The following is a 144,179-nucleotide window of genomic DNA, read 5'->3' on the forward strand; positions in this document are numbered from 1 at the left end:
TGAGCACTTACATCGGGGTTTCCCTTTATTTTATATCTCAGAGTGACGTAATTCAGATGAAACCCCCGAGCAATCCATTCACTATAATGAGGCAGCAGTTTTACTCTGGCCTCCGTCTGGCCTCTGTTCAGCGGTGTCCTTTTTTTCAGAGGTGCAGAAAACCGTGGCCACCGGCACTTTTATGGACTCCTAATAAAAAGATGGACACCACCAGATCACAGGTCAGACGGCATCCACAGTGCCGAAATCTGCCTCAATATAGGGAATCTTCTAAATCACGTATTTCAGATATTTACCTGGTGTAAACTCTGAATTAAGGAAATGATGAGGAATCCAGATCAACGAGGTAGTGAAAAAAACAAACCCTTCCTTTATTCACTTCAAATCATATTCAGTGGAGGATTAAACATCAGCAACAACATGGATTAAAATGCGATATCAACGCGTTTCTGGTGAACAAGCACCCTTAATCATGATCCCTTAATCATGATCCCTTTGTGATTGGTGTTCCATATCTCAGATCATACCTATTGCAGCAGATTATACCTATTGCAGCAGGCTTTTATATAATCTGTGGACGCTCCTTATACCTTCTTAGATTGCTTCTACATCCAGTTCACACTAAAGAATTGTCTGATGAAGGTCCTTTGCCGGACCGAAAACGTTTATTCGTTAATTTTGTCTGGATGCATTAATAATAAAAAGAAGCAAAATAATTTTCCTCACTACTGAGTGCCAAGTTTTTTCTATTATTAAGATTACATTTTCAGTTATACCATTTTTATCTACTTTTGTCTTTTTGATCGTATTTTATTTCACATTTTGTTTGGCGGTATGATGACAAAGCATTGTTTTTTGCCTCGTTTTTTATTTATTTTTATTATGGTGCTTACTAAAGGGGTTATCTATAGTGTCAGTTTTATAGGTTGGGTGGTTCTGTACCTATAAATATAGGACAAATATGCATCCTTTTATTTATTTATTTTTTTCAAAATCATATTTATTAACCCCTTTACCCCCAAGGGTGGTTTGCACGTTAAATGACCGGACCAATTTTTACAATTCTGACCACTGTCCCTTTATGAGGTTATAACTCTGGAACGCTTCAATGGATCCTGGTGATTCTGACAATGTTTTCTCGTGACATATTGTACTTCATGATAGTGGTAAAATTTCTTTGATATGACTTGCAATTATTTGTGAAAAAAATGGAAATTTAGCAAAAATTTAGAAAATTTAGCAATTTTCCAACTTTGAACTTTCATACCCTTAAATCACACAGATCTGTCACACAAATTACTTAATAAGTAACATTTCCCACATGTCTACTTTACATCAGCACAATTTTGGCACCAAAATTTTTTTTTGTTAGGGTGTTATAAGGGTTAAAAGTTGACCAGCGATTTCTCATTTTTACAGCACCTTTTTTTTAGGGACCACATCACGTTTGAAGTCACTTTGAGGGGTCTATATGATAGAAAATACCCCAAAGTGACACCATTCTAAAAACTGCAACCCCCAAGGTGCTCAAAACCACATTCAAGAAGTTTATTAACCCTTTTTCTGTTTCACAGGAATTTTTGGAATGTTTAAAAAAAAATTAACATTTATCTTTGTTTCACAAAAAAATTATTTCAGATCCAAATTTTTTTATTTTCCCAAGGGTAACAGGAGAAATTGGACCCCAAAAGTTATTGTGCAATTTGTCCTGAGTACGTTGATACCCTATATGTGGGGGGAACCACTGTTTCGGCGCATGGCAAAACTCCGAAGGGAAGGAGCGCCGTTTGACTTTTTCAACAAAAAATTGGCTGGAATTGAGATCGGACGCAATGTCGGGTTTGGAGAGCCCCTGATGTGCCTAAACAGTGGAAACCCCCACAAGTGACACCATTTTGGAAACTAGACCCCCCAAGGAACTTATCTAGATGTGTGGTGAGAACTTTGAACCCCCAAGTGCATCACATAAGTTTATAACATAGAGCCATAAAATTAAAAAATCATATTTTTTCTACAAAAAGGATCTTTTAACCCTCAATTTTAATCTACCCAAGGGTAACAGGACCCAAAAAGTTATTGTGCATTTTGTCCTGAGTACACTGATAACCCATATGTGGGGGCAAACCACTGTTTGGGTGCATGGCAGAGCTTGGAAGGGAAGGAGTGCCGTTTGACTTTTTCAACGCAAAATTGGTTGGAATTGAGATCGGATGCCATGTCGCGTTTGGAAAAACCCTGATGTGCCTAAACAGTGGTAACTTCCCACAAGTGACACCATTTTGGAAGCTACATCCCCCAAGGAACTTATCTAGATGTGTAATGAGAACTTTGATCCCTCAGGTGTTTCACTAAAGTTTATCACGCCCGGGCGTGAAAATAAAAAAAATCATATTTTTTCCACAAACATGATCTTTTAGTCCCCAATTTTTTTTCCCAAGGGTAACAGGAGAAATTGGACCCCAAAAGTTGTTGTCCAATTTGTCCTGAGTACGCTGATAGCCCATATGTGGGAGAAAACTACTGTATGGGCACACGTCGGGGCTTGGAAGGGAAGTCGTGACGTTTTGAAATGCAGACTTTGATGGAATGGTCTGCGGGCGTCATATCACGTTTGGAGAGCCCCTGATGGGCCTAAACAGTGGAAACCTCCCACAAGTGACCCCCAAGGAACTTATCTAGATGTGTGGTGAGAACTTTGAAACCCCAGGTGTTTCACTAAAGTTTATAGATCCCTGGCGTGAAAATAAAAATATCATATTTTTTCCACAAACATGATCTGTTAGTCCCCATTTTTTTTATTTTCCCAAGGGTAACAAGACCCCAAAAGTTATTGTGCAATTTCTCCTGAGTACGCTAATAATGCAAAATTGACTGGAATTGAGATGGGACGCCATGTTGCGTTTGGAGAGCCCCTGATGTGCCTAAACATTGAAACCCCCCCACAAGTGACACCATTTTGGAAAGTGGACTCCCTAAGGAACTTATCTAGATGTGTGGTGAGCACTTTGACCCACTGTTGTGAATTTGGATTCTGGGCTCCCCCGGTGGCTACTGGTGGAATTGAACTGGTGTCTTCATCTTCTCTGTTCACCTGTTCCCATCAAGATGTGGGAGTCGCTATATAACCTTGCTGTTCTGTTAGTTGCTTGCCGGTCAACAATGTTATCAGAAGCCTCTCTGTGCTTGTTCCTGCTCCTAGACAACTACTAGATAAGTTGGACTCTTGTCCATGTTTGTTTTTGCATTTTTGTTCCAGTTCACAGCTGTAGTTTCGTTACTGTGTCTGGAAAGCTCTTGTGAACAGGAATTGCCACTCTGGTGTTATGAGTTAATGCCAGAGTTTTAAAGTAATTTCTGGATGGTGTTTTGATAGGGTTTTCAGCTGACCATGAAAGTGTCCTTTCTGTCTTCTGCTATGTAGTAAGTGGACCTCAAATTTGCTAAACCTATTTTCATACTACGTTTGTTATTTCATCTTAACTCACCGCCAATACATGTGGGGGGCCTCTGTCTCCTTTCGGGGTATTTCTCTAGAGGTGAGCTAGGACTAATATTTTCCTCTGCTAGCTTTATTTAGTCCTCCGGCTGGTGCTGGGCATCTAGAATCAACGTAGGCATGCTACCCGGCCACTGCTAGTTGTGCGTTAGGTTTAGTTCATGGTCAGCTCAGTTTCCATCTTCCAAGAGCTAGTTCCTATATATGCTGATGCTATGTTCTCTTGCCATTGAGATCATGACAGTTTGACCGGCCCACAAAGTGTTAATTGTTTGGGCTGAAGCAGGAGATAGAGAAGTGTTTAAGGGAAATTTTTTTTTTTTTTTCCCTTCAGAGTTTTGCTGCCTAGCCCTTATTGCTGTCTAGCTGCTTCTTACCTCCTCTTAACCCTTGAATGGCTCTGTGTCCACCTGTTTGTAATGGATCTTCAGAGTGTAACTGCAGGTTTGAATAATCTCGCCACGAAGGTACAAAAATTGCAAGATTTTGTTTGTCATGCACCTGTATCTGAGCCGAGAATTCCTTTGCCGGAATTTTTCTCGGGGAATAGATCCGGGTTTCAGAATTTTCGAAATAATTGCAAATTATTTTTGTCCCTGAAATCTCGCTCTGCCGGAGACCCTGCACAGCAGGTCAGGATTGTGATTTCCTTGCTCCGGGGCGACCCTCAAGACTGGGCTTTTTCATTGACACCAGGGGATCCTGCGTTGCTCAATGTGGATGCGTTTTTTCTGGCCTTGGGGTTGCTTTATGACGAACCTCATTTGGAGCTTCAGGCAGAAAAAACTTTGATGTCCCTATCTCAGGGGCAAGATGAAGCGGAAATTTACTGCCAAAGATTCCGTAAATGGTCTGTGCTTACTCAGTGGAATGAGTGCGCCCTGGCGGCGACTTTCAGAGAGGGTCTCTCTGATGCCATTAAGGATGTTATGGTGGGGTTCCCTGTGCCTGCGGGTCTGAATGAGTCCATGACAATGGCTATTCAGATCGATAGGCGTCTGCGGGAGCGCAAACCAGTGCACCATCTGGCGGTTTCCACTGAGAGGTCGCCAGAGAGTATGCAGTGTGATAGAATTCTGTCCCGAAGCGAGCGGCAGAATTTTAGACGGAAAAATGGGTTGTGTTTCTATTGTGGTGATTCTACTCATGTTATATCAGCATGCTCTAAGCGCACTAAAAAGCTTGGTAAATCTGTTTCCATTTGCACCTTACCGTCTAAGTTTATTCTCTCTGTGACCCTGATTTGCTCTTTGTCATCTATTACCACGGACGCCTATGTCGACTCTGGCGCCGCTTTGAGTCTTATGGATTGGTCCTTTGCCAAACGCTGTGGGTATGATTTAGAGCCTTTGGAGACTCCTATTCCTCTGAAGGGGATTGACTCCACCCCATTGGCTAATAATAAACCACAATACTGGACACAAGTAACTATGCGTATTAATCCGGATCACCAGGAGATTATTCGCTTTCTGGTGCTGTATAATCTACATGATGATTTGGTGTTAGGATTGCCTTGGCTGCAATCTCACAACCCAGTCCTCGACTGGAGAGCTATGTCTGTGTTGAGCTGGGGATGTAAGGGGGCTCATGGGGATGTACCTGTGGTTTCCATTTCATCATCTATTCCCTCTGAAATTCCTGAGTTCCTGTCTGACTATCGTGACGTCTTTGAAGAATCCAAGCTTGGTTCGTTACCTCCGCACCGAGAGTGCGATTGTGCCATAGATTTAATCCCGGGTAGTAAATACCCAAAGGGTCGTTTATTTAATCTGTCTGTGCCTGAACATGCTGCTATGCGAGAATATATAAAGGAGTCCTTGGAAAAGGGACATATTCGTCCATCGTCATCTCCCTTAGGAGCCGGTTTTTTCTTTGTGTCAAAAAAAGACGGCTCTTTGAGACCATGTATTGATTATCGGCTTTTGAATAAAATCACTGTTAAATATCAATACCCATTGCCGTTGCTGACTGATTTGTTTGCTCGCATAAAGGGGGCCAAGTGGTTCTCTAAGATTGACCTTCGGGGGGCGTATAATTTGGTGCGAATCAGGCAGGGGGATGAGTGGAAAACCGCATTTAATACGCCCGAGGGCCACTTTGAGTATTTAGTGATGCCTTTTGGTCTTTCAAATGCTCCGTCAGTTTTCCAGTCCTTAATGCATGATATTTTTCGCGATTATTTGGATAAATTTATGATTGTGTATCTGGATGATATTCTGATTTTTTCGGATGACTGGGACTCTCATGTCCAGCAAGTCAGGAGGGTTTTTCAGGTTTTGCGGTCTAATTCTTTGTGTGTGAAGGGTTCTAAGTGTGTTTTTGGGGTACAGAGGATTTCCTTTTTGGGATATATTTTTTCCCCCTCTTCCATTGAAATGGATCCTGTCAAGGTTCAAGCCATTTGTGATTGGACGCAGCCCTCTTCTCTTAAGAGTCTTCAGAAATTTTTGGGCTTTGCTAACTTTTATCGTCGATTTATTGCTGGTTTTTCGGATATTGCTAAGCCATTGACCGATTTGACTAAGAAGGGTGCTGATGTTGCTGATTGGTCCCCTGATGCTGTGGAGGCCTTTCGGGAGCTTAAGCGCCGTTTTTCCTCTGCCCCTGTGTTGCGTCAGCCTGATGTTGCTCTACCTTTTCAGGTTGAGGTCGACGCTTCTGAGATCGGAGCTGGGGCAGTGTTGTCGCAGAAAAGTTCTGACTGCTCCGTGATGAGGCCTTGTGCCTTCTTTTCCCGTAAATTTTCGCCCGCTGAGCGGAATTATGATGTTGGGAATCGGGAGCTTTTGGCCATGAAGTGGGCTTTTGAGGAGTGGCGCCATTGGCTTGAGGGGGCCAGACATCAGGTGGTGGTATTGACTGACCACAAAAATTTGATTTATCTTGAGACCGCCAGGCGCCTGAATCCTAGACAGGCGCGCTGGTCATTATTTTTCTCTCGGTTTAATTTTGTGGTGTCATACCTACCGGGTTCTAAGAATGTTAAGGCGGATGCCCTTTCTAGGAGTTTTGAGCCTGACTCGCCTGGTAACTCTGAGCCCACAGGTATCCTTAAGGATGGAGTGGTATTGTCAGCCGTTTCTCCAGACCTGCGGCGGGCCTTGCAGGAGTTTCAGGCGGATAGACCTGATCGTTGCCCACCTGATAAACTGTTTGTTCCTGATGATTGGACCAGTAGAGTCATCTCTGAGGTTCATTCTTCTGCGTTGGCAGGTCATCCTGGCATTTTTGGTACCAGGGATTTGGTGGCAAGGTCCTTCTGGTGGCCTTCCCTGTCACGAGATGTGCGAGGCTTTGTGCAGTCTTGTGACGTTTGTGCTCGGGCCAAGCCTTGTTGTTCTCGGGCTAGTGGATTATTGTTGCCCTTGCCTATTCCTAAGAGGCCTTGGACGCACATCTCGATGGATTTTATTTCAGATCTGCCTGTTTCTCAGAAGATGTCTGTCATCTGGGTGGTGTGTGACCGTTTTTCTAAGATGGTCCATTTGGTTCCTCTGCCCAAGTTGCCTTCTTCTTCCGAGTTGGTTCCTCTGTTTTTTCAAAATGTTGTTCGTTTGCATGGTATTCCTGAGAATATCGTTTCTGACAGAGGGACCCAATTCGTGTCTAGATTTTGGCGGGCATTCTGTGCTAGGATGGGCATAGATTTATCTTTTTCGTCCGCTTTCCATCCTCAGACGAATGGCCAGACCGAGCGGATTAATCAGACCCTGGAGACATATCTGAGGTGTTTTGTGTCTGCTGACCAGGATGATTGGGTTGCTTTTTTGCCATTGGCGGAGTTCGCTCTCAATAATCGGGCCAGCTCTGCCACTTTGGTGTCCCCGTTTTTCTGTAATTCGGGGTTTCATCCTCGATTTTCCTCTGGTCAGGTGGAATCTTCGGATTGTCCTGGAGTGGATGCTGTGGTGGAGAGATTGCATCAGATCTGGGGGCAGGTGGTGGACAATTTGAGGTTGTCCCAGGAGAAGACTCAGCTTTTTGCCAACCGCCACCGTCGTGTTGGTCCTCGGCTTTGTGTTGGGGATTTGGTGTGGTTGTCTTCTCGTTTTGTCCCTATGAGGGTCTCTTCTCCTAAGTTTAAGCCTCGGTTTATCGGCCCGTATAAGATATTGGAGATTCTTAACCCTGTTTCCTTCCGTTTGGACCTCCCTGCATCCTTTTCTATTCATAACGTTTTTCATCGGTCATTATTGCGCAGGTATGAGGTACCGGTTGTGCCTTCCGTTGAGCCTCCTGCTCCGGTGTTGGTTGAGGGTGAGTTGGAGTACGTTGTGGAGAAAATCTTAGACTCTCGTGTTTCCAGACGGAGACTCCAGTATCTGGTCAAGTGGAAGGGATACGGCCAGGAGGATAATTCTTGGGTTAATGCATCTGATGTTCATGCCTCTGATCTGGTTCGTGCCTTTCATAGGGCCCATCCTGATCGCCCTGGTGGTTCTGTTGAGGGTTCGGTGCCCCCTCCTTGAGGGGGGGGTACTGTTGTGAATTTGGATTCTGGGCTCCCCCGGTGGCTACTGGTGGAATTGAACTGGTGTCTTCATCTTCTCTGTTCACCTGTTCCCATCAAGATGTGGGAGTCGCTATATAACCTTGCTGTTCTGTTAGTTGCTTGCCGGTCAACAATGTTATCAGAAGCCTCTCTGTGCTTGTTCCTGCTCCTAGACAACTACTAGATAAGTTGGACTCTTGTCCATGTTTGTTTTTGCATTTTTGTTCCAGTTCACAGCTGTAGTTTCGTTACTGTGTCTGGAAAGCTCTTGTGAACAGGAATTGCCACTCTGGTGTTATGAGTTAATGCCAGAGTTTTAAAGTAATTTCTGGATGGTGTTTTGATAGGGTTTTCAGCTGACCATGAAAGTGTCCTTTCTGTCTTCTGCTATGTAGTAAGTGGACCTCAAATTTGCTAAACCTATTTTCATACTACGTTTGTTATTTCATCTTAACTCACCGCCAATACATGTGGGGGGCCTCTGTCTCCTTTCGGGGTATTTCTCTAGAGGTGAGCTAGGACTAATATTTTCCTCTGCTAGCTTTATTTAGTCCTCCGGCTGGTGCTGGGCATCTAGAATCAACGTAGGCATGCTACCCGGCCACTGCTAGTTGTGCGTTAGGTTTAGTTCATGGTCAGCTCAGTTTCCATCTTCCAAGAGCTAGTTCCTATATATGCTGATGCTATGTTCTCTTGCCATTGAGATCATGACACCCATTAAGTGATTCACAGAAGTTTACAATGCAGAGCCGTAAAAATAAAAAATCATATTTTTTCACAAAAATGATATTTTCGCCCCCAATTTTTTATTTTCCCAAGGGTAAGAGAAGAAATTGGACCCCAAAAGTTGTTGTCCAATTTGTCCTGAGTACGCTGATACCTCATATGTGGGGGTAAACCACTGTTTGGGCGCATGGCAGAGCTCGGAAGGGAAGGAGCCATTTGACTTTATCAACTCAAAATTGGCTGGAATTGAGATCAGACGCCATGTCGCATTTGGAGAGCCCCTGATGTGCCTAAACAGTGGAAACTATCACCAAATAGTGCTCAAATCATATAAGACATAACCTTTAATGAATCTCAATAAAAAATCTCAATAAGAAAGCTGCTCTAATTCTCTTTCTCTTATATTACCTGTAGAAGCGTGCACAAAAATGTTTCTTTTTCTTTTTCATCATGACCACATATAGTGGTGATATGGATTTGCCCAGAATGTTTTGCTGCACACCCGAGGATGAAGAGAGGACACTGGGAAGTATAGAGGTTACATCTAATGATTTTAAAGTAACATTATAAACAAAAATGTATTCCAAGAGGTTTAAGATCCAATGTGTGCCCAAATCTTTTTTTGTGACCTTTTTTTTCCTTATCTAACAAGTTTGTTAATGACATTGCTTCTGAACATGGAATTTTTACAAACGAAAATTCAGGATCTTGTAAAGGACATTTCTTGTATTGAAGTTGAACTTAAAAATCATCGCAGTGAAGATCTTTGGAAGCAAAAGACATGATTGATTTATGTTTTGAAAAAAAACTAGGGATGAACTTGAGGACATTTAAAGAAAGAAATGGAATAGAGATGCTGAGGATTATCGCCTTGTGAATATTTTTTACTGACAAAAGAAAAAATCGAGTATATAAATGTTTCCTACAAGAAAAATTAGAGTAGGTTGTCACTCTTGTCTGGGATGCTTTAGCTGTACTGATAATTTCTGCCATCCAATTACTGATGAGTTATCTAACATGTTCTAGTGATTAATTGTTGGAATGTCTATGTAAATCGTGCTATGTGGGTGAGATCGCATGGGACCTTTAAACCCATGTGAATCACCTCAGATATACAATTAGAAAAAATAAACTTGATTAACATTTTGTGGAACAGGACCACACTGGAAAATCTCAAATTTCGTATCACTGATTAACCCCCCCCCCCCCCTTTGAGATGGGGTGGTGATTGGGTTATAATGCTTAAAACTATGGAATTATTATGGATCTGGAGGTTAAATATGCTAAAACCTTTCGGATTAAATGCGAATTATAATCAGTTCTTTTATGAGTAAGCGAGCGTGGGAAAATATTCTGAAAAGTTGCCACGCTCGAGTTCATATGAGTTCATCTAGCAGGTGGCGCATCACCGCGACTCGAGGTAACTACAGTACATTCCCCTGCATTCCATTCATTCACCAAGTTTTACAGTCAGGAGCACAGCTGCATTAGCAGAGCTCCTGAGTGTAAAATGATTTAACCCCTTCAGATGGATTTACAGCATGGGACAAGACTGTACCGACGGAAGTTATTGAATATTGTTGTTTGTTTTTTTAACTTTATTTCAGATGACAAGGGTCTTCAGGTGGATTAAGAGTATAATAAAATATTAAAACACCATGTGTCTTTATTTCATTAAAATACTTTTTAATAACGTGTGTGTTTTATTAACCAATTCATACTATTGGATTAATAATGGATAGGTGTCATAATTGACGCCTCTCCATTATTAACCTGGCTTAATGTCACCTTACAATAGCAAGGTGACATTAACCCTTCATTACCCCATATCCCACCTCTACAGGGGAGTGGGAAGAGAGAGGCTAAGTGCCAGAATAGGCGCATCTTCCAGATGTGCCTTTTCTGGGGTGGCTGGGGGGCAGATGTTTTTAGCCAGGGGGGAGCAATAACCATGGTCCCTCTCTAGGCTATTAATATCTGCCCTCAGTCACTGGCTTTTCCACTCTGGCGGAGAAAATTGCGTGGGAGCTCACGCCATTTTTCTCCGGGATTTATCCCTTTAATTGAATAGTAGAGCCCCCAAATTTGACACAAAGACACTTCTTACATTAGTAAAGAGGAATATGTAATAAAAGAAGGGATATGAGATGGTTTACTGTATGTAAACCATGTCTCATATCCTGTCGGGTTTGTGAAGGAGATAGGAAAAGCCGGCAATTGAATTACCGGCTTTTCTGCTATCTAGCGCTGTATTAAATATAAATATATATATGTGTTTCACTGACATATATATATATATATATATATATATATATATATATATATATATACAGTATATATATATATATATATATATATATATATATATATATATATATATATATAGACTGTATATATGTTTTTAAGAATATTTGAGCCGATGGATCCATGATATGTCCATTTTGCAAGGATGCGAGAAAAATTTACCGTACGGAAGCCATACGGATGACACACAGATAAATTTGTGCGTAAAAATCGCATCCTCACATTGAATATGGAACAGTGTTTTGGGACAATTACTGCATATTACGGCGGTAAAAAACGGACCGTATTTTCATACTCCTAGTGTGACGCCGGCCTCATAGTTTACTATAATAACCCTTAATACCAGCGGAGGCTGGCACCCTAGACCTGCACATTGGTGCCCCTGCTCGCCGTCGACTCTCCCTCCATTGCCTTAAACAACCCTATCCAGATAGGGTGCACAGAAAAAAATCACCATAGTACCATATGCATTAGAATTAGTACCCAACTTCTGATATAACTTATGGTACGTGCAATATATCAGAGAGGGAGAAGAAATTGGCCAGAGGCAAAACACCAAAATCAAACAGAGTTTAGAAAAATAGGCAGATATTACAGCAACCAGGCAACCCCCACATGTACTCATGCTGGCTAACAGATGTAAATCATTCAGCTGCGGCAAGAAAAACTAAATCTCCGAGCACTAAAAAATACTTGGAGGACCCCCGAGCATGCTCGAGAAATCTCGAGTAACGAGTATATTCACTCATCACTAATAAGAAACTTTGTAAACTATATTAGCAGAGAAATCTACTTCTTTCTCTCCTAATTAGCCACTTTTTTCCCTAACCCATGAACTCTTCATTCACTCTAAAAAAAACTATTGAAATCGGTATTGGTTAAAGCAAGACGGACTGACACCACAGTGAGGAGTCAGATTACACCTATTATACTTTATGAAGAAGGGAGTGGGAATAAAGCGCAATCAGCACAGTGAGATCCCAGACAGATGTGAGCAAACAAAAGCAGATGGAGCTGCAGCTTCAAGTGACTGTTTCACCTCACTATAGCGCTGAATCCACAGCCACAGAGCTCACTACTGCTGTATAATCTTCTCCATGCTGATCCTGCATCTATCTCTCTCATGTGCTACAGAGGATGGAGAGCAGGAATCCCACAGTCTTCACCCACTAGCTCAAAGAGAACTGAAAACTAAAGATAGAGCTTGCTAAGTGGAAAACTGGCGAAGAATGCAATGCAGAAGACTGTAAATGTAACACAATTTGGAAAGTCATAAATTGGCCAAAAATAGTGTTATTCCTCATGACAACTGCATCCGAAAAGTTACCTGAAAAAAGACAAGGCATTTTTATTAGGAGACTGCCCCAATAACACATTTCGCTTTCCCTAAAAAACAATATCATATTGGCAGCAAATATCTCTGCCTTTCATTTATGGTATAATACACCCAAATTATTACCCAAATCATTAACCCAGCACAAAGTTTTATTTGTCTAAATGAAAAAAGACTCCACACAGTAGTTTCACAAAGGTAATTACTAAAACAGAAACTAAATTGTCGAAATAGAGTAACTAGGTATTTATTTCAGGGTGTGTGTTTATATGCCCCTATTTAGTTACCCACATCTGCCACCCAGATAGAGGTATCAGTTTCCTCCAGTATGTCTAGATGGAGGCTGCTACTTTACCATGACCTGTAGCTGCAGTTACACAAAACCGATGACACTTTCCTGACTCAACAAGGCTCATTTAACCCTCTGATTTCTAAGTCAAGCAGCACTAATACTATACTTTCACTTCATATGGAATACATATATTGCCATATTTACCATTTTTCTTTTTAATCTCAACTGTAATTTGAAGAATTTAGATGTAACACCCAAATCCCACTACCTCTTCCTTCTACTGAACCTAACTTACAGGACTGAAGATCCCAAATAAGGTGTTATACTATTAGCTAAAAACATCTACCATCTACCATGGTTAAATCCACTGCACTGGAACATGATAAGATGATTGCAGAGTCACGTTTTCAAATGAAAAATTAGATTTTGAAACACAATACACAGTACAGCTATTGAAAGAGCACGCCGAGGGAATCGAATAAAAGAGAAGTGCCAGTGGTGTCATAAGTCAGATGACTACCTGCTACATGCAGAAGATCCTATTCCAAAGCAGCTGGAGAAGGTTGCACCTCCTTTTTTAAGATCAGCTAAAGGGACTAATCACACATGATTATTTTTGGTCAGACATTCAGCAGTATCTGGAAGACAAAACTAGGAGTGGTTCAAAAACCTGAAGAAATTTGAATCTTTCAATTATACTTTTTCTCTATGTAAAATCCACTACTAATTTAGTTTTACAAATACGGATGACTCACTGACCAAAGAAGCTGATATATGAAGAACCTAAGGGTATGTGCACACGTCAGGATTTCTTGCAGAAATTTCCAGAAGAAAACCGGAAATTTTCTGCAAGAAATCCGCTTTTTTTTTTTTGCGTTTTTTTCCTGGTTTTTTTTAGCATTTTGCAAGCGTAATTAGCTTGCAGAATGCTAAAGTTTTTCAAGCGATCTGTAGCATCGCTTGGAAAACTGACAGGTTGGTCACACTTGTCAAACATAGTGTTTGACAAGTGTGACCAACTTTTTACTATAGATGCTGCTTATGGAGCATCTATAGTAAAAGATAGAATGTTTAAAAAAAATTAAAAAAATTAAAAAATGGTTATACTCACCCTCTGCAGACAGCCGATCTCCTCAGCGGCGTCCGTTCCTATAGATGGTGTGGTTCAGGACCTTCGATGACGTCGCAGTCACGTGAGCGGTCACATGACTGGTCTCGCGACCAATCACAAGACAGCGACGTCATCGCAGGTCCTGAACCACACCATCTTTAGGAACCGAAGCGGCAGCGTGCACCTGAGAGGCGGGAAGACTCCAGGGGCCATCGAAGGTGAGTATATGACTATTTTTTATTTTAATTCTTTTGTTTTTACCAATTATATGGTGCCCAGTCCGTGGAGGAGAGTCTCCTCTCCTCCACCCTGGGTACCAACCGCATATAATCTGCTTACTTCCCGCATGGTGTGCACAACCCCGTGCGGGAAGTAAGCAGATCAATGCACTCCTAGGTGTGCGGAATCCCCGCAATTCCGCATTTTTAATTAACATGTTGCTTTTTTTTCCGCGATGCGATTTTTTCGCGGAAAAAAATGCAACATTTGCACAAAAAATGTGGAATACACTGTAAATAATAGGAGGCATATGTTAGCGTTTTTTTCGCGTTTTTATCATGTTTTTATAGTGAAAAAACGCGAAAAATACTGGACGTGTGCACATGGCCTAATAGTGAGATGGGACCCTTCTGTCTTCACTGCCATGAGATTTTCAGAATATATACACACAAGTGCTTCTCACTAAATTAGAATATCATCAAAAAGTTAATTTATTTTAGTTCTTCAATACAAAAAGTGAAACTCATATATTATATAGAGTCATTACAAACAGAGTGATCTATTTCAAGTGGTTATTTGTGTTAATAATGATTATTATGGCTTACAACCAATGAAAACCCAAAAGTCATTATCTCAGTAAATTAGAATAATTAGCAAAAAAAACACCTACAAAGGCTTCCTAAGGATTTACAAAGGTCCCTTAGTCTATTTCAGTAGGATGGGGGAAGACTGCTGACTTGACAGATGTCCAGAAGGCAGTCATTGACACACTCCACAAGGAGGGTAAGCCTCTCACGTTTCACTTTTTGTATTGAAGAACTGAAATAATTAACTTTTTGATAATCTAATTTATTGATAAGCAAGTTTACAAATAACTTGATTTTTTTACGCTGTGATTCTCCTGCAATGAGAGCTTTTAGCTATAGTCTACAGTGGTTTCCATGAAGCTTGGCCACTAGTGTCTTCCCAGACCCACAGTGTGAAGCAGTTACATTTCAAGTGAGGAGTCAACTCCTAACAAAATAGCCCTTCTCTTCAGCCCACTGGTTTATATACAACAGTTATCTGATTACATCCTTCAGCATCTGACAAGCTGCTGTTATAAATCTTGCAAAATCACTGCCCAAAACCATATGCAAATTGCCCCTTCAGAGAAAAAGAAGACTTGAACTCTATAGCGCCACCTGTTGGAAGTAGCGATCCTACAAGCCTCTGAGAAACCTTACCCCTTAGACCACTGGCCAAAACCATTGATTTCTCCTAGAGCAGTTCTCTTAATCATGGGTCTAGTTGTCCTGAGCCGCAGGCTCTGTCATCTCTGCAAATATGTAGTGATAGCAGTGGAGACTCAGAAATAAAACACTGATAGCTGAATTTATGTTGAGCTTTTTAGTTCTACTAATATTACAGTTCTACTACTCAACCAATCTTTTACTCAAGGAGTGGTGTCTGCCTTTTCAGAAACTAGGAAGGAGACTGTAAGGAGACTGCATAGGTCTGAGCTATGAAAATTTAGGAATATACCTTTTAGGCATGGTTCAGATGGACAAATTGTATGGTCTGAATATGGACTGGTTGTGAAATACAGCTATCTGGACCTGGTCGAAAGCTGAAATCCAGCAAATATTTTTGCATACATTGTGCTGCAGAGGCTATTATTAAACAACAATGTAGGGGTTCTTTTGTTTACCTGTTTTACTTGACGTTCCATTTCTGGGTTGTCTGCATTTCTTTGGTTCTCTCATAGTTCCCCTAAAGCAGGTTACATTTCTCATTATGTTTATGGTTTTGCATAGGGGATGAAGTTTCATCCAATTACATTTTTTGCACTGAATTCTAATTAAGGGGAGCATTGAAAGATCAGTGAAATAAAATGCTGTCGCCTCATACTTGTGACGCTAGTCAGTACTCTTGGACAGGCCGTGAGGTAGAGAAGTCAGATGTTCCAGGGTCAGTACCAAGAGAGCATGCAGTAAACTAAGGGAAAAGACGAAGACGTAAGTCAGGTCACAGTCCAGGGTCAGAATAGCAGAGAAATAGCGGATCTAAGCAAAGAGGCAAAAACAAATGGTAGTCAGAACACGGTCCAAAAGGTCAGGCAGCAGAAGATCAGAACTTAAAGCACAGAAAACCAGCAAACACACACCAGAGAGCAGAAGCTTTGACTTGCAGTGATATGGGCCACACAGCAAAGCTGTCCATGACTGAGTCCCAGACACACTGAGCGAAGAAATCATAACACGCTACACTCTCAGTGCATCCTATGTGATGCAGCTTCAGCATGTCTCCTCTGCCTCCTGCATGTGATAGGTTTCTCTCTGTCAGCTGTTATAAGGATGAGGCAGAAGAGACGGGATGGAGGTTCATCTCTTGGGGTACACTGGATACGCTGGGCAAAGCACACAAGGATACTATAGACAGGCAGTGCAATCATAGAAAGAACAGCTAAAGCTGTATGAGGACATACAAAGGAACAGGTGCATTGATAGGGGATGTGAGAGCTGACAGGAAGGCTAGGGTAGGTGATGATGTCATCCTGTAGTTCACAGAGAGTTAATAGACGGACATTCAGTTCATGTAGGAGACTGAAGATTATACAAATGACAATAAAGAAGTGGCACAAAAAGTTTGGTTACAACTAAGCTTGAAAAATAGCTTAAATGCTAGAATATTGCTGGTGGAAGTTTATCAATAAATACAGTGTGTTTTCATACATACTGTATATAGGATCAAACTCCAGAATCGTAAAAGTAAAGTTCGCGTCTCACATTCAGCTAGAGTTTTTTCAGTCTCCTGACTTGTCACACAGATAAGGACTTGCTATAATTAAGTCATCTATTTGTGCCCTTTTAGCATTCTATTTTTGCATGAACAGAAACAGCCTACTCCTAGGAGGCATTTAAGCAATAATGGAAAGCCATATTAACCATTTATAATTATTAAAACCTATGACAACATTTTCCCACTATATTATTTCATGCGACACATATGAGTTTTGTTTTCAACTATAAATTATGCCGTCCCTCCACAAGAAAATTTGCATGTTTCTATGGAAAGTAATATAGCACAGTCACAAACACACACGTGGTCAAAATTGTTGGTACCCCTCGTTTAATGACATAAAAACCCACAATGGTCATAGAAATAACTTGAATCTGACAAAAGTAATAATAAATAAAAAATCTATGACAATAAACAAATGAAAGTCAGACATTGCTTTTCAACTATGCTTAATATTTTGTTGCACAACCTTTTGAGGCAATGACTGCAATCAAACGATTCCTGTAACTGTCAATGAGACTTCTGCACCTCTCGACAGGTATTTTGGCCCACTTCTCAAGAGCAAACTGCTCCAGTTGTCTCGTGTTTGAAGATTGCCTTTTCCAGATGGCATGTTTCAGCTCTTTCCAAAGATGCTGAATAGGATTTAGGTCAGGGCTCACAGAAGGACACTTCAGAATACGCCAATGTTTTCCTCTTAGCTATTATTGGGTGTTTTTAGCTGTGTGTTTTGGATCATTATCCTGTTGCAAGACCCATGACCTGCGACTGAGACCATGTTTTCTGACACTGAGCAGCACATTTCTCTCTAGAATCCCTTGATAGTCTTGAGATTTCATTGTACCATGGAGAGATTCTAGACCCCCTTTGCCAGATGCAGCAAAGCAGCCTCAGAACATAACAGAGCCTCCTCCATGTTTCACTTTAGGGACTGTGTTCTTTTCTTGATATGCTTCATTTTTCCGTCTGTGAACATAGAGCTGATGTGCATTGCCAAAAATTTCAGCAATTATTAAGATTAGCCAACTATTACCACCAGTTTATTCCTCACTTTTTGTCTTGGACTGCCTTCATTTAAGCGATGATCCACAAGGGGGCCAATCAAAAGGTTTGGACTCCAGGGACTGAGAATGCATTTCTATCTCTAAAACAAGCGTTCTCCTCTGCTCCTGTACAACATAGGCCTGAGATTAACAATCAACACTTACTGAAAGTGGATGCTACATCCTCTGGAGAAGGGGCTTTTCTCACGTGGTTTCTTCTCCAAGGCCTTCTCTGCCCCTGAACATAACTACTCAATTGGCGATCGTGAGTTATCAGCGAATAAGATGGCTTTAGAGGAGTGGCATTACCTACTCAAAGGGAAAGTTCACCTGTTCGTCATATACACCTGCCAATAGGAACTTGGCTTACCTACAGTCCACACAAAAGCTGAATCCGTGCCAAGCCAGGTGGTCGCTGTTTTTTGCCCACTTTGACTTTGTCCAACATTTTTGGCTGGCCAACAAGAACAAGAAGCCCCAATTCAAAGGTGAAGTTAGATTTTCATTAGTTGATATTCAGTGAATTTTAATTGAAAATTACTTTTGTCAGTTTCAAGTTATTTCAGTGATAATTGTGTTTTTCTATTTTATGTTTTTTTTGTACAGAAATGTGATTGAAAACCAAATTATTAGCCCTGCCATTTTACTACACTTGTGCCATAGTTTAAAATTCAACTGAACATAGATGATTTTTTTTAAAGTTTCTCCCAAACTCCCAGAACAAAGTGATAGATTAATTGGCTTCCTATAGAGTGTGTACGTGTATCTAGATCAAAAATGTGATTGGATGTAGGAAGCAATATGTACATAAGAACTATCTTGTATGCAGTGGTACGCTGCTGTGCAAAACAGGATGTGGATGTAGCATACAAGAGCAACTGATAAAATAAGACAAGATACATTCTGTCGGAGAGAGTCATCCCCATATAAGCGTATATCCTGAAGGTGACATCTGTGAATTATGATAAGTCAACAAAGAACAATACATAATAAAATGTAGCTCACTGGTGATCAGTAAGCATATTCCTTGAAACATACAGTACATATCCTCACAGCCTGTGAATGATGTCAACCCATTTACCCTTGTGCATCAACTTCCTTAGTTCCTTGAAATGGATGCACATGACCTTTTATCACAGCAGCTACATCCACATTAAAAATTGGATAATGCAGCAGTATCTACCAGCCAATAGTTGCAGATATAGAGTCAACTTGCCAATGTGAAATCCTTTGAAAAAATGTGCAACATAAATTGACATGCTGCGAATGACAGATCTGCAGCACCGGTGAAATTAAGCTGTGGATATTCTCAACAGTGCATGGAAGTAATTTCATTAAATCTACGATGCTGGTGCTCAGGATATTCTGGACAGAATATTGTAGCATATCTGTTCCACATGTAAACAGGAAATTAGAGTGAAGGAGGAAAAAGAAGTCCTTTAAGAAAAATCTTTCAGCTTCCCACTAAGCAGGGATTTCAAACTAAAATACACAGAGGGCCTAAATTAAAAACTTGCACAAAGTTGTGATAAAAAAAAGTCTACAAATGAGAAAGTTGTTCCTTATTATCAAATAAAACCATGAACCTTTTCATATGGAAACAAACTTAAAGGGGTTGTCCCAATACAAAGTACATTTTAATTAATAGATCATAGAATTAAAAAAAACACTAACGAATGGGGCATGCTGGAATAATATAATTGTTATGTAAGAGCAGTAAAAGCATATGACCCAATGGCCTAATTTAAATATGTAATAACAAAGGATAAAAACGTTGAATAATAAAGATAATAAAGTATGATGTCAACAAAAGTGTCCGCCAAACAAAGTAAGATAGGCCCACAGTGAATTACCCCACAGTACCCTTCACAGGCACGGTAAGATGACCCTAAAGTAACCCCCACCTCAAACCACCCCGGCGAAGTATGATGACCCCATCACAATATGATAACCCAACTGTGTGGTCCCACATAGCCCTCCATACAGTGGAACGGACCCCACATAGTCCTCCATAGAGTATTGATGCCTCCACACAGTTCTCCATACAATATAATGGCCTCACATAGTTCTTCATACAGTATAATAGGCTCAGCATAGCATTCCTCATAGTATAATGCCCCACATAGTCCTCCATAGAGTATAATGGACCCACATAGTCCTCCATACAATATAATGGCCTTACATAGTTCTCCATACAATATAATAGGCCCGGTATTGCATTCCATACAGTATAATGGTCCCACATAGTCCTTCATACAGTATAATGGGCCCCACAGTCCTCCATAGAGTGTAATGGCCCCACATAGTCCTCCATACAATATAATGGCCTCACATAGTTCTCCATACATTATAATAGGCCTGGCATTGCATTCCATATAGTATAATGGCCCTATATAGTCCTCCATAGAGTATAATGGCACCACATAGTCCTTCATACAATATAATGCCTCACATAGTTCTCCATACAGTATAATAGGCCTGGCATTGCATTCCATATAGTATAATGGCCCCACATAGTCCTCCATACAGTATAATGGCCTTACATAGTTCTCCATACAATATAATAGGCCCGGCATTGCATTCCATATAGTATAATGGCCCCACATAGTCCTCCATACAGTATAATGACCCTATAACAGAAGAAGAAATGAAGGCCGCACTCACCGATCTCTTAGTATAATGACCCCACATAGTTCTCCATTAACAGTCCCAAATATCACTCAATGTGCAACAAAACTTTTGGGCCTCTGATAAAAAGCTGAAGATTAATTTAACTTGCCAGCAGGACAATTACCCTAAGCCCACCCTCCTGTTAATACAAGGAAGAGTGGGCAAACATTGCCAATTCTAGATGTGCCATGTTGATAGACTCCTGCCCAGCAAGACAGAATGCTGTCATTAATTCAAAGAGTACTTCAACAAAGAATAAGTATAAGGGTGTACATATTTATGCAAGCACATCATTTCAGTTTATTTTTCAATTGAAAGGTAATCTGTCACCAGGTTTCTGCTAACCCATTTGAGAGCAGCATGACGTAGAGACCCTGATACCAGCAATGAATCACAAACTGTGCGGGTTGCTGTAGATTTGATAAAATCCGTATTTTATCTGCTGCAATCTAGCAGTTCTCTGAATACTGAGCTTTTTATAATCCCGCCCATATCTGTGATTGGCAGCTTTCTGTGTACACTGTGCATAGGCAGAAAGATACCAATCAATTTTGGGGACAGGATTAAAAAACGCTCATGAATATGGAGGACTATATGGCAGCAGGTTTACTAGATGATCTCCTGCTGATAAAATGGTGATTATATCAAAACTACAGTAAGCATCCCAGTAAGTGATACATTACTGGTCTCCGTTCCTACATTGTGCTGCTCCCAGACGGGGTATCAAAAACCTGGTGACAGACTCCCTTTAAGAAATGCATTTATCAGCCAAGCCTTGCCAGTAACTGCTATGTGGTGTAGAGATCAAACAAGGTGATAAAAGTTACAATATGTAAAACAGTCATAAATGTCACCTGTTTCATATACAGGGAAAGTAGAAGCAGTACATTAGTGTATGTGTGAAATACTCTGTGAAATATTTCACTTTTTGAATTGTTTCCACACCCTACTTATTTAAGAAAGTTCCACTGTGAGAATAAAAAAAATAGTATAAAAACACCATATCTTTATGTGACATCATCACTCCACTCACATAACACTCAGAATTAGATGCAATATTGTGAAATACTGTCCAAAAAGTATGTCTGCGTGTGAGGTGCCAAGTACCGAATAACGTCGCATAACCTTAGACTTAATCTTCACTTTAAATTGTCTTCCGTACCCAACTTCCTTTAGCTGCATTGTGGCCCACACCCATCCACTTGGTCGGCATTACCACCGATTGCTCAATCTATGACAAACTATCATCCTGCCAGCACATCCAACGCTTGGGTCTTTAAGGCATTCTAAAATTAAAAGGGGTTTCACCAGATCGTTCAAAAATAATGCTGCAGTTTAGCAAATCACAGTACATTGCAAAAGTGCTTTATTTTCCAATGATGCAATAAAGGGGCAATATTTCACTATGAAACACAACCCGGCAGCCACACGTCACAGTCACAGTGGCTGGAGCAAAGGGGACATGTGTATACATGCATACCGATATACAGTGCTGTATGCAATAAGTATCGACTGTATTTGTATATACAAGCACAACATTGATAGATACTAATCTATATACTGAATGACTATATATATATATATATATATATATATATATATATATATATATATATATATATATATCACTAACTATATATAACAAGATAGATCACTATATATATATACAGTTATATGAAAAAGTTTGGGCACCCCTATTAATCCTAAGCTTAATGTTTTATAAAAATTGTTTTTTTTTCAACAGCTATTTCAGTTTCATATATCTAATAACTGTTGGACACAGTAATGTTTCTGCCTTGAAATGAGGTTTATTGTACTAACAGAAAATGTGCAATCTGCATTCAATCAAAATTTGACAGGTGCATAAGTATGGGCACCCTTATCATTTTCTTGTTTTAAATACTCCTACCTACTTTTTACTGACTTACTAAAGCACTTTTTTTGGTTTTGTAACCTCATTGAGCTTTGAACTTCATAGCCAGGTGTATGCAATCATGAGAAAAGCTACTTAAAGTGGCCACTTGCAAGTTGTTCTCCTGTTTGAATCTCCTCTGAAGAGTGGCATCATGGGCTCCTCAAAACAACTGTCAAATGATCTGAAAACAAAGATTATTCAACATAGTTGTTCAGGGGAAGGATACAAAAAGCTGTCTCAGAGATTTAACCTGTCATTTTCCACTGTGAGGAACATAGTAAGGAAATGGAAGAACACAGGTACAGTTCTTGTTAAGGCCAGAAGTGGCAGGCCAATAAAAATATCAGAAAGGCAGAGAAGAAGAATGGTGAGATCAGTCAAGGACAATCCTCAGACCACCTCCAGAGAGCTGCAGCATCAACTTGCTGCAGATGGTGTCACTGTGCATCGGTCAACTCTACAACGCACTTTGCACAAAGAGAAGCTGTATGGGAGAGTGATGCGAAAGAAGCCGTTTCTGCAAGCACGCCACAAACAGAGTCGGCTGAGGTATGCAAAAGCACATTTGGTGAAGCCAATTTCTTTTTGGAAGAAGGTCCTGTGGACTGATGAAACCAAGATTAAGTTGTTTGGTCATACAAAAAGGCGTTATGCATGGCGGCAAAAAAACACAGCATTCCAAGAATAACACTTGCTACCCACAGTAACATTTGGTGGAGGTTCCATCATGCTTTGGGGCTGTGTGGCCAATGCCGGCACCGGGAATCTTGTTAAAGTTGAGGGACACATGGATTCCTCTCAGTATCAGCAGATTCTTGACAATAATGTTCATGAATCAGTGACAAAGTTGAAGTTACGCAGGGGATGGATCTTTCAGCAAGACAATGATCCAAAACACCGCTCCAAATCTACTCAGGCATTCATGCAGAGGAACAGTTACACTGTTCTGGAATGGCCATCCCAGTCCCCGGACCTGAATATCATTGAACATCTGTGGGATCATTTGAAGAGGGCTGTCCATGCTCCGCAACCATCAAACTTAAAGGGAACCTGTCACCCCCCCAGTCGTTTCAAACTAAAAGAGCCACCTTATGCAGCAGTAATGTTGCATTCTGACAAGGTGGCTCTTTTAGTTCTGGGTGCTGTAACTAGAGAAATAATCAGTTTTATAATTTGTCCGAAATACCTGGTCCTCAGTCAAGGAGGCCGGTGTTTCCCCCCTGCTTCAGACAGCACACAGCTGTCACTCACATCTTCTTGGCGCCGGGCGCCGCCTCCTCCTCACCGCTGTTTTCAAAATAGCCTGCACTCTTTTCCCCTGCCTGGTGCAGGCGCAGCTCTTTCCTCATATGCAGCCCAGCTGACTGCGCCTGCGCGGCCGCCCTGCCTGTGTTTCCCAGCCCCGCAATGTGAATAAATCATAAGTCACTGCGGGGCTGGGATTCACAAGCAGGGCGGCCGCGCAGGTGCAGTCAGCTAGACTGCATATGAGGAAAGATGGGCAGCGCTCACTGCTCCTGCACCAGGCAGGGGAAAAGAGCGCAGGCGCCAGCTATTTTTGAAAACAGCGGTGAGGAGGAGGTGGCGCCCGGCTCCAAGAAGATGTGAGTGACAGCAGTGTGCTGTCTGAAGCAGGGGGGAAAGGCCGGACCACTTGACTGAAGACCAGGTATTTCAGACAAATTATAAAACTGATTATTTCTCTTGTTACAGCACCCAGAACTAAAAGAGCCACCTTGTCAGAATGCAGCATTACTGCTGCACAAGGTGGCTCTTTTAGTTTGAAACAACTGGGGGGGGGGGGGGGGGGGGTGACAGGTTCCCTTTAACTGAACTGGAATTGTTTTGTAAAGAGGAATGGTCAAAAATACCTTCATCCAGGATCCAGGAACTCATTAAAGCTACAGGAAGCGACTAGAGGCTGTTATTTTTGCAAAAGGAGGATCTACTAAATATTAATGTCACTTTTCTGGTGAGGTGCCCGTACTTATGCACCCGTCAAATTTTGTTTGAATGCAGATTGCACATTTTCTGTTAATACAATAAACCTCATTTCAAGGCAGAAACATTGCTGTGTCCAACAGTTATTAGATAGATGAAACTGAAATAGCTGTTGCAAAAAAAAACAATTTTTATAAAACATTAACCCCTTCCCGACATTTGACGTACTATCCCGTCGAGGTCGGGTGGGCCCGTATGACCGCCGACGGGATAGTACGTCATGCCCTTTAATGCGACACCGCGACTTAAGTCGCGGTGATCGCATTAAAATTCCGATGCCATCTTACCGTACGGAAGATGGCCTCGGCATTTCGGGGTATGGCGCCGCCCCCCCGGCCTCCCGATCGCTGTGATTGGCTGTTCAATTCTGAACAGCGAATCACAGCCTTTCTCACTGTTTCAGCCAATCAGATTGGCTGAAACAGTGAGGTCCCAGGCTAGGATCGAGTACCGATGTACTCGATCCTGGGGCCGGTGGCCAGAACCCCCCGGATTGGCGCGATCGACGATCATATCGATTGCGCCAATCGCAGGGCACAGCGGCGGTGTTACCGCGCTGTGCCCTGCCTGTAACGCGCTCCGCAGCCCCCTCTGCTCTCCTGTGCCCTGCCTCCTTGTGCTCCGGATCCTGCAGGTGTGATTGGCGCGATCGATGTGATCGTCGATCGCGCCAATCACAGGGCACAGCAGCGGTATGACCGCGCTGTGCCCTGATGGTGACCTGCCGGTGACCTGCTGTTCACTTTCTGGTGACCTGCCGGTAACCTGCCTATAACCGGAGCTGTGAGCTCCGATCATAGGCTGGTGCCTAGCAACACCGGCGTCACCAGGGCCTCCCCTGATTGGTGGGATCGATGTGATCATCGATCCCACCAATCACAGGTCACAGCAGCGGTGTGACCGCTCTGTGACCTGTGTCACCTGTCCCTGACCTGTCTGACCGCTCTTCAGGAATCCTCACACTTGGTGAGGGTTCCTGCAGAGCGGTCACGCTGTCAGATCCCCCTCCTGTGCTGAGACTTGTGGTGCCACAGTAGCCTGTGACACCATAATTCTCGCTAAAAAACAGAAAGAAAGAAGACAGAAGAAAGAAGACAGAAGAAAGAAGAGAGACTACAACCGTAAGTGTTGATACCCCGATCCCGGCCCGATCTTTCTTACCCCCCCATCCCCCCCTTACCCTCCCCCCATACCCCCCTTACCCCCCCCCATCCCCCCCTTACCCCCCCATCCCCCCTTCCCCCTCCACCCCCACTTTGCGCCGCGTCCGTCCGTGCCCAAATTTAGCAACCGCCGAGCGTTGATTGGTGACGCAGTTCACCGATCAACACTCGTGCTCGCTTTTCTTTTTCACCCCCCTTAGTGCCGCCGAGCGTTGATTGGTGACGCAGTTCACCGATCAACACTCGTGCTCACTTTTCTCCTCCACATCCCCGTCCACGCACCCCGCCGCTGCGTCTGAACCCGTGCCTTTCGTTTCTTTTTTTTTTTCCACATCCCCGTCGGCGCACCCCGCCACTGCGTCTGAACCCGTGCCTTTCGTTTCTTTTTTTTTTTTTCCACATCCCCGTCCGCGCACCCCGCCACTGCGTCTGAACCCGTGCCTTTCGTTTCTTTTTTTTTTTTTTCCACATCCCCGTCCGCGCACCCCGCCACTGCGTCTGAACCCGTGCCTTTCGTTTCTTTTTTTTTTTTTCCACATCCCCGTCCGCGCACCCCGCCACTGCGTCTGAACCCGTGCCTTTCGTTTTTTTTTTTTTCCACATCCCCGTCCGCGCACCCCGCCACTGCGTCTGAACCCGTGCCTTTCGTTTCTTTTTTTTTTTCCACATCCCCGTCCGCGCACCCCGCCACTGCGTCTGAACCCGTGCCTTTCGTTTCTTTTTTTTTTTCCACATCCCCGTCCGCGCACCCCGCCACTGCGTCTGAACCCGTGCCTTTCGTTTCTTTTTTTTTTTTTCCACATCCCCGTCCGCGCACCCCGCCACTGCGTCTGAACCCGTGCCTTTCGTTTCTTTTTTTTTTTTCCACATCCCCGTCCGCGCACCCCGCCACTGCGTCTGAACCCGTGCCTTTCGTTTCTTTTTTTTTTTTTCCACATCCCCGTCCGCGCACCCAGCCTCCGCCGCCGAACTTTGATAAGTGACTCGGTTCACTTATCAGAGCTCTCGTGCCTGGTGTTTTTTCCACATCCCCATTCACACACCCAGCAGGCGCCGAACTTTGATAAGTGACGCAGTTCACTTATCAGAGCTAGGGCCTGCTGTTTTAGACTTTTCCTTTCACAGGTATTTTTTTTGCCTATTTACTTTTTTCCTTTTACTTTTCAGAAGTTTGCACCGAACACTATCCCCCCCCCCCACACGTACACATAGTTCCAATAAATTGCACCCAAGCACCATACTCACACAAAAAATGTCCCGTTCGTCCTGTTCGTCCCAGCAGCGCTATTCAGCAGAGGAGGCATATTCTTTTCTTGCCTCCGACACTGATAGCGAGGGAGAGGATCCCACATTCCTTTACTCTTCAGATTCTTCATCCTCTTCCTCCTCATCTTCCTCCTCGGGTCCTGCGGAACCGCCTCGCAGACGCCCCAGGAGAGAAGATGACGCAGCACCCACTCCTGAAGATGAACCAGCGCGCCCTTCTTCGGACCCCATATGGACCTTGCCCCCCGAAAATTACGAGCCACTGATTCCTGATTTTGTGGCAGAATCAGGAATCAGGTTTGACACCACCGGCCTCACAGAAATAGACTTTTTCAAAGTCTTTTTCTCTGAGGATTTTATTAACCTCATGGTGGAGCAAACTAATTTGTACGCTCGGCAATTTTTGGAGCAAAACCCCAGTTCATCATTTTCTAACTGGTCTCCTGTAGACGCAGTAGAAATGATGCAGTTTTGGGGCCTGGTCCTCCACATGGGGATCGTGAAGAAGCCAGACCTTCGGCAATATTGGAGTGTGGATATTTTATATAACACTCCAGTGTTCCGAATGGTCATGGCTCGGACGCGTTTTGAGGCCATCCACAAATTCCTGCATTATTCCGATAATGCACAGTGTCCCGCACGAGATGACCCCAATTTTGACCGTCTGTTCAAAGTTCGGCCAGTCATCGAACACTTCAGCAAAAAGTTTGCTGAAGTGTACGTGCCCAAAAGGGACATCTGTGTGGATGAGTCCTTGGTTCATTTTAAGGGGCGGCTCAGATTCCGTCAATACCTGCCCAGCAAAAGGGCCAGGTACGGAATCAAACTCTACAAGCTGTGTGAGAGTACCTCAGGGTACACCCACAGCTTTAGAGTTTACGAAGGGAAGGACAGCAGGATTGAACCGCCTGAGTGTCCCCCTGTCTTGGGAGTGAGTGGGGAAATAGTATGGGATTTGGTGCACCCACTGCTGGATAAAGGTTATCACCTCTACACCGATAACTTTTATTCCAGCATCCCACTCTACAAATCCCTCTCTGCGCGAGGTACCGCAGCCTGCGGTACTGTCCGCAAAAATCAGAGAGGCCTCCCGAAGACGCTACTTGGGCAGATGCTCAGAAAAGGTGAGAGCAAAGCCCAATGTAGCGACCACCTGCTGGTGGTCAAGTACAAGGACAAGAGGGATGTCCTTCTGTTGACCACCATACACGGTGATGGCAGCGCCCTCAGCACTGTACGGGGTACCTCTACACAGGTCTGCAAACCGGACTGTGTACTGGGGTACAACAAAAACATGGGGGGCGTTGATCTCTCCGATCAACTCCTCCAACCGTACAGTGCTTTGAGGAAGGCCAAGGTGTGGTACAAAAAGCTGTCGGTGTACATCGTACAAATGGCAATGCTTAACGCTTTCCTGCTGTCACGATGTGCACGCCACACCGATACGACGTACCTTCAGTTCCAGGAGGTAGTGATTAAGGCCCTGATGTTTGGCACGAGGGAAGGAGCGGGCCCCAGTACTTCCGGAACTGAGGGTGCTCGTATTGTACCAGGTCAGCATTTTCCGGGGGTGGTCCCGCCAACTGGTAGAAAAGGTAAGCCACAAAAAAGGTGCCGAGTGTGCTACAAACGAGGAGTACGCAAGGACACCATCTATCAATGCGACACCTGCCCCGACAAACCTGGCCTGTGTATGAAGGACTGCTTCAAATTGTACCACACCTCCATGCACTACTAATTAGGAACCAGTAGATTAGTTCCAAAGAGGGGGCACATCTAAGTAAGTTCCATGGGGGTCTAGGTTCCAAAATGATGTCACTTGTGGTTTTTTTTTACTGTTTAGGCACATCAGGGGCTCTGCAAACGGAACATGAAGCCCTCAGAACCAGTCCATCAAAGTCTGCATTCCAAATCGTCACTGCTTCCCTTCTGAGTCCCGAAGTGCCCAAACAGTTTTTTCCCACATATGGGGTACCAGCGTACTCAGAACAAAATGGACAGCAACTTTTGGGGTCCAATTTCTCTTGTTACCCTTGGGAAAATAAAAAATTGGGGACTGAAAGATCATTTTTGTGGGGAAAAAATAGGATTTTTTATTTTCACGCCCGGGCGTTATAAACTTTCGTGAAGCACTTGGGGGATAAAAGTGCTCATGACACATCTAGATAAGTTCCTTAGGGGGTCTAGTTTCCAAAATGGGGTCACTTATGGGGGGTTTCCACTGTTTAGGCACATCAGGGGCTCACCAAATGGAACATGATGCCCGCAGACAATTCCATCAAAGTCTGCATTCCAAAACGTCACTACTTCCCTTCCGAGCCCCGAAGTGTGCCCAAACAGTAGTTTTCTCCCACATATGTGGTACCAGCGTACCCAGGACAAATTGGACAACAACTTTTGGGGTCCAATTTCTCCTGTTACCCCTGGGAAAATAAAAAATTGGGGACTGAAAGATCATTTTTGTGGGGAAAAAATAGGATTTTTTATTTTCACGCCCGGGCGTTATAAACTTTTGTGAAGCACTTGGGGGATAAAAGTGCTCACGACACATCTAGATAAGTTCCTTAGGGGGTCTAGTTTCCAAAATGGGGTCACTTATAGGGGGTTTCCACTGTTTAGGCACATCAGGGGCTCACCAAATGGAACATGATGCCCGCAGACAATTCCATCAAAGTCTGCATTCCAAAACGTCACTACTTCCCTTCCGAGCCCCGAAGTGTGCCCAAACAGTAGTTTTCTCCCACATATGTGGTACCAGCGTACCCAGGACAAATTGGACAACAAATTTTGGGGTCCAATTTCTCCTATTACCCTTGGGAAAATAAAAAATTGGGGACTGAAAGATCATTTTTGTGGGGAAAAAATAGGATTTTTTATTTTCACGCCCGGGCGTTATAAACTTTTGTGAAGTACTTGGGGGATAAAAGTGCTCACGACACATCTAGATAAGTTTCTTAGGGGGTCTAGTTTCCAAAATGGGGTCACTTATGGGGGGTTTCCACTGTTTAGGCACATCAGGGGCTCGCCAAACACGACATGGCATCCGATCTCAATTCCAGCCAATTTTAGCTTGAAAATGTCAAAGGGCGCTCCTTTCCTTCTGAGCCCTGCCATGCACCCAAACAGTGGTTACCCCCCACATATGGGGTATCAGCGTACTCAGGACAAATTGGACAACAACTTTTGGGGTCCAATTTCTCCTGCTACCCTTGAGAAAATAAACAATTGGGGACTAAACGATCATGTTTGTAGAAAAAAATAGGATTTTTTATTTTCACACCCGGGCGTTATAAACTTTCGTGAAGCACTTGGGGGATAAAAGTGCTCACGACACATCTAGATAAGTTCCTTAGGGGGTCTAGTTTCCAAAATGGGGTCACTTATGGGGGGTTTCCACTGTTTAGGCACATCAGGGGCTCGCCAAACACGACATGGCATCCGATCTCAATTCCAGCCAATTTTAGCTTGAAAATGTCAAAGGGCGCTCCTTTCCTTCTGAGCCCTGCCATGCGCCCAAACAGTGGTTACCCCCCACATATGGGGTATCAGCGTACTCAGGACAAATTGGACAACAACTTTTGGGGTCCAATTTCTCCTGCTACCCTTGAGAAAATAAACAATTGGGGACTAAACGATCATGTTTGTAGAAAAAATAGGATTTTTTATTTTCACACCCGGGCGTTATAAACTTTCGTGAAGCACTTGGGGGATAAAAGTGCTCACGACACATCTAGATAAGTTCCTTAGGGGGTCTAGTTTCCAAAATGGGGTCACTTATGGGGGGTTTCCACTGTTTAGGCACATCAGGGGCTCGCCAAACACAACATGGCATCCGATCTCAATTCCAGCCAATTTTAGCTTGAAAATGTCAAAGGGCGCTCCTTTCCTTCTGAGCCCTGCCATGCGCCCAAACAGTGGTTACCCCCCACATATGGGGTATCAGGGTACTCAGGACAAATTGGACAACAACTTTTGGGGTCCAATTTCTCCTGCTACCCTTGAGAAAATAAACAATTGGGGACTAAACGATCATGTTTGTAGAAAAAATAGGATTTTTTATTTTCACACCCGGGCGTTATAAACTTTCGTGAAGCACTTGGGGGATAAAAGTGCTCACGACACATCTAGATAAGTTCCTTAGGGGGTCTAGTTTCCAAAATGGGGTCACTTATGGGGGGTTTCCACTGTTTAGGCACATCAGGGGCTCGCCAAACACGACATGGCATCCGATCTCAATTCCAGCCAATTTTAGCTTGAAAATGTCAAAGGGCGCTCCTTTCCTTCTGAGCCCTGCCATGCGCCCAAACAGTGGTTACCCCCCACATATGGGGTATCAGTGTACTCAGGACAAATTGGACAACAACTTTTGGGGTCCAATTTCTCCTGCTACCCTTGAGAAAATAAACAATTGGGGACTAAACGATCATGTTTGTAGAAAAAATAGGATTTTTTATTTTCACACCCGGGCGTTATAAACTTTCGTGAAGCACTTGGGGGATAAAAGTGCTCACGACACATCTAGATAAGTTCCTTAGGGGGTCTAGTTTCCAAAATGGGGTCACTTATGGGGGGTTTCCACTGTTTAGGCACATCAGGGGCTGGCCAAATACGACATGGCGTCCGATTTCAATTGCAGCCAATTTTAGCTTGAAAATGTCAAACGACGCTCCTTTCCTTCTGAGCTCTGCCGTGCGCCCAAAAAGTGGTTCTCCCTCACATGTGGGGTATCAGCGTACTCAGGACAAATTGGGCAACAACTTTTAAGGTCCATTTTCTCTTTTTACCCTTGGGAAATTAAAAAAATTATTGCTGAAAGATCATTTTTGTGACTAAAAAGTAAAATGTTAATTTTTTCCTTCCATGTTGCTTCTGCTGCTGTGAAACACCTGAAGGGTTAATAAACTTCTTGAATGTGGTTTTGAGCACCTTGAGGGGTGTGATTTTCAGAATGGTGTCACTTTTTGGTATTTTCTGCCATATAGACCCCTCAAAATGACTTCAAATGTGAGGTGGTCCCTAAAAAAAATGGTTTTGTACATTTTGTTGTAAAAATGAGAAATTGCTGTTCAAATTTTAACCCTTATAACTTCCTAAAAAAAAAAAAATTTGTTTCCAAAATTGCACTGATGTAAAGTAGATATGTGGGAAATGTTATTTATTAACTATTTTGTGTCACATAACTCTCTGGTTTAACAGAATAAAAATTCAAAGTTGGAAAATTGCCAATTTTCCTTTTTTTTCACAAATAAACGCAAGTGATATCAAAGAAATTTTACCACTGTCATGAAGTACAATATGTCACGAGAAAACAGTGTCAGAATCGCCAAGATCCGTTGAAGCGTTCCAGAGTTATAACCTCATAAAGGGACAGTGGTCAGAATTGTAAAAATTGGCCCGGTCATTAACGTGCAAACCACCCTTGGTGGTGAAGGGGTTAAGGTTAAGATTAATAGGGGTGCCCAAACTTTTTCATATAACTATATACTGTATATACATACAGTGGGGCAAAAAAGTATTTAGTCATTCAGCAATAGTGCAAGTTCCACCACTTAAAAAGATGAGAGGCGTCTGTAATTTACATCATAGGTAGACCTCAACTATGGGAGACAAACTGAGAAATAAAAATCCAGAAAATCACATTGTCTGTTTTTTTATCATTTTATTTGCATATTATGGTGGAAAATAAGTATTTGGTCAGAAACAAACAATCAAGATTTCTGGCTCTCACAGACCTGTAACTTCTTCTTTAAGAGTCTCCTCTTTTCTCCACTCATTACCTGTAGTAATGGCACCTGTTTAAACTTGTTATCAGTATAAAAAGACACCTGTGCACACCCTCAAACAGTCTGACTCCAAACTCCACTATGGTGAAGACCAAAGAGCTGTCAAAGGACACCAGAAACAAAATTGTAGCCCTGCACCAGGCTGGGAAGACTGAATCTGCAATAGCCAACCAGCTTGGAGTGAAGAAATCAACAGTGGGAGCAATAATTAGAAAATGGAAGACATTCAAGACCACTGATAATCTCCCTCGATCTGGGGCTCCACGCAAAATCCCACCCCGTGGGGTCAGAATGATCACAAGAACGGTGAGCAAAAATCCCAGAACCACGCGGGGGGACCTAGTGAATGAACTGCAGAGAGCTGGGACCAATGTAACAAGGCCTACCATAAGTAACACACTACGCCACCATGGACTCAGATCCTGCAGTGCCAGACGTGTCCCACTGCTTAAGCCAGTACATGTCCGGGCCCGTCTGAAGTTTGCTAGAGAGCATTTGGATGATCCAGAGGAGTTTTGGGAGAATGTCCTATGGTCTGATGAAACCAAACTGGAACTGTTTGGTAGAAACACAACTTGTCGTGTTTGGAGGAAAAAGAATACTGAGTTGCATCCATCAAACACCATACCTACTGTAAAGCATGGTGGTGGAAACATCATGCTTTGGGGCTGTTTCTCTGCAAAGGGGCCAGGACGACTGATCCGGGTACATGAAAGAATGAATGGGGCCATGTATCGTGAGATTTTGAGTGCAAACCTCCTTCCATCAGCAAGGGCATTGAAGATGAAACGTGGCTGGGTCTTTCAACATGACAATGATCCAAAGCACACCGCCAGGGCAACGAAGGAGTGGCTTCGTAAGAAGCATTTCAAGGTCCTGGAGTGGCCTAGCCAGTCTCCAGATCTCAACCCTATAGAAAACCTTTGGAGGGAGTTGAAAGTCCGTGTTGCCAAGCGAAAAGCCAAAAACATCACTGCTCTAGAGGAGATCTGCATGGAGGAATGGGCCAACATACCAACAACAGTGTGTGGCAACCTTGTGAAGACTTACAGAAAACGTTTGACCTCTGTCATTGCCAACAAAGGATATATTACAAAGTATTGAGATGAAATTTTGTTTCTGACCAAATACTTATTTTCCACCATAATATGCAAATAAAATGATAAAAAAACAGACAATGTGATTTTCTGGATTTTTTTTTCTCAGTTTGTCTCCCATAGTTGAGGTCTACCTATGATGTAAATTACAGACGCCTCTCATCTTTTTAAGTGGTGGAACTTGCACTATTGCTGAATGACTAAATACTTTTTTGCCCCACTGTACATATCTTAGAAATATCGAAATAATAGGTGGCACTACAGGGAATTAGTCCTAAAATCAGGGGAGGGTGTTTTCTATTTACTCATATCTGAGCATCTCTTTGGCTCTAAAAACAAGTCTTTCTTAAAGGCTGGAGAAAGGCTCAAGTGTTTAGATCCTAACAGGTATGGGTACCGTATATACTCGAGTATAAGCCGAGATTTTCAGCCCAAATTTTTGGGCTGAAAGTGCCCCTCTCGGCTTATACTTGAGTCATGATCGGTGGTGGGGTCGGCGGGTGAGCACTGTCATATACTTACCTGCTTCCGGGGCTCCTGGCGCTCCCCCTGCCCGTCCCACGGTCTCCGGGTGCCGCAGCCTCTTCCCCTGAGCGGTCACGTGGGACCGCTCATTAGAGAAATGAATAGGCTGCTCCACCTCCCATAGGGGCGGAGCCGCCTATTCATTTCTCTAATGAAGCGGTGCCAGTGACCGCTGATAGAGAAAGAGGCTGCGGCACCGAAGACAGGCAGGGGGAAGGAGCGGGACGCCGGGAGCAGGTAAGTATCGCATATTCACCTGTCCGCGTTCCACACGCCGGGCGTCGCGCCATCTTCCCGGCGTCTCTCTGCACTGACTGTGCAGGTCAGAGGGCGCGATGACGCATATAGTGTGCGCGCCGCCCTCTGCCTGATCAGTCAGTGCGGAGAGACGCCGGGAAGATGGCGCCGAGGAGCTGCAAGCAAGACAGGTGAGTATGTGTTTTTTTTTTTTTTATTGCAGCAGCAGCAGCACAGATTTATGTGGAGCATCTATGGGGCAATGGTGCAGAGCACTATATGGCAGAGCTATGGGGCAACGGTGCAGAGCACTATATGGCACAGCTATGGGGCAACGGTGCAGAGCACTATATGGCACAGCTATGGGGCAACGGTGCAGAGTACTATATGGCACAGCTATGGGGCAACGGTGCAGAGTACTATATGGCACAGCTATGGGGCAACGGTGCAGAGCACTATATGGCACAGCTATGGGGCAACGGTGCAGAGTACTATATGGCACAGCTATGGGGCAACGGTGCAGAGCACTATATGGCACAGCTATGGGGCAACGGTGCAGAGCACTATATGGCACAGCTATGGGGCAACAGTGCAGAGCACTATATGGCACAGCTATGGGGCAACGGTGCAGAGCACTATATGGCACAGCTATGGGGCAACAGTGCAGAGCACTATATGGCACAGCTATGGGGCAACGGTGCAGAGCACTATATGGCACAGCTATGGGGCAACAGTGCAGAGCACTATATGGCACAGCTATGGGGCAACGGTGCAGAGCACTATATGGCACAGCTATGGGGCAACGGTGCAGAGCACTATATGGCACAGCTATGGGGCAACGGTGCAGAGCACTATATGGCAGAGCTATGGGGCAATGGTGCAGAGCACTATATGGCACAGCTATGGGGCAACGGTGCAGAGCACTATATGGCACAGCTATGGGGCAACGGTGCAGAGCATTATATATATGGCACAGCTATGGGGCAACGGTGCAGAGCATTATATATATGGCACAGCTATGGGGCAACGGTGCAGAGCATTATATATGGCACAGCTTTATGTGGAGCATCTATGGGGCCATAATGAATGGTATGGAGTATCTATTTCTAATTTTGAAATTCACCGGTACCTGCTGCATTTTCCACCCTAGGCTTATACTCGAGTCAATAAGTTTTCCCAGTTTTTTGTGGCAAAATTAGGGGGGTCGGCTTATACTCGGATCGGCTTATACTCGAGTATATACGGTAAGTAAAAAACACCTTCACATTTTTTATCACTAATTCTTTTGAGTACCACCCATGCATTTTTGGTACTCTATTAGAGGTCACAAAATCAGGGTCTGGAGGCTTTCACCCCATCTTTGCCACAGTGCTACTTCCTTAACTCACCAGCATATTTAGTATACATACAGTATGTGGGGAAAATAATTGATACACTGCCAACTTTGCAAGTTTTCCCACCTACAAAGGATGGAGAGGTCTGTAATTTTTATTGTAGGTACACTTCAATTGTGAGAGACAGAATCTTAAAAAAAATTCCAGAAAATCACATTGTATGATTTTTGCATAATTAATTTGAGTTTCAGGTCCCTCCAAAGATTTTCTATTGGGTTCAGGTCTGGAGACTGGCTAGGCCATTCCAGGACCTTGAAATGCTTCTTAGGCTAAGAACACATTAGTGTTTCTGTGCACAGTGTATCATCTGCATGCCAAAATGCATGCAAACGCATGCTTACGCTGCATTTTTACTCCGCATTATCTTACGCATGATGCTGCATGTGCATGCATTTGGGTTGTTTATGCGCAAGGTACATTTCATGGACATGTGCAGTCTGAAGTTCCCATAGACAGTAATGCGTTGTTTTGACGCACTCATCTGCATAAGCAAGCCTGCGCATAATTGACGCCTCAAAAAATGCAACATGTTGCGTTTGCCACACACCGCTAAATGACGCATGCGTACGCATCCGCAGGCGAACTGATGCAAACGCTTGTCCTAGGGTACACAATGTTAAATATATGTTCGCAAGAGGCTTGCGGATCTGTACGCAGGTATACGCTGCGCACAGATACGCTAATGTGAACCCGGCCCAATGGAGCCACTCCTTAATTGCCCTGCATGTGGGTTGTGGGTCATTGTCATGCTGTAATATCCAGCCACGACCCATTTTCAATGCTAATACTGAAGGAAGGAAGTTGTTGGACAAAATCTCACAATACATGGCACAACCCATCGTCCCTTCAATAGGGTGCAGCAGTTATGTTACCATTTCAGAAAAGCACCCCAAAGTATAAGCTTTCCCCCACCATGATTCACGGTTGCAACAGTGTTTTTGGGGTTGTACTCATCTTTCTTCTTCCTCTAAACATGGTGAGTGGAGTTGATACCAAAAAGTTCTATTTCGGTCTCATCTGACCACATGACCTTCTCCCATGCCTCCTCTGGATCATCCAGATGGTCTTTGGTGAGTTTTATACGGGCCCGAATATGTGCTTGGGTGAATAGAGGGGACCTTGCATGCCCTGCAGGATTTTAATCGATGACAACATAGTATGTTACTAACGGTAATGTTCGAGACAGTGGTCCCAGCTCTCTTCAGGTCATTGACCAGATCCTCCCATCTAGTTCTTGGCTGATTCCTGACCTTTCTCAGAATCATCCTTACCCCACGAGGAGAGATCTTGCATGGAGCCTCAGACCGAGAAAGATTGATAGTCATCTAGTGTTTCTTCCATTTTAAAATAACTGCCAACAGTTGTTGCTTTCTCATCAAGCTACTTGCCTATTATCCTGTAGTCCATCCCAGCCTTGTGCAGGTTTACAATTTTGTTCTTGGCGTCCTTAGACAGCTCTTTGCTCTTGGCCATGGTGGAGCGGTTGAAGTATGATTAATTGAGTGTGTGGACAGATGTCTTTTATATAGGTAACAAGTTTAAACAGGTGCAATTAACACAGAATGAATGCAGAGTAGGAGGGCTTCTTAAAGAAAAGCTAACAGGTCTGTGAGAGCAAGAAATCTTTCTAGTTTGTACAATAAAATGCAATTTAATGATTTAAAAATGATTCAAGAATAATACAATGTGGTTTCAATTTTAGATTCTGTCTCTCATAATTGAAGCATACCTATGCTAAAAATTACAGATCTCCCTATTTTTTTTAGGTGGGAAAACTTGTAAAATCATCAGCGTATAAATACTTATTTTTCCCACTGTAAGCATCTCTTGGTGTTTTGGTTTTGGTATGGCCTATGGAGGTGACCAGGATTAGGCAACCCAGCTACATAAACCACTGCTGGAGGAATCTGTCGTTGGTTTCCTCTGCTCTTCCATACAGAACACATGAATGCTCAGCCGAGATGAGCATCCATGTGTATGTGGTAAGCAGTAGGTATAGCTGTGAGCTAAAAAGGAATTCTGTTGACTGCTATTTAAGGTGTAAGGACACGGGCCATGATTATGGCTCAATAAGTCATTTTGAAAGTATTTTTATTTTTATTCCCTGATGGATCTCATAGTCCTGTTATGTATGTTTGTGCTGGCTGTGGCCACAACTACGGTATATAACAACTAATCAGTTACAAGTATAATGATAGAATAAGTGCTAAATGTATGCATTAGTGATGAGCGAATGTGCCCAGATAAGATCTTATCAGAGCATGCTCGGGTGCTGACCAAGTGTCTTTGGCGTGCTTGAAAAATGTTAAGAGTCCCCGTGGCTGCATGTCTCACGGCTGTTAGACAGCTGCAATCCCTGCATGTGTTATGGCAGTCGAGCAGCCGCAAGACATGCAGCTGCGGGGACTCTTAACATTTTTCAAGCACGCCAAAGACACTTGGTCAGCACCCGAGCATGCTCCGATAACATCTTATCCGAGCACGCTCGCTCATCACTTGTAGGCATGCATTCACATCCAGCCATGGGCACACTAAATACATGGAAAGTAATACAAGCATAATAAAGCATCAAAATTAAATAAAACATCAAAATTAGATTAAATATTTGAAGCACACTGTACCAAGTACAACATAGGTTAATATTGCATGATGTACGGGCCACATCATTTCAAATTTAGCTTTTTCAACAAATACATTCTGCTATATGCAAATAAGCATATACAGTAGTTCTATGGGAACCTCTTACAATGAAAAAAATCTATTTTTATTTTATATTTATCCAGTTGGATGAACATGAAGGTGGGCTGCGCTGCTGGATGATGATGAGGAAAAGGCTTTTTATTCACAAAGCGTTTCAATGACGTACCGGCATCTTTTTCAAGTGAAAAAAACAAATGTTTAATTTGTGATTTTTTTTTTTGTTCTGAAAATTAGTTCATGCAAACTAATCCAAATATCCATTCACTGGTGAACAGATTTTGCTATTGAATCTCTGGGCACATTGATGATGAGATGTGGCTCTGTTATACACGACAATAGCACAAGTATGATGTGGTTTCTGTAGAATTCGGGAACTTTGTTAGAGTATGTTCACGTGCTGCCTTCTTCAGGCAAGTTCCACTTAGAATACACCTGAAAAAGCTTAAAAAAAAAAAGACTGTACATATGCACAGTTGTCGAAATGTCTTACTGTGCATATGTTTCATCTTTACTTTTAACCATTTCAGGCTTTGACAGCTGTGAAGAGGCTAAAAGAAGTGACTTTGACAATTTTTTTGGCGTTTTCCTCTTGAAATATATAGAGAATTCATTTAAAAAAGATGTCAGCAGTGAAGCAACTGCAAAAGACGTCCAGAAAGGTGCGAGAAAAGATGCTTGAGGTAAAACATCGCCGATGTCTTCCTGAGGTATGCGGGCATCTATAAGACGTGTGCACCCACAAGCCTAGAGAATGGCAGCTCTGGCTTTTGCCATTTCTCAGTGTTAGTAAAACTTCTATTTTGGTCTGAATTCCCATAACCAATCACCAAATATTAGACGTCCCTCTAAATAGAATTGAGGACATACTGCTATGTTCATTTATAACTATCGAGCTACTATGATACATTGAGTCCTTGAGAAGCAAAAATACTTGAGATATTTCAGGCGGCACAAAACAATGGCTTTACTTCAGTGTGAAAGTACAGATCAGCAGCTTCCTGCTTCAGCACAGGCCACATAAGCTCCTTAAAGAATTGCTGAATTTCACTACGAGAGCGGAAGCCTCACATGACGGCCGGGCTGTAACGACATCACTAACCCACTGCTGAGTGCACATTACGTCTCTCTGGAATGAGAAAAATCCACTCATATGTTTGCTAAAAAATGTATTTCTAGTTAGAGGAAAGGAAGTAAATTTCCATTTGTCACAGCGGTTTCCCCCTTTTCATAAACTATTATTATATAAAGAGTTTTAGAGAATAACCAAGGCCCATTTGATGTTCTTGTCCTGGGATCCTTAGGCCACGGTCACACGTTCAGTATTTTACCTCAGTATTTACCAAAACCAGGAGAGGAACAGTCAGAAGAAAAGTATAATAGAGACACGTCACCACGTCTGTATTTATCACCCACTCCTGGTATTGGCTTACACATACTGAGGTAAAATACTGACCAAATACTCAATGAGTGAATGTGGCCTTACTTGCTTGCATTCAAGGTTTTGGGACACACCTGGGAATAGATTTAGGTTTTTCATTCAGTCCCATTACTACCGGTGTATAAAATCCATCTCTTAGCCATGAAATCTCTCTTTACTCTAATTTGTTACAGCATGACCCGTGATAAACCACTCACAGAATTCGAGCGTGGTCCTGTAATTGGATGCCTCGGGTGTAACAAGTCAGTTTGTGAAAATATTTCCCTCCTAAAAATTCCACCAACTGTGGGTGATGATGTTGATAAGTGAGAGCGTTTAGGAACCACAGCAACAAGGGCATGAAGTGAAGACCACGTAAAGTTACAGAGCGGGGTCACCAAGTGCTGATGAGCATAGCACAGAAAAGTCACCAAGGCTATGCTGACTCCATAATTGCACAGTCCAAACCTCTTTTCTCACTAACATCAGCACAAACCTATGCTGCTGGAGATTCATAGCATGGGTTTCCATGGCCGAGTAGCCGCATGCAAGCCTTACATCACCAAGCACCATGCAAAGAGTTGGATAAAGTGATGTAAAGCACACCACCACCACTGGATTCTGAAGAGGTGGAAACTTGTTCTGTGGAGTGACGAATTACACTTCTCTGATTAGTAATCTGATGGCGAGACAGGATTTGACCAGTGCTAATAAAACGCTATCTGCCTGACTGCATTATATCGTTTAATGGAGGAGTGATGTCAAGGTGTAGTTTTCAGTAGTCATCCTAAGCCCCTTAGTTCCAGTAAAGAGTCTTAATGCTTCAGCCTACCAAGATATTTTGGACAATTGTATGCTCCCACCTTTGTGGGAACAGTTTGGGGAAAGATACTTTTCTGTTCCTCATGATTGTGCCCCAATGCACAAAGCAAGGTCCTTGAAGACATGTTTAGGTGAGTTAGATGTGGAAGTACTTGACTGGTCGCAGAGCCCTGACCGCAACGCCATCAAACAGCAAAATCTCCATTTAGAATTTGGATTTTGCCACAAAACTGGAGCAAATCTGACACCATGTATTGAAAAGGGTGAATTCATAGAGCAAGAATCTGAGGGGGGACCTGCAATACAATTTGTAATACCCCATCTATTAGTATTGTAATGTACTATGCTGTTAATTTTAGGGACAGATGATTCCCCAAATACGTGATCTTCCGAGGCCGAACATAACCTTACAGTTGATATGGCTGATTAGAAAAAGGGAATTAGTAATTAGGGTATAACTCACACAGAAGTTATTATTGAAGAAAAAGACAAAATGTCTCCATATTGTAAAGCAATAGTCGAGCACAATTGTGCCCCAAAATTGACACTTTTTAAAATGTCTTAAATGATGAATTACGTGAAAATATCTGTAATTGTCTATCCAAGCCCACACTGACGAACAAACAACAAGAGTGGCAAAGAACATAAAGAAGGCACAATAAAGTGAAAAGGGTGAAAAAAAAAACAAAGGCAAATAAAAAAAGAGTGCAAATTAAATGATGAATGGGCCCCATTATGTGAGGCTATGCAATGTTTTTTTTCCATAATGGTTAAACTTTATCATTTGCACATCGTTTTTTATATATTACATATAAATTGTTTGCTGATTGCTGGGGGTCCGGGTCCAGATCTCTGAAGTGCCCAGTTACTGGAGGATAACGCATAGGGCTTGTTTCCATTTGCAAGAAACACGTCCGTGTCTCGCATGTGGAAACCAAGCTCTGGCGCCGGCACTTTGGAGCGGAGCGTGCGGCCGCATAGCAACACATGGAGCCGCATGCTCTGCTCTGGAGTGCCGGCGCCAGAGCTTGGTTTCCACATGCGAGACACGGACGTGTTTCTCGCAAATGGAAACAAGCCCATATAGCGTTGTACGGGCTCAATAAGATTTCTGTGCCAGTGGTGCGCATACCTATACACTCAATACTGAACTCATACACTGTTCTGTGCACTCATGCATGCAGGAACTGCAACTCTGAGCTGTATATTGCATGATCATGGGGTCTCAGGACAAAGACCCCACTGATCAGTAGCATTTTTCAGACTATATAACATATAGGATTTTTTGTAAAACATAAGTACGCTTTAAAACAGGAAAACAAAGCTTTAGAAAGTCTGTCTTAACCCCTTCACCGCCTATTTTGACATTCATGAGCAGGCCAGATTTTGCAATTCAGACCAATGCCATTTAATGAGGTAATAAACCTGGAACGCTTCAATGAATCCCATTAATTATCCTCGATCGTTTGGAAGATATCCCATATCAGTACGATTACTTCCCAATCGCTGGGGTCCAAACTGATCCTAATAACCAAGGATCTGAAGAGCTCTGGGTGAAAGGAGCGGTGGACAATCATGGGCACCCCTCATTCTCTATGGGACCTGGACCAGAGATATCCCAGTGCTTTTAGCTAGTCTTCCGCACTCCTATTAGGCCGGTTTCACACGTCAGTGGCTCCGGTACGTGAGGTGACAGTTTCCTCATGTACCGGAGCCACTGACACACGTAGACACATTGAAATCAATGCATCTGTGCAGATGTCATTGATTTTTTGCGGACCGTGTCTCCGTGTGCCAAACACGGAGACATGTCAGTGTTCGTGGGAGCGCACGGATTACACGGACGCATTAAAGTCAATGGGTCCGTGTAAAACACGTACCGCACACAGACGATGTCCGTGTGCAGTCCGTGTGCCGTGCAGGAGACAGCGCTACAGTAAGCGCTGTCCCCCCCACATGGTGCTGAAGCTGCCATGCATATCTTCTCTGCAGCAGCGTTTGCTGTAGAGAAGATATGAATAACCCTTTTTTTTTTTGTTTCTGTATGCGGTCACGTGGGGCCGCCCATTACAGAAATGAATATGCGGCTCCACCCCTATGGGAGGTGGAGCCGCATATGCAGCGCCCCAGAGTCCTGGTCGTTGCAGTGATGTCGCTCTGCCACTAAGGGGAGTGATGTTACGTCTGATTGCACTAAAGGAGTTTCTCTGACCAGGTAACACTCACACTACACTTCACACTCCGGCCACCAGGGGGGGTGGTTCTATCTAGTAGGCCACTCCTCACACTCTGGTAAAACTGGGGGTTGGACAGGAAGAGGGGAGAGAAGTAACTGGGAAGAGCTAGTGAGAGGACCTGTCAGGGATGGGATCCTGGCAGACTCCTAAGAGCAGAACTAACCAGTGAACAACGGGAATACAGAAAAGAGGCATTAGGACCAGAAGGAGTCGTGCTGTTAGACCGAGGCAACATCCTTCTGAGGCGCAAACAGTCGGTGGCCGGAACGCCGAGAAAGTAAGAGACTCTAAGTACTACTGCAAACCACGGCCGGACAGCCAATTATAGGTTGGCTGTCTCACACAAATCACCTAAGCAGACAACGGAGGCAGCTGTGGGAGAGGGGCGACTCTAGGGTCCCGGAAGAACTCCAGGCCTACCCCGTCATACGAATGCGTCCTACCATATCACCTGGGGGACGGAGAGAACGAACATCAGAGACAGACAGAATCAGTTGTGAGGACTATCCCGGGAGCTCAGCAGGGAAGGACTACAACACACAGCGCTAGAAGGTAGACACTGTTTCCCACCTGTAAAGAGAACTCCAGATGTGCCTTTGGACCGGCCGGTCTCAGACAGCCCTGTTGACAGCGCTCTGGACTGAGGACTCTAAAACCTTCAGTAAAGAGGTAAAGAGACTGCAACCTGGTGTCCTCGTTATTTACTGCACCGCAGCACCATCCATATCTAATATTCACTGTACGCCCCTCAGCAGGGTCACGGACCGGGCCTAGCCACCGTGACAACCCCAGAGCAGAGACTCAGAGGCCCGGTACCGGGTACCCCTCAGCCCTGCGGCGGTGGGGGCGCTACACATATTCATGACTGTAAACGGCGGCCCCAGGTGACCGCTCATACAGTAGAAGCTGCGGCCAGGACAGGACACTGCGAGGGAGCCGGGTAAGTATTTTAAAAACAGCGGGCGGCCGCACAGGGGGTGGGAGGAGGGTGGGGACATGGATCTTTATGTTAAACACGAGAAACAAAAAAAAAAAGGATTATTCATATCTTCTTTACAGCAAACGCTGCTGCAGAGAAGATGGCTTCAGCACCACGTGGGGGGGACAGCGCTTATCTCTAGCGCTGTCTCCTGCACGGTGCGTGTGGTACCCAGTCGGCCGCACGTGTGCCACACTGATGTGCCGCAGAAACGCACGGGCACACGGACACGGATAATTCCGGTGCCGATTTTTCCGGTACCGAAGTTATCTGGACGTGTGGGACAGGCCTTAAACTAGGTCTCCCATCAAATGAGACTTCCTGTTTCCACATAGAGCAAAGAGAAGAATTAACTGGGTAGAAAGACAAATGAGCAATTGTAAGTACACAGTGCTATATAATATGATGACCGCAATATATTAAGGATAAAAACTTTGATGGGATGAGTGCTTCTTTAAGAAAGAATGGAAGATAGGTGTGTAGGACTGACCCACGCTCAATTCAGCTGCTGCTATTAAGGCCCCCATGCCCATTAGATGAAAATGGGATAACGAACGATCATTCGTTGACAGCCAAGAATACGTCTCAGGCTGCATTGGCCAATATTGGATTTATTCTCCGGTACAGCCAGTTCTTATCATAGTCTCCCAAAAATCCAACATGTGTTTGGCTACCAAAGTAGCCATTGATTGTTCATTATGGTTGAAGTCAGCCATTTCAGCTTTTACCAAATGTGTATGGGCACCATAAGGCCAGAATTCACCCTGTATCGTGCTCATGAGGCTCGGCCAGGCCGCCTGGTCTCCTCACATGAGGTAACTGCCGTATAACTATACATAAAGCACTTCAGTTAGCACAGGTCAGGATATCTGGCGGTCAGGCTGGGTCCTCCAATGAGTGATTTACTAGTCTATGATAATCTTCTGACTAGTTTTAATAAAATTCATCTTTGAATGTTTTTTTCCCAATAAATATACAATGGCCAATAAACATAAAAACCCTGTTTCCTGATGTCAAAAAAGGTTGCCTCACACATTTGCGATTGGTAAGGCATTTAGATCACTCTGAGATTCCTCATGACTACTACAAGAACATTCAACCAATCACATTTTGGCTCTCATTTTTTCAGACCCCTTTTAGGAAATAGAAGCAGCAAGTTGATTGGTTGCTATGGAGAAGTGTCCCAGCTGTCCATAACAACCAATCAGAATCCTACTTGTATTTAATACACAACACAGTGGAATTGAAAGCTGAACGCTGATTGGTCTGTTTAGGAGAGGTTTTGCGAAGGTTTTCTAGCTAATAAGACCCTATTGGAAGAGCTGCACTTGTTGCCTGGTCCGGATTGGAGCGCTGAGGTCAGAGGCGGGACAGGAGGGCTCAGTGCCCCAGTGGCTGACCCCAGGGCGGGGTCCTGACACGTCACTGTGCCTATAGCGTACTTTGCCATTGGCTGCGGACATATACACGTTGTAATTACAGCCGCTTCTATACGCACGTACAACTGGCGGTGTGTGACAGGAAGCCGGGCTTACATCACATAACGGTCCCGCAGCGCCTGCGCGCTCATTGGTTGGGTCACTAGACGCTGCGCGCTCACTGGCTGCAGGTCCCGCCTCTTCCCCGCGAGTAGGAGGCGGTGACGCGCACAGGCGAGGCGGGCTCCCGGCGTGAGGCGCTAGTGTCGGCAGTGGTACGTACGCTCGTGTGTTCGGCTAGGAGACATCTCTGGGCGCACACCAGGGGAGGAGGGCACTGCCGGGGGATCCGGCTGGAGGTGGCGGCAGCAGCGCTGTGGAAGAAGCGAACCTCCGGGTAAGTGGCGGCTGCCCGGGAACTTCTGTGGTGAAGAGGGCAGCGGGCAGGACGCTCAGGAAACGCCGGGGATGCGGCCCGCCCTTCACATTAGGCCCCGGGTTGTCATCTTGTCCGGGCAGGGTGGGGAGGGCGGAAGGGTTAAGGCCTGGCTGACTTCCTCCCGGCGGCGCTGCGCTCACCCTGAGATCCCCGCTACTGCCGCGGGAGTGAGGCTGTCGGCAGCCCGAGCACTGCCTGCCACCATGGTGCCCAGTGGGTGTGGTGGGACTGCTGACGGGCTGTGACCAGGGAAAGGATCGGGGCTGCTGGGCATCGGCCAGGGGGCATCAGCTCTGTGTATGGAATACCTCTCCGGTCTGCCTGCTATGGGGTCTGTAGGGGGCATCGGCCAAGGGGCATCAGGTCTGCTATGGGGTCTGTGTATGTAGTACCTCTCAGGTCTGCCTGCTATGGGGTCTGTAGGGGGCATCAGCCTGTGCTGTACTGAGGGGGCTGTGTATGTAGTACCACTCAGGTCTGCCTGCTATGGGGCCTGTAGGGGGCATCAGCCTGTGCTGTACTGAGGGGGCTGTGTATGTAGTACCTCTCAGGTCTGCCTGCTATGGGGTCTGTAGGGGGCATCAGCCTGTGCTGTACTGAGGGGGCTGTGTATGTAGTACCACTCAGGTCTGCCTGCTATGGGGTCTGTAGGGGGCATCAGCCTGTGCTGTACTGAGGGGGCTGTGTATGTAGTACCACTCAGGTCTCCCTGCTACGGGGCCTGTAGGGGGCATCGGCCAGGGGGCATCAGGTCTGCCCGCTATGGGGTCTGTGTATGTAATACCTCTCAGCTCTGCCTGCTATGGGGTCTGTAGGGGGCATCAGCCTGTACTGCGCTGAGGGTCTTTGTATGTAATACCTCTCAGGTCTGCCTGCTGTGGGATCTGTAGGGGGCGTTAGCCTGTACTGTGGGGTCTGTGTATGTAATTCTTGCCCCTGGGGGTCTGTAGGGTAAGCCTGTGCTGTACGGAGGGGTCTGTGTATGTAAACCCCTCAGGTCTTTCTGCTATGGGATCTGTAGGGGAAGCCTGTTCTCTGAGGGGTCTGTGCTGTGTGTAATACCCCTCAGATCGCTCTGCTGTGACATGGAATCTAAAGGGACATAGACAGAGGAGTTTGACACTTTGCTGATGCCAACAGTTTGTTGTACTGGTTTGGTTTAAATAAAAGCAGCGCACAGATGAGAGGCTAGGGGGCGCACTTGTTCCTGTGTTCACAGCCGCCCATCCAGGGATGGAAATGATTTGTCATCTGTGGTGATAGTGACTGTTCTGTGACCACCCATAGAAGCGGGGACGTGACGAGCTTCTCTCCAGGAAGAGTTAAGCAGGCGGTCATGTTTCTTCTGACTTTCCACTGGCATTTCATGCCCTGCCTAGTTCATCATCTGTAGGAAGCTTGGTGACTTGTGTGGATTGTTGCCCGACTCTGTGACGTATAGTGCTGATGGACAGCCAGGGCATTCAGCATGTTTATCTACGTTTGTGCTGGGTTAGTCCCTGTGATCAAATCATAACACACTGCAGCTTAACAGAAATTCCTCACTGCAGTCTGATTCAAGCTATAAGGAACCTGTCATGTGATTCCTGCTGCCCATCATTCTGGGGGCTCATGAGGAGGTGGGCACAGAGGATCCTGCTTTTCACAGTATGCTTTTCTGAAATGCCGCAGCGTGTCAGAACTGCAATAATGCGACCAGTGTCTGACTCATCCTGCCCCTGGTTTACTATCTTATGACAGTTTTTCTTTAAATATATTTATCTGCTGAAAATTGCCTCTTATAGTGGTAGTCTCCTCTTCATGAATAGGTGGTTCTTTAAAAAAAATTTCAGCCCTTCGTAATGTATTAACAATTTTGTTTACAGATCGTTGCCCTGGAGACTGACCACTGCTACTAGGCAGCAGAACATGCTCGGTCATGAGAAGCTGGGGCATGCTGGTACCCCCTAGCCAGCTTCATCTAGGTACCCACAGTGGTGGGCGGTCTCTTAAATGTAAACAAAGGTGTTAATATCTCCAGAATGGCTGCAATTTTATAGATTAACCAGTTCAGGCCTTAGATATTTATCCCTCCCCATTAATGAATTAATGAACTAGTTTGTGTATTCGTCATTTTTGTGATGCATTATTATATATTTTTTTTTGTCTGTCACATTCTTTTATTTTTTGCTGTATGCTTCAATATCACCGCAAAGAATTAGCACCAGCATACTTTTAAAAGCTGTCTGGGTCTCCTAAGTTCCCGCAGCTCCTGCTTCCTCACTATGCACAGTGAGCACATGACGCGCCGTCAACGCTTCAAATTTCTCCATACACATCTCTTCTTAAGCATTGTGTATACAGTGATGGAGAAGGCACAGACAGTAATAAAATAAGTTTCCTCCGTAACTATTGGGACAGCCTGATCCCCGCAGCTACATGTGGCTGCACGAGTATGCAGGGACAATTTAGAAGGTCACTGCAGAGTAAGAGCAAGACCGGCTGGACATATCGAATCTATGGGCCGTCCTGAAGCCGATAAAATTAGTAAATTACAAAAGCTCTTGTTTCTACAAGCTGACAAAATCCATCTGTGAGGACGGGAATGCCACTTAAAGGCCGGGGCTTCACGAGGACTGACCCCCCCCCCCCCCCCCAGCCACAAAATACAGGACAGTAAATTGTCAGACCGGCCACACTGCTAGGTGACCGCTGCAGCCAGTCACTGAGTATTTGGCTTGATAAATTATTCAGTTGCTATGGTGTGTGCAGAGAGAGTGCACACGTTCAGGATTTTTCGAGTGTTTTTTTGCGTTTTTTCGCTATAAAAACGCGATAAAACCGTGAAAAAAAACCCCGCATACATTAAGCATCCTATTATTCGAATGCAATCCCCAATTTTTGTGCACATGTTGCATTTTTTCCGCGGCAGAATCGCATTCCGGAAAAAAACGCGGCATGTTCCTTCTTTGTGCAGAATCGCGGGGATTCCACACACATAGGAATGCATTGATCCGCTTACTTTCCGCATAGGGCTATGCCCACCATGCGGGAAGTAAGCGGCTCATGTGCGGATGGTACCCAGGGTGGAGGAGAGGAGACTCTCCTCCAGGCCCTGGGAACCATATAATTGTTAAAAAAAATAATAATAATTAAAATAAAAAAATATTGATATTCTCACCTTCCGGCAGTCTTCCCGTTCCTCGCGATGCTCTCGTTCCCAATAATGTCTTGCAGCAATGACCTGTGATGAAGTAGCAGTCTTGCGAGACCGCTACGTCATCACAGGTCATTCTTGCAATGCATTACTGGGAACGGGAGCATCGGGAACGCTGCAGGGGACGCCGGAAGGTGAGAATACAATGATTATTTTTTTTTTTTTAACATTATATCTTTTTACTATTGATGCTGCATAGGCAGCATCAATCGTAAAAAGTTGGTCACACTTGACAAACACTATGTTTGACAAGTGTGACTAAGGCCTCTTTCACACTTCAGTCGTTTGGCGTCAGTCACTTCCGACAAAGTGACGGATCGACGGATCCGTCACAATTGTTGAAAAAACGGATGTAACGGATCCGTTTTTTTGACGGAACCGTTACTCGGGGGTTGTATATACTTTTTGGAGCATGCGCAATTGAGAAAACTTGAAAAAACGGATTGGGGCGACGGATCCGCCAAAAAACGGATCGCGACGGATCCGTCGCCCATAGGGGGCCATTCTATGAAATGACGGACGCGACGGATCCGTCGCGATCCGCCATTTCAACGGAGACAAAAAACGTCTAGATGAACGTCAATGTCTAGATGACGTCCGCTAAATTTTGACGGATCTGTCGCATGACGGATGGAACGGACGACCATCCGTCACAATCCGTCGCTAATGCAAGTCTATGGGGAAAAAAACGGATCCGTCAAAAAAAAAAACGGATCCGTTTTTTGAGGAAAATGACGGTTTTAGACTGACGTCAAACAACTGAAGTGTGAAAGAGGCCTAACCTGTCAATCAGTTTTCCAAGCAATGCTACAGATCGCTTGGAAAACGCTAGTGTTTAGCGGGAAAACGCATGGCAATTCCGCATGCGTTTTTCCCGCGGCAGGGAGTTTTGGATTTGCCGTGTAAATTTCCGCTGCAATTCCTGACATTTGCACATAGCCTTCATGTGGTGCTGTGTCCTGATCGTCATCCTTTTGGATTTAAATGACAGGTATCTGATCCTTCAATACTGAATATTATGTCTATTAAAAAAAAATCCGATTCAGCAGCGCCGGCAGCAGCATCTGCTCTGCAGCATGATTGCATCTATAATAGGCATTCAGTTGTTTTATTTAGTCATATACATTTATTCTGAAAATATAATAAAATCTTAAAATGGCAACGCCTGCACAGTAGCACCTATTGGCAATCCGATAGATGCTACCGTGCAACTGGCGCCATTTAGCTAGAGGGGAAAAAATTGTCTTTACCAAGATGGCGGTGCCTGTGCAGTAGCATACCGTAATTCGGATGGCCAATAAATGCTACTACGCAGACGCTGTTTAATGCAATATTATAAACATGTATGTGACTGAGGGGGTGATAGCATGTGGAGGGGGATTCAGGAGCTGAGCTCCTTCCAAACACAGCAGATACCGGCTATATTGAGTCTGTCTCTAACAGATGAGGACAGAAATAAGTTCTTGTTTACCATTCATGGTCTCCTTTGGCGCCATGACTTACCACTAATGCGTTACTATGGCTGCCAGTGGCCTCCTAAAGGTCCCTGTCATCTCCATCTTGCTGCTTTATGTTGGACCTTAAAGGAGGCAGAGATTTGCTCTTGATATTGCAGTATATAGTATGACTGACTGGATGATTGTAGGTTCAAATCCCCTAAGGGGACTAATATTGGTGCGTGGGATTAAAAATATCTTGTATTAAAAAAAAAAAAAAAAAAAAATTAATAAACCCCCCCCCCCCTAAAGATTACAACCACTGACCTGTTCTGCTGAATTGGATAATCAATTCAGAGTAACGTTATCACAATTAACATCGGCCGGTGCAGATTACTTAATCAGGTGAGCGGTGTCGATAACCTTACCACACATAAGTGCAGAAGCGCATGCATGATCGTCAGGTGCCATGGTTGTGTCCTATTCTTAAGAGCGCAGACAGACAGCCGTGTTTATTGCGCGAGGATCGCATCTCAGTGCACAGACCAGGTCAGGAGAGCTGCCGTCCAGTCTGAGGATTGCGATGCGATCCTCGCACGAGAAATACAGCCGTCTGTCTGCTCCTTATCAGAAGTGCATGCATCTTGGCAGAAATGTAGGGTCAGAATGTAACCATTGCTCACCTCTGAAGTGAAGAATACCAGACAACCCCTTTTAAGTGATGGGTCTAGCGGGTTTCTTGATGGGTGTTTCAGCTGTCAATCAAGACTTTTTGGGGAGCATTGTCAGCAGTGCCTAGGACACCTCACTGTTTCGCAACACCCTTTGGCTATAAGGAATCACTGCGTGCTGAAGAATAAAATATTTTACCCTAATGCAGTTGGTATCACCATCAAAACAGGTCTACTGTAACTGCTTTACAAGGTTATCGAACATGGTCAGCAGATTTGAAACACTAAAGATTCTGACAGAACCTTTAAGGCAGTCATGCACACTAGATGATTAATGGTGATCGAACACTGAGTTCAGTGGGAAAATATCACAATGTAATATGTGTGTGCAGACATATGTTCAGGGAAAGAAGGGTCAGGTTATGACTTCACTTGGTTTTCTCACAGTTCCATATGTAAAGAATGGGTCTGTTAAGCCTGTGCTCTACCTCTGCTCCATTCAAATGGTTACATGGGACCCTGTTCTCATGATCTAGCATTTATCACCTCTGGTGGACTGGCATTAATTTGTGAATGAGAAACTTGTGACTTAGTTACATCTGTCCCGTGTGAATTGTTGGATGTCACCAAACGTAGGTGGATCTGTCATCGGTCTACAAATTAATATCTTGTGTGCTTGGCCAACGTTAAAGGGATTCTGTCACCCCCAAAAATCGTATATGCGCTGCAGCCACCAGCATGAGGGGCTTATCTACAGCATTCTGTAATGCTGTAGATAAGCCCCCGATGTAACCTGAAAGATAAGAAAAACAGGTTATATTATACACACCCAGGCGCGTTCCAGCTGTAGTCCGGTCCAATGGGCGTCGCGGTCCGGCGCCTTCCAGCTTTAAACGATGACGTCCTCCTCTTGTCTTCCTGCTGCGGCTCCTGCGCAGGCGTACTTTATCTGCCCTGTTGAGGGCAGAGCACAGTACTGCAGTGCACAGGCGCTGGGCCTCTCTGACCTTTCCTGGCGCTTGCACAATGCAGTACTGTGCTCTGCCCTCAACAGGGCAGAAAAAGTACGCCTGCGCAGGAGCCGCGGCAGGAAGACAAGAAGAGGACGTCATCGTTTGTAGCTGGGAGGCGCCGGACCGCGACGCCCATTGGACCGGACTACAGCGGGAACGCGCCTGGGTGAGTGTAATATAACCTGTTTTTCTTACCTTTCAGGTTACATCGGGGGCTTATCTACAGCAAATGCTGTAGATAAGCCCCTGATGCCGGTGGCTGCAGCTCATATACGATTTTTGGGTTGACAGATTCCCTTTAATAATGACCAGTTAATTTCAGTGGTCTGCACAACACACAAATGGTTCTAAGGGTACTGTCTACGACGGCACGATCCGTGACGTTCCAGCGATATCCATACGATATCGCTGTGTCTGACACGCTACTGCGATCAGGGACCCCGCTGAGAATCGTACGTCGTAGCAGATCGTTTGAAACTTTCTTTCGTCGTCAAGTGTCCCGCTGTGGCGGCATGATCGCATCGTGTAACAAAGGTTGTATACGATGTGCGCACAGTAACCAACGGCTTCTACATCGCAAATACGTCATGAAATTATCGCTCCAGCGTCGTGCATTGAAACGTGTGACCGCTGTCTACGACGCTGGAGCGATATTGGAGCGACGCTGGAGCGTCACGGATCGTGCCGTCGTAGCGACCAAAGTGCCACTGTGAGACGGTACCCTAAGATTACACTTCATCTAAAATTCTCATATTTGCTCAAGTTCACATTACGGGTGGAATCTGTGTTCCTGATATTTGGAACTCCAATATGTAGCCCCCTTATGTGCTGATTGTGAGCTTTTTGCTTTATTTGCGTAATGACAGGCATTTATCACTGCACTTGGGTTCAGGGCTCTATATAAAATGTTGTCCGTTTGCTTATAAAATGCGTAAAGTCCCAATCTTTGCATCGTAGGCAGTACTAATGCCAAAAGCACAACTTGCTGCTCACCCGTTAATAACTGGTCAATCCATTATAATTAATTAAAATGCTGGACATTTTTCCGTGCTGTATAATGGCCTTTTCTGTGATTAAACCATTTATCTGGAATTATTAGCCTCGGTTTTAATGGTTCTGGCATAGTTAGCTTGTCACACGGAAAAGACAAATGCGTTATTGTCTATATCCAACAAGGAGCTGATGTGTTTGGCTACATGGAAAATGATAGCATTTATTTTGCTGTCACATTCCGTTGTGTAATGTACAATTAGAAGTAAAGACTTTACGAACTTCATAACCTGCAAAATATGGCCGCTAGAGCCACCTGTTAGAACAGATCTGGGCAAAGTGCGGCCCATGGGCTACTGGGCAAAGTGCGGCCCATGGGCTACATCCGGCCCCCTGGCTCTCCCAGTCCGGCCCGTGGACCAAAACATTGGCTCATGGGCTGCATCATGCCCTTTCCGCTGACCATTCACCGTCTGCTGATATACATAGTTTGCTCTTGCAGCTGCAAACGGTGTATCAATCAATCAACCACCTAGACCGTTACTACTACAGGCTCTCCATGTATGTGTTGTGACTGTCACACAGCCGTGACACATGAAGCTGCGGCACCGAACAGCTGATTATCGGGGGCGCTCAAGGTATCTGGGTTACCGATGTAGCTATTCGGATAAGCACTTATCCAAAGCTATTCCATCATCCCTAATAATTATTATTCCAAGAAATATTAATTTAAAATATACCTTGTGTGACAACCCCTTAAAGGGAACCTATCGCCAAAATAATGCAGTTAATCTACAGGTTAATGGCGTTACTATCCTTCCTGGCACCCTCACTTACCCAAATGATGCGGTGAGAAAATGACCATTGTTCCCTCCTGCAGCGTTTGGGTTTCAAGGGGTAGCAGTTCAATCACTGCTCTGAGGGTACAGAGCAGTGTCTGTAACCGCCCCCGGCCAATTGTTTGGCAAGGTCTCCCATACGCTGGAGCACTTGACTAGCTTAGTGCTTCTGTGTTCTCTTAGGGTATTTTCCCACGGTCAGTAAACTGTGCGGGTTCGACGCTGCGTACATCTGCTGCTTCCAACCCTCAGTGGCCCGATGTTACAGCATAGTGGATGGGATTTCAAGAAATCCCATCTCCACTATGTGTGCACAGACACCTTCGGCTTCCCTGCAGAGACGGACATGCGGAGCGTCTTTCCAGACTGCAGCATGTCTATTTATCTTGCGGAGACGCTCTGTGTCTGCAAGATAAATCTCACCAGTCCAATGTATTGAGACGTGGTGATTCCGCACGGTTCAATGAACACATTGCACTTTGAATGGAGCGGCCATGTGCTCCGTCCAGAGCGCTGCCGATTACTGACCGTGGGGACATAGACAGTCGTCTGTTTTTTATTTTTTATTTTTTTGAATCCAAAGCAAATGAATTAAGCAGGAAGAGAAGTCCCTCCTTAAAGGGAACCTGTCACCCCCCCCCCCCCCCCCAGTCGTTTCAAACTATAAGAGCCAACTTGTGCAGCAGTAATGCTGCATTCTGACAAGGTGGCTCTTTTAGTTCTGGGTGCTGTAACTAGAGAAATAATCAGTTTTTTAATTTGTCAGAAATACCTTGTCTTCAGTCAAGGAGGCCGGCGTTTCCCCCCTGCTTCAGACAGCACACTGCTGTCACTCACATCTTCTTGGCGCCGGGCGCCGCCGCCTCCTCACCGCTGTTTTGAAAATAGCTGGCGCCTGCGCTCTTTTCCTGCCTGGTGCAGGCGCAGTAAGCGCTGCCCATCCTCTCCTCATATGCAGTCTCTGTGACTGCGCCTGTGCGGCCGCCCTGCCTGTGAATCCCAGCCCTGCAGTGACTTATGATTTATTCACATTGCGGGGCTGCGATTCACAGGCAGGGCAGCCGCACAGGCGCAGTCAGCTAGACTGCATATGAGGAAAGACGGGCAGCGCTCACTGCGCCTGCACCAGACAGGAAAAAAGAGCGCAGGCACCGGCTATTTTCAAAACAGCGGTGAGGAGCCGGCGCCAAGAAGAATTGAGTGATGTCTGTGTGGCGTCTGAAGCAGGGGGGGAAACGCCTGCCTCCTTGACTGAAGACAAGGTATTTCTGACAAATTAAAAAACTGATTATTTCTCTAGTTACAGCACCCAGAACTATAAGAGCCACCTTGTCAGAATGCAGCATTAGTGCTGAACAAGGTGGCTCTTTTAGTTTCAAACGACTGGGGGGGAGGGGTGACAGGTTCCCTTTAACATTTTGTGTTTTTTGTATCTACTACTGGCATACTACCATTCTGTACCAAAAACTGCTATAATAACTTGAGTAGTGATTCTAGGAAACTTATCCTGCTCGTGCCCTTCCTCTGTGTCATAAAAGAAACACTTTTTGACAGCAGATCCATCTGTTTGGCCATCCATCATGCAATATGTGCTGAAATTGTAATGATTGGCTGGCAGCAAATGCGACTAAACTCTGACTGCATTCTGCGGGCAGGTGCAGGCAACCGTAGGTTCCCCATCTGAGAAAAATGGCCCGATTGTGCTGATCAGACTGATCCATTCTTCTCTCGTGCAGATAATTAGGAAAAAAAAAAGTTGTTTTCTTCTCCTTTCCGTCTGTTAAGTCATCCGAGTGCGGTCTGATTTTTATTTTTTTTTTTCCCATGGACCAATAGACATAAATGGGCACATTTATCAATTCTGGTGTAATCGCTTTGGTTAATTGGGGTTCACGTGTGAGCTGGGAAGTCTCTTCTACAATGTGAGCCTATGGAGCCTTGTTCTGAAGCTCCAAAGCATTAGTGTAAAAGCCACTTCTGGCTCACACCGTGGGCCCGATTCATCTAGACCACTTCTGTTCACGCCGATCTTGATGAGATGTACTGGAGTCAGACGCTCTTGATTCATGAAGAGGCGCATGCCGCCTGCTCATCATGAATTTGACAATCGGCGTTTGCCAAGCCCCAGTCCCGCTTCTGCTCGGTCCGCTTTGTCAGAACTGGCCGAAAATGAAATCAAATGTTGAGTTATGCAACGTTTCAAGAAAAGATTATATTATTCTGGCCTAAATCTCGCAGCTTGACCAGGATTGTGTGAATTACCTTCACGTGACTCTGAAGAGGAGCAGAATAGCGCTGGTTACCGGAGAAAGCAGCGAAAACTGAATTTATTAACCCTGACACTACACTAACATTTACATGGGTTCAGGGAATTAAAAAACTGTAATTATGACATATTGCCTTTGAAATTTGATAGTGGTTTTGACATACTGTTGGGAACATAATTTTTGTCACACTTTTCTTATTGCAGACCTGAATACCGTATAATACGTCCTGTACATGTTCTATGATCCCCTGGATGCTCTATTGCTATTTGGATGTGGCTAGTAAGACCTAATGGATATGTCAATGCATGCCAGAGACTTGGGGATGAGTGTCATTTATAAAAAGGGGTCAGCCACCCCTGAGGACATTTTTGACAGCTCTTCTTGTGAAATATTATTGGTGTGGCATTGAGAAGCGTTGCTTCTGGGGGACAGTGCCTGACCAAGACAACAAATGGCTGCACAAGGGTATTACAGATGTGATCACTGTGTGCATGCAATAGTGACCTAATTAAGCTGCTTGTGTGTCTGAACCTATGGAAGAATACCTGTTACCCCGTGGACCTTTTGGTTAAGGAAATATTTGTCACTTTGTGTGGGAGGCGGGTAAGACCATTTCTGTTGCATGGATTTTCCCCATTGGAAGTCAGTGGCACTAGGCCGGTGTGAACACTTGCTTTTCTTGATGCAGAATATTTTGTACAGCTTTTCTTTCCCTTATGAAAAGAAAATCTGAATGTCCAATTTAACGGTGTATATCCAGTAGGGTGCCAAGGAAAAAAGAACTTTGCAAATTGGTAAGTCTTACCCCTCAAATTTGTTCCTTTTGGCATAAGGATTCACCATGTAAAATATGTTGACATTAAATTAAGTTTTAACACTTGCTCAAGAGACATACATACATACATACATACATACATACATACATACATACATACATACATACATACATACATACATACATACATACATACATACATACATACATACAGCACCAAACACAATACCTCAACTGAGTGCAGGCATCCCCAGCCAGCAGTCTCAGTAGGCTCCTTACAACATACATACATACACATTTGGTATCGCCGCATTCAGTAACGCCCAATATATCAAAATATAAAATCAATTAATCTGATCGGTAAACGGCATAACATACCATACATAATGCGGGATATTCATGACGATAAATACTAAACAAACATTTAAAACAGCAATATGATGTGCCATTGAGCAACCAGTAAATGATGACTAATCTTAAAAAAAGAAAATTATAAAATATCTATTACCAAAAAGGAACAAAATTAAGAGGTAAGACCTTCAAAAAGTTGCTACTTAATTTTTACCATGCATTTCCTTGGCACCCTAATATCCAGTTTAGAAATGAAACCAATTTTGGGGGAGACAGTTGTTTTGACTTGATCTAATACTAAAATGAGGGGGGCAGAAGTACTGTTCCCATTTGATCTTCCCATGGCTTTTGAGAAATTGTTGGGTCTGTTGGTGGTGTGCGGTGTCCTCTTTTGACAGAGTTCTGCATAAGTATGCTGATTTCCTGGCCAGTTTGTTTTTAGTAAATGGTCAGCGCTGGTTGAACAATTTTATTTATTTTTCTAAATGTTTTGTAGGATTAACTGCACAATGCAGGAAAATCTCCAGCTTTGTTATAGCAGAAGGATAAAATTTACATATACATTTCAAAGAAGCTGCTGTACATGCTGACAGCAACAAATGATCATTTATTTATTTTGTTTGTCACAAATTTGCTGTTTACTGGTATTTTGTCGCCTTGTAACCCTAACCTAATTCTGCATTGTTGGGCCCACGATCCAGAAGTAGCAGAGCTTTGGATGCAGTGTATGTTCGCTGCGTCCAGAACAGCTGCCTTCTATTGAGCACTGGTGAGAGGTCATGTGTACACTGAGCAGTGCCGATTTACTGCGTCCAATACGTTCTATTGGTGACATTTCTCTTGCGGAGACACTGGTCAGTGTCCACTGGTGAGCCGCAGGCGACTATGCACGCATAGTGGACGTGGGATTTCTAGAAATCCCATCCTCTGTTATGTAACATCTGGCCGCTGTGGGTTTGACGCTGCATAAATATGCCGCATCAAACCCACAGCAGTTCCAGGTTGTGGGCATGTACCCTAAAGGTACCGTCACACTAAACGATATCGCTAGCGTCCTGGATAGCGATATCGTTGTGTTTGACACGCAGCAGCGATCAGGATCCTGCTGTGATATCGCTGGTCGTTGATTAAAGTTCAGAACTTTATTTGGTCGTCAGATCGCCGTGTATCGTTGTTTGACAGCAAAAGCAACGATACCAGCGATGTTTTACAATGGTAACCAGGGTAAATATCGGGTTACTAAGCGCAGGGCCGCGCTTAGTAACCCGATGTTTACCCTGGTTACCAGTGTAAAATGTAAAAAAACAAACAGTACATACTCACCTTCACGTCCCCCGCTGTCCGCTTCGTGCACTGACTGAGCGCTGGCCGTAAAGTGAAAGCACAGCGGTGACGGACGTCACCGCTCTGCTGTTAGGGCCGGCACCAGGGTGGATTTGATTTAAATCTAACTGATTTAAATCACGATTTAAATCCAGATTTAAATCACTAGTCAGTAAGGCTTGATTTAAATCCGTGATTTACGGTAAATCAAAGTTTCTACCTAAACTAGTTCTTGCTACTTTAACATGCAAGTAGATGAAGATTTTTAGAATCACTTTTTATATTACTTTTTTCTCCCCAGTTTAATGGGTTAATCATTCATATTTGGACACCACTGTTCTGTTGTACTTAAGGCCCCGTCACACACAGCGACGCTGCAGACAACGATGCCGATCGCTGCAGCGTCGCTGTTTTGTTGCTGTGTGGTCGCTGGGGAGCTGTCACACAGACCGCTCTCCAGCGACCAACTATGCCGAGGTCCCCGGGTAACCAGGGTAAACATCGGGTTACTAAGTGCAGGGCTGCGCTTAGTAACCTGATGTTTACCCTGATTACCAGCGTAAAAGTAAAAAAAAAACAAACAGTACATACTTACATTCCGGTGTCTGTCCCCCGGCGTTCTGCTTCTCTGCACTGTGTAAGCACAGCGGCCGGAAAGCAGAGCGGTGACGTCACCGCTGTGCTGTGTTTTCCGGCTGGCCGGCGCTCACAGTGCAGAGAAGCACAGCACAGTACCTAATAGGAATATACTCACCCTCGGCTTCTTTCCGGCAGCCTTCCTTCCTAAGAATGAGCGCGTTCAGGGCCTTAGATGACGTCACGGCTTGTGATTGGTCGCGGCCGCCCATGTGACCGCCACGCGACCAATCGCAAGCCGTGACGTAATTCTCAGGTCCTAAATTCCTAGAATTAGGAATTTAGGACCTGAGAATTACGTCACGGCTTGTGATTGGTCGCATGCCGCTCATGTGACCGCCACGCGACCAATCACAAGCCGTGATGTCATCTAAGGCCCTGAACGCGCTCATTTTAAGCAAAGAAGGCTGCCGGTTACCAGCGGTGATGTCCAGGGGCCTCCAGACGGGTGAGTATATCAATATTTTTTATTTTAATTCTTTATTTTACACATTAATATGGATCCCAGGGCCTGAAGGAGAGTTTCCTCTCCTTCAGACCCTGGGAACCATAGTATCCCATTGCACTGCATTGGGTTTCGTGTTTTGGCCGACCCCGACCCCGACTTTTTTATAGGATCGGCCGATTTCGCTCGACCCGACTTTTGAGAAAGTCGGGTTTCGTGAAACCCGACCCGATCCTATAAAAATAAGTCGCTCAACCCTAGCCGTAATAACTCTGGAATGCTTCAACATATTTCCTTGATTTTGAAACTTTTTTCATAACACATTGTACTTTATGGTAATGGTAAATTTAGATCAATGTTTTGTGTTTATAAAAAAAATATCAAATTTTACAAAAATTTTAACAAATGTGCAATTTTCAAATTTTGAATGATCATTTCTTTAATCCAGATAGTCATACCACACACAAACATGAAATAACATTTCCATCATGTCGGCTTTACATCAGCACCATTTGTAAAACGCTATTTTATTTTGTTAGCATTTTAGAAAGTTGAACAGTGTAGCAGTCATTTTTTTCACTTTTTCAAGGAAACTTAAAAAACATATTTTTAAGGAACCGTATTCAGTTTTGAAGTGACTTTGGGGGTCCTATATATTGTAACAACCCCAAAAGTGATACCATTTTAAAAATGGCGCCCCTCAACCTTGCATTACAGGGAGAAGTTGATTGTATATTTATATCACTTGCGAAGTAATGGCCCTAGCGATATTTGTGGGAATCCGTATGCAAATGTGTTACTTGTGAGCATACAATTAGTTACCAATGTAATTTAAAAAAAAAAAGTAAATAAATTATGTTTTACAGGTCTTAAACACTATTCCAAAAACACGGAGCAGAAACTGTTTACATGCTCAGGATAACAAGTAAGTTTTCTGTTGCGTCTTCACTAAACCGTGTGGTATAAGTCCTGCTCCACACTCTCCCCTCAAAAAAGCCATGTAGCATACAGGTCCTTCTCAAAAAATTAGCATATAGTGTTAAATTTCATTATTTACCATAATGTAATGATTACAATTAAACTTTCATATATTATAGATTCATTATCCACCAACTGAAATTTGTCAGGTCTTTTATTGTTTTAATACTGATGATTTTGGCATACAACTCCTGATAACCCAAAAAACCTGTCTCAATAAATTAGCATATTTCACCCGACCAATCAAATAAAAGTGTTTTTTAATACCAAACAAAAAAACCATCAAATAATAATGTTCAGTTATGCACTCAATACTTGGTCGGGAATCCTTTGGCAGAAATGACTGCTTCAATGCGGCGTGGCATGGAGGCAATCAGCCTGTGACACTGCTGAGATGTTATGGAGGCCCAGGATGCTTCAATAGCGGCCTTAAGCTCATCCAGAGTGTTGGGTCTTGCGTCTCTCAACTTTCTCTTCACAATATCCCACAGATTCTCTATGGGGTTCAGGTCAGGAGAGTTGGCAGGCCAATTGAGCACAGTAATACCATGGTCAGTAAACCATTTACCAGTGGTTTTGGCACTGTGAGCAGGTGCCAGGTCGTGCTGAAAAATGAAATCTTTATCTCCATAAAGCATTTCAGCCGAGGGAAGCATGAAGTGCTCCAAAATCTCCTGATAGCTAGCTGCATTGACCCTGCCCTTGATGAAACACAGTGGACCAACACCAGCAGCTGACATGGCACCCCACACCATCACTGACTGTGGGTACTTGACACTGGACTTCAGGCATTTTGGCATTTCCTTCTCCCCAGTCTTCCTCCAGACTCTGGCACCTTGATTTCCAAATGACATGCAAAATTTGCTTTCATCAGAAAAAAGTACTTGGGACCACTTAGCAACAGTCCAGTGCTGCTTCTCTGTAGCCCAGGTCAGGCGCTTCTGCCGCTGTTTATGGTTCAAAAGTGGCTTTACCTGGGGAATGCGGCACCTGTAGCCCATTTCCTCCACACCAGACTCAGTCCACTGCTTCCTCAGGTTCCCCAAGGTCTGGAATCGGTCCTTCTCCACAATCTTCCTCAGGGTCCGGTCACCTCTTCTCGTTGTACAGCGTTTTCTGCCACATTGTTTCCTTCCAACAGACTTACCATTGAGGTGCCTTGATACAGCACTCTGGGAACAGCCTATTTGTTGAGAAATTTCTTTCTGGGTCTTACCCTCTTGCTTGAGGGTGTCAATGATGGCCTTCTTGACATCTGTCAGGTCGCTAGTCTTACCCATGATGGGGGTTTTGAGTAATGAACCAGGCAGGGAGTTTTTAAAGGGAACCTGTCACCACGTTTTTGGAAGATGGGATAAAAATAGCGTTAAATAGGGGCAGAGGTGGGCGTTACATTAGTGTGTTTGTTATGCGTTTATTACCCACCTAAGTTGCCGAAATACCTTTGCAAAGTCTCCGTTTTCGCCTGTCAATCAGGCTGGTCTGGTCAAAAGGGCGTTGTCTTCCCCCAGATTTTGCGTAGTTTTCCGTTGGTGGCGTAGTGGTGTGCGCATGCCCAAGGTCCCGAATCCTCTGCCAGGGGATTTAAAAGAGCGCGCTGTTCGTTATTTCATTGGTGATCGGTGGGCGCGGCCATCTTCCTTTGGCCGCGCGTGCGCAGAAGCGGCGCTCTGCTGGCCGCGGCTTCAGGAAAATGGCCGCCGCGATATCCATCTGCGCACGCGCGGCATCCCGCGGCCATTTTCCTGAAGCCGCGGCCAGCAGAGCGCCGCTTCTGCGCACGCGCGGCCAAAGGAAGATGGCCGCGCCCACCGATCACCAATGAAATAACGAACAGCGCGCTCTTTTAAATCCCCTGGCAGAGGATTCGGGACCTTGGGCATGCGCACACCACTACGCCACCAACGGAAAACTACGCAAAATCTGGGGGAAGACAACGCCCTTTTGACCAGACCAGCCTGATTGACAGGCGAAAACGGAGACTTTGCAAAGGTATTTCGGCAACTTAGGTGGGTAATAAACGCATAACAAACACACTAATGTAACGCCCACCTCTGCCCCTATTTAACGCTATTTTTATCCCATCTTCCAAAAACGTGGTGACAGGTTCCCTTTAAAAGCCTCCGGTATCTTTTGCATGTGTTTAGAGTTAATTAGTTGATTCAGAAGATTAGGGTAATAGGTCATTTAGAGAACCTTTTCTTGATATGCTAATTTATTGAGACAGGTTTTTTGGGTTATCAGGAGTTGTATGCCAAAATCATCAGTATTAAAACAATAAAAGACCTGACAAATTTCAGTTGGTGGATAATGAATCTATAATATATGAAAGTTTAATTGTAATCATTACATTATGGTAAATAATGAAATTTAACACTATATGCTAATTTTTTGAGAAGGACCTGTATTATTGTAATGGGGTTTTATTACACATTCCTATTCTCCTGAACACTTGGAGCAGCACAGCCACACTATACACGCTGGTAGCGCTCTGTGCGTCTGTTTCCTGCGTGCCTCGTCTTCCCACAGCGCTGTTATCGCAGGGCTACTGGACTGGCGTGCCTCTGTATATCTTAACTACTGCTTGATATTAACCGTGTAGGAAGCAACAGCTGCAGTTGCAAATTCTGTCTGTTGAAATTCTTGGTCACATTTTCAACCTTGTTGGTTGATGTCTGGAGCCCTGTGTATTTCAACAGACACTGATAAACCATAGCCAAATAATTGAATGTTTTTCTATAGATGTAGATTGGAGTACTATAGGTAAAACATGTCAATCCTTGTCTTAACCCTTTGGCAGTATATCTGTGTGCAGAATTATGTAACTAACAGAAAACGTTAATTTTCCCATCTCAGTAGTTCATTTTCATCTGATAAAGTGAGAATAACCATACAACTCAATGTACAAAATACATTTCTGCATTGAAAAAAGTGTTAACTCACATATTCATTTGTGAAAGCATCACAAAGAAAAAACGAAGTGAAGAGAGTGGGGTAATGTTAAAAAGTTATATGTTTAGTAACAATAATTAAAACAGTACACTACAGTACACCAAACGGAGAAAAGAAGGCGGGGGGGGAGAGGTTTTCCCACCAGACAAAATTAGGGGAAACGGACCTGCACCATACCACTAGGGGTTACCAAAGTGGAATTAACCCCAAAATATCACGTATAGTTGAATAGATGGTGATATAAAGGTAAAGGGCGACACAAATAGGCACACAATACTCATATATAATTTGCCATTAAAATTTAACCAGTATATTACCAATGTAGGGAGTATCCCATATAGGTGGTATTTTACTAGCTCAGTGTGTGTGTGTGTGTGTGTGTGTGTGTGTGTGTGTGTGTGTGTGTGTGTGTGTGTATATATCTCCAGTAGTGCAAAATACATTGCTAACACACTAGAAAGTAAACCCACTATAGACAATCTGATAAAAGAAAGTTCCTACGAATGGTTAATTTACCTGTGATGTGGATGGAAATATGGAAATACAATAGTGCCTGACGCGGGTGGTAGCGAGCAGGTGCGGATCCCCGGCGCCCGGCAAGCGCTGTTTCGCCGTAGCTTCTTCTAATGGGCGCTGTTACTTTCTAGTGTGTTAGCAATGTATTTTGCACTACTGGATATATAGATAGATAGATAGATAGAAAGATACACTCACTGAGCTAGTAAAATACCACCTATATGGGATACTCCCTACATTGGTAATATACTGGTTAAATTTTAATGGACAATTATATATGAGTACTGTGTGCCTGTTTGTGCCGCCCTTTACCTTTATATCACCATCTATTCAACTATACGTGATATTTTGGGGTTAATTCCACTTTGGTAACCCCTAGTGGTATGGTGCAGGTCCGTTTCCCCTAATTTTGTTTGGTGGGAAAACCTTTCCCCCCCCCCCCCGCCTTCTTTTCTCCACCGTGTGGTGTACTGTAGTGTACTGTTTTAATTATTATTAATAAACATATTACTTTTTAACATTACCCCACTCTCTTCACTTCGTTTTTTTCTTTGTGATGCTTTCACAAATGAATATGTGAGTTAATGATTTTTTGAAGTGACGTCAGCCTGTCTGATTTAGGACTATGGGAATAATTGAAAAAAGTGTGTATATCGATCTTTCTGTATTAGTGACCAATATAGCCACCCATCTTTTCAATTCGTTATGTTTCCCATCCATCCAGTTTCTTAGTCTATTGATGATCCACTTTTTGGGCCACGCCAACTACCGCCTCCCAAACACTGCTGAGAGAGGTGTACAGATTTCCTTCACGGTAAACCTCTTGTTTCAGAAGGACCCATAAGTATTCAATAGGGTTTTTGTTTGCTGAGGAAGGGGGTCATATCATTATTCTTTCATCTTTAACCTCTTTACAAAATTGGACATATATGTGCATTCAAGGTCATCTACACCTCTTTGATTCTGACTCCAGCGCTGAGCCTGCATCTTTTCTGGCATATGACAGCTGATCAAATCAGCTATGTGCTCTTAACAGCTGCTGTTCACGATCCACCCGTGGCTGTTTACATGTTACATGTCAATCACTGACAGCAGCATTAAACCTGAGCGTGCTAGAAGCGGATCATAAGGGTATGTGTCCACGTTCAGGATTGCATCAGGATTTGGTCAGGATTTTCCATCAGTATTTGTAAGCCAAAACCAGGAGTGGGTGATAAATGCTTAAGTGGTGCATATGTTTCTATTATATTTTTCCTCTAATTGTTCCACTCCTGGTTTTGGCTTACAAATACTGATGGAAAATCCTGACCAAATCCTGATGCAATCCTGAACGTGGACACATACCCTTAGACACGCTTATCGGCGCGCCTGTCGCATGATCTCGGGGCGCTAATGAGTTGGCATGGCAGCCACGGGTCTGCAGAAGAGAGGAGATGACCATTTCTGCTACAGTTCAGCCCTGCTATATGTAGCACATGCGATCGGATGATTGCAGCTTTAAGTCTCCTAAGTTGACTATCAACCCCTTTCCTATATTGGGCGTAATAGTATGCCGATGTCGGACACCCTCCCTTTGATGTGAGCCCAAATCTTTCCTGGCACATATCAGCTGTTTTGAACAGCTGACATGTGTTCGGAACAGCGCGCTGGTGGAATCGCGATCCACCCTTGGCTATTAACCCGTTAAATGCTGCTGTCAAACGCTGACAGCGGCATTTAACATGCGCTTCCGGCAATCACACCGGAAATCTGCCCACTGCTGACCCCCGTCACGTGATTGTCGATCACCGGTGCATTGGTATGAAAACCAGAGGTCTCCTGGAGACTTCTACTATGGTTGTCACTCTCGGCTTGCTGTGAGTGCCATCCAATGGTTGGTGTTCATATTAATTGAGTTATTCAGCTACATAGGGGCGATCTGATCATCGCCTGTATGTAGCAGAGGCGATCGGGTTATGGCAGCTTCTAGTCTCCCATGGAGGCTATTGAAGCATGCAAAAAGTAAAAAAAAAAAAAAAAAAAAAAAAAAGTTTTTAAAAATATATATAAAAAATAAAATATATAAAAGTTCAAATCACCCCCCTTTTCGCCCAATTCAAAATAAAACAACAAAAAAAATCAAACATACACATATTTGGTATCGCTGTATTCAGAATTGCCCCATCTATCAATTTAAAAAAAGGATTAACTTGATCACTAAACGGCATAACGAGAGTCAAAATGCCAGAATTATGTTTTTTTGGTCGCAGCAACGTTGCATTAAAATGCAATAATGGGCGATCAAAAGAACATATCTGCACCAAAATGATATCATTAAAAACGTCAGCTCGGCACACAAAAGAAAAGCCCTCACCCAACCCGAGATCACGAAAAATGGAGACGCTACGGGTATTGGAAAATGGCACAATTTTTTTTATTTATTTATTTTTTTAAATAACAAAGTTTGGAATTTTTTTTCACCGCTTAGATAAAAAAGAACCTAGACATGTTTGGTGTGTATGAACTCGTAATGACTTGGAGAATCATAATGGCAGGTCAGTTTTAGCATTTAGTGAACCTTACAAAAAAAACAAGTGTGGGATTGCACCTTTTTTTTTTTTTTTTTTTTGTGCAATTTTACTGGACTTAGAATTGTTTTGTAGTACACGACATGGTAAAAGTTATGGTGTCCTTCAAAAGTACAACTCGTCCTGCAAAAAAGCAAACCCTCACATGGCCATATTGATGGAAAATTAAAAAAGGGTGTCAAAGCAATTAAAAAAAAAAAAAAAAATTTTGAAATATGAAAGTTCAAATCACCCTATTCAAAATAAAACCATAACAAAATACAGATCGCTGCTTTCAGAAATGTCCGATCTTTCAAAATGTAAAGTAAATTAATGCAATGAAAAATAAAAGCGCCATACTTTGTTTTCTTTGCCTGTTATTCCAAAAGATCATATCTACCCTGAAATAGTATTAATAAAAACGTCAGCTCGGCGCCAAAAATAAGCCCTCACCCAGATCCCGAAAAATGCAGATGCCATGTTTTTTATATGCAAACTTTTATATAATTTTTTTTTTTTTTTTTTTTTTTTTTTTTTTTACAACTTAAATAATCTATACATGTTTGGTGTTTGCATACTTGTACTGACCTGGAGAGTCATAATGGCTGGTGAGTTTTAGCATTTAGTAAACATGGTTAAGAAAAAAAAATGTGGAATTGAACTTTTTTTTTTTTTGCAATTTCACTGCACTTGGAATTTGTTCCCATTTTCCAGTAAATTATTTGGTAAAATCAATGGTGTTCTTCAAAAGTACAGCTCATACTGTAAAAAACAAGCCCTCACATGGCCATATTGATGGCAAAAAATATGGCTCTGGAAAGAAGAGCAGAAAAAAATAAAATATTGCAAGGTCTTGAAGGGGTTATGGAGACTTCGATGCATGCAATGAAGAATTGTGCTGCATAAAAATCTTGGTTTTCTTGGATGCAGATTTCTTCCTGCACTTCTGATTGAAGGAAATGTCTGTTAAAAACTGACAGTAGGATTGAGAGGTGATTTTGAGCTTCTCTTCAACCTGAAAAGGTCCAACTAGCTCATCATTGATACCAGCCCATAAGAGTACCCCACCTGGCGTCGAAGTGGAGGGCTGTGCCCATTACTGATGCACAGGTCCATCCAGCTGGTCCGACAAGTCGCTCTCAGCTCATTAGTTCATAAAACAATTGAAAAATCTGTCTTCAGAGATTTCTTGTGCGAGTCTTGTTCACTGGTGGTTGGGTTTCAGCCTCCCTCCCCACGGCTGTGTCTCTTGGCCCTGAACATCTTTTACTTCTGAGCACTACAGGTAGGTGTCAGTGCTGTGTTATGACGGCGCTGGAAGATAATGAGCTCTTGGTTGCTTCACGTTTGATTCTTCGGTCGGCAGTTAGTGTCTTTTTTTTTTTTTTTTTTTTATTTCTTAACACAATTTTTGTTACCCTGTTGCGACTATTTGCAGCAAAACTTTTGATGGTTCTGTGATCATGCCCCAATATCTCAGCAATTTCAGGAGTGCTGCATCAGTTTAGAAGACCTGTAACAATTTGCCCACTTTGCATGAGGAAAACAAGCTGTGTTGTTCTTCACTCTTTGATAAAGGATGTTGAGATTCTCAGGCTGTTGAGATTCTCAGGCTATGTACACACGTTGCGGATTCGTGTGCTGATTTTTCCAAACAGTTTTTGAAAAATCCGCAGGTAAGTGTTTTACCTGTGCATTAACCGCGGATTTCCAGCGTCTTTGTGCAGATTTCACCTGCGTTTACCACCTGCGGATTCCTATACAGGAACAGGTGTAAAACACTGCTGAATCCGCACAAAGAATTGACATGCTGCAGAAAATACAACACATCATTTCCATGCGGTATGTTCCGCACCATGGGCACTGCGGATTTGGTTTTCCGTAGGTTTACATGGTACTGTAAACCGCATGGGAAAAGTGCTGAGAATCCGCACCGGCCAATCTGCTGCAGATCCGCAGCCAAATCCGCAACTTGTGCACAAACCCTCATACAGCTTTCACTTGGAAAATATGCATAAAAGTGATCTGGTCAAAATGCTCATCTATTAATTGTGCACACAATGTTAAATGGAGCTGTCATTTAAAGCATGAAATGAATTACCTTTCATAGTGAGCATGTAAACAGGCAAATAAAACCCTCAATTTTAGAATTACATTTTTCTCTAGTCACCTTCCACGACAGCAGTATCGGAGGATGTCTCCCCGCCCTAATAGGGGACAGGAACAGAAAGAGGTTAAATACCCCTCCCCTTCCTGCAACCACCAGTGTTTTTCCTGTCCCCTATGGGGCATGAAGAGGTTCTCCGATAGTGCTGCCGTGGCCGGCGAACGAGAGCACTGGTTACCTGACAGCCGGGCAGTCGCGGTCGGGAGCTCCGCTCTCCTCCTCCGCCTCCAGACTGCTCCCATCTCCGCGGTCCCCGCGTGACTTGGGACCCCCGCCCGCTCTTCCTGCGCCACCTTCGGGTGGCAATGCAGAGCGGTGTAGTGCTCCGGGGTCCTCCTGCAGCTCCCCGGCTTCCTCCTCTCCCCACGCTGCTGTGGGGTTGGCGCGCGCGCACCGGAAGTGACGCGCTCCGGGATTTCCGGTTTTTCGAACTGGAGCTTTGGCGCGCGCCGGCGTCCTGAACCTGGGAACATCAGCGGCGGCCAGGGCGGGCGTCTCGGACCTCCCCCAGGGACACTTTCGAGGGAGGAGCACCAAACTCGCTGGAATCTCGGTAAGACTACTTATTCCTGACTGGGGAGCCCTCCTAGTGAGACGTCTGTCGGTGACTGTACCTCTGGCGTTATGGACGGCGACAAACCCTTTCACTCTGCCACTGCAGAGCCCAGCGCGCACCCCTCTACTGTAAGTAGTGGGATGATGTCCCTTGCTGTCCATCCTTTAAAAGTTTAAGCGGCTCAGTCCACCTTTCTCTCTCGTTCCAGGGAGACAAGGTCACTGGCACTAGGAAGCCCAGCCGCAAGTGTGGTGCTTGTGCAGCCAAGCTCCCCTCAGCATACACAAAGAAGCTCTGCCAACCATGCACAGACGAAGTGCTGCGTAGCGAACAGCCTTCTTTAATGGATAGCATTAGAACCCTCATCAGGGAGGAGGTTCAGTCCTCTATGGCAACCTTCTCTCGAGCCCCGACTCCGCAGCCTCCCCCTCCTAAGAAAAGGAAATTGGGCCGGGTAGCCTCAGACTCTGACTCAGGCGAGATACATACCTCGGGTTCAGAGTACAGCTGGGAAAAAGGGTTCTAATTCTACTTCTGCCCCCAAATCGGATAGTAGGAAGTACCTCTTCTCCTCTGAAGATTTGGAAGAGTTAATTTCCATGGTGAGAGGCACCATGGGGGTAGAGGAGGAGATAGAGGGCCATTCCGTGCAGGATGATATGTTCGGGGGTCTGAAACCTAAATCGGTAAAAGGATTCCCCATACATGAAAACATCGAGAACATTATCCTCCAGGAGTGGAGCCTGCCAGAAAAGGGGCTGAACGTCCCATCTGAGTTCAAAAATCGCTTTCCCCTGGAGGGAGATTGTTCTTTATTTGATATGCCCAAAGTAGATGTTCAGGTGTCAAGGGTCACTAAGAAAATGGCCCTACCCTTCGAAGACTCCTCCCAACTTAAAGATCCTATGGATCGTAAAACGGAGAGCTTACTGAGGAGATCTTGGGACACCTCAACTAACTTATTGAAATCCAACGTGGCCTCAACATGTGTGGCCAGATCGTTGTTTCTTTGGCTTCGTACCTTAGAGAACCACCTCGTACAAGGTACATCCAGAGAGGACATCCTTAATTCTCTCCCCTTGCTCCAAAAAGCAACCGGATTCCTCACGGACGCTTCCGCGGAATCAGTTCGGGTAGCCGCTAGATCCGCTGTCCTTACAAACTCAGCAAGGAGGGCCCTGTGGCTTAAGTCTTGGGGGGGAGACATTACCTCAAAGTCCAAACTTTGTGGTATCCCTTTCCAGGGCCATCATGTCTTTGGACCAGCCTTGGACGACATCCTGGACAAGGCTTCAGACAAAAAGAAGGTCCTTCCAGAACAACGGAACCCGAGGAAGCGTTTTTTTCGTCCCCCCCGTGAACAACCACCCCAACAGAACTATAGGGGAAAAGGCAAAACGGGGCGGTGGAGCTACCCTAAAGGTGGGAGAGCCAGAAACATCATGGTCCCCCAGCCCCAGCAGCCCTCTGAAAAACAATGACTGCTTCCAGGTCGGGGGTCGACTCTCGAATTTTCTCTCCAGGTGGCAGGAGATCACCAGGGATCAGTGGGTCCTGCGTACCATACAGGATGGCCTAAAATTGGAATTCGAGAGTCCTCCTCCTCGCCATCTAACAATCACTTCTCCACAATCTCCAAAACTTCAGGAGGCTCTGAGGTCTGATATTCTAAGCCTGCTCCGGGAGAAAGTGATTTCCCACGTACCACATCGGGAAAGAGGAGAAGGCCATTATTCCCATCTCTTTCTGGTGAAGAAACCCTCAGGGAAACACCGTATCATCGTAAACCTGAAACCTCTGAATCAGATGATAAGATATCGAAGATTCAAGATGGAATCTATCAGATCAGCAATCCCGCTGATTGGACAGAACTGGGTAATGGCCACATTGGACCTGAGGGACGCATATTACCATGTGCCAATACACCCAGACCACAGGAGGTTCCTCAGGTTCACCATCTCCCAAAACAAACGGATCAGCCATTACCAGTTCAATGTCCTTCCTTTCGGAGTATCATCAGCTCCACGGGTCTTCACCAAGATCATGTTGGAAGTGATAATCTTTATCCGACAACAGGGGGTCTGCGTCATTCCATACCTGGACGACTTCCTCCTCATTGCTCCATCAGCTTCTCGCCTCAATCAGGACGTGGCGAAGGTTCTCAGCATCTTAACGTCTCTCGGGTGGATTCCAAATCTGGCAAAATCAGATCTCCGACCATCTCCTCAGAAGAAATTTCTAGGAATTCTTCTGGACTCAGAAAAGAGAATGTCCTTCTTACCCAGGGACCGTCGGATAGATCTTGTCCACAAGATCTCCAGATTCAGAGACCAGAAATTCCCAACTCTAAGAGACTCTATGTCAATCCTGGGTTCTCTAACATCATGCATCCAGGCAGTCTCCTGGGCCCAGGCCCATACAAGGATTCTTCAATCTCACATCCTGTCGTATTCAAGAGGACACCAGATGGCTTTATCCAGGAAAATTCCTCTTCCCACTCATGTAAGATCCTCCCTCTCATGGTGGCGGAACCCCCGAAACTTACAGCGGGGAGTCAGCTGGGATCAGACCCCTCTCCGAGTACTTACAACAGACGCAAGTCAGAGAGGTTGGGGTGCTGTGATCGAGAAATCCCACTTTCAGGGTCTGTGGTCCCCAGAGATGAGACGCAGCTCCTCAAATCTGAGAGAGTTAAAAGCAGTGGAGGAGGCGCTAAAAGCCTCATCGGCCCTCATCCAGGGTCACCATGTACGGGTGATGTCCGACAACATGACCACTGTCGCCTACCTCCGACACCAAGTGGGCACGAAATACTCAAGCCTAAAGCTAACTGCTGGAAGGATTTTTTCCTGGGCAGAGAAACGCCTCCTGTCCATCTCTGCAGTACATATAAAAGGGCTGGACAATTCCCAGGCGGATTACCTCAGCAGGAGGGACTTTCATCCTGGGGAATGGTCCCTAAACCAGGAGATATTCCTATCCTTGGTCCAGAGGTGGGGAACCCCCGAGGTGGACCTGTTCGCCAGCAGACAGAACAAAAAGTCAGACAACTTTTTCTCCCTGAACATCTCAAACGAGACTCAAGGACTGGACGCATTCTCACATCCTTGGGAATTTACCCTAGCGTATGCCTTCCCGCCAATCCCATTGCTATCCAGAACATTGCAGAAAGTCCGGATAGACCAAGTCCCAACGATTCTGATAGCCCCACTGTGGCCAGGAAGAGGCTGGTTCAACGCGTTAACAGACGTGCTTAGAAGCTCCAATCCTACTTCCCCAGAGACGCGACCTGCTTCAACAGGGTCCTCTATTTCATCCAGACCTGCACAAGCTGAAGTTAGCAGCCTGGCTTCTGAAGCCGAGAACCTGAAGGCCAGGGGGCTCTCTCAAGACGTGATTGAAACCCTACAAAAAAGTAGGAAGCCGATAACTAATGCCATTTATGGGAAAATATGGAAGAAATTTTCTTCATGGTGTCTTCCGAACAAACCAGATCCATTTAACCCGGAAATTGCTCAAATCCTTCAATTCCTCCAGAAGGGCTTGTAGATGGGACTCTCACCAAGTACCCTGAAGGTCCAAGTGTCGGCCCTCGGATCTTTCTTTGACCAAGATCTGGCAAGTCACCGATGGATCAAACGGTTTATAGCTTCAGCAACAAGAATCCGTCCAAGACGTCTCATCCACACCCCTCCGTGGGACTTGAATCTTGTCCTGAACAGTCTGACCGGTGACCCCTTTGAACCCCTTTCAGCCTCCAACTTAAAGATCTTGACCCTAAAAAACGGTCTTTCTGGTGGCCATCACTACCGCCAGGCGTATAGGGGAGATACAGGCTTTATCAATCCGGGAGCCATTCCTGACCGTAACTATGGACAGCGTAATCCTGAAATTAGATCCTACCTTTATGCCTAAAGTGGTCTCTGAATTCCACAGAAATCAAGAAATCCTCTTACCCTCTTTCTGTCTGAATCCATCTAACCCAAAAGAGGAAATCTTTCATACCCTGGACGTCCGCAGAGTGGTCCTATTCTACCTTCAACAGACAGAAGGTTGGAGGGTGGATCAGAATCTATTTGTCCAGTGGTCAGGACGAAATAAAGGCAAGAAGGCAGCCAAAAGTACAATAGCAAATTGGATCAAACAGGCCATTAGCCTTGCCTACTCATCCCAGAATCCTCCAGCTTCTCTAAAAGCACACTCCACCCGTGCAGTCTCAACTTCCTGGGCAGAGAGGGGTAGCGCATCTTCAGAGCAGATTTGCAGAGCCGCCACCTGGTCGTCAGTCAGGCTCAACTTCAATAGGGTCCTATCGTTTGGCAGACGAGTTCTCCAGGCTGTTGTCCCTCCCTAAAGAAATTAGCGGTTGGTATTGCTCCGATACTGCTGTCGTGGAAGGTGACTAGACAAAATAGAACTAGAACTTACCGGTAATTCTCTTTCTAGGAACCTTCCACGACAGCACTAATTTCCCTCCCTATCTGATTTATGTATTAATTGTTTCCTGCACTTAAGTGGTAACTAAACATGCTACTGTGTCCAGAAAAAACACTGGTGGTTGCAGGAAGGGGAGGGGTATTTAACCTCTTTCTGTTCCTGTCCCCTATTAGGGCGGGGAGACATCCTCCGATACTGCTGTCGTGGAAGGTTCCTAGAAAGAGAATTACCGGTAAGTTCTAATTCTATTTTCTGGTTGCTGCACATTTCACAAAAAAATACAATAAAAAGTAGTCAAAACATTGTATGTACTCAGATGGCATCAGTAAAAAATGTATGTCACATGCAAAAAGCTCACGCAGTTCTACTGCTGGAAAGTAAAGTTGCAAGTGTCGGGGAAATGGAGATAAACTTTTTTTTTTTTTTTTTTTTTTTTTTTAAATCTAATGAAAACAAAACTGTTTCGCTTCTCTATAACAGTACTGAAACATACAGGTGAGCACAAAAACAATGGCAGAATTATATTTTTTATTCCAGTAAGAATTTTTTTTCGTTCTGCAGTGCATTATATGGTAAAGTGAATGGTGTCGTTCATAATTACAACTTGTCCTGCAAAAAAAACAAGCTCGTTATAGCTCGAAGAAGAAAATTAAACTACAATTGCCCTTTCCTGAAGGGGTTAAGCTGGGGCTTATTAGGTAGTTTGGATAGAGGAGAGTATTGTTATACCACAGACACAGTAATGGTTTGTCCTGTGTTTCTGCACCATTTGTTGGAAAATGTAGTGTAGGAGTGCTCAGGAACGAGAACAATGCTCTAGATGTGAACAGTGACAGATTGTTCTCATGAACGGACCACAAATCACCAATTCTCGTGTTAAGAAGAAGAAACCTAGAAGTACCAGCAAACGGACTACCCCGTTACATCTTGTGTATAATGGTGGATACTTCCTTCTCCCTGAAGCTGGGATAGGTAGTACTGGAGTCAGCGCGTGCACATACCACACTATGGTATTGAAGACACTGTATGCAAATTCACAGCCACAGTGTGTTCAACAAAATGGCGCTGTATATCGCAGGATGCGGATGCGTTGATTCCGGCTCCATTTTTATTGAAGAATTGTACTACAACATCAACATAGCAGTGCGCATTCGCTGGCTGTCGCCATTATACCTATGGCGTGTGCACACTATGTTGACATTGTAGTACATTACTTCAATAAAATAGCTCCGGAGTCAGCACGTGTACATAGCACAATCTGTGGCGTCATTTTATTGAAGACATTGTATAAATGTACCAATAAAAATTTGCGCGACCCGGGCGTAGAATGGGTTCAATAGCCAGTATCATTATATTGTTGTGCAAGAACCTGTACAGCCGTAGCATTAGTTTCATTAGTAAAATTGTCATCAGATTCTCTTTAATGATCAATGTCACCTCTGGGAAGCCCACCAATTCTGATTTATAAGGGGCTTCTTTTTCAGTTTTTCATCTTTATGGGAGCGTACCAAGGAATATCCCTTTTAGAGGGAATCTGTAAGCAGGTTCACCTCTCAAGCCGTCTATATGGGAATGAAGCTCATAGGAAGCTGAATATAATGATACATTGATATCTGATATCTTCCAGAGAAACCCTCTTTTTGTCTAAGGCTACTTTCACACTAGCGTCTTGCACTGCACGTCGCAATGCGACGTGCCGATGCTAGTGTTGAAAGCGCCGCACAACGGGGGCAGCGGAAGCAGTTTTTCAACGCATCCGCTGCCCCATTGTAAGGTCCGGGGAGGAGGGGGCGGAGTTCCAGCCGCGCATGCGCGGTCGGAAATGGCGGACACGTCGCAGAAAAAGTTACATGTAGCGTTTTTTGTGCCAACGGTCCGCCAAAACACGACGCATCCGTCATGCGACATGTGGCAATGCGTCGCTAATGCAAGTGAATGGAGAAAAAACACTTCCTGCAAGCACTTTTGCAGGATGCGTTTTTTCTCCAAAACGACGCATTGCGACGGAGGCCAAACGACGCTAGTGTGAAAGTAGCCTTATGTAAATGAGATGCTCCACGCTATGGGATGTTGCCTGGAAGATAACTTTGCTTCCAGAGCTTATTTTACATGAAGGAGGAGTTACAAGTGGGAGACCAGTAACTAAGGCTACTTTCACACTAGCGTCGGGCTCGGCCCGTCGCAGTGCGTCGGACCGAGGTTATCGACGCTAGCGTTCTCTGCGCCGCACAACGGGGGCAGCGGATGCATTTTTCCAGCGCATCCGCCGCCCCATTGTGAGGTGTGGGAGAGGTGGGGGCGGAGTTCCGGCTGCGCATGCGCGGTCGGAAAAAGCGGACCGTCGGCAGCAAAAAACGTTACATGTAGCGTTTTCTGCAGCCGACGGTCCGCCACAACACTGCGCAATCGTCGCACGACGGTTGCGACGTGTCAATGCGTCGCAAATGCCTCGCTAATGTTAGTCAATGGAGAAAAAAACGCATCCTGCAAGCACTTTTGCAGGATGCGTTTTTTCTGCAAAACGACGCATTGTGACGGATTGCAGTTAACGCTAGTGTGAAAGTAGCCTAAGGCCATGTTCGTTCACACAGTGCGTTTTTTACCGCGGAACCGCAGCGGTTTTGCCGCAGCTTTTTTCCATGCAGGGTACAGTACAATGTACCCTATGGAAAACGGGAACCACTGTGCACACGATCCTGAATTTCCAAAAAAAAGCCGCGCTGAATAGCTGCGGGAAAAAAGGAGCATGTCACTACTTTGTGCAGAACAGCAGCGGTTCTGCACCCATAGACATCCATTGTGAGGTCAAACCCGCAGTAAAACCCGCAGATCAAAAATATATCTGCGGGTTTTATTGCGGTTTGTGGTGCAGAACCGCTGCAGCAGGAAGTGCGGGGAAGCGGCCGGAAGTGCGTGGGCGGAAGTGCTTGGGCAGAGAGACATGGAGGCGTACCGTCGCATGGGGATCGTGTCGGCCGTTTGATTGATTTGGTGTGTGTGTGTGTGTGTGTGTGTCCCCATGCGACGCTAGTGCCACCATTGTGCTAAGTCGCCGTATGGGACTACTACTCCCATCCGGTATTAGGATGGGAGAGTTGTCCCTGTGTCCGGCGACTTAGCACAATTGTAAAGTTACACAAAACACCTACACACAATACACATACATGACACACAGTACAGTACATACAACACATAACATAGAGTATATACTCACCAACAGCACACTTGTAGGCGAAGCCCTCGATCCTCCAGGGAAAAATCCCAAAATAAAAAATCAAATTCATACTCCCTGTCCGCAGAATCCATAAAACGAGTGTCCCACGCCGATCGGCTGCTCTCCGGCGATACACTGCCAGGAGCGAAGCTCCTAGCAGTGTATCGCGTACTGTTCCGGAGTTCAATGGCTCCGGCGTCTCGGTTAACAGCAGTACAGCTGCGTTGAACTTTCCCACGCAGCACTGCCGTTAAGCGAGAGTGCCGGGGTCAATGACCGCCGGTAAACTCGCTCGCGCATGCGCAGTGACACACCGACAGGAACTATGGCTCCTGTCAGTGTGTTATACGTTATATATATGTGTGATACGTGGCACTGAAATACGTGATACGTGGCACTGAAATACGTGATACGTGGCACTGAAATACGTGATACGTGGCACTTAAATACGTGGCACTTAAATACGTGATACGTGGCACTGAAATACGTGGCACTTAAATACGTGATACGTGGCACTGAAATACGTGGCACTTAAATACGTGATACGTGGCACTGAAATACGTGGCACTGAAATACGTGGCACTGAAATACGTGGCACTGAAATACGTGGCACTGAAATACGTGGCACTGAAATACGTGGCACTGAAATACGTGGCACTGAAATACGTGGCACTGAAATACGTGGCACTTAGGCTATGTTCACATTTGCGTTGTGCGCCGCAGCGTCGGCGCCGCAACACACAACGCAAACAAACGCAGCAAAACGCATGCACAACGCTGCATTTTGCGCCGCATGCGTCTTTTTTGATTGATTTTGGACGCAGCAAAAATGCAACTTGCTGCGTCCTCTGCGCCCAGATGCGTGCGCTGCAGTGACGCATGCGGCGCAAAACGCAAGTGCGACGCATGTCCATGCGCCCCCATGTTAAATATAGGGGCGCATGACGCATGCGGCGACGCTGCGGCGCAGACCGCAAATGTGAACGTAGACTTAAATAGCTGGATAGAGCTGGATCCGTGGGCTGTGATCTGGCCTACGCTCAGCACTCTGCGGAGCGCTGTCATTCAAAACACGTCCAACTCATTTTGGAGTTTAGTCCCAAAATGGAGGATGGAAGAAGAAAAGGGTTGGACAAGGAAATGACATCATTTCTTTCCCCCCCCCCCCCACTGCAGTTAAAGTTTTATTTGTGTCAAACACAGACAATCTGCATCAAAAACTGCATCAAAAACTGCATCAAAAACTGCATCAAAAACTGCATCAAAAACTGCATCAAAAACTGCATCAAAAACTGCACCAAAAACTGCACCAAAAACTGCACCAAAAACTGCACCAAAAACTGCACCAAAAACTGCACCAAAAACTGCACCAAAAACGCACCTGCGTTTTCTGCCAAGAGCTGCGGTTTTAGTCCTCAAAAAAAAGGATTGAAATCAGGAACGTGTGAACATACCCTAACACAGAACAGGAGAAATTGTCTTGGCAAACATATTTTTTGCATTTCTTAGCTCGACTGTATTGCTACAATATTACAACCTTGTCTGCCTGTGAGATGGAAGCTGAGAGTGACCTGCAGATGTGTCAGGTCAGGTATAACCACACACAGCTTTTCAGTGAGATCATGAGAAAAGAGAGCGTCCATTACACATCACTGATAACTCCCCCTTCATGTAAAATAATCTTTGGAGACAGTTATCTTCCAGGCTGCAGCCTCCCCTTAACCTGGAAGAGGTAATTTACAGTGGGCAAAATAAGTATTTGATATACTGCTGATTTTGCAAGTTTCCCCACCTAAAAAGAATGGAGAGATCTGTAATTTTTATCGTACAGTGGGTACAGAAAGTATTCAGACCCCTTTACATTTTACACTTTCATTGCAGCCATTTGTTAATTCAAAAAAGTTCATTTTTTTTTCTCATTAATGTACACCCTGCACCCCATCTTGACTAAAAAAAAAAAAAACAGAAATGTAGTAATTTTTGCAAATTTATTAAAGAAAAACTGAAATATCACATGGTCATAAGTATTCAGACCCTTTGCTCAGTATTGAGTAGAATCAACCTTTTGAGCTAGTACAGCCATGAGTCTTCTTGGGAATGATGCAACTTGTTTTTCACACCTGGATTTGGGGATCCTCTGCCATTCTTCCTTGCAGATCCTCTCCAGTTCCGTCAGGTTGGATGGTGAACATTGGTGGACAGCCATTTTCAAGTCTCTCCAGAGATGCTCAATTGGGTTTAGGTCAGGGCTCTGGCGGGGCCAGTCAAGAATGGTCACAGAGTTGTTCTGAAACCACTCCTTTGTTATTTTAGCTGTGTGCTTAAGGTCTATGTCTTGTTGGAAAGTGACCCTTCTGCCAAGTCTGATGTCCAGAACACTCTGGAAGAGGTTTTCATCCAGGATATCTCTGTACTTGGCCGCATTTGTTTCCTTCAATGACAACCAGTCGTCCTGTCCCTGCAGCTGAAAAACACCCCCATAGGATGATGCTGCCACCACCATGTTTCACTGTTGGGATTGTATTGGGACGGTCAGTCTCCAGACCTGAACCCCATAGAAAATCGATGGAGGGAGCTGAAACTCCTTGTTGCCCATTGACAGCCCTGAATCCTGAAAGATCTGGAGAAGATCCATATGGGCCAAAATCCCTGCTGCAGCATGTACAAACTTGGTCAAGAACTACAGGAAACGTCTCACCTCTGTAATTGTAAACAAGGGTTTCTGTACCAAATATTAAGTTTTGTTTTCTATTGTATCAAATACTTATTTTATGTAATTAAATGCAAATTGTGATTTTTCTGGTTTTCATTTTTAGATTTTGTCTCATAGTTGAAAATTTGCAAAATCGGCAGTGTATCAAATACTTATTTCCCCACTGTATATAAAGTGATAAGATTTCTCAACAACAAGGCATCTGATATGAGGCACACAGGGATGACTTTTTTCAACAGTCTATATTGTCAGGGAAATTGAGGATTCGAAGATTTGGCTTACTGACGCCACAGCCCTGCCTGTATGCCCATATAATTACACTGCTCAAAAAAATAAAGAGAACACTTAAACAGAATATAACTCCAAGTAAATCAGACTTCTGTGAAATCAAACTGTGCACTTTGATTGTCAATCAGTGATGCTTCCTATTTCACATGCTGTTGTGCAAATGGAATAGACAACAGATGGAAATTATTGGCAATTGTCAAGACACACTCAGTAAAGGAGTGGTTCTGCCAATGGGGACCACAGACCACATCTCAGTACCAATGGTTCTTGCTGATGTTTTGGTCACTTTAGAAAGTTGTTTGTGGTTTCACACTTGTGGTAGCATGAGACGGATTCTACAACCCACACAAGTGGCTCAGGTAGTGCAGTTCATCCAGGATGGCACATCAATGTGAGCTGTGGCAAGAAGGTTTGCTGTGTCTGTCAGCGTAGTGTCCAGAAGCTGGAGGTGCTACCAGGAGACAGGCCAGTACACCAGGAGACGTGGAGGGGGCCGTAGGAGGGCAACAACCCAGCAGCAGGACCGCTTTCTCAGCCTTTCTGCAGGGAGGAACAGGAGGAGCACAGCCAGAACCCTGCAAAATTACCTCCAGCAGGCCACAAATGTACATGTGTCCGCACAATCGGTTAGAAGCCGACTCCATGAGGATGGTCTGAGTGCCTGACGTCCACAGATGGGGTTATTCTCACAGCCCAACACCATGCAGGACACTTGGCATTTGCCACAGAACACCAGGATTGGCAAATTAGCCACTGGCGCCCTTTGCTCTTCGCAGATGAAAGCCGGTTTACAGTGAGCACATGTGACAGACGTGACATAGTCTGGAGACGCTGTGGAGAGCAATCTGCTACCTGCAACATCATTCAACATGACCGGTTTCGCAGTGGGTCAGTAATGGTGTGGGGTGGCATTTTGTCAGGACTCTGAACATTTTTTTGTTACCTTTTTGTGCATTACTGCCCTTTTCCAAGATGGCATCTTTGGTCTCATGTGCACTATCTTCCTGCTATAAAACTCTACCCCAGCCTTCAGTCTGTGCTAGAGTATTCTGCCTTGCATCCAGCTCCTGACCTCTGGTGACTCCCTGGCTATATACCTGCTCCTGTGAACCTGTGGGGTTATCCTGCTACTCTGCTCTGAGTTCCTGCTGCATACACCAGTTCCAGTAATCCTCCTTCATCTGCTGCTCGTGTTTGCTTCCATCTGCATTTGCTGGACATGTAAGCTGTTTCTGCTCTGCAAGAACCTGAGATTATTACCCAGACCTCCCTGGTTGAGCTAAGATATTATTTGAACTGCCTTTTAAGCATATCTATCTGTGTTGTGGACTAAGCAAGGACTTATTCGTGTCAAGTATCCTCAAGAATAATTGTGCTTCATAGACTTTCTGCGTGATTGCATTTTCCTCTGAAGTTTCCTATAGACTGCTGAGCTGCATTTGGTATTTGCACCAATTGTTGTGGACTTGAGTTTCTCTCTGCACCTGTTTGAATCACCGTGTGATAATATAGACTTTAGCCCTTATAAAACTGTAAGCTGTAGTTGTCTTGTTCCACGCAAAAAATCTCCTGAGTTATCCCCTATAATTATTACACATTTCTTTGGAAGGCCGCACAGCTCTCCATGTGCTCGCCAGAGGTAGCCTGACTGCCATTAGGTACCGAGATGAGATCCTCAGACCCCTTGTGAGACCATATGCTGGTGCGGTTGGCCCTGGGTTCCTCCTAATGCAGGACAATGCCAGACCTCATGTGGCTGGAGTGTGTCAGCAGTTCCTGCAAGATGAAGGCATTGAAGCTATTGACTGGCCCGCCTGTTCCCCAGACCTGAATCCGATTGAACACATCTGGGACATAATGTCTAGCACCATCCACCAATGTCACGTTGCACCACAGACTGTCCAGGAGTTGGCGGATGCTTTAGTCCAGGTCTGGGAGGAGATCCCTCAGGAGACCATCCGCCATCTCATCAGGAGCATGCACAGGCGATGTAGTGAGGTCATACAGGCACGTGGAGGCCACACACACTACTAAGCATCATTTCCTTGTCTTGAGTCATTTCCACTGAAGTTGGCTCAGCCTGTAACTTCATTTTCCACTTAGATTTTGAGCATTATTTCATCTCCAGACCTCCGTGGGATATTAGTTGTGATTTATGTTTGATAATTTTTAGGTTCTATTGTTCTCAACACATTCCACTATGTAATGAATAAAGATTTACAACTGGAATATTTCTTTCAGTGATATCTAGGATGTGGGATTATAGTGTTCCCTTTAATTTTTTTGAACAGTGTAGTTTAGCTAGGTTAAATGTGGTGCCAGATTCCCTATAAGTTGCCTTCAAAAAGGCACCGCTAACATTGTAGATTTGTAAATATTGTAGGTGTCCTTATCCTCCATCATTTTTCCTGTGTCCATGATTAATTCCAATTTACTGCAGCTATAGAGGGGTGAGGCAATTCCATTATTAGTGAAACTGAAATCTGCCAGCATGATTGATAGAATAAAGAAGGCAGAATAAACATGGGAACAAAGATGTTTATTGCTGGTTTTGTCATTCTCCTTATTTGTCAGGGAGGAGCAGTAGGGGAGAGTAAGGATCTCCGACGTTAAAAGGAGGGAGATTGCCATAAAAAGGCATAATTCTGCAGAGCCGGGCCATGGACGAATTACTTGGAACAACAGTGCGTTGGAACTTGGCAAAGAAGAGACAAGTCCTCTGAGAAATCCCTAAAAGCCATATATATAAATAAGAGCTTTTTATTACGTGCGGCTTCTTTGTTTCACCATGGGTAGTTTGTACTCTTATATCATAGTAACTGGTGTTACCTGGTAAAATATATTGATTTGCGCAGTTCACGACTGTATTAATATCCCACCTCTTTACTTATTTTATGGCTATTGGTTCCTCCCAACAATTCTTAGAATTTCATGCGTTTTTAGGAATGGCATTTCAATGGTGTCATTCTTGGGTACACATTTTAAGGGAGCCTGACAGTAAATGCATGTTGAACCTAAGATGAATTTGTTTACTTGTTACAGGGTATTTGGTAATTTTTGTTTTTCTTAGATTCTGTGTAACTCCCCAACTTGGTTTGCACGTTAATGACCAGGCCAATTTTTACAGTTTTGACCAGTGTCACTTTGAGAGAACTCTGGAACGCTTCAAAGGATCCCACTCATTCTGAGACTTTTTTTTTTTCATGACACATTGTACTTCATGATAGTGGTAAAATTTATTCAATATAATTGCGTTTATTTGTGGAAAAAAAAAAATAATTTGGCAAAAATTTTGAAAATGTAAACTTTGAATTCTTATGCCCTTGAATCAGAGGGATTTATCACACAAAATTAGTTCAGAGATAACATTTCCCACATGTCTACTTTATATCAGCACGATCTTTGAAACATTTCTTTTTTTGTTAGTACGTTATAAGGGTTTAAAGTTGACCACCAATTTTGCATGTTTCCAGCAAAATTTACAAAACCATTTTTTTATTTTTTTTTCAGAAAAATATTTATTCATGAGTACAATATATTTAATTTTTTTTATATACACTTTTTTCTTTTAATTTGTCCCACTATGGGACTTTAATTTTTTGCAGTCTGATCACTTGTATAGCATAGAGATACTGAGGCAAGCAACTTTGCTATCTCTGGTGACCTGGATGTTGTCATGACTACATGGGTCACCATGCCAACGATCTGGACCCCGCAATGATGTCACTGGGTCTCCAATTCTAGGGCAGAGGGGATGTAGGAGGTTAAAGTGCTTGGCCTGGTGCGGGGACCGCTCCTGACACTGAGTGTCGGGTGTCAGCTGTCAGAATCGGCTGACACCCGGAGGCAATCGTACGTGCAGTCAGTGTGCAAAATCGCCGGGGCATATCTATACGTCCCAGGACAAGAATTACCGGTCACAGGAACTTATGGGTACGTCTCGTGTGGTAAAGGGGTTAAATGGCCAGTGTGAATGCACACCTATGCATTGCACTTATACAATATATGCTCTTGGTCATTTTTTTTAACCCCTTCATGACCCCAGCTTTTTTTTGTTTTTTTGCCCCCCACCTTCCCAGAGCCATAACTTTTTATTTTTCCGTCAATATGGCCATGTGAGGGCTTATTTTTTGCGGGACAAGTTGTACTTTTGAACAACATCATTGGTTTTAGCATGTCATGTACTAGAAAACGGGGAAAAAAATTCCAAGTACGGTGAAATTGCAAAAAAATGCAATCCCACACTTGTTTTTTGTTTTGGCTTTTTTTTCTAGCTTCACTAAATGCTAAAAGTGACCTGCTATTATGATTCTCCAGGTCATTACAAGTTCATAGACTCCAAACAAGTCTAGGTTATTATTTATCTAAGTGGTGAAAGAAAATTCCAAACTTTGCTTAAAAAAAATCAAAGCAAAACATAGCGCCATTTTCCGATACCCGTAGCGTCTCCACTTTTCATGATCTGGGGTCAGGTGATGGCTTATTTTTTTGCCTGCCGAGCTCACATTTTTAATGATACCATCTTGGTGCAGATACGTTCTTTTGATCGCCCATTATTGCATTTTAATGCAATGTTGCGGCGACCAAAATAACATAATTTTGGCGTTTCAAATTTTTTTTCTCCCGTACTATCCCGTCCGAGGTCAGAAAGGGGTTAAAGGCGTTAGCAGTTACATGTTGCCTGATACACGAGCAGTATGTATCGTATACCAGCAGTGTGATTTCAGCCATGTGTGTCTGAATCTGAGATGCTGCAGCCTTTTAGAGAAAAGCAAACATTGATAGCTGCTGGCAGCACAAGATACCAGTCAGAAAGGCAGGACCCCAGTGGCTCCTCCCTGCCTGCTCCCCTTGAGTGATGGCTCTCTACCTGCATGCTTGTGTAGTGAAGCAGCTGGGCACCCACCTTTCCGACTAGTCACTGTAACGAGAAAAAAAAAATCCTGACATATCTACCACAAAAAGTTATCAGTAAAAATATCCGCTGTGGGCAAAAATAATAAGCCCTTATCCAGCCCCAGATCATGAAAAATAGAGATGCTATGGGTCTCAGAAAATAAAAATGTAAGGAATTTTTTTTTTCCTGACAAATTTCAGATTGTATTTGCATACTCATAATGACCTGGAGCCTTATATATCACCAGGTCAGTGTTAGCATTTAATGAACATGGTAAACAAAAATTACACAAACCACTATTGTGGAATTGCTGCTTTTTTTTTTTTTTTTTTTTTTTCAGGACTTGAAACTGGTACTTTTTTTTTTTTTTTTTTTTCCTTCAGTACACTGTTTAAAATCCCACTGGTGTCATTCAAAAGTAAACCTCTTCCTGCAAAAACAAGCCATTACTCGGCCATGTTGATGGAAAAAAAAAAAAAAGGTTATGGTTCTGGGAAGAAATGGATCAAAAATGAAAAATCGCAAACTCGTGAAGGAGCTAAAGTATGTGATTGACTGCAGTGTTTGAGTCAAGCACACGTGGTTTATATCATACAGCTGGTCTATGATACATGCTACCTGAAAATTGCATGGACCTACTGAACCGCCGCACAACCAGCTCTACCCTCTCCTAGTGTATCATCACCCATCCCCTGCAGACTGTGAGCCCTCGCGGGCAGGGTCCTCCCTCCTTATGTACCAGTGTGCCTTGTTTTTGCTCATGTTTAATGTATTTGTCTATATTTGCCCCGTATTTCACATGTAAAGCGCCGTGGAATAAATGGCGCTATAAAAATGAATAATAATAATAATAATCAGCTATCAAGGTTCCCTTTTTTAATATGCTTTACTTTTTTTTTTTTTTTGTATATTCAGGAGGCTTTGGAGAGGAAAAGCCCGTAAAAACAAAGCATTATACATGGAGTATTCTGCATTTTAGAAGTAAAAAAAAAAAAAAAGCTGTAAGGTGTTTTTTTTTTTTTTTTTTTTTTTTAAATGTATTAACCTTATTGACTTGTTGCTGCATTCTGTTGAAATGTGACATAAAAGATGCTGTAACAGCAGGCCTTCTGAAATCATCAGCACTAAAAGGCTACAAATTCCCTTGCAGCAAGTTTCCATTTGGGAAATCACTTTGTGCTCTTGTCACTTTTTTCATTTTTTTTTTTTTTTTCCCTGCAGACCTTGCACAGAAGCCATACTATTGCTACTGTATTAATTAATGGCGCAAAAAAAATCTGATTTAAAAAAAACAAAAACAAACAAAAAAAAACCCTCACTAAAAACCACAGGTATTTTAGGAGCGTTTTTTATATGGATTTTTCAGCTATTTGAAATAACTGATCTGTATGTGAGGGCAGACTAACTGCATTGGTATTGGGTTAGATTCCTTTGTCCTGTTTATTCATTTTCCTATTTTACAGCACATCACACAGGTCAGCAGCCAGTAGCTGTACACATGCTCTCTAGTGCTTTTCCAGAAGTGTGCTCATGAACTTTTTTTAGTTGAAAATTTGTGTGAAAAAAGAAACTTTATGTACATGGTTTTAGTTATTACAGATTTTATTAAATTTTTTTTTTCATATTTACAGTTTTCATCAGTATTTGACAAACCAAAAACCATAATGCGCGAGTACAAGCTCGTGGTCCTTGGTTCTGGAGGAGTTGGGAAATCTGCACTGGTAAGAAGAAATATAGATTTTATAACATTCCGCTCGGCTTATGATTATACCATGCTGTCCACAGATCAGACTGCATGTACAACATGACATGTTCTCTTTAAAAAGAACCTGACTGCTGATACATTCTGCACGTGGCAGCATCTATCTGACACTAGCTGCATGACTTCATCCATATACAGTTTTGCTCAAAAGTTTACATACCCCAGCAGAATTTTTGCTTTCTTGGCCTTTTCAGAGAATATGAATAACACCAAAACTTTTTCTTCACTCATGGTTAGTGGTTGGGTGAAGCCATTTATTGTCAAACTACTGTGTTTTCTCTTTCTAAATCCTAATGACAACCCAAAACATCCGAATTACCCTGATCAAAAGTTCACATACCCCATTTATCAATACCATGTTGCTCCCTCTAACATCAATGACAGCTTGAAGTCTTTTGTAGTAGTTGTGGATGAGGTTCTTTATTTTCTCAGATGGTAAAGCTGACCACTCTTCTTGGCAAAAAGCCTCCCGTTCCTGTAAATTCCTGGGCTGTCTAGCATGAACTGCGCACTTGACATCTCCCCAGAGTGGCTCAATGATATTGAGGTCAGGAGACTGAGATGGCCACTCCAGAACTTTCACTTAGTTCTGCTGTAGCCAATGACAGGTCGACTTGGCCTTGTGTTTTGCATCGTTGTCATGTTGGAACTTCCAAGTATGTCCCATGTGCAGCTTCCAGGCTGATGATTGCAAATTTGCCTCCACTATTTGCTGATAACATGCTGCATTCATCTTTCCTTGAATTTTGACCAAGTTTCCTGTGCCTTTGTAGCTCACCCCCATAACATCAGCGATCCACCCCCTGTCCTTTACTATAGGAATGGTGTTACTTTCATCATAGGCCTTGTTGACCTCTCTCCAAATGTAATGTTTATGGTTGTGGCCCAAAAGTTCAGTTTTGGTCTCGTCACTCGTTACCTTGCACCAGAAGTTTTGAGGCTTGTCTTTGTGCTGTTTTGTGAGCTACTTTGTGAAATTTGCACAGTAATGGCTTTCTTCTAGCGACTTGACCATGCAGACCACTTTTTTTTTTTTTTTGCCTCCTTATTGTGCATCTTGAAACGGCCACACCGCTAGTTTTCAGATAGTCCAGTATTTCTGTTGATGTTGTTTGTGGGTTTTTCTTTGCATCCTAAACCGTTTTCCTGGCAATTATGGACAAAATTTTTGTTGGTCTACCTGACCGTGGTTTTGTTTTTTACAGAGCCCCTGATTTTCTATTTGTTAATCAGTTTGAATGCTTGCTGACTGGCATTATCAATTCCTTGGATATCTTTTTGTATCCCTTTCCTGTATTATACAGCTCAACTACCTTTTTCCATAGATCCGTTGACAATTCTTTTGCTTTCTCCATGACTCACAATTCAGAAAGGTCAGTGGTTGGATGAAAGATGCAAGAGTCTGTCTGGATCCCAGAAACTCACTTAGGCTATGTTCACATTAGCGTTGTGCGGCGCAGCGTCGGGCGCCGCTGCGGCAACGCATGCGTCATGCGCCCCTATATTTAACATGGGGGCGCATGGACATGCGTTGCACTTGCGTTTTGTGACGCATGCGTCACTGCGGCGCACGCGTCAGGGCGCAGAGGACGCAGCAAGTTGCATTTTTTGTGCGTCCAAAATCAAGCAAAAAAAGGATGCATGCGTCACAAAACAATGCGTTTTGTATGCGTTGTGCGTCGCGTCGCAAATGTGAACGTAGCCTTAGCTTTTATGCACACACACTGATTACAAGCAAACGGGTCACAGGTGAGGATGTCACCTTTAGCAGCCATTCAAACCCATTTGTGTCAACTTCTGTGCATGTTATCAGGCCAAAATCGCCAGGGTATGTGAATTTTTGAGGGTCATTTGGATGTTCTTTTTATTTCCTCTAATAAATCAGCAGTACATTCCCTATCCTGGTGTGCATGGCTCCTCATGCCCATTCTGGCACGCATGGCCCCATCCGAAAAACCTTAAAATACATAAACCATTCTACTTACCTTCTTGCGCTCCCTCGCAGCGTTTTGTTTAGATGCCAGCGGCTAATTTATGCTTGTAAGCAGTGCATGGCAGTGACATCATGGGCTGCGTAAAAGCAAAGGACAGCTGCCAGAATACTCACTGCTCACCACGCCGGAGACTGTGCGTGGTGACCAGTGAGCATTCATCGCTCTTTAGTAGCGGACACAGAAGCAACAGCCGGGCGTTCACATGTGTCCGCTACTAAAGGGAATGGTTATTCACTGCCCTCCATGCCCATGGGGGTGGAGGGCAGTGAATATTAACTCACTTAAGTAGCGGGCACACTTGATAGCCCGGCCATTGCCAGAGCAGTGAATATTCATTTCTCTTTAGTAGCTGGCCCAGGCTTTAACTGCAGCAGCCGGCTCCTGCCTCCTGTGACCCACCGCTTCCCTTCCATATTGTGGGACCCTCACTCGAGTATAAGCCGAGGGGGGGCTTTTTCAGCATGAAAAAATGTGCTGGAATAACTCTGCTTATACCCGAGTATATACGGTATGTTATTCCTCATGTACACATGTGACACATGTGACACACCGTTGCATTTAAAGGGAAGGTGCCATCAAAAAAATTTTTTTTACAGAAATTGTAAAAATGTAAAGAATTAATGTTTACATTTTCTTAAAAATTATTATCATTTGTTTATAATTTAGTAAAATATGAAAAATAATTTGAAAAGTTTTGGAATTTCCACTTTTAAACACTAGGGGGAGCAGCTGCTGAAATTTCAGAAAAACCTCGTGTACAACAAGCTCACATTACAGCACTGCAGTAATTATGGGCGGAGTCTGCTGATGTGTGTGTGATGTCACTCCTCTCCTTCCCTTCTGGGTGTCTGCTAAGGGATAAGAGGATGATATTCAGGAACCCAGTGAGCAGCCATTTTGTTGGTGACTGCAGAGTAAGGCTGCCGTCACACTATCAGTATTTTACCTCAGTATTTGTAGCCAAAACCAGGAGTGGAACAATTAGAGGAGAAGTATAACAGACACATCTGCACCACTTCTGCATTTATCAGCCACTCCTGGTCTTGGCTTACAAATACTGAGGTAAAATACTGACCAAATACTGAATGTGTGACGGCAGCCTTAGGCTACTTGCACACTAGCGTTGTTGGCTGTACGTCGCAATGCGTCGTTCAGGAGATAAAACACATCCTGCAAAACACATCCTGCAAAGTTGTCTGCAGGATGTGTTTTTTCCCCATAGACTAACATTACCGACGCATTGCGACGTATTGCCACACGTGGCAACCACCGTGCGACGGTTGAGTCGTGTTTTGGCAGACCACCGCCACAAAAAAAATTACATGTAACGGTTTTTTTGTGCGTCGAGTCCGCCATTTTCGACCGTGCATGCACAGCCGAAACTCCGCTCCCTCCTCCCCGGACCTTACAATGGGGCAGCGGAAGCGTCGTAAGACTACATCCGCTACCACGTCGGGCATTTCTTTCACAGCATGCGTCGGTACGTCGGCCCGACGCACTGCGACGGGCCCGTACTGACGCTAGTGTGAAAGCAGCCTTATACTGACAAGTAGACAGTCACCGAGGATGGCAGCCAGCAAGGATTCTGGGAGATATGTGGTGGAGGGAGCAGGGTGACCGCAGCGCTGAGTATTTCAGGAGAGCAGTGTGCTGGTCTATGGAGGCCCCCTGTTTGGTGCGCGGAGCAGCCAGGGATTGTACATAGAGCACTGTCTTTTATACACATGGATGGACCGTCTGCTCCACAAAAATCCAGGAAACATTTCTGCGGATTGATGGCCTGTTCTGATCCAGACTTTGCATGCTAAGACCCCATTCCCCTCCTCAGATCCTGTCTTCTCCATCCTGTCCTGGTGATGTGTGAAAGTGAGACGACAGGCGAAGTACGGGGTGACGCTGGGAAGGAAATTTAGCCATATAGTAACAATAAAAATGAGACCCCTCTCTTCAGCAGCCTGACCAGCCCTGACTGCACCTAACTGGAGGTCATGCTGCCCCCTCTATTACCCCAGACCCGCGAGCAGGTGCTCAGCCAGAACCACCATAGAATGGGTCCGCTTTCTGAAGATAATACTGCCATAGTGTTCTCACATAATACTGCCATATAGCTCACACATAATACCGCCATATAGATCACACACAATACCATCAAATAGATCACACACAATACTGTCATACAGTTCTCACATACCACCATATAGAGCACACATAATACAGCCATATGGATCACACACAATACCATCATACAGTTCTCACATACCACCATATAGATCACACATAATACTGCCAGTGTTCTCACATAATACCACCATATAGATCACACGTAATACTGCCAGTGTTCTCACATAATACCACCATATAGATCACACATAATACCGCCAGTGTTCTCACATACCGCCATATAGATCACACATAATACTGCCAGTGTTCTCACATAATACCACCATATAGATCACACATAATACCGCCAGTGTTCTCACATAATACCACCATATAGATCACACATAATACCGCCAGTGTTCTCACATACCACCATATAGATCACACATAATACCGCCAGTGTTCTCACATACCGCCATATAGATCACACATAATACTGCCAGTGTTCTCACATAATACCACCATATAGATCACACATAATACCGCCAGTGTTCTCACATACCGCCATATAGATCACACATAATACCGCCAGTGTTCTCACATACCGCCATATAGATCACACATAATACTGCCAGTGTTCTCACATACCGCCATATAGATCACACATAATACTGCCAGTGTTCTCACATACCACCATATAGATCACACATAATACCGCCAGTGTTCTCACATACCGCCATATAGATCACACATAATACTGCCAGTGTTCTCACATAATACCACCATATAGATCACACACAATACCACCGTATAATTCTCACAATACTGATCAAGCATAATCACCACCATACAGATCACATAATACCGTCATATAGATCTCACATAATGCCATAATACAGCATGACCCCTGCAGCTCCTGTTATCGCATGCATTGAGTTGTGTGTGTAATGGGGAAAGATATGCAGGGGGGAGAGGAGTGCCTGAGAGGATTAGATACACGGTTCACCAGACAGTATCACACAGGATAGGATTAGATACATGGCTCAGCAGTCAGTATCACACAGGAGAGGATTAGATACACGGCTCAGCAGTCAGTATCACACAGGAGAGGATTAGATACACGGCTCAGCAGTCAGTATCACACAGGAGGATTAGATACACGGCTCAGCAGTCAGTATCACACAGGAGAGGATTAGATACACGGCTCAGCAGTCAGTATCACACAGGAGAGGATTAGATACACGGCTCAGCAGTCAGTATCACACAGGAGAGGATTAGATACACGGCTCAGTAGTCAGTATCACACAGGATAAGATTAGATACACAGCTCAGAAGACAGTATCACACAGGAGAGGATTAGATACACGGCTCAGCAGTCAGTATCACACAGGATAGAATTAGATGCATGGCTCAGCATAGTATCACAGTATAGGATTAGATGCATGGCTCAGCAGACAGTATCACACAGTATAGGATTAGATACACGGCTCAGCAGTCAGTATCACACGATAGAATTAGATGCATGGCTCAGCATAATATCACAGTATAAAATTAGATGCATGGCTCAGCAGACAGTATCACACAGTATAGGATTAGATACATGGCTCAGCATAGTATCACAGTATAGGATTAGATGCATGGCTCAGCAGACAGTATCACACAGTATAGGATTAGATACACGGCTCAGCATAGTATCACACAGGAGAGGATTAGGTACAGGGCACAGCAGACAGTATCATACAGGAGAGGATTAGGTACATGGCACAGCAGACTATCATACAGGAGAGGATTAGATACATGGCTCAGCACAGTGTAGTGATAGATACACGGCCTGATGTCCTTGATCAGTGGCTGCAGTGAGAGGCAGGGTCGGGTCGGAGCAGCACAGAGATTCTCCCCCTCCCCCCCCCTGTTACCTCTCTGCAGCTCCTGATAGAGGACATCAGACCCCAGCACTTCACCCTCTCTAGCGATTCTAGAGATTGAGCCAGGGCACCAGGCAGCAGAGGACAGGGAACGGCCGACTGCTGACAGTGTGAAAGGAGAGGCAGCTGGAGCTGCCCCTCCAACAGCACAGCTCTCAGTCACAGTGGAGCTCACACACTGTGGGCTGAAGAAACATGGCGCCGACCTCCTGCCTCTGCTGTGATGTGGAGACAGCCCAGGGGGCGTGGCCAGATCAGAGCAGGAGATAACGCGGTCGGCTCCCGACTGCTGAGTCCTATGCACAGGGCTGCCGTAAATGCAGAGTGGAAATGTCGTGCTGGGACTCTTACACTCCTGCAAAGCAAAATGGCGGCGCCCAGTGGCTGCAAAAATTATTAATAATAAAAAAGATATTAAGGTTAAAAAAAATAATTTTGTATTAAAGATAATTGTTTATATAAACAATCATTTTTAATACAAAAACAAAATTGCGGCACCTTTCCTTTAAGTCCCTTTCAGGCATGATTAAAGAGTGAAGCACCTCCAGCATGCCCTCCCCCAGAGAGGTAATGAGACCTAACTACATGAGACTTTCCCATTAATATATGAAATCTGAGAATAATCAGGACAAGCGATGCAGTAGAGGAGCATTATCGTCTTCTCTGCTTCTGTTTGGACAAGTTCATCAAACACTATGCAGGATCAAAGGTTATTTCTGTGCAGATGGGCGGCTGTACACTCGCTTGCTGCTCTCGCGCATCAGGTGATGGAACATGTTCTTCCACTTTGCTACAGCGCTTACACCTGCATGTACTGTAGATGTTATAGAGCAAGCATTGTGTGCCAGCTTCTGGGTATTGTTTGGGTTGGTAATTGGGATAGAGTATTACATAGAACACATAAACCTGCTCCTGCCTTCAGCTTATTGTGATTGCTCTCATTTCAATGACTTCTGCATCTTGTCATTTTTCATACATTCAAAATATGTACTGCTGTATGTTAAACCAAATCTTGTATTCTGAACATAAAAGGGTTATTTAATAGGTGGTCTTCAGGAGTGCCCCACTCCTCAACCTCCCAGTTTCCTGCTTTCTGAAAGCTTTGAACTCCTCGTGATTGACAATTTTTAAGGGTAACCTGTCACATATAAAGTAGGGCCAGCACCTGTAGGCCCTGTGTGTCAGCATTCTAGAATGCTGTAAATATGTCCCCAATATGCCTTCCAAAAACACCGCTTTTATTATGCTCTCCTAGAGAGCTGCTCTTGATATGGCGCCTCCTCTCTTCTTTCTTCATGCGTACATGATGCATTTAATGTCATTCACAATAGTGTCCTTGGCATCATGCCTCTCTGTAGAGCGCATTGGGCACTTATAGGCCGCATTCTAGCATGCTATCACATAGGACTTACATACTACTTTATATTGGAAAAACCTGGTGACGGGTTCCCTTTAATCCAGTGGCACAGCTGTGCGCTCTCCCTTGCTTCAAGGGGCAGCGGCTTTACCTCTGCAGCATCGGAGGAGCCTCCTATCCAGCCATCTGCACAGCAGCACTTGCAAGCTCTTTGCTATACAGTTTGTAAGTGCGCACTCCTTGCCTAAGAAACTGGCACTACAGATTTTCTTTTTTACTCTGCATATGGATGAGCTTGCCTAAAATGCTACTGGTGTAATTAGCGACATATTTGCCGCTGAAAAATCCTCTGCTTGTTGAGAGCTGCTCTGTAAATATTGTGAATTAAGCAATAGAATTATGGTCTAAAGGGGTATGTACGCGAGATGAATGTCCACCTCCACTGACCCTAGCAGGAAAGGACAAGCGTGTAATGTATATGGTGGGCTCTTGATTTGCCCTGATGTGTAGAAAAATAAATTGTATCTTATTTACTGGTTTTGTATCATTGTTTTACACATTTTTGTTTTTATTTTTTGTAGACAGTGCAGTTTGTGCAAGGAATTTTTGTGGAAAAATATGACCCCACCATAGAAGATTCCTACAGAAAGGTAACTACGAAATGATACAACTTAGATGAAATGTTTGTGTGAGCACAATGAGAATGTCTCTAGGGCAGTCTATGTGGAACGAGTGACACCCGCTTACCGTGAGGTTCCCTTTCCGGGCTGCCCTGTTTGGCCTTACGCTGTCGGCTGCTGCTCGGCCGCACGTATCAGCCACTGGCTGTAGTAACCCAGCCATTGTTATAGCTGCCGGATACCGAGCCGTACTGTTCTCCAGTCGTACAGGTGGTCCCTTGCAGCTTCTCCCAGCCCACTGACAGTGACTGACAGGCCTCTACTGCGTTTCAGAGACAAACATACATGGTTGGGGGGCTACGGCCCATGGTCTGGGCTGCATGTATCAGCGGACAGGTTCCCTTTAACTGCTGCAGTTTTGTCAGTGTTTAACGGGAGTCTGTCTGAATGATGCACCTCTACTCTTCATATGGTCACGGTTTTAATTAGTATACAAATGAGGCTTAAGTGCTGTGGGTGGGCCAAGGCACTTCTCAGGCCTCTGCCTCCTTGTCTCTTCTCCCGGCCCAGCCCCACCATGCTCTGTGTGACTGACGTCTCACTATATCAGGCAAATGAGGAAGGTGGATCGGGGCGAGGAATAGAACAAGGGAGGCGGCGTCCTGGGAGGGGCTTTGACTATGCACAAAGCCCTTAATACTCATTTGTATGTAAATTAAAACAGCAATATATTTTTTTTTTCGACGGGTATAAACAGATTGCATCATTAAAGGTATGGAAATATGTATACTATACCTACACACATACACCTGGATTGGGAACCACAAAGAAAACTATATACATAAGAAAGTGGAAAAATCCCACTTTGTTTTGACACCATAGTCTCTGTATCCATTTTTTAATAACCTCCCCAGTAAAGTAAGACACTAAGGCTACTTTCACACTAGCGTTAACTGCATTCCGTCACAATGCGTCGTTTTGCTGAAAAAACGCATCCTGCAAAAGTGTTTGCAGGATGCGTTTTTTCGCCATTGATTAACATTAAGCGACGCATTGTGACGGATTGCCACACGTCGCACCCGTCGTGCGACGGATGCGTCGTGCAGTGGCGGACCGTCGGGAGCAAAAAACGCTACATGTAACGTTTTTTGCTCACGACGGTCCGCTTTTTCCGACCGCGCATGCGCGGCCGGAACTCCGCCCCCACCTCCCCGCACTTCCCCGCACCTCACAATGGGGCAGCGGATGCGCTGGAAAAATGCATCCGCTGCCCCCGTTGTGCGGCGGAGACAACGCTAGTGTGAAAGAAGCCTAATATGTCAATTAAAACAATTTAGGTATTTCTCAGTGTGTATGATAAAATGTGTATGTTTCTTAGTGCTAAATAACTTTTATTTATTTATTTTTTCATACTCTTAGCAAGTGGAGGTAGAAGGACAGCAATGTATGCTTGAAATTCTCGACACAGCCGGAACTGTAAGTGACTTGTAATGTTACAGGTTTTTTTTTTTTCAATCTTGTGAAATGTTACAATTGCTGTTACAATGGATTATTTGCATAACAAATACTTTGATAAATAGGCTAAATTCACACCTAAAGGGAATCTCACCAGGTTATGTCCCCTAATTGGAGATCAGGACGAATACCATGATTCCAGTGATGTATCACTGACAGGGCTGCTTTCTGTACTTTGGATTAAAATGTATTTATCAGCAGGAGATGATCACTAATAGTCATCCATATTCATGAGCTCTATATAATCCAGCATCACCACTGATGGCAGCTTTCTCCGTACACTGGCAGCTTTCTGCCTATGCACAATCAGTGTTGTGGGTGGGGTGATAGATACAGTAAGTGACACATCACTGGAATCTGGGTCTCTGCCCCTACAGCGTGTTGCTCTCAGATGGTTTAGCAAGAACCTGCTGACAGATTCCCTATTAAAAAAAAATAAATTGTGTGTGTGTATATATATATATATATATATATATATATATATATATATATATATATATATATATTTTTTTAACCCTCTAAGGTTCAGTTGTGTGTCAATAAGGTAGTATACTCGCCGGTCCCCATCTTCTCCTGATATCAGTCCGTTCCTTGTACCACGTGACTGCATTTGTGAACTGCCGGAATCACAGTGGTTGCTGTGTGGAGCAGAGGTCACTTCTTGAAAGGCTAGAGTGCTTTGTTTTGTGGCTCATAGACTTGTATTGAGAGCGTTACCGCTGCTTCGCACAGTGATTCAGCATATTACAGTTGTGGTGCTGGAAAGGTCTGCCGTGCCCCTGAAGCTGGGGGAAGAGGGCTACCGGGGAGTGTTACTACCAGACACACACAAGATGCCCAACAAAGGGGTAAAATAAAATCTCTCTCCTGTGATTTATAGATTTTACATTTTATTGCAAGTTTTCTACACTTAAATGTGAATATGGTTTGTAAAGATCTACAGTATTTACATGCTGCAGGAACAGCCTTACAGATATATGCAGGTCTTCCTATACAGAACATTCTGCTGCCACCTGCAGGCCAGAGATGGTAGCAAATGTAACATTTCTGCTGCAGTCTGGACTGCCAATGTGCAGGATGATCTGAAGCACTGGGTGTTTTATGCCACTTTTCTAGTACCTAAGCACTCTTCACGAGCTATTTTGTTTGCCCTCTTTAACATGATTTTTTGTTTGTTTTTTTTAGGAACAGTTCACGGCTATGAGAGATTTGTATATGAAGAATGGTCAGGGATTTGCACTAGTTTACTCTATCACAGCACAGTCCACGTTTAACGACTTGCAAGACTTGAGGGAGCAGATTTTGCGAGTTAAAGACACAGAAGATGTAAGTCTGAAAGGGGTTTTAATGACTAGTGCAAATTAATGCATGAAGAATGCTTTGTTCCTAGAGACAGATTGCATTACAGGGTTATTCCCTTGTTTCTAGATGGCAAAATACAAACTGCTTGTAAAAACAACCGACCTTACAATTTTTGTTAAACGTCTTCTTAGTTCTGACGAAGGGAGGGATTTTATCCTTCCACACCTAGGTTACCGGCCACCTTCAATCTAACACCAGGGGCCAAATGTACAGTGCTTACAATCTTCCATAGAGCTTGTAAGCACTGCACTGAGGCTGGCCAGGATCCCTGGGGAGTACTGTTCCCTTCTGCAATACTGTTATATAGCAGCATCGTAGAGCACACAGATCGGGCCCGAGACTCAACGATACTACTGTTCTGAACTATGCAAGTCCAGCAGCAATGCACAGCCTCCGACCAAGCAGGAAGGTGGGAAAACAACATTCAAAGAAAATTTTGTCTTTGATTTATGTTGCCTGAATCAAGGGCAGCTTAAAGGGGTTATCCAGGCTGAAGACAAGTCTGCAGTTATTTTTACCGCAGATTGTTGAATCGTGACAGTGTATGGTGTGCACATACTCGCTTATGTGCAATTTGCATTTTTTGTGGTCTCATCTTTACTAAACTCCATCTGAATTCCTGACCACAGAAATGCAGTCGCGCACGCGAGGCGACCGACGCTGCGCACGCGAGGCGACCGGCGCTGCGCACGCGAGGCTTGTGACAATGTGCGTGTTGCTAGCTTTAACACTATGTGACTGCAGATATTTTGTCCCAAGTTTGGCCAGTTTTTTTTTTTTTTTTAAAGGGCCGTATCTCCATGGAATATATTTTGTATTTTTTTCCTGTAAAATGGTGGCCTTCAGAGCAGAAATCAAACTGATCCCATTATAGTTCCTTGAGTTCATCTAGATCCGTCTCGCCTGTCATAGTCCAGGGCCGCTTCTTGCAGCAGTTCAGTTTTCCTGTTCTACTACAAGAACTCGCTTCCATGTAGATTCATCTGTATGAACAGATGAATTGTATTGTTCTGCTGGCAATACACTATGAAGCTGCAGCCGGCTCTAATCTGTCACTCCGTTATTGCAAGATCTTGTGGGTTAGATCTGAAAAGGAGAACCGGGGGGGGGGGTCCTGTGGCACAGCAGAGCTTTACTGGGAAGGCTGGGAACTTGCTGCTGGAAGCTGACTTTTTTTTTTTAATAAACTTTTTTTTATTTACTTAGTGTGTGCAGTCAGGACATGGAAATTACAGTGCACGTATTCATTCATCTATGAATTTAATTTTTTTAATATAATTTTGAAAATAACATTTCAGAATATACCGGTAATCCAGGACTATAGCTTGGTGGTGGGTAAATGTAAAAATCAATGCTGACTCCCTCATTACCAACACTGTTTCACTGTGAGAGGTTGTGACTTAAAATCTTCAGGAAATAAACATACTAGAACTTGTCTTTTTTTTTTCCTCCCAACTAATAAATATGTATTTTTGTCAACATTTCAGGTTCCTATGATATTAGTGGGAAATAAATGTGACTTGGAAGATGAGCGGGTAGTTGGCAAAGAGCAGGGACAAAATCTAGCCAGACAGTGGAATAACTGTGCCTTTTTAGAATCTTCTGCAAAGTCCAAAATCAATGTAAATGAGGTGAGTAACCCTTTCCTCTAATATGTAAAGTCTTGTATAGTAATGACACTTTATCTGTGACCTAATAAAGGCGAATCCTGAATGTAATCTGGTGTGTAAGAGCCAGTAGAAATTGTGGGCCAGGTTCATTCAAGGCATTTTCAGACAAATCTGACTTTCGGCGGGATCGGTAAAGGGTTTTGTCCACTCTGTCCATCCAAGACAAATGTCGGGACATATTGAGAAAAATGCACATATTTCACATATTTAATTTCAACATGTCTCTTAGTTCCTGCTGTGGCGAAGCCGCAGGCAGAGTTGTCTGGCAGCGGCTTGTTCTCCCTGTCTCTACTGAGATTAACATTCCCACCTAGGGCTCATTCACATGTCTGGTTGTGGGTCTCCAGACTGGAACATGACTGCTTGATATATTGGGCTATCACACTGGGGTTGGGAGACCCGTGCCCAGTCCATGATGAGGCCAAGATCCACGGACGTCTGCATGAGCCTTTGGAAAAACGCATGTTTATGGTGTAGTGTGGTAAAATGGTTCCTCAGTTGACGCTTATAGCCTGGCCTTGGGTTCATTTATGTTCCCATCATGTTTTAACTATGGTGGTTTTCACGATCACATATGCCAAAATAGCACTGTCTATTGGATCACATTGAAGGCCACAGTCTGTTTCCACAATAAAAGAAATCCACAGAACACTTAAAATAAAAATAGAAATCTTGGGCAAGGGTGTACATTTCCTTCATTGCCTAATTTTGCATTTAAGAAGCTAACTTATTAAACCGTTTTTAACCAGTCTACACAAATGTTAGACCGTCTGTGGCAGCCAAGTGATACGGATGCTGTGACATCCTCTGTATTAGGGCTGTGCGCCCCGGAGAAAGCATATATACAGTATAATGTCACAGCTCACTTACAAGACAGTGAATGTCTTCAACAATGGCAGAGGATTTTTTTTTTGCACTCTATTCAACTCCACAACATTTGTTTGTTGCTTTATATTTTCAGTAGAAATACATAAAAAGAAACAATTAAAACCTCTGATAGAAAGCATTGTTGTGCACGTAGTCAGAAGTTGATGGGTCATATGTATACAACTGTAAGTATCTTCCCACTTCCATATATAGAACTACAGACCTTATCGGATGGTTGGGGGGATTACCGACGCTGGCGTGCCCACATAGTTTTGAAGCAGAAGACTATTCAGGATAATGCCCAGCAGTGTTTTTCCTGAAACGTCGCCGTTGCCATCTTTTTTGCCTAGCTATATATTTCACATTTCAGTGTGGCAGGTTTTTTTCTCTCCCTTTTTAAAGTCCTTGCAATGTTTGCTTCAAGGGACTGACCCATGGATGCACTCGGCAATTAAATAAGCTGCTTGGGAGTTTCCTTGGGTGGAGGCAAATCTGATTGCAGCAATAAGTGAACTTAATGTCTTCAACTTAGGATTTGTTGCTTTATATTTTTCAACTTTATATAACTTGTGTGTGTGCCCAGCATTATTTTACTACTTTTTAACATTGCGGTTTTCAATCACACCTCATTGCACAGAGTGAATTCACAATAATACTCCTCTTCTATGTATGTGAGTGTCAAGTGTTAACTGCTGTCTTCTTCTTCATTGAATTCTGAGGTCTTTTGATCTTTACGTTGGAAGTATTGTTTACTACTACGACATTATATTAAGGTGGTCCAAAACCTGCCCGCTCCCTCCACCCATAATCGGCTTTTGACGTCTCCTGCAGAGGATGGACGTGAACAGGCTGTGGAGTGGAACATCCGTACAGTTTGGTGGCCACTCAATGGCCACTGCAGATCCCCTCATATTTCAGTGTTGGCAGACTGATCACCTTGTGGGTCTGTATGTGGACCTCTCAGATTTTACAATAGAAATTGTTTAAATAATCAAATGGATCTCTTGGCCCTGATGAGGCGACTGCATTTAAATATCTAAATGGCTGTATAATTCTATATTGAAAATCTCCCTGCTTAATATCCGCATTGGCATTTTGAGTAACTGGAATATATAAAATACTCATTTTAATCTGAGGCCTATACAATCATTCTCTTTAGGTTTCTCAATAAGTACCCCAGCGCCACTGGGTATAAGATCTTTTTATTTAATAATGTATGCGGTTTCTATTGTGGAATCTGGGAAAGGACCACATAAAGCGAATACTCATATTGTGTTGTCCTTGCTGATTGTTACTGTCATCATCTGTTTCAGATCTTTTATGACTTGGTCAGACAGATAAATAGGAAAACACCAGTGGAAAAGAAAAAACCTAAAAAGAAATCATCGTGTCTGCTGCTCTAGACATGGGTCAAGCAGCAGGTCTGAGCCAGGTGAGCTGTAATATCGGTGTTATTTTTCTCTTTAATCTGCAGATTGCCTTGTAGTTCGAGCTTCTGTGTAACTTAACGACAGACTCTTAACTTTATGTTGTAAATTTCTTATTGAAATCCAAAATTTGAATTGTTGAATTTCTCCTGGCTGCTATGAAGGTCAATACTTTCCCTATGACTGTGTTGACAGTCCATAAATCGTCGGGATACATGTTACTCTTCACTTATTGTACCAGAGTCCCCTCCGTGTAAACGTTGAGGAAACTCCCCTTAATTCTTATTTCTGATATACTGTGTATCTCTAATGGAGCGGGGAAGACCCATTACGATAACTTTCAAGTCCTGAGCGCGTGCAATCAAATGATTACGGCCAAATAATTAAATTGAAATTGTATTACTCCTGGCACAATCGAGGTTGTTCCACTGCCTTACACTGCTCGTGCTTGTACAATTTGCATCTTACAATGTTTTTTTTCCTCCCCCTTTTCTCTCGACTATAGACTATAGGAATGAAGAACTGTTGCCTGGTTGGAAAGTGCCAGCATTCCAAAATGTAAAAAAGAGCTATCCAATCCTAAGTTAACATATCTGAAGAGGCTCGTCTGTTTTCTATACTGTATCATGTGAAGACGTTAGATCTCCAATACTGTTTGCACAAGGTTCCCTGGCAATGATTTAGCTGTTTCTTTCTGAAAATAAGACACGGTCGTGTCAACTTTTGCAATAGTGGCGCTCACAGATGTGAAATAAACATACTTGACTCGATTCTGAATGATTATGAGAGCATGAATGCATTTCATATGTTAAATATTGCTAGTTTAATGACTTAAATGATTTTCATATTGACGTCCTCCAACTCCTCTCCCAGTCATGCCTGTGTCAAGCACTAAAAATGTAGCCATTTCTAGTTTTCCTTTATAAATATATAGAGAGAGATATATATCCCCTTTAATGAACTCAATGGGGCTAATACCTTTTTGAGTCACGGTGACTTCATTTTATATTTAAAACTTCTGGGTTTATTATAACTTTCATCTTGCCATTATATTATAATTAAGAAACCATTTTGTGCATAATGCTTTTTGGGGGAGGGATGGTGGGGTCTTTTATAGGAAAACTGGGATACTGATTTCTATGGATTTCAAAGCTGAAATATATAATATACTAAAACGACTCTAATATTGCTTCTTGTGTTTTACTGTCACAAATTAAATTACAGCTTTTATGAATGATTAAATTTTAGTACATTTTCATTTTCTTGATTGTGTGTTTTTGTTTCACCCTCCTGTACCACAGCTTGTTACTCTTAAAAGGGTTGTCCACTCTTAGGCTATGTGCACACGTTGCAGAATTGCCACGGAAAATACGCATGCAGAATTGGCATGCATATTCCCGCTAAACACTAGCGTTTTGCAAGCGTAATTAGCTTGCAAAATGCTAGCGTTTTCCAAACGATCTGTAGCATCGATTGGAAAACTGACAGGTTGGTCACACTTGTCAAACATAGTCTTTGACAAGTGTGACCAACTTTTTACTATTGATGCTGCCTATGCAGCATAAATAGTAGAAAGATATGTTAAAAAAAATTGTTATATTCTCACCTTCCAGCGGCCCCCGTAGCCTTCTTGCTCCTCGAGATGCTCCCGTTCCCAGTAATGCCTCGCCGCGATTCTGCACAAAGAATGAACATGCTGCCTTTTTTTTCCGGAATGCGATTCTGCCGCGGCACAAAACGCGCAGCATGTGCACAAAAAATGCAGAATGCATTAAAAATGATGGGATGCTTATGTAAGCGGTTTTTTTATCGTTTTTTTTTTTCAGCGGAAAACGGGCGAAAAACACTAAAAATCCTGAATGTGTGCACATAGCCTTAAACTGTTTGTAGTTGCTGTGTGACTGCAGACTTGTGAATCTTGACATTGCGCTTCCTGCGAGGATTCTCCTGGAATGGTGATTTGTATACTTACGGTCACATTTCAACTAGATTGGTTCCAGCCTCACTTAATACACTTGCATTTAGCGAGGTTGCTGGGAGTATGTCACATGACCACCGTTCCAGTCACTAGAGAATCCTGACAGCGTGCTGGGCGCACGATGTGTGGGTTCACAAATCTCTGCAGACTTGTAGTTTAAAGGCACCATACACACTAGATGGTTTTCCAGCTGGCAGCCATCTGCATAATCTCACGTATGTGATCGCTCCTGTGGTCTCCATTAGTGAGCCACCAGCAGGCTACTTTAGTAGCGGCCAATCTCCAGGAGACCATACGATTTAGTCTAAAATCAGACATGCTGGGTCAATCAATCAATTGTCCAGGGGCCCCCATACACATGTGACTGTTAGCCGAGCCTGTCTATAGCGGTGGGTTAGTTTATTGTGTATGAGGGGCATTAGACTGAGTTTTAGAACACATTTTATCGGCTTTTTTTTTTTTTTCCATACTATATTTTAACAGTGAAGGGAGATTGGAAACAGTAGATTATTCAGTGCTAGAAAACCAATGAGTGTAATAGGTTTTGGAGATCATATTCCAGATTCCAAGGTCAGATTTTCCCAATATCTTTAATGGGTGAAGAGGACTCCACACTTCCAACTTTTCCTTGCATAGTACAGTTCTGGCCAGGAGAGCTCAGGCTTTCCTAAAAACAGGTCATCAAAATTATTATTCTGGAAAATCCCTTTAAGTACTTATACTTAAGCCCTGACTTTTTGGGGTTTTTTTTTTGTCTCATTCATATATAATCTATTTAAAAAAAAAATAAGTAGCATGCTCCATTAAATCAGATGCTTGATCTAATGTTTTTTCTGGAATTTCCCTATGTCAACATTATTATCAAAGCAAAGTATACAGCGGCATACAGCATTACATGGAGTGCTGGAATTTATTATTATTATTATTATTATTATTTATTGTTATAGCGCCATTTATTCCATGACGCTTTACATGTAAGGAGGGGTATACATAATAAAAACAAGTACAATAATCTTAAACAATACAAGTCATAACTGGTACAGGAGGAGAGGACCCTGCCCACGAAGGCTCACAATCTACAAGGGATGGGTGAGAATACAGTAGGCGAGGATAGAGCTGGTCATGCAGCGGTCGATTGGTGGTTACTGCAGGTTGTAGGCTTGTCGGAAGAGGTGGTCTTCAGGCTTTTTGAAGGTTTCGATGTTAGGTGAGAGTCTGATGTGTTGTGGTAGAGGGTTCCAGAGTAGGGGTGATGCGCGAGGGAAATCTTGTATACGATTGTGGGAAGAGGAGAAAAGAGAGGAGTAGAGAAGGAGATCTTGTGAGGATCGGCGGTTGCGTGTAGGAAAGGACGAGGTCACAGATGTAAGGAGGAGACAGGTTGTGGATGGCTTTGGACGTCATGGTTAGGGTTTTGTACTGGAGTATCTGGGCAATGGGGAGCCAGTGAAGGCATTGACAGAGGAGAGGCCGGGGAATAGCGGGGGACAGGTGGATTAGTCGGGCAGCAGAGTTTAGAATAGATTGGAGGGGTGCGAGAGTGTTAGAGGGGAGGCCACAGAGCAGGAGGTTGCAGTAGTCAAGGCGAGAGATGAGGGCGTGGACTAGGGTTTTGCAGATTCTTGGTTGAGGAATGTACGGATTCGTGAAATATTTCTGAGTTGATGTCGGCAGAAAGTGGAAAGGGCTTGGATATGTGGTTTGAAGGAGAGATCAGCGTCAAGGATTACCCCGAGGCAGCAAGCTTGTGGGACTGGGGGGGACGCGTGAGATGGGGGAAAGATGATTTCTGTTTTGTCCATGTTAAGTTTCAGAAATCTAGCAGAGAAGAAGGATGAAATAGCGGATAGACATTGAGGGATTCTGGTTAGTAGGGAGGTGATATCTGGTCCAGAGATGTAGATCTGTGTGTCATCAGCATAGAGGTGATACTGAAAGCCATGAGATTCTATGAGCTGTCCCTGGCCAAAGATGTAAATGGAGAAGAGCAGGGGCCCTAGGACTGAACCTTGTGGGACTCCGACAGATAGGGGGTGAGGTGAGGAGGTGGTGTGTGAGTGGGAGACGCTGAATGTCCGGTCTGTTAGGTATGATGAGATCCAGGATAGGGCCAAGTCTGTGATGCCAAGGGATGAGAGGGTCTGTAATAATAGGGAATGGTCTACTGTGTCAAAGGCAGCCGACAGGTCGAGGAGGAGGACAGAGTAGTGTTGCTTGCTCTTGGCGGTTAAGAGGTCATTGGTGACCTTAGGGCAGTTTCAGTGGAATGGTGTGACCGGAAGCCAGATTGTAAGCGGTCAAAGAGGGCGCAAGAAGAGAGATGGGAGGACAGATCAAGGTAGACGTGTTCCAGTAGTTTGGAAGCATAGGGAAAAGTGATATAGGGCGATGGCTAGATACAGAGGATGGGTCAAGAGAAGGCTTTTTGAGGATAGGTGTGATGGAGGCATGTTTAAAGCTTGAGGGGAAAACACCAGTTGTTAGTGATAGGTTGAAGAGATGGGTTAGGGTTGGGATGAAGACTGGTGAGGTTTGGGATGAAGTGGGATGGGAGCGGGTCAAGTGCACAGGTGGTGAGATGCGATCTTGAGAGTAGAGTGGAGAGTTGATCTTCTGTAATGGTGGAGAAGTTGGTTTTGGAGGTGGAGGGCTGGGAAGTCGGGAGGAAGGGCTCTGGGGGTTGTTGACCAAAACTGTCTCTGCCTCATTTTTCAAGCAGAAGATTGATAACAAAGTCTTCAGCTGAGATAAGTGGGGAGGGAGGAGGTGCTGGGGGACGGAGGAGAGAATTGAAGGCATTGAATAACTGTTTAGGGTTGTGAGACAGGGAGGATATGAGATGAGAAGTAGTTGTGTTTAGCTGTGGCGAGTGTGGTCTTGAAAGTAGTGAAGGACTGTTTGAATGCGATGAAGTGTTCGTTTGAGTGGGATCTTTTACATCTGCGCTCAGCAGCCCTGGAAGCTCGCCTCAGTTCTTTGGTCAGGCTGTTGTGCCAGGGCTGTCTGTTGATTTTGCGAGCTTTGGTATGTGTAAGTGGGGCAGCAGATTCCAAAGCTATTGTGTTATTATAGAGCGGCCGCGTCATCCGCATTGTGTAAGGAACTTATATCTGTGAGAGGGAGGAGGGATTCAGAGAATGAATGTAGGTCAATATGTTTAAGATTTCTGCGAGGGTGTGAAAGTTTGTAGGGTGGGGATTTTAGACATGGAGTGGAGAGGGAAGAGAATTTGAGAAGGTTGTGTTAGAGAGGAAGAGGTGTTAGAGAGGTTAGATAGGGAGCAGAGGCGGGTGAAGATGAGGTCCAGTGTGTGACCATCTTTGTGGGTGGCTGTAGAAGACCATTGAGTGAGGCCGAAGGAGGAAGTCAGAGAAAGGAGTTTAGTGGCAGCTGAGAGGGAAGTGTCAATGGGGATGTTGAAGTCGCCCATGATGATGGTGGGGATGTCTGCAGAAAGGAAATTAAGTATCCAGGTGGTGAAGTGGTCAAAAAAGGTGGTGGCTGGCCCTGGGGGGCGGTAAATGACAGCCATTTGGAGGGGGAGTAGATGCGCACAGAGTGCACCTCAAAGGAAGGGAGGGTGGCAGTGGGATTGGGGTGAAGGTGCAGTTATCTGACAGGAGAAAACCAACTCCTCCACCATGCTTGCTGCTGGGGTGGGGTGTGAGAAAGGTGGAAGCCACCGTAAGAGAGTGCAGCAGGGGAGGCTGTGCTAGAAGGGGTGAGCCAGGTTTCGGTGATGGTGAGGAAGGAAAGTTTGGTAGTAACAAAAAGATCATGGATGTAGGAAAGCTTGTTGCAGACAGAGCGAGCGTTCCACAGAGCTCCTGTTAGTGGGACTGGGAAAGTGAGGGCTGGTTGAATGGGTATAAGGTTAGAGAGGTTACGGAAGTTTGTGATAGAGCGTGGATGGGAGGTAGAAATGACTGTGGGAATGTGGTGAGGAGGACCAGGATTTGGAGAGATATCACCAGCAGTGAGAAGGAGCAGAGAAAGTGTTAGCAGGTGGGAGCAGGAGAGGGCATGAGGTGGCTGTCTGTGCTTGGAGACAGAGGATTGTATGTTAAGGAACAGTTCTGAGGAGGAGATGAGATGATGGGGAGGATTGAAGCAGAGATAAACAGTTCTTTACTTGGTGTAGGGATTAGGGGAGGTAGCATAAAGTGAAGGATTATAGGGGTGAGAGTGAAAATAAACAGAAACATTGTTTACAGTGACTGGCCAGTTACCTTCAGTTCCCTTCAGGTTCAATTCAGGTTTTAATTCTACTGTAATCTTCACACACTTCACTTGCACTATGCCAATGTTCTGCTGTAGAAAACTTAATTATGACAGCATAATTTGCAAATTTTTTTCCTCTGCTCGCAACACTTTTTATTTAAAAAAAAAAAAAAAAAAAGTCTGCCTAGATTTTCTGTGCATTACACCAGAAAGTTGGTGCAGACTATAATGCAAAATCTACTTGATGTATATTTGTAATGTGCACACACAGCAAGAGATGCGTCTTCTGATTAGTAGGCAACCGTAACATCGATTAATCGCTGGGCTACTAATCATAAGAGGTGCTGGGAGGCCTCGGGTATTCTGCCCACCAGGGCTGTGCAGTCTGTAAGACAAAACTCCGACTCTTCAATTTCCATGACACCGACTCCACGACTCGGACTCCCTCATACCAGGACTGTGGAGTCGGTAAGCCAAACCTCCGACTCCTCAATTTCCATGATGCCGACTCCAGCAAAATGGGCACAGACTCCGACTCCACAGCCCTGCGGCCCACACATCTTGTTTGTTGTCCATGGACTACCCATGTGGCTACTGTAATAGGGTCCTAGCTAATCTCTTTGCTCAACTCCATTTATGAGTATCTAATGCATTTTTTTTTTCCAAGTTTGGACACTTTTTCTAGTAACATTTCTGAGATGCCAGGTCACTGATTCTTTACCAAACATGAAGCCAAACACGAAAATCTTTTATTTGTGCTAGAAGTCTATGCCAGACTAGACTGCCAATGTATACCCACACATCTAAAGTAGTACATAGGTTCTTCTGAAGAAAGTAAAGGCAAAATAACAGATTACACTTACACATAGATGGCACCTGATTTTAACTGTAGATATTTGTTTTAGAGACGGATGTGTCAAAGCAGAATACAGCGTGAAAGTGTGGATCTCAGGCAGGCAGGTGAAGTATAGTGTTTGTAAATGAAAATAGCAAGGATGCAAATCCAGAAATAGCCCGGGCACATCAAGGCAAAGATGTGGGGTGTGGGAAGATCCCACGCGTATCGCTGCTGAAAGAGCAGCTTCGTCAGGGAGAGACTTACCCAGGAAACCCCCACATGTACTCAGGCTGGCTAGCAGCCATAAATCATGCAGGGGGTTTCCTGGTTGCTAGGGAATCCACACATGTATTCAAGCTGTCTTATCAGCTGTAAATCATGCAGCTGAGGCAGCGAAAACTAAATCTCCGAGCAGTTACAAATACTCGGGAGACCACCCGAGCGTGCTCGGGAAAACCTGAGCAACGAGTATACTCGCTCATCACTTATTCTGACTTATATCTCTCGAGCGCCAACACAGATCCACTCTGCTCAGCCTTCCCCAGCTGGCTGACCAAGGTGAACACCTAGTCCAGTTATATACAACCTATTACAGCCAAAGAAAAAATGGTGCAAATTTAATGATACAAGAAGTAAAAAAAACACACTAAACCTGCAGCAAATATAAGAAAAAAGCTATAGTAAGTAGAAACATAGAGCCTATTCACAAGAATTATAGCCTATATGATTAAATAATTATAAATCTTTATTAGCGATGTACAAGAATATATAATAATATATATAGAGGCACAGTGAGCAAACAGCAGGAGGAGATGAACATATCAATGTTATAAACAATATACCAGGTAAATGCAATGGCAAATATGTAAGAACGTAAAAATCCATACAGATCATAGTAAACCGAATACACTAAATACCTATATAACAGCCCGCTGGCTAATTATATTATGTATAATTGTCAAAAGTTAAGCAATAGGTTTAAATTAATGAAATACCTGTAGTTATCTCGCCCTGTTGGACTGGCGCCATATCCCAACATATTTCGGCATGTAGACGTCGACGGGGGGCAATGTGTCAGACCAGCAGGAGGCACTTTAAATATTGCCCCAGACCAATAGAATACCCCCGTGTAAAAAAGGCACATTGAGGTCATATGCGGCGCATGTTACAGATTCAGAGCACACACGATTCACCCTCCACCGCCTCATCCAAAGGGGCTGGATGATGTGAGCGTCATCACGACCACGTGACTGAACACATGATTGAGAGCCGATCACATAACATGGTCCGGGCTCAGATAAAGATGCGTCAAGGAAAAGGACCTGGAGCCGGAAGTGTAATTTTATCTCTTATAGTCTTCTAAATAATGCTCAATGGGCAGAATACAATGAAAGGAAGCATCAGCACTTCTGTAGGATGTCTTTGATATTTATTTGGCATAACAGTACTGTCCTGGCACTCCCAGATCAGCACTATCTTTTGTCAATGCATTGTTCTATTAATGCCTCAGGTATAGTGGAGAAATGTGATAAATAAAGAAAAAAAAAGTTTTGCTTCCATATTAAAAGCAATGAAAGTGGAAAAGAAATATAAATTACTATTGACATTGTTTGTGGTCATATTCAGAGGTATGGTGCTAACACTGGCAATAGACAGGAAGGATGTCGAGGACCCATTGTAAAGAAACATCTACCCAGTGGGAATTGAACCCAGAACTAAGAAGCAACAGCAGTACCCCTCTACTGTACATAGGAAAGAGCAAACTATGATTGCCTATACAGTTAAATGATATGCAGTCTTATATTTGACAGATGGAGGCTGAAAGAACGTTACAGTGTATGTTGGGAAAAGCTTCCAAAGTATACCTACAGGGTGAGTGCATGGAGGCAACGTGCATGAAGCCTTATTGCTGCTGAAATGTGGAGAGGGAAAAACAATAAAAGTTAGCTGGTCTTTTATTATAAGCCTAGTCATTAATAAATTAAAGGGAATCGGCAAGTTTACCTTATCTGAGAGTAGGATAATGTAGGCAAAGAGACCATGAATTCAACTATGTATCACTTAGTTTACTGGGTGCAGAGTTCTTAGAATTAGAATAAAGCAGAGCTGTGAAAGCTAACCCTGCCCACAACCTGCTCTTAGTGTACATAGTCTATTGACAGTAAGCTGCTTATCACAGGAGGGGGCGGAGTCAGACTAGCATGCACATGTTCTGTAGTCCGGACAATGATAATCACCAGTTGGTAGAAGATATGACACATCATTGAAATCTGTCTTAGCCCATACCGCATGTGCTCAGATTACATAGCAAATACCTGTTGACAAATTCCCTTTAAAACACTGACAACTGCATACAAATACTCAAAATGCAAGTATGTTGTTTCTAATAGAGATCTTGAAAATCAAACGGAATTGATATAGAAAATGTTGGAAAATTGTATTACTTTTCATTATACAAAAAAAATATTTTCTTCCCTTTTATAGTTTGGGCAATTTATTTGTTTCCACGGCAAAATTTCCTTCGCATTAGTTTTGAAAGTACATTCTTGTGCCGGCCTGGACACCACCAGAAGAAAACCCGTAATGAATTTTGAGTCCATTTGAAGAAATTTTTTTCTTTGTTCCCTTTATTTCCATCTGAATCCTGTTTTTCAGGGATTCATTCAGAACACACAACAGAAGGGGTAATGTGAATGGCCCCTAACATGACTGGCATGCATTGCCTTTGCTATATGATACGGTTTAACACCTGGACTGTCTGTAAAAATCGGGCACTTTTTTCTACTGTCCGTGAAAGAAAATTTGTGTCTGTGGTTTCTCTTTTTTAATCTGGAGAAACTGGTACAGATTATTATAACCACAATTTTCATCATTTTACAATGTGTAGTAAATGCTTCTAATGTCTTCAGGTCAGTATTCTAGTCTGTAGACATGTATCACATGTAATAATTTAGTATGGTTTTCCAATGTGTCGGTATATTGTCTCCTTGTGGGGTCTTTTTATAAGCTGTCCAGAAAATCTACAAATCATGGTGTCAACCTTGGTCCAGATCTGCCATAAAACATCTGGTTGGACAATTCTGATGACTCCAGGCTTACACAGATTATGTGTGCTGAAATGTTATTTGGATCAGATGCCTGAAATGCTTACACAATGGGGCACATTTATGATAACTGTATTTCTCAGGCAGTGCAAACTTCGACTAGACGGTCATAAAATGTGCCAAGTTTATAAAAAAATTTTCATGCTGGATGAGAAATCTGATTTTTACACTATCTAGTCAAGTTTACACCACCTATGAGTTTGTGTACCTTGTTCCAGAAATGTGCGCCACAATTTTGACGAAATACGTTACACCTTAAGCCAGGCCTCTTGTCAACAAGTCATAAAAAAGTGCCTAAAACACAAACAAAGGCCCCAATTCATCAAGGTCAGTGATTTTCATGCTGGTCTTGATGAGTAGGCATGCTGGAGTCAGACGCTTCAGATTCATTAGGAGACACTAACCTCTTAATGAATCAGGAGTGTACGAAAAGTGGCGTGCACCGCTGTGTCCATGTGTGCCGTGCCACAAATATTACTCCATTTGTGAACTGGAATAAGATTTTTGGCGTAGAAACACTGTGGCTCATCATGATTTTGGCAAGCTGGGATTGCCTCGCTCCTTTTCTGCCCACATTGTAAGACCTGAGCAAAAATAGTATGAGAAAGTCATAAGTGTCAAAACTTTAGCACAGTCTTGCATTGCGCCAAATTTTGTGATTCTTCAATTTTTTTAACTGCAGAATTCTGCTGACAAGAATATCCCAATTAGAAAATAAGCAGCTAAAGGACCCACCTTGATCCCTGGCCAAGCACCATCTCTAACATCAAAATGCTATCAGTTTCGGCCTTTTCAGACTCTAGTTAAGTTCGAATTGTCTGATTGTCGCACAGTACTAGTAAATCTGCCCTACTGTGTTAATCAGGGCTGTAAAAAAGAAAATAACTTCTCCAAATCTTTAGAGAAGCTGTCATCTTTCCTGATATGTCAGTTTTAGCAAATGCTTATAGTTACCGTAAATCACAATTATGGAGCAATATTTCCCCCGCCATTCCTCTGTTATTTCTTCAAGAAATGGACAAATAAGTTAATATCAGTGACTAACAATTCCTCTTGTCCAATCAGAATGTTCAAATCTGGAACTGTCAGCATTGATCGGACAATGTCTAAGTGTAATGGGACGCCTCCCCAACTGGTTATACCCACTTGTCAATGTTATGTAGATAAATATAAGGTCATGCACTTGGGTGAGGAAACAAAATATACATTTATGTACTACATGGTACAAACTGGCTAAAATTGTTGATGAAAAAAGTTAGATGTATTGTTGGACAGCAAAAGCAACTTTAGTATACGGTCCTCATCCAGCATCAGCTTTGTTATTCGGGGCACCTGGTCAAGGACATTGTGAACTTCCTTGACTGACACTTAAATGGCAGCGTCCTTGGCGCCTCTTGTGATTACTAGGTCCTTGCAACATCATGCAGGCCTAGAGAGTACCAAGACAGGCACAATCTTATTACAATGTACAAATATATGAAGAGACAGAATGTAGATATTTTGAAAAATCTAATTTACAACTCAGCCGGCAGCTATGATAAGGGGGCATCCTCTACGTCTATAGGAAAAAAGGTTTCTCCATCATCTCAGTCAGCGATTATTTACTGAATGAGCAGTGTGTGATACTGTGAAACTCTTCCAAAAAATGTGGCCAAAAGTTTTGAGACTCACATAAAATGTGGCTTGCACACAGTTTTTACAATGGTGATTTGAATCAACACTAGATTGAAGAGTGATCAGATGAATTGCAAAAAATAAAAAGCAAAGTATTTTCTTCCATGAAAATGAATCTCAAAACCCCCATGTCCACTCAATTTCAGCCCTACCACAAAATGACCTGCTAAGGCTTCTTTCACACTTCCGTTTTTACAATCTGCACAGGATCCGTCAAAATGTTGAATTGATGGATCCTGTGCTGATTGTAAAAAACGAGTGCACTGGGCCCGTTTTTCTGACGGGCCTGTCGAGGCTCTGTGCACCTGTTGTGTATGCGTCTTCGCAGTGGTTTTCCGCTGCGAAAACGCATACACAACACAACCCAGGTTAAAAATAATAATAAAAAAACAAATCTCAATATTCTGACCTTCCGGCGTCCCACGCAGCGTTACCGATGCTCATGATGCTCCCGGCAGATGGCATTCCCAGTAATGATGGCAGATTACTGTGCATGTCATTCCAAGAACCCTGGTAGCGGTGTTCCATTACTTTAATGTCCTGGTGAAACCCCTCACCTTGTTCATCGCTTACAACCCCAAGATTTTGAGGGAAGAAATCTAAATGTGAATGCAAAAAGTGCATATTCAGAAACATGCGACATCCAAGACACTGGTATGCATTTAGCAGTTCCTCAACACCTTCAACATATTCTGGAGATTTTTGTTTTCCTAAGAAGTTTTCACAGATCCACTTGAAGCTTTTCCAAGATCTCAGTTCGTTATCGTTTAGAGTTCATTCAAACACATCATCTCTCATAAGCTCTCTGATCTGATGACCAACAAATACCCCTTCCTTCAGTTTTGCTGGTGAAATGCTGGAGAATTTCTGTGAAATGTACTGGAACTCTTGTGAATTTGTCTTTGCCTTGTCTTTCACAAAGTTTTTAATCAATCCCAACTTTATATGTAGTGTAGGAAGAAAAATTTTTGATGTTGAAGAAACTAAAGGATTATGCTGAACATTGTCTCTACCTGGAGCATAGATGTTTCTCTGTCCCCAGGAACATAATGCTCTACTGTATTTCTACTGTCCCATAAACACAAGAAGTAACAATATTTTGTGAAACCTCCCTGCATTCTCATTAGCAGACCAATCACTTTCAAGTCTTCACAGATATTCCATTGATGATGCTTATATTGTATAGCATCCAAAACAACTGACAGATTTTCAGAACTTTCCTTTAGATGACATGAGTGAGGAATAGGGATTGATGGTTTCATATTTCCGTTGTGAAGCAACACTGCTTTCAAACATCTCTGGGATGAGTCAACAAACAATTGCCAATCTGCAACAAAATACTCTTGATTCAGTTCTTCAAAGAGGCCATTCACATTGTTACAGTACACCATTGGTCCATCAACTGTGAAAAATTGTGTTAAAGTGTTACTTCTGTTTCGGTAATAACTCACTTTGACTTCTTCATGAAGAAGATTCTTTTGTTTCAACCTAGATGCAAGAAGCTCAGCTTTATGATTTGACAATGAAAGGTCTCTGATGAGATCATTTAATTCATGTTAAGTAAAGCATTCTGGCTGCTCGGCTGCTCCATCAGGTACATACTCATCTTGACTTGAAGTCTCCATGTCTTCGCCAGTAGCTTCAGCCCAATAGTCTTCATATTCTACTTCATTTTCATCCAATCCAGACAACGGTGGTACAAGAACTGGCATGGTACCATCATGTGGAACTGGCCTAATTGCAGATTCAAGTTCAGGGTAATTAATCTTATGTTTGTTCTTTGTAGAAAAGCTCTTCAGTTTGACAAAAAAAGTAGCAATCATCACTATGATTTTTGGGTTCTCTCCAAATCATGGGAGCAGAAAATGGCATAGCCACTTTCCTCATATTCAACCAGTCATGAAGACCATTTGAACAACTTGAGGGGTCAAGCTTTGTGTCTTGATCACCAATTGGACACTTAAAGTACATCTGGTACATCTTTTTAATATCATGAGTGATTGAACATACTTGGCCTTTTGGTGAATCTATTCTGATGATTGATACACTGTCAGGGCATTTTTCTCCTTAAATCAGATCAAACAGTAGAGTAAGTTCAGTTCAATGAGGGTGACAAACTAAAAAAAAATATGCGATGATGCAACCGACTATATGTAGACATTTCCCCAGAGATGACAGAGGCAGCTTGTATTTAGTAGGTAAACGGGTCACCCTAGTCATTACAGATGAACATTTGCAGACAGGAAGTTTCTCAGTATGATATTTGCTGCTTTCAGGTTCTCTCTCTGTGGAGACCCTCAGTTACACCTCAGTGGCTGAGCTGTTTTCTTCCCTCTGAAGCGACTTGCCCTCCCAGCTCCCAGAAATGCAGTGAAAATCCTCTCAAAATGGCGGCTGTCTGCTGCCTTCTCTTCTATGTCCCTGTGGCAGGGCCCAGATCCCTGCAGAGGCCTGTCTCCTGTCAAAGTCTCACATACCAGTCCTTGCTGCCATGACCATCCTTTTGTGACTGACTCAAATCTTACCACCTCATAACAGTTAGCTCCTCCCCATAACATGTGACTTTCAACTGCAATGTCAATACTCCTTCCCATAAACCATGGGTTGTCATCAGTCAGGATTAGGCCAGAAGCTGATTTCCAGCATGTCGAGGAGAATTGCAGAAGTTTTGAAAAATAAGTCTACACTGGAAATATTGAGTCTTTCCATAAACTTGATGTATTTGTCAAGAAAAGTGTAAAAACTTATGAAATGATTATAATTGTACATTCAGTAACAATAGAAACATCTGACTGAAAGATCTAAAAATACTGAAGCTGCAAACTTTGTGGAAACCAAAAATTGTGTCATTCATAAGACTTTTGGTCACGGATGGTTCATACACCAAACAAGTTCCACAAGGGCCTGGATGCCTGTCTTGAGCAATATATTTCAGCCTTGCAGGTTATGTGATGGACAGTGATCCAGGGAACTTGTCTATTATTGGGATTGAAAATATATTTTCCTGTGTTTGGACAATGGTCTTCTGCCTCACATGTTTTTTTGGGGTTCTACCTTCCTCTAGATCAACAGGTTAGGTTGTAGGTTGAGTTTGATGGACTTATGTCTTTTTTCAACTTTAAAACTATGAATTTATTAATTTGTAGGAGGAAAACAAAGAAACAACTCAGAATTATGGGAAAAGATGCCTCATATTCTTTATTTCACATGGAATACAAATATTTGCTAGAACAGATGTCAGGAGTTGTAATGGGGACTCTTGAATTGTTATAATAATGGGAAGGTGACCGTCTTAGTCTTTCATGCTGGCAGCTATCTTTTCTAGTCATTCTGGAAGCATGTGGATATTAGTGATGAGTGAACGTGCTCGGGTAAGATGTTATCCGAGCATGCTCGGGTGCTAACCGAGTGTCTTTGGCGTGCTCAAAAACTGTGTTCGAGTCTCCATGCCTGCATGTCTCGCGGCTGTTCCACAGCCATAACACATGCAGGGATCCACTGGAGGATATTCATTACTCCCAGTGTCAGGCAATTAGTGCGTTAACAGCATTTATTAAATGAGAAAAAATTGATGAGTAATCAAGTACGCTACGAGGCTCAAACAGTTCTATATTTCTCCAGAATGGTTGGATGGATCTGTAAGATGCTAACGTCTTGTTTTTCTCTCTTTGCCTGCCCAATGGGCATTGTTTGCTCACTGTTTTTTGCTATCTTGATACTTTGTTATAATTTTACAGGATGTCCTTATGCTTACTCAATTTCCACCACTAGATGGAGGCATACTCATAAGCTACATAAAGTGCTTTGTAGATTGACACTATGCTTTGTGTGCAATGAGAAACTAGTGACTTGATTGAGCTTTCTTTGCCCATAGTGTGCCCTCCAGGCAAGAAAGCACTGCCAAACACCAGTGGGAGGCAGACAATGCTAAATCCATGGGAAGAATTGCATCGAGCCCCTTGGTCACACAACATGAGTGCAACGCGGATCCTAACCAGCATTCTTTATTAAACTTCAATTTCTGCAGAATGGAGGCATCGAATACAACACTAAGGAGAAAGCCAGACAGCCATATAACTTGGACAAGGATCACAAAGCAACGCTCTGTGTTTTCTGCATCTCCATGGCATTTTGTAAAATTCAATTTAAAACTCTGTCTCAACCACAACATATGAATGTAAACTAATAGGTTTATTATTAATGCATCAGCGTATCTGCAGCTGTACCTGCTGTACTGTGTCACATCATCGCCACTTACTACCAAGTACGGACTGGGGCTGAAATTCAGTCCTGGCTTTTGAAATCACACAGGCCCATGTTGTCCCCGTCCCTATGAACTAGATGGGATATATTACTAATATTACCCTAGATGGAGGAAAGGAAGATTTTCTACAAGGCCAATATTTCTAACTAGCTGTTTCCAGCCAGCTAACGCTCGGCACGCTCATTGCTATCTAATTAACGCTGCTGGTGATTAAACTAAAGTAAATAATGACAACATTCAATAGCGCTTACGCAGGTGGTAAATGAACTTAAAATGAAGTTAATAACAATAATATCTCTCTCTCTGTCCTTATCAATCTGCTCAGGTGTTCGTTGTTGATAACCAATCCTACGATTTAGTCGATATTGTTGTCGATCAGCTACTGCATCGTTGTCCGGATTTTCCTGTGGCCTGTGAGATGGACCTAGCGACTCTTCTTGGCTCATTTTGTTTGGGAGAATGCGGATGCAATTAAATGTACGTTTACCTTGGCTGAAGTGGTTGAATTACATAGAAAGGAAGTGCTGCGTGTGGTAATGTGTGAGGAGGCGGAGCCTCGTGTGGTAATGTGTGGGGACGGAGCCTCATGTGGTAATGTGTGGGGACGGAGCCTCATGTGGTAATGTGTGGGGACGGAGCCTCATGTGGTAATGTATGGGGATGTAGCCTCGTGTGGGGATGCAGCCTCCTGTGGTAATGTGTGAGGACGGAGCCTCGTGTGGTAATGTGTGGGGATGCAGCCTCGTGTGGTAATGTGTGAGGACGGAGCCTCGTGTGGTAATGTGTGGGGATGCAGCCTCGTGTGGTAATGTGTGAGGACGGAGCCTCGTGTGGTAATGTGTGGGGATGCAGCCTCGTGTGGTAATGTGTGAGGACGGAGCCTCGTGTGGTAATGTATGGGGACGTAGCCTCGTGTGGGGATGCAGCCTCCTGTGGTAATGTGTGAGGACGGAGCCTCGTGTGGTAATGTGTGGGGATGCAGCCTCGTATGGTAATGTGTGAGGATGGACCTCGTGTGGTAATGTGTGGGGATGAAGCCTCGTGTGGTAATGTGGAGGGACAGAGCCACGTGTGTTAATGTGTGAGGACGGAGCCTCATGTGGTAATGTGTGAGGATGGAGCCTCGTGTGGTAATGTGTGAGGACGGAGCCTCGTATGGTAATGTGTGGAGACGGAGCTTCATGTGGTAATGTGTGAGGATGGAGCCTCGTGTGGTAATATGTGGGGACACAGCCTTGTGTGGTAATGTGTGAGGACGGAGCCTCGTGTGGTAATGTGTGGGGACACAGCATCGTGTGGTAATGTGTGAGGACGGAGCCTCGTGTGGTAATGTGTGGGGACAGAGCCTCGTGTGGTAATGTGTGGGGACGCAGCCTCGTGTGGTAATGCGTGAGGACGGAGCCTCGTGTGGTAATGTGTGGGGACGTAGCCTTGTGTGGTAATGTGTTGTGATTCGGTTCGTGGGCTCCCCCGGTGGTCTCTTGTGGTACTGGTGTCCTGCAAGCTTTGCCTTCTCAGTTCACCTGTTCCTATCAGGATGTGGGAGTATCCTATTTAACCTTGCTCCTCAGTCATTCTAATGCTGGCCATCAATGTATCCAGAGTGATTCTGTTGCATGTTCCTGCTCCCAGTTTTCTGCTCAGCTAAGTTGGACACTTTAGTCCTTAAGTCTATTTTTGTATGTTTTGTCCAGTTTGCACTTATGTGAATCTCTGCAGCTGGAAGCTCTTGTTGGGCTGAAATTACCACTCCACTGGCATGAGTTGTCACATGAGTTAAGGTAATTTCAGGATGGTGTTTTGAAGGGTTTTGCAGCTGACCGCGAAGTCCTCTGTTGTATCTTTCTGCTATTTAGTTAGCGGGCCTCTCTGTGCTAAATCTGCTTTCATACTACGTGTGTCTTTTCATCTGCTCTCACCGTTATTATATGTGGGGGGCTGCTATCTCCTGTGGGGACATTCTCTGGAGGCAAGCCAGGTCTGTGTTTTCTTCTACCAGGGGTAGTTCTCCGGCTGGCGCGCGGCATCTAGAGACAACGCAGGAATGCCCCCTGGCTACTTCTAGTGTGGTGTGTAGGTTTAGCATCGCGGTCAGCTCTAGTTTCCATCACCCGAGAGCTTGTCCGTTTATTCTATGCTTCTGATGTTTCCTTGCCATTGGAAACCATAACAGTATGGCCAGCCGAAATGTTTAATCTATAGGCTGAAGCAGGAGAGAAAAGGAACTGTGTGAAACCTTTTTTTTTTTTTTTTTTTTTTTTTTTCCTTCCTCTGAAGTTGCACTCCAGCTTTAATTGCAGTCTCCTGTTTTCCTCTCCTCTTAACCCCTGAATGGCTCAGACTTTATCTGTTGAAATATGGATCCCCAGAGTCTGGCTACCAATTTGAATAATCTTGCCTCTAAAGTTCAGAATATACAAGATTTTTTGTTACATGCTCCTCGGTCTGAACCTAAAATTCCTATACCGGAGTTTTTTTCTGGAGATCGATCTTGTTTTCTAAATTTTAAATACAATTGTAAATTGTTTCTTTCGCTGAGATCTCATTCTGCTGGAGATCCTGCCCAGCAAGTAAAAATTGTTATTTCTTTACTGCGGGGTGACCCCCAAAATTGGGCATTTTCATTGGCACCAGGGGATCCTGCGTTGCTCAATGTGGATGCGTTTTTTCTGGCTTTGGGGTTGCTTTATGAGGAACCAAATTTGGAGATTCAGGCTGAGAAAGCCCTAATAGCCCTCTCTCAGGGGCAAGATGAAGCCGAAATATATTGCCAAAAATTTCGAAAATGGTCGGTGCTTACTCAGTGGAATGAGTGCGCTCTGGCGGCAATTTTCAGAGAAGGTCTCTCTGATGCTGTAAAAGACGTCATGGTGGGGTTTCCTGCACCTACTGGTCTGAATGAGTCCATGACAATGGCAATTCAGATTGATCGGCGTTTACGGGAACGCAAACCTGTGCACCAGTTGGCGGTGTCTTCTGAAGAGGCACCACAGAGTATGCAATGTGATAGCTTTCTGTCCAGAAGCGAACGACAGATTTATAGGCGCAAAAATCATTTGTGCTTCTATTGTGGAAATTCTACTCATGTTATATCAGCATGCTCTAAACGAACAAAGAAAGTTGATAAATCCTCTGCTATTGGCACTTTGCAGTCCAAGTTTATTTTGTCTGTAACTCTAATTTGTTCGTTATCTTCTATTGTTGCGGATGCGTATGTGGATTCTGGCGCCGCTTTGAGTCTTATGGATTGGTCCTTTTCCAGGCACTGTGGGTTTGATCTAGAGCCTCTGGAAGTTCCTATACCTTTAAAGGGTATTGATTCTACACCATTGGCTAGTAATAAACCACAATACTGGACACAAGTGACTATGCGTATGACTCCAGACCATCAAGAGGTGATTCGCTTCCTTGTACTGTATAATCTACATGATGTGTTGGTGCTGGGATTGCCATGGTTGCAAACTCATAACCCAGTCCTTGACTGGAAAACAATGTCTGTACTAAGCTGGGGATGTCAGGGAAATCATGGGGACACATCTTTGGTCTCCATTGCTTCATCTATTCCCTCTGAAATTCCTGAGTTTTTGTCTGATTATCGTGAGGTTTTTGAGGAATCTACTCTTAATTCTCTTCCTCCTCACAGAGATTGCGATTGCGCCATAGATTTGATCCCTGGCAGTAAATTTCCTAAGGGTCGTCTATTCAATCTGTCGGTACCTGAACATGCTGCCATGCGAGAGTATATTAGGGAGTCCTTGGAAAAGGGACATATTCGTCCTTCTTCGTCTCCTCTTGGAGCGGGGTTCTTTTTCGTAGCTAAAAGCGATGGTTCTTTGAGACCTTGTATTGATTATAGACTCTTGAATAAGATCACAGTCAAGTATCAGTATCCTTTGCCATTGCTGACAGATTTATTTGCTCGCATTGAGGGGGCGAAGTGGTTCTCTAAGATTGATCTTCGCGGTGCGTATAATTTGGTGCGAATTAAGCAGGGGGATGAGTGGAAAACCGCATTTAATACGCCCGAGGGCCATTTTGAGTATTTGGTGATGCCTTTTGGTCTGTCAAATGCCCCTTCGGTCTTTCAGTCTTTTATGCACAATATTTTCCGTGAATATCTGGATAAATTTATGATTGTGTATTTGGACGATATCTTGATTTTTTCGGATGACTGGGAATCTCATGTTCAACAAGTTAGGAGGGTTTTTCAGGTTTTGCGGACCAATTCTCTGTTTGTTAAAGGTTCAAAGTGTGTTTTTGGGGTTCAGAAGATTTCTTTTTTGGGGTACATTTTTTCCCCCTCTTCTATTGAGATGGATCCTGTGAAGGTTCGGGCTATTTGTGACTGGACGCAACCGACTTCTCTTAAGGGCCTTCAGAAATTTTTGGGCTTTGCTAACTTTTATCGTCGATTCATAACTGGTTTTTCTAGCGTTGTCAGGCCTTTGACTGATTTGACTAAAAAGGGTGCTGATGTTGCTAATTGGTCTCCTGCGGCTGTGGAGGCCTTTCAGGAACTTAAGCGCCGGTTTTCTTCTGCTCCTGTGTTGTGTCAACCAGATGTTTCACTTCCTTTTCAGGTTGAGGTTGATGCTTCCGAGATTGGAGCGGGGGCGGTTTTGTCACAGAGAAGTTCCGATGGCTCGGTGATGAAGCCATGTGCATTCTTCTCTAGAAAATTTTCGCCCGCCGAGCGCAATTATGATGTGGGTAATCGGGAGCTTTTGGCCATGAAGTGGGCATTTGAGGAGTGGCGTCATTGGCTTGAGGATGCTAGACATCGTGTGGTGGTCTTGACTGATCACAAGAATCTCATTTACCTTGAGTCTGCCAGGCGTCTGAATCCTAGACAGGCTCGTTGGTCGTTGTTTTTTTCTCGTTTCAATTTTGTGGTTTCATACCTGCCAGGTTCAAAGAATGTGAAGGCAGATGCTCTTTCCAGGAGTTTTGTGCCTGACTCTCCTGGAGACTCTGGGCCTACTGGTATCCTTAGGGATGGGGTAATATTGTCCGCCGTATCCCCAGACTTGCGACGTGTATTGCAGGAGTTTCAGGCGGATAAACCTGATTGTTGTCCACCAGAAAGACTGTTTGTTCCGGATGATTGGACCAGTAGAGTTATCTCCGAGGTCCATTCTTCTGTGTTGGCTGGTCATCCTGGAATATTTGGTACTAGAGACTTGGTGGCCAGGTCTTTTTGGTGGCCTTCCTTGTCAAGGGATGTGCGCACCTTTGTGCAGTCTTGTGAAGTGTGTGCTCGGGCTAAGCCTTGCTGTTCTCGAGCCAGTGGGTTGTTGTTATCCTTGCCCATCCCGAAGAGGCCTTGGACGCACATTTCCATGGATTTTATTTCTGATCTCCCTGTTTCACAGAAAATGTCCGTTATCTGGGTTGTGTGTGACCGCTTTTCTAAGATGGTTCATTTGGTGCCCTTGCCTAAGTTGCCTTCTTCCTCTGAGTTGGTCCCTTTGTTTTTTCAGAACGTGGTTCGTTTGCATGGGATTCCGGAGAATATTGTTTCTGACAGGGGATCCCAGTTTGTGTCTAGATTTTGGCGGACGTTTTGTGCTAAGATGGGCATTGATTTGTCTTTCTCGTCTGCATTCCATCCTCAGACGAATGGCCAGACGGAGCGAACTAATCAGACCTTGGAGACTTATTTGAGGTGTTTTGTTTCTGCTGATCAAGATGACTGGGTTGCCTTTTTGCCACTGGCCGAATTTGCCCTAAATAATCGGGCTAGTTCTGCTACTTTAGTCTCTCCTTTTTTTTGTAATTCGGGGTTTCATCCTCGTTTTTCTTCTGGTCAGGTGGAGTCTTCGGATTGTCCTGGAGTGGATGTGGTGGTGGACAGGCTACATCACATTTGGAATCAGGTGGTGGACAATTTGAAGTTATCTCAGGAGAAGACTCAGCAGTTTGCTAATCGCCGTCGCCGCGCGGGTCCCCGACTTCTTGTTGGGGACTTGGTGTGGTTGTCTTCTCGTTTTGTCCCTATGAAGGTTTCTTCTCCTAAGTTCAAGCCTCGGTTCATCGGTCCTTATAGGATCTCGGAGATTCTTAACCCTGTATCTTTCCGTTTGGATCTCCCAGCATCGTTTGCTATTCATAATGTGTTCCATCGGTCGTTATTGCGGAGGTATGAGGTGCCCGTTGTTCCTTCGGTTGGGCCTCCTGCTCCGGTGCTGGTGGAGGGAGAATTGGAGTATGTTGTTGAGAAGATCTTGGATTCTCGTTTTTCCAGACGTAAACTCCAGTATTTGGTTAAGTGGAAGGGTTATGGTCAGGAGGATAATTCCTGGGTGGTCGCTTCCGATGTTCATGCGACTGATTTGGTCCGCACCTTCCATAGAGCTCATCCTGATCGCCCTGGGGGTTCTCGTGAGGGTTCGGTGACCCCTCCTCAAGGGGGGGGTACTGTTGTGGATTCTGTTTTTGGGCTCCCTCTGGTGGTTACGGCTGGTACTGGGTGACTTTGGTGGGTTGCGGTCTCTGGTTTCCACCTGTCCATCAGAGGCTGGGTGTTTCCTATTTAACCTGGCTTTCCTGTCATTCCCTTGCCGGCTATCAATGTATTCAGATGTGCTCAGTTTGGTTCCTGCCTACCTGCTCCCAGATCTTTCAGTATAAGCTAAGTGCTGATTTTCAGTTGTTTGGTTTTTTTGTCCAGCTTGCTTATTATGTCTCTATGCTAGCTGGTAGCTCTAGTGGACTGAGGTTCTCCCCATGTGCCATGAGTTGGCACATGGGTTCTTGTAATCTCAGGATGGTTTTTTTGATTAGGGTTTTTTGTTGACCGCTCAGACCCCTTTTGTATCATTCTGCTTTCTAGTTTACAGCGGGCCTCAATTTGCTAAACCTATATAGATCATCTCTATGTGTGTGCCTTCCTCTCATTTCACCGTCAATACATGTGGGGGGCAACTATACCTTTGGGGTTCATTCCTCTGGAGGCAAGTGAGGTCTTTATTTTCTCTGCAGTACTAGTTAGCTCTTAGGCTGGGGCGTGGCGTCTAGAACCAACGTAGGCACGCTCCCTGGCTATCTCTAGTTGCGTTTGTCAGGCGTAGGGCAGCGGTCAGCCCAGGTTCCATCACCCTAGAGCTCGTCCGTTATTTATTTGTACTTTGCTTGTCCTGTGCTATCCCTTGCCATTGGGATTCATGACAGAGCCCGCACAGGGATATATACAGCAGAGCCCGCACAGGGATATATACAGCAGAGCCCGCACAGGGGTATAAAGAGCACAGCCCGCACAGGGGTATATAGAGCACAGCCCGCACAGAGATATATACAGCACAGCCCGCACAGGGATATATACAGCAGAGCCCGCACAGGGGTATATACAGCACAGCCCGCACAGGGGTATATACAGCACAGCCCGCACAGGGATATATACAGCACAGCCCACACAGGGGTATATACAGCACAGCCAGCACAGGGATATATACAGCACAGCCCACACAGTGGTATATACGGCAGAGCCCGCACAGGGATATGTAGAGCACAGCCCGCACAGGGATATATACAGCACAGCCCGCACAGGGATATATACAGCAGAGCCCGCACAGGGATATATACAGCAGAGCCCGCACAGGGATATATACAGCAGAGCCCGCGCAGGGATATATACAGCAGAGCCCGCACAGGGGTATATAGAGCACAGCCCGCACAGGGATATATGCAGCACAGCCCGCACAGGGGTATATACAGCACAGCCCGCACAGGGATATATACAGCACAGCCCGCACAGGGATATATAGAGCACAGCCCGCACATGGATATATACAGCAGAGCCTGCACAGGGGTATATAGAGCACAGCCCGCACAGGGATATATGCAGCACAGCCCGCACAGGGATATATAGAGCACAGCCCGCACATGGATATATACAGCAGAGCCTGCACAGGGGTATATAGAGCACAGCCCGCACAGGGATATATACAGCAGAGCCCGCACAGGGATATATACAGCAGAGCCCGCACAGGGATATATACAGCAGAGCCCGCACAGGGATATATACAGCACAGCCCGCACAGGGATATATACAGCACAGCCCGCACAGGGATATATACAGCAGAGCCCGCACAGGGGTATATACAGCAGAGCCCGCACAGGGGTATATAGAGCACAGCCCGCACAGGGGTATATACAGCAGAGCCCGCACAGGGGTATATAGAGCACAGCCCTCACAGGGATATATACAGCACAGCCCGCACAGGGATATATAGAGCACAGCCTGCACAGGGATATATAGAGCACAGCCCGCACAGGGGTATATATAGCACAGCCCACACAGGGGTATATAGAGCACAGCCCGCACAGGGATATATACAGCACAGCCCGCAGAGGGATATATACAGCAGAGCCCGCACATCTCATCTCCCCCCCCCCCCCGATAATGGCCCCACAGTCCAGTTATTAAAAAGAAAAAGAAAAAAAAACTCTCCTCACCTTTCCTTTTACCCGCGCTGCTCCCAGCGGCTGCAGTCTGTCCAGGACACTGCAGGTGCGCGATGATATGATGTCATCGCGCACCCGCAGTGTACTGTCAGAGGCAGAGCGGGGAATGATGGGAGAGGGGGCGTCAGCAGACGCTCTCTCCTCCATCATTGCATTTAACTATACCGGTGTCATAGACGCCGGTATAGTTAAATGCGGCGGCAGCGGCGGTGGCACAGGCGGGGGGCGGGGGGGAACAGTGCAGTGGCCCACTACTGGCACCGGCTCTTCTGGCATTTGCCAGAAGTGCCCGATGGCCAGTCCGGCCCTGCACTGACCTGCGGGGCCCGGTCGCAATGGCGACCGCTGCGACCGCGGTAGTTACGCCCCTGGTGGACATTATCGACTAGACCGCACCAGGTAAAATATCAATTTATTATCTCGCTTAGAATTTCCTTATGGTAATGTCGTGCTCCATGGTGGAGCTATTTTAAAACACAGCACAAGATTACAAATAGATTAATAAGAAAAGCATAACATTTAGGCCATGTGCACACGTTCAGTATTTTTCGCGTTTTTTTCCCGTTTTTTCGCTATAAAAACGTGATAAAAATGCTAACATATGCCTCCCATTATTTTCAGTGTATTCCGTATTTTTCGTGCAAATGTTGCCTTTTTTTCCGCGAAAAAATCGCATCGCGGAAAAAAAAGCAACATGTTCATTAAATTTGCGGAATTGCGGGGTTCTGCACACCTAGGAGTGCATTGATCTGCTTACTTCCCGCACGGGGCTGTGCACACCATGCGGGAAGTAAGCAGATTATGTGCGGTTGGTACCCAGGGTGGAGGAGAGGAGACTCTCCTCCACGGACTGGGCACCATATAATTGGTAAAAAAAAAAGAATTAAAATAAAAAATAGTGATATACTCACCTTCGATGGCCCCGCAGTCTTCCCGCCTCTCAGGTGCATGCTGCCGCTTCGGTTCCTATAGCTGGTGTGTGGTGAAGGACCTGCGATGACGTCGCGGTCTTGTGATTGGTCGCGAGACCGGTCATGTGACCGCTCACGTGACCGCGACGTCATCGAAGGTCCTGCACACACACATAATCTATAGGAACGGACGCCGCTGTCTGCAGGTGAGTATAACCATTTTTTTTTTTTTTTAATTACTTTTAAACATTCTATCTTTTACTATTGATGCTGCATAGGCTGCATCTATAGTAAAAAGTTGGTCACACTTGTCAAACACTATGTTTGACAAGTGTGACCAACCTGTCAGTCAGTTTTCCAAGTGATGCTACAGATCGCTTGGAAAACTTTAGCATTCTGCAAGCTAATTTCGCTTGCAAAATGCTAAAAAAAACGGGAAAAAAAAATGCGGATTTCTTGCAGAAAATTTCCGGTTTTCTTCAGGAAATTTCTGCAAGAAATCCTGACGTGTGCACATACCCTTAAAGAATAATACAGGAGGACATTTGTTAGGCCAGTCTCACACGTCCAGATAATAAACGGTACCAGAATTATCCGTGTCCGTGTGCCCCTGCGTTTCTGTGGCTCATCAGTGTGGCACACGTGTGCCTCCCGTGTGCCCACTGGGTACCACACGCACCGTGCAGGAGACAGCGCTAAAGTTTAGCGCTGTCCCCTGCATCGTGCTGAAGCCGCGATTCATATCTTCTGTGCAGCAGCGTTTGCTGTAAAGAAGATATGAATAATCCATTTTTTTGTGGTATTTCGTGTTTAAAATAAAGCTCCATGTCCCCACCCCCTGTGCGCCCCCCCGCTGTTCTGAAAATACTCACCCGCCTCCCTCGCAGTGTCCTGTCCTGGCCGCACCTTGTACTGTATGCGGTCATGTGGGGCCACTCATTTACAGTAATGAATATGTGGCTCCACCCCTATGGGAGGTGGAGCCACATATTCATGACTGTAATCGGCGGCCCCACGTGACCGCATACAGTAGAAGGTGCGGCCAGGACAGGAAGCAGCACAGCCAACGAGGGAGCCGGGTGAGTATTTTCAGAACAGCGGGGGGACGCACAGGGGGTGGGGACATGGAGCTTTATTTGAAACACCAAATACCAGTAAAAAAATGGATTATTCATATCTTCTTTACAGCAAACACTGCTGCACAGAAGATATGAATCGCGGCTTCAGCACCATGTGGGGGGGACAGCGCTTACTGGAGCGCTGTCTCCTGCACGGCACACGGAGAATGTCCGTGTGCGGTACGTGTTTTACACGGACCCATTGACTTTAATGGGTCCGTGTAATACGTGCGCTCCCACGAACACTGACATGTCTCCGTGTTTGGCACACGGAGACACGGTCTGCAAAAAATCAATGACATCTGCACAGATGCATTGATTTTAATGTGTCTACGTGTGTCAGTGGCTCCGGTACGTGAGGAAACTGTCACCACACGTACCGGAGCCACTGACATGTGAAACCGGCCTTAGGGGGTGGGAAGTGTGATGAGCCCATAGATAAGCCAAGATAATCCAATTAGGCATTTTCTTACAAATGGAAAGGCAGTGGGAAAAATGTTCTTAAGGTACCTTCACACTAAACGACTTTGCAACGATAACGATAGCAATCCGTGACGTTGCAGCATCCTGGATAGCGATATCGTTGTGTTTGACACGCAGCAGCGATCTGGATCCCGCTGTGATATTGCTGGTCGGAGCTAGAAGTCCAGAACTTTATTTGGTCGTCAGATCGGCGTGTATCGTCGTGTTTGACAGCAAAAGCAACGATGCCAGCAATGTTTTACAATGGTAACCAGGGTAAATATTGGGTTACTAAGCGCAGGGCCGCGCTTAGTAACCCGATATTTACCCTGTTTACCATTGTAAATGTAAAAAAAAACCAGTACATATCACCTTCTGATGTCCGTCAGGTCCCTGGCCGTCTGCTTCCCGCACTGACTGTGAGCGCCGGCCGGCCGTAAAGCACAGCACAGCGGTGACGTCACCGCTGTGCTCTGCTTTTACTTTACGGCCGGCCGGCGCTCACAGTCAGTGCGGGAAGCAGACGGCCAGGGACCTGACGGACATCAGAAGGTGAGTATGTACTGTTTTTTTTTTACATTTACAATAGTAACCAGGGTAAACATCGGGTTACTAAGCGCGGCCCTGCGCTTAGTAACCCGATGTTTACCCTGGTTACCCGGGGACTTCGGCATCGTTGGTCGCTGGAGAGCTGTCTGTGTGACAGCTCTCCAGCGAACACACAGCGACGCTGCAGCGATCGGCATCGTTGTCGATATCGCTGCAGCGTCGCTTAATGTAACGGTACCTTTAGTTATCTGGAGTCTGTCTGGTGGAGGTGTGAATTGTATCCATGTAGTGACTCATAAATCCAGGTGTTAAATTGAGTCCTAGTGTCAACGAATTAAACATATTCATTAGTTTGTATTCCCAAATTTTTCTTTCCCTGTGGTCCTTAAAATTACCTTTTAGTATTAAGACTTTTAAGTCTGTCATACTGTGTCCAGGTCCAGAGAAATGTTTTCCCACAGGTGTGTCCATTTCATTCCTGATTGTGTGTTTGTGTAGATTCATCCTAGTTTGTAATTTTTGCATGGTTTCCCCAATATAAATACTTCCAGGGCACCTCGTACATTGTATCACGTACACCACGTTGGAGGATGTACAAGAAAAGGAACCCATGACCTTATAGTCCTGATTTGTGTTTGGTACGCGGACTATATTTGTTGGTAATATGTGGGTACACGTTTTGCATTTTTTATTGTTACAGGGGAATGTGCCAGTCACTGATGGTAATGAGAGGACACTTCTGACAAGCAGATTCCTTAAGTTAGGGGGCTGTTTATAGGAGAGAAGTGGTAGTTCTGGGAATATGTCTTTCAATTTGTGATCTCCATAGAATGTGGGTTAGAGATCAGCACCAATTTTCCTTAGGATGCTCATGTGGGGGTTGTATGTGACCAAGAGAGGCACCCTGTTGTTATCCTCTCTCAGTTTGTAATCCAGGAGGCTGTTTCTTGGGATCTTTGTAACCCTGTGGATCTGCTCATCTATTACCAGTGGATGGTATGCTTGTTGTAGGAATGTATTCCTCAGTGATCGCAGCTGTAGTTCCCTGTCTTTGCTGTTTGAACAGATCTGAATATACCTCAGAGCTTGACTGTAGATGATGGATTTTTTTGTGTGTCTTGGATGAAAGCTGTTCCATCTAAGATAAGCTGGACGTCCGGTGGGCTTGTGGTAAATGGATGTCTGTATGGCGTTGTTCTTGATGTAGATGGTCAGGTCCAGAAAATGTATTTGGGTCTTTGAAACGTTGAGGGTGAGCTTGATGGTTGGGTGGAAATTGTTGAAGTTATTGTGGAAGGTGAGTAGATCATCTTTTGAGCCTGTCCATATTATTAGCAGATCATCAATGTAGCGGAAGTATGCAAAATGTTTAACAGAACAAGATGACAAAGATTCTGACAAGATTCTGTTAAACCTTTTGCATATATCCGTTACATTGATGATCTGCTAATATTTATTGGTGGAAACAATAAAGGAGAAATATTATTATTTTGTCCAAAAAAGAAAAGAATGTCCAGCTTCACCGAATCCGTAAAAAAGAGTTTTCTTTATTCACATACTTTTAATCATGTTGGTCATGATTAAGGGAGCTTAGTCTCCAGAAACGCGTTGAGATTCTTACCCATATGGCTTGTGCTGAAGTCTGTATCCTCTATGCTTAAAAGTACGTGAATAAAGAAAACTCTTTTTTACGGATTCGGTGAAGCTGGACATTCTTTTCTTTTTTGGACTCTATACGCCTGAACACAGCGGGTCCGTGCTCCCGAGGATTGGTTTATGCATCACGGGTGAGCTGGTTTATATTCCTTCTTTCAAAATTATTATTTTGTACCTTGTCCCTGACTCTTTACAATCTCGTCTTCCTACAGATTTCACTTTCTCTGCTGACTCTTATTTTTATTTTTTACTTTTATTATTTTTTATTTACTTTTTATTTACCATTACTTTGCTTGGAATTTAAAGGGCCACTGTCACCCCCCCCCCCCCCAGCCGTTATAAACTAAAAGAGCCACCTTGTGCAGCAGTAATGCTGCAGTCTAACAAGGTGGCTCTTTTAGTTTTTGATTTATTTATTACCTCAATAAAGCGTTTTAAAAATTGGCCACAAATACCAGATATTGTACCTGGAGGCGGTCCGAATCGTCCTCTATCAATCTCCCAACTGCCGTCACTCTTCTCTTCAGGGGCGATGGTCACAGCCCCCTGAGCGCTGTTGCTTCTTAAATCCGGCGCCTGCGCTGTGCGTGCCTGCCTGGGGCCCGCACTGTGTTATTCATTATGCACAGTGCGGGGCTGGGGTTCCTGGGCATGCGCACTGCGCTTGTCAGACGCTCCCCCGGTCCCCCGCCTTCCAGCATTGCCGGAATATACAGGTTTCATTGCCGACGTTTTGTGCAGCCACAAAGAACAACGCTGGAAGGCGGGGGACCGGGGGAGCGTCTGACAAGCGCAGTGCGCATGCCCAGGAACCCCAGCCCCGCACTGTGCATAATGAATAACACAGTGCGGGGCGGGGATTCAGGAACAGGGTGGCCGCACTGCCCGCACCTGCGCAGTCAGGCACCCTGCGTCTGAGCTGTGACTGACAATGAAGACTGCGCAGGCCCCAGGCAGGCACGCACAGCGCAGGCGCCGGATTTAAGAAGCAACAGCGCTCAGGGGGCGGCGACCATCGCCCCTGAAGAGAAGAGTGACGGCAGTTGGGAGATTGATAGAGGACGATTCGGACCGCCTCCAGGTACAATATCTGGTATTTGTGGCCAATTTTTAAAACGCTTTATTGAGGTAATAAATTAATCAAAAGCTAAAAGAGCCACCTTGTTAGACTGCAGCATTACTGCTGCACAAGGTGGCTCTTTTAGTTTATAACGGCTGGGGGGGGGGGTGACAGTGGCCCTTTAACCTGTGGTTTCTTGGGTCCTTATTATACAATCTTCATCATTTCAGCAATGCCTCCTCACTGTTGCCCCCATTGTCCTATTCTCCCTTTTCCTTCCTTTTATGGCATAAGCTTGCTCTGACAAAGAGATTTCATTCTTATATTGTCCATTTTATTACATGTTGTTCTCATACATATACAGTATGTACATATATGTGTGTATATATGTATACATATATTTCTCCTTTATTGTTCCCACAGTTTTGTTCATTTGAGCACAAGTATCTCTTTATCCTTCAAGCATTTATATTTGATGCTTCTTCCATCATGCTGTAACCCATTACCACAGCGCTACATTTCAAGCTGATACCTTTTGTTACATTTGATATAAATACTGTATTGCATTTATGTTTTATCTAGATAACCTTGATAAAGGCCGATGTAAGCCAAAACATTGGGTTCTGTTTTGTATGCCAAGTGTGTCTTCAATAAAGCACCTTTTTCACATCAAGATTACATGGTGTGCCGAAAGGGTCTTCTTCTGCTATCTTTAACTTCTTTTCCGGACGGCACCTTTTTGTGGGATTGCGGTTCCCCTTCTCCCATATTATAGCATAGCAACATGCCACCGCTGACGCCTGTGAGGTAAACATAGGGGGTGGGGCTATTCAAATGCTAAAAAAAAGTCCCTTGAAAAAACTCCATTTTTGGCAACACTTGAATAATTGTGCTTATTGTCCGCTCCTTGCTCAGGCCAGGTTCACATTAGCATTTGAGTCCGCAGCGTGGTGCTGCGGACTTTTTTGCTTACGCTCCACCTACTTCTGCATGCATCCGGTGTACCTATCTTTAACATTGGATACGCAGGGACATGCATTGTATGCAGATGCAGCCACGTGCGCCATTTTTACATGCCCTCCGAAGCAACATGTTGCATTTTCTAGCGTTTGATGGGCACGTCAAAACAACACACGCGGACGCATCCACATACAACGCATGTCCCTCGGTTCCCAATGTTAAAGATAGGTACGCAGGACGCATGTGGAAGTAGGCGGAGCTTAAGGAAAGAAGTCCGCAGTACCACGCTGTGGACTCAAACGCTAATGTGAACTTAGCCTCAGTGTCTCATTTCACTAACAGGAGCTAAGGGCTAACGATCCTTGTATCCTAGGGGGGCTCAATCATTGGCCCCTTATAGTATACAGTCAGCCCAAAACAATACGGAGTAAGGCAAGAGATAGGTTATGGCAACAAGATGACACAAATAAAGATGAGGTGTCTCCAGCCGAGTTCACAAACATCAGTTAGAGAAATTAATAGACCGCAGCGGAGAACGACCCTGCTAATGTGTGCCACAAGCACTACCTGGATAATGTGAGGGACGTTATACAATTTGGGGGTTAAAGAGAACCTGTCATCAGGGTTATACATATTAAACTAAAGGCATTGCCATAATGGTGCTGGTATACTGATTTACTGCATACTTTCAGTGTCGAAATCCTTAGCCTGGTTTGTATAAAACCATCATTATAAGTTTTGGTCTTTGTGCATCGGGGCTGGACTGTGGGTAGGGTCTACAGCTCTGTCATGGCCACTCCACTGCCTCTGCTGTCTATCTTCTACCTTATTTAAATTCCACGCTGGCGCCATCCTAGCTGCGGGTGGCGCTTGCACAGATTGATCTCTCGATTGGATTCAATAGATTGATTTTCTTGCAGTCTTCGGAAAAATGACGTCGAAGGCGGTGCATTCGCAGTTTGAGACCTTGGCTTGTCATTGAGCTGAGATCTCAATCTGTGCATGCACTGCCACTGGTTAGGGGCCCACTCCGATATTTGTGCCCCCTCCCCCCCAAGCTGAACCCCTAGCTACACTTCTGAAAGCAACCCTAAAAAGCATATTTTGACCTTTGTAGTAATTACCACCTTAGCCTGATATTATGATGTAGTGAATGGGAACTTCATGTATAACCCAAAGGATAAAACTGCTGAAAGAGCGTAGCATGGACATGGGGGATCCAGCATAATGAACCATGTTTTCCAGGCTTAAAATACTGAACTAGAATAAGTCATCCATATCTGATGGTTGTGGATCAGACACACATCACCCTCACTGCTGATCGACTGTTTTCAGCTCCACTGGTGGCTGGATGTGAAGGGAGACTAGACATCACATCTCTGTTCACTGTGTAGTATCCGTTCCTGGGTGCTGCAGATCAGCTCCTATTTACTTCAATAGAGTCCTAAAACTGGTCTTAAACCAACTTCATTTCATGATCTTTGCAACAGGAACAGTGGAAGTAAACTCTTTTTTCTTTTCCAACAGAGCCGGCCAGGTGTGTAGCTGATGTCACTGTCAAAACACATGCTGCTCTCCCTCTCTGCGTAACATGATAATTAACAGCTTTATAGGAAAGCGCTTATCAGATGGAAACTATGTCTGAAAAGGCCATATTTGCCTGTAGCAGCACTTGGATTCACAAGCCTTTCCAATCTCACCACTCTCTGATCTATGATGTTAGCAGCCGACTGGAATAATCTTTGATTCAGCGGGGAACAATGCATTATTCAGCATGCTATGAAAACAGAACTAACTACGCTTTGTCATCTGTTAATTGCCAGCCTCTTCCAGACATCTGCAATTATGTTTTTGGTGGAGGCCACACCAAGCTCATTGTTCATCTTATCTACAGATGTTCAGCACTAAAAAAATAGATGGAAGAATTGGCGATGGAAGGGGAATTAATATGCGTCTTTTTATATATAAGGGTATATTGTTCTACTGGTTCTGGAAGGGGAACACAATATCCTGAGCCTATATCAAGTATTTCCAGGTAGTAGCCTCGGGGCAGATAACTCCCTTCATATAGCGAGGAATGTATAGTATTTGCAATTACTGTAGGAATTACTACTAGATGGTTTATTTGTTGCCAAAAAAGACTGGAAATCATAGACAAGCAATCTGCTATTATATGGTCCTTAAAGGGAACATGTCACCATATTTGACCTATCTAAACTATAGCATACAGGCTATAGACTGCTAATAAGAAAATTAACTGTAAGCCCCATATCAGACGCCTTTTTGTGGATAAATCATCTTTTATCACTTTATGTACTGAAAATTACCTCTTCCAGGTTATGGGGAGGCCACTACCTGGAAGATAACTCTGCCTCCAGAGATTAGTTTACATGAAAGGGAGTTACCAGTGTGATGGCCGCTCTTTGCTGATCTCACTGCAGAGCTGTGTGTGGTTATAACTGACACATCTCCTCTCAGCTTCCATCTCCCAGGCAGACAGGGTTGTAATATTGTTGCTATACCGTGGAGCTAAGAACAGCAAAAAATATGTTTGCAAGAAGACAAATTTAATTTCTCTTGTGTGTTAATTATATGTCTTACACTGGTATTTTATCTTTTTATTTAGAATAAGCTCTGGAGGCAGAGTTATCTTCCAGGCAACATCATTTATATATAAGAAAAATGAGGATTTCTCTGAAATAAGATATCAGATCACAGATATTGAGGTATCATATTATTCAGCTCCTTATGACCTGCATACCCATATAAACAGCTTAAAAGGGATGATCCTACTGACAGATTCCCTTTAAGGCCATGATTTAGAATTGCACTATTTAGATTTACTATACATATTAATGGGAGTTTTGTAGCGCACATTTTGATCAAATTGTACTAAACGATAAAATCTCATACTTATATTTATAATGAATTTAGCTGTACGCTATTCAAATTCCAATATATAACATACCTATCTCACGCAGATTGCTGCTGCACCTATTGTGCTTGAACATCTGTCCAATGCTGTTTGTAATTAAAGTAAAACATAGCTGGATCCTACCTGATCTGAGATCATTTTGGAGAACCAGACCCAGTAGGTGTAAGTATGTTAGTGTTGGGTTCCATCCAAGTAGGTAGCCACTAGCCATGTAATTGGCAGATGGGCTCATACAGATTACCTGTTACAGATTTTCAGATCCATGATATATTATCCAAAGTGGCATGATTTAAAAAAAGATCTTTGGTGCAATTTTAGGTGGCTATCTGAAGAGGTTCACTAAAAAAAATGGTGTTCTTCTTCACTATTCTGTAATCAACATTTTTTTTTATTATGTTGACCAGTTGTGACACTGAGTCACTTGTCACAGCCAAGCCATGAGTTAGGATAGTCAAGGAGTCAAAGGTCAGAAGCCAGGAGGGTATGTCATTAACAAAAGGAAGAGACAAAGGCATAGTCAGGGTTAACATTCCGAGGTCAGAATACTAGGAGAATAGAGGATCAAAGCAGAAGGGGTTAAACAGATGGATGGTCAGAATGAGGTCCAAGGTCAGGCAACTAAAGAACTACAAACAGAATGCAAGGCACAGATGAACAAACCACACAGTAGCAGACTGTACATTTGGCAGAGGTCTGGGATAAACAGCCCAGTTAAGTAGCATGGCAATCACCTGGGAAAATAAATATCTGGAGACAGTCAGCGCCTCCCAGTCTCAGACTGGACAGCTGAGCTGTCAATCAACACAGTGACAGTTCAGCACACCCCATTGCTAGAATGGATGACTGAACTGTCAAATCAAAGTACTGACAGCTTCAGCACACCCCTGTACCAGATTAGACTGCTAAGCTGTCAGTAACTGTATCTCAGGCACACTGAGGGGTGGAACAGTGACACCAATGTTTTATCTTCCGGATAAGGGACATCAAAACATTTCTTTATAATAATTACATTTAACAACTCTAAAAATATCAATGATCATTAAAAAAAATTGATTTTTATACATACAAATTCCAATTTACCTTCAATACATGAATAGTTATCAATTTATCCTGCCTAATCGTTCACAAATGGAAAAGTATTGCTTCTTGGTGATTGATTACTTACCATAATTTTACACATTTTAAAATTTTAGTAAATCCATTGAAAGTAATAAAAATTGAAGTATAATGTGTCAAAAAATACAATTGAAATGTATGTTATACTAGCTGAAGAGCCCGGCGTTGCCTGGGCATAGTAAATATTTGTGGTTAGTTATAGCACCTCACTTCTCTTATTTTCCCATCACGCCTCTCATTTTCCCCCTCACATCTTTCATTTTCCCCTCACATCTCTCATTTTCTCCCTCACACCTCTCATTTTCCCCTTCACTCCTCTTATTTTCCCCCTCACTCCTCTCATTCCCCACTAACACTTGTCATTTCGACCTCACATCTGTCATTTTCCGATCATTCCACTATTTTCCCTCACTCCTCTCATTTTGCACTCACACCTTTTCTTTTTCACCTCACATCTCTCATTTTCACCTCAGTATATACATGTTTGTCATCTCCCTTATATATAGTATACACCTGTATGTCATCTCCTGTATACAGTATATACCTGTATGTCATCTCCCCTGTATATAGTACATACCTGCATGTCATCTCCCCTGTAAATAGTATATACCTGCTGTATGTTATCTCCTCATGTATATTGTATATACCTATGTGTTATCTTCTCCTGTATATAGTATATACCTGCATGTCATCTCTTCTGTATATAGTATATATACTATCTCTAAATGCACTGAGTTGCCGCCATGTGATTGGCTGATTAGAAATTAAGTGTTAACAAGAAGTTGGACAGGTGTACCTAATAAAGTGGCCAGTGAGTGTATACCTGTATGTCATCTCCTCCTATATATAGTATATACCTGTATGTCATCTCCTGTATATAGTATATACCTGTATGTCATCTCCCCTGTATATAGTATATACCTGCTGTATGTCATCTCCTCCTGTATATAGTATATACCTGTGTGTCATCTCCCCTGTATATAGTATATATGTGTGTGTCATCTCTTCCTGTATATAGTATATACCTGTATGTCATCTCCTGTATATAGTATATACCTGTGTGTCATCTCCCCTGTATATAGTATATACCTGTGTGTCATCTCCTCATGTATATAGTATAAATCTGTATGTCATCTCCTCCTGTATTAGACCGCGTTCACACGTTATTTGCTCAGTATTTTTACCTCAGTATTTGTAAGCTAAATTGGCATCCTGATAAATCCCCAGCCAACAGGAAGCCCTCCCCCCTGGCAGTATATATTAGCTCACACATACACATAATAGACAGGTCATGTGACTGACAGCTGCCGTATTTCCTATATGGTACAGTTGTTGCTCTTGTAGTTTGTCTGCTTATTAATCAGATTTTTTTTTTTGAAGGATAATACCAGACTTGTGTGTGTTTTAGTGCGAGTTTCATGTGTCAAGTTGTGTGTGTTGAGTTGCGTGTGGCGACATGTAGTGACTTTTTTGAGATGAGTTTTGTGTGGCGACATGCGTGTAGCAACTTTTGTGTGCCGAGTTGCATGTGACAGGTTAGTGTAGCAAGTTGTGTGCAGCAAGTTGTGTGCAGCAAGTTTTGCACATGGCGAGTTTTGCGCGTGGCGAGTTTTATGTGTGGTGCGATTTGAGTATGTGCAAGTTTGGTGTGAGGCAACTTTTGCATGTGTTGCAACTTTTGTGCATGTGGCAATTTTTCCACGTGTGCAAGTTTTGCTTGTGGCGAGTTTTCCATGAGGTGAGTTTTGCACGTGTGGCGAGTTTTGCGTGAGCCTAGTTTTGCATGTGGCGAGTTTTGCGCATGGCGAGTTTTGAGCGGCGACTTTTGTGTTTCGACTTTTATGTGGTGAGGTTGGTGTATGTGTGATGAAATGTGTGCTGAGGGTGGTATATGTGTTCAAGCATGTGGTAGTGTGTGGCGCATTTTGTGTGTGTGTTCATATCCCCATGTGTGGTGAGTATCCCATGTCCGGAGCCCCACCTTAGCAACTTCATGGGCGCGGCCTGTGCGCCATCCTTCGCCGGCCTCTTCCTGGGTTACTGGGAGCGGGGCATTTTCGGCGGGGATGGCGCCCGGGGGGCGGACCATGTGCAGTGCTGGTTACGTTACATCGACGATTTATTTATTATTTGGCAAGGAACATCAAGGCAATTACAGGATTTCATGCAGCAATTGAATTGTAATAATTTTAATATTAAATTGACATACGTTTTCAGCGAAAAGTCAATTAACTTTCTGGATATCAATATTTTTGTTGACCGAGATTTGTTTCTACAAACTGATGTGTACAGAAAACCCACATCTACCAATTCATTGCTGCATGCAAATTCCAGCCATCCCTATAACACAATTAAGGCCATCCCGGTTGGTCAGTACCTCAGGATGAGGCGGATCTGTTCCTCTGAGTCTAATTTCCAATTTCAGGCCAATGATCTCCGTGCTAGATTTTTAGAGCGAGGGTACTCAAAAAGATGTATTAAGGCAGGTTATAATCAAGCCAAGAGATGTACAAGGGAGAATCTTTTATGCCCCAAGGTCAAACCAACAAGGACTGAAGGTAAAACCCGGTACATCTCTACATATAATGGTCAGTGGCAAGAAATGAGAGCTTGTATTCAAAAACATTGGGGCATACTAAAAACTGACCCTGTACTGGCTAAAAACTTGAGTGATGCCCCTCTCATGACGTCAAGACGTAGTAAAAATCTAGGGGACCTATTGATGAGTAGCCATTACGCCCCGGCTGTGGATCGTAGCGGGGCCTTTTTTCATGCAGTAGGCCCCACAAAAGGTTGTTTTTCCTGTGGGAATTGCATAGCCTGCAGGAATATTGAACGTTCAGTGAAATTTCAATCAGCAGATGGAAAAAAACAGTTTAACATCAGGCATTATATCAATTGCAATACAACACAGGTAATTTACTACGCCACCTGCCCTTGTCCAAAAATATACGTGGGGTTGACCTCCAGACGTCTGGGTACACGCACGCGAGAGCATGTCCGTGACATAATGGCTGCTGAAACAGAAACCGATACCTCACTTTTGAAAACTATACCCCGTCACTTTTGGTTGTTCCATAATTGTAACCCAAAACATTTTCTTGTGAGGGGTATAGAGCATGTCCAATGTGGGGGGAGGGGGGGCGATATCAAACGTCTCCTAGCACAAAAGGAATGTAGATGGATTTTTACCCTCGGGACTATGGTACCAAATGGATTAAATGAAAACATGGGCTATGCCTCCTTTTTATAATATGGAATGTTAAACTTACTCTCCTAAATAAATCCCTCCCCTTTTTTTCGGAATATACCCTCTTCTGATAAAATACCATCTCCTGTTAGTTTTTAGGTCGTTTTTATTATTATTTTAATACTTACCTTTTAACACTTTTTCTTGCCTTTTTGCTATAGTTCTTTATTTCGTGACCGGAATATGCAATAAACATCAAATATTGGTTGAATATCCATGTTCGCAAGTGACGATCTTTGGAAGAATCTATTCAACGTCTTTTTGCTGTAATGAACGGACTTCATGTGATGCATACTGAAAAGATTGTAAAGTGTTATTATCTTTTGCCCAGGATCATTCATGTATTTTATTAATGGCACAATTCACATATTTATTGTAATGACTCCCTATGGAGCTTTTTATAATATTTAAATGTATATTTTTTGTCACATATTTCACTATATATATGTGATGTCATTATGCTCTCATATAATTATTATTATAAGACATTTATATATTGTCTGTTTATCACTCATACACGTGGCCAAATATTAGTTTACCCCTTTTTCTTGTTTTAATTGAATTTTTTTAGTATTTTTTAATATATTTGTTTAATTTTATCACTTTCCTGGGATGGACTCCCGCTAAATTGTGGTACTCCACTTCAGGCTTTACTAATCACTGATTACAATATATTAGGTTAATTTATTACTGTTTTACATGGTGAACCATTATGGGCAATTCTTTTAATGGGATATCTTTTCTAATTATTTGTATCTTTTGTAATATATTCAAGTTGCACTGCATGATTTTTGTATATTTGTCACGCAGCTAGATGTTTATGACGTATTTTTCTTGATGTACCGTCACTTGCCCCAGCGCGACTGCTATAACTCTGGATTACCTGCGCACACTATGCCTCCATGTCCTGTGTTGGATATAGTGCGACCTGGCACCGGCCGCCTTATCTGACATGCGCATTGGTGGTGCGGTGATCGCTATCACTAATTGCGCTCCCTGTACCTCCATGTCTCGTGTCGGATATAGTGCGACCTGGTGCCGGCCGCCTTATCTGACATGCGCATTGGTGGTGCGGTGTTTTTGCTGCAGGACCCGGGGTTATGATCGCGCAGGCGCAAGGCAGGAAATGCAATAGGCCGTTCCTTGGTCAGCTGACCGGAACCGCCATGTATTTAATGCCGACATGTATACACTTTAGACCACGCCCCCTTGAGGAAGCGAGAGTGTTTCTCGCGAAACGCGCGTTGGGGACAGCGGTCTGGCCCTGGACTTCATCGCATATAATATGGGTAATTAACCTTTTATGTTCACTTATTTTCTGAGGCCGCATTCATCTGTCTTCTTAATACGGCATAGTAGCTCTAGGCATCTAGCCTTAAACATGGGATTATGCACTCACTTTTATTGCATGTACTAGGAGATTGCTTTTGCTTGGTGCTGCCTATTATGACTACATAAATAACTATATGACTGATGGCTGCCTTTTATTAGTCCAGGTCTGTGATCGCTGAGCGCTTGCACTATTTGGGATCACACTATATGGTATCTGTCCATGCTGTTACATGATGTATTTGTTTTTTCTTACATTTTTTCTTACATATTTTCTTCTGTTATAAGCTTTTTATTGGCGGTATTTAATAATAAAATAAAAAATAATTTTATCAAATAACTCTAGTTCTCCTAATTTATTATAGTATATACCTGCATGTCATCTCTTCTGTATATAGTATATACCTGTATGTCATCTCCTCCTATATATAGTATATACCTGTATGTCATCTCCTGTATATAGTATATACCTGTATGTCATCTCCCCTGTATATAGTATATACCTGCTGTATGTCATCTCCTCCTGTATATAGTATATACCTGTATGTCATCTCCTGTATATAGTATATACCTGTGTGTCATCTCCCCTGTATATAGTATATATGTGTGTGTCATCTCCTCCTGTATATAGTATATACCTGTATGTCATCTCCTGTATATAGTATATACCTGTGTGTCATCTCCCCTGTATATAGTATATACCTGTGTGTCATCTCCTCATGTATATAGTATATATCTGTATGTCATCTCCTCCTGTATTAGACCGCGTTCACACGTTATTTGCTCAGTATTTTTACCTCAGTATTTGTAAGCTAAATTGGCATCCTGATAAATCCCCAGCCAACAGGAAGCCCTCCCTCCTGGCAGTATATATTAGCTCACACATACACATAATAGACAGGTCATGTGACTGACAGCTGCCGTATTTCCTATATGGTACAGTTGTTGCTCTTGTAGTTTGTCTGCTTATCAATCAGATTTTTATTTTTGAAGGATAATACCAGACTTGTGTGTGTTTTAGTGCGAGTTTCATGTGTCAAGTTGTGTGTGTTGAGTTGCGTGTGGCGACATGTAGTGACTTTTTTGAGATGAGTTTTGTGTGGCGACATGCGTGTAGCAACTTTTGTGTGTCGAGTTGCATGTGACAGGTTAGTGTAGCAAGTTGTGTGCAGCAAGTTGTGTGCAGCAAGTTTTGCACATGGCGAGTTTTGCGCGTGGCGAGTTTTATGTGTGGTGTGATTTGAGTATGTGCAAGTTTGGTGTGAGGCAACTTTTGCATGTGTTGCAACTTTTGTGCATGTGGCAATTTTTCCACGTGTGCAAGTTTTGCTTGTGGCGAGTTTTCCATGAGGTGAGTTTTGCACGTGTGGCGAGTTTTGCGTGAGCCTAGTTTTGCATGTGGCGAGTTTTGCGCATGGCGAGTTTTGAGCGGCGACTTTTGTGTTTTGACTTTTATGTGGTGAGGTTGGTGTATGTGTGATGAAATGTGTGCTGAGGGTGGTATATGTGTTCAAGCATGTGGTAGTGTGTGGCGCATTTTGTGTGTGTGTTCATATCCCCATGTGTGGTGAGTATCCCATGTCCGGAGCCCCACCTTAGCAACTGTACGGTATACACTCTTTGGTGCCATCGCTCTCACTCTTTAAATCCCCCTTGTTCACATCTGGCAGCTGTCAATTCGCCTCCAACACTTTTCCTTTCACTTTTTCCCCATTATGTAGATAGGGGCAAAATTGTTTGGTGAATTGGAACGCGCGGGGTTAAAATTTCGCCTCACAACATAACCTATGACGCTCTGAGGGTCCAGACCACACACACATTCAGCTTTACATATTAGACTAGCTGAAAAGCACGGCGTTGCCTGGGCATAGTAAATATCTGTGGTTAGTTATAGCACCTCACTTCTCTTATTTAGTATGTACCTGTATGTCATCTCCTCCTGTATATAGTATATACCTGTGTGTCATCTCCTCCTGTATATAGTATATACCTGTGTGTCATCTCCCCTGTATATAGTATATACCTGTGTGTCATCTCCCCTGTATATAGTATATACCTGTGTGTCATCTCCCCTGTATATAGTATGTACCTGTATGTCATCTCCCCTGTATATAGTATATACCAGTTTGTCATCTCCTCCTGTATATAGTATATACCTGTGTGTCATCTCCCCTGTATACAGTATATATGTGTGTGTCATCTTCTCCTGTATATAGTATATACCTGTATGTCATCTCCTCCTGTATATAGTATATACCTATGTGTCATCTCCTCATGTATATTGTATATACCTATGTGTTATCTTCTGTATATAGTATATACCTGTATGTCATCTCTTCTGTATATAGTATACACTCACCGGCCACTTTATTAGGTACACCATGCTAGTAACGGGTTGGACCCCCTTTTGCCTTCAGAACTGCCTCAATTCTTCGTGGCATAGATTCAACAAGGTGCTGGAAGCATTCCGCAGAGATTTTGGTCCATATTGACATGATGGCATCACACAGTTGCCGCAGATTTGTCGGCTGCACATCCCAAAGATGCTCCATACAAGGCAGGATGGATCCATGCTTTCATGTTGTTTACGCCAAATTCTGACCCTACCATCCGAATGTCGCAGCAG

The 144,179-nt window shown here is 43.9% G+C and overlaps 1 protein-coding gene across 3 annotated transcripts; it reads left to right on the top strand.

Annotated features, from left to right (window-relative positions):
• The first annotated feature begins 45,457 nt into the window (after positions 1-45,457).
• Positions 45,458-102,927, top strand: RAP1A (RAP1A, member of RAS oncogene family). 3 transcript variants are annotated; one of them, XM_077294894.1, is made up of 9 exons: positions 45,458-45,696; positions 60,669-60,727; positions 86,698-86,787; positions 94,786-94,854; positions 96,244-96,300; positions 97,525-97,665; positions 99,189-99,332; positions 101,552-101,670; positions 102,171-102,927. In XM_077294894.1, the coding sequence occupies exons 3-8, from the start codon at positions 86,731-86,733 to the stop codon at positions 101,639-101,641; spliced, it is 558 nt and encodes a 185-aa protein (XP_077151009.1). In that variant the 5' UTR covers positions 45,458-45,696; positions 60,669-60,727; positions 86,698-86,730; the 3' UTR covers positions 101,642-101,670; positions 102,171-102,927. The 3 variants fall into 3 exon arrangements, with proteins under 3 accessions (XP_077151009.1, XP_077151008.1, XP_077151010.1); XM_077294893.1 differs by having other exon boundaries at positions 45,467-45,818; XM_077294895.1 differs by lacking the exon at positions 60,669-60,727 and having other exon boundaries at positions 45,566-45,818.
• Positions 102,928-144,179: the final 41,252 nt, after the last annotated feature.

This window comes from Ranitomeya variabilis, chromosome 3 (assembly GCF_051348905.1).
Source record: "Ranitomeya variabilis isolate aRanVar5 chromosome 3, aRanVar5.hap1, whole genome shotgun sequence".
NCBI classification, from domain to species: Eukaryota; Metazoa; Chordata; class Amphibia; order Anura; family Dendrobatidae; genus Ranitomeya; species Ranitomeya variabilis.

Excerpts from the sequence above, each read along its gene's own strand:
- RAP1A (XM_077294894.1), top strand. The coding sequence starts at position 86,731 with ATGCGCGAGTACAAGCTCGTGGTCCTTGGTTCTGGAGGAGTTGGGAAA. Across the intron at positions 86,788-94,785 it reads GAGTTGGGAAATCTGCACTG|ACAGTGCAGTTTGTGCAAGG; the intron begins GTAAGAAGAAAT and ends TATTTTTTGTAG. Across the intron at positions 99,333-101,551 it reads CCAAAATCAATGTAAATGAG|ATCTTTTATGACTTGGTCAG; the intron begins GTGAGTAACCCT and ends CATCTGTTTCAG.